The sequence below is a fragment of the Lepisma saccharinum genome, chromosome 1 (genome assembly GCF_977018435.1).
Source record: "Lepisma saccharinum chromosome 1, izLepSacc3.1, whole genome shotgun sequence".
Taxonomy (NCBI): domain Eukaryota; kingdom Metazoa; phylum Arthropoda; class Insecta; order Zygentoma; family Lepismatidae; genus Lepisma; species Lepisma saccharinum.
Genome location: NC_139229.1, coordinates 162,563,144 through 162,689,159, shown reverse-complemented (window position 1 = coordinate 162,689,159; position 126,016 = coordinate 162,563,144). Strand labels below are relative to the sequence as shown.

Sequence of the window (126,016 nt, the reverse complement as noted above, 5' to 3'; positions counted from 1 at the left end):
AATATAAGGGACTCGCACAGGGCCTCGCGCTTCCTAACGGCGGCCCTGGCCTACGTTGATAGGTAAGGTCTGTTAGGTTTGGTTCTATTAGCATAAACTGAAAATTTATTATTTATGCTAAGCGTCGGTTTTTCAATGTAAGGGAGACCCATGCTTCGGTTCGGGCACTGTTCGGGTCTCCCTTTTTGGACAACACTAGAGCACCCTTGTGTCCTGACGTCACCGGGAAAATGTAGCTTAGGCTAGCTAGGTTCAGTTCAGTAATTTTCAGGTTTTTTTTGTTTTTTTTCGTCTTGAGATCGTTCGCTGCGGGACGGCGTAGGTTCGAATCCGGCTCTGGTCGGAATTTATTCGGCCTACGTATAGGGCCGGTGGCAACCCACCATCGTGAGGAAATTGGGGAGCTCCGAGTGAGTGAGCGTAATCCGGTCACGGAGACCTACTATAACGGCTGGGGATACGTCGGGCTGACCCCACGACTATTCCAATACTGGTTGAAGATCTCCACGCTTAGAGGTGACGAAGGAAAGCGTGGGAGGGAGACCGGCAGTCGGTAGGTATGCCTAGGCCCTTCATGGGCTGTTGCGCGACGGATTATTATTATTATTTATGCTATTAGAACCTAACCTAACAACGTAGGCACTCCTCATATGACGTCAGAACGTAAAGTTGCTCTATAGACGGCCTATATAGGTAAGGTATATATATCGGTCAGTCGGCTCCAACACAGGCCCGTAGCTAGAGGGGGCAGGGGGGCAACCGCCCCCCCTGAGAGCCTGCTTTGCCTCCCCTGTGAAATATACAGAACACCTGATATTCTCACTAATATTTACAATTACGTATATCCTGTATTACTGTAGCAACATAACAAAGACACTTATTGATTTTGTGATTTAATGAGGTGTGTGGGATTCCGAATAATGTCGTACTAGGATTGGGGGGATCCCTTCCTGATTCAGACTTTGGGAAATTATTTCGTAATTTTCAGTATCTAGAACAGTTATGACATTTTAGGAAGTCTTATATTAAAGGTGCTTAATGTGTTTGGATGTTTTTCTTGGATGTGTTGCTGTGAAGTTTGAACTACTTAATTTTTTGTTTCCCAGGTCTACCATTTGGTAATAATGATTCACAGTGACGTGCACTGAGGAGTAGCTAGTCTAGCAGAGATAGATCAATCAATCTCACATCTCTAATTATTTTCAAATCACAATATTTATTATCTTGAAGCCAGTGGCGTATGCTGAGACCAAGATCAGGGCTATCTCCAAATATAGTAGTGTTTCAATTTTAAATGAAAATGTATCCGGCAAAAAAGAGGGCTCTTCCTCATTCATTTTGGATTTTTTTTGTTTACATCGATATCTTGCCATTAAAAACAACAATAGTAGGCAATGGACATAAACTATTTCATGCTTATTTATAAAGAGGAGCGGTCTATAACATGCAATATGTAGGACCTACATGCGAGTATGAAATAATAATTAACTTCTTACCTTACTTGAAGATAAACTCCATTCTTCTCTCCTTTTCCGTGAATTTTTTTTGTCACTTTATCGAAGAATGTGTCCTCACATGAATTTCTGATGTTGATTAGAACCCCTATCTCAATAGACATTATAGCTAAATTGCTAAGCCACGGTTGTCCCTGTGTTGCTCATTGTGGCCCCTAAATGCACATTCTTGCTTCCCCAGAAATGCTATTGCATCAATTAATCTTCTTATAATAATTCTGTTTTCCTTCACTTTTTCATTATGCAAACTGTCAGCAATCTTCTTTTGCAAATTCAAGGAATGATCAATTCTTTGAGAACCGAATGTCTGTAAGTTACTGAACGCATGTATATGACTAAGTGATTTTTGGTGTTTATCGCAAGCAGTTACCAAATAGTTTAAATTACTAAATCCTGTTGTATTCTAAGGACTTTTGTCGGTAGAAAAAAGCAAACATGCCCAGCAATACAACTTATTAAGTGCACTCGACCCAGTCAACCAAAGATATTTTTGGCAGCTGGTCTCGTGAAAACGCCTAATATATACCTTATTTTTGTCTTTCTGCACGACTGTAAGGTCCGGAAGAGGTGGAAGAGGCCTACCTGTCTATTATTTGCATCCTATCCTCGTAAGGAAACCGTGAGAATGGCGTCTTTGAGACAAGTTCGGTGATTAAATCCATTTTCACACGCCCACGGAACAAAAACACAGAACAACACAACACATGTCAAAAACACAGCACAACAAAAGGGCCTCGATAACTGATTTTTTTTTAAAAAAAGGATTCCCATCCATGAACACGATACGCGGGCGACACAAAGAACTCGGATCTCGGACACAACAAGTTTGACCATATATCCCTTCCTTTTGCGGAAACTACCACCGACCCGCGTGGTTGAAAACACGTGCGTGAATGGTTGCTATGACAACATGGATTGTTTATGTTGCCAAACGTATTTCATTGGGATGACTCGGGCCGAAACCCCCACCGCCGCGAGGGCGAAGGTTTTGACATTTTGACAGCGGGGGGAGGTGGGAGGTGGGAGGGGGTTGCTTGAAACAGAAGTAAACAGGATGGCAACATGGCTGACGTCATCAGAATGTCCCATATAGCTGCGACCGGCTGCGACCACAGTCGAATTTCATGGAGAAGCAGAGTGCCACCTTCAGGGGAAAATCACTAAATTTGGCGGATTTATAATGCTTGTATGTGACGAAATTCATGGAACTGGAAGAGAGACGGGCAATGCTCGAAGGGATGGAGGGGGGGAGGTGATGTAATTTTCATGAGGCATCCCCTAGCTTGAATAATTTGCATTGACACCCCCGCCTATAATTTATTTTCCAGCGATCTAGCGAATTTCGTATTTCCATTGTTGGCAACACTACAATATCGCCAGGATGCAGCGAAGTCTTCCCTCTCCAGCGCTTGGGGTTGGAAGCCAGCACCAGGGACCACCAAGGTCGTCCCTGCCAGCACAAATACGTCATAGGTTGAAAGGACCGCCTGCTGGTTCAAAGACTTTATCCTCAGACGAAGAAGCCTGGCGATAAATAAAGACGACCTTACACTTACACTAGCGCTTTCCCCCTTGGTCGTAACTTGAGAGTGAAGCATCGGTTAAATTTGCTACTCGATTATTTCCTGTATTTTAATATGGGCTTCGGCGATAGCCTAGGTAGCCTAGAATATACGCGCCTGCTTGAAGCCTCAGTTCATATGCAACATTTCTTTCCACGCGTTTCTCGTCTCTCGATGTGATCAGCTGGCAAGGCTGAATACCCTAGCTGGCTCTTCTTCCGCCTTACCAGTTCCAGGTATAGACAACTGCCTGAAGCGAAAGGGAAGATTTCGGCCTGTAACTCCCTTGCCCTCTCAACCCCCGCTCCCATGGTTGAAAGCCCGTGGTTTCAGGTCGTCCAGTCTATCTCCTATAGGACAGATAGGGGATTGGTTTCCCTTCGATTCCTTTGTAAATCCTCTAAAGAACTCAGGGCAAAATTTTCTGCAGTACTTATGTTCTCTGTATTTACACAACCTTTTAAACGTTGTACAATATGTATGTATAATATGGGATGTAGTTTTATTTGTATATGAATGGGAACGTACTTGTATTATGTGCAGACAAAAATGTTATGGTTTCTTTTCTTTTTTTTCAAATATGGAATATATAATGATTAAATAACAAATATTTGCTCACGCTCTCTCTCGCTCTAGTAGTGTTTTATTTAAATATTCTAATAATTTGGCCTCCAATAAAAAAAATGGGTAAGTTAAACAGTCATGAATACGGATGTATTAATTTGGGCTAGAAAACGCGCATTCTAATTGTTGTTGTTGGTTTGGTTTATTTTACTTCACCTTTCTGCCACATTTGGTTATCGCGAAAATGAGGATGAGTGATGATATAATGAAATTGATGAAGGGACCTCACAAAGAACAAGTCAGGCCGGGATTCGAACCCGTGACGAGCGCGCATTCTTGTTCCTATGTGTTGTACTCTGCAGTGAATAATGAAATAATTTGGAATGTAAAGTGTATCCCAGAACTAAAAAAGCCAAATGAATATTGTTGAAGAAACTACAAAAAAGTGTGTTTTGTTACCTGTTCATCCCCTCTAATATATTTAATTTTTGCCACCTTCCATCACTTTTTCTAGCTGTATAGATTTAATCGCGATAAGTAGCTAATGAGCTTATGGAAGTCACGAGGGACAATCATAAACAGAGAACTCTGGACTCCTGATTTCACAGTGCCCTGCAGATGCACGGGAGGAAATTATTTGTGTTTTCTTTTTCCTTTCTTTAGCGTTGCTTTTCCATCCCTTTACCTAACTTCTGCCATGACGATGAACGTTGATTACTTTAAACGGATGAAAAGTGGTTACAAAGAACACTCATGCACAGGCCAGGGCTCGAGCCCGGATCCTTCAGTAACGAGATCGTGAGATGAAGAAATTAGGGAAATCAAGCAATGCAATTTTTTTTGGAAAAACGTTAATCATATGCAAATATGGTGTTTCAAAAATCCAATTGAATTTTACGTACCACTGAGTAAATACGCAGTTTGCTTTACCGATACCCAAGTATCCGAATAGTTAGAGCTTTCCACTCATCCTTGTTGTCGACCGACCTCCGTGGGGGAGTGCAAGTGGCCCCGGATCGGTACCAGGTGGACGCACATAGTGGTTTGGATCCCACTTTAAACTGTGGGTCCGGTCTCGATTAGCTTTTATGTACATAAATCAACCAACCGCGGGGTAGTGGTTATCACTGCATGCTATGACACCAGGAGTTCCGGGTTCGAACCCCTACCTCGGCATGTGTTTGTCTCTTAATTAATTGTATTGTACCATCTTCGCGATTAACCAAATGTGACAGCGATGCTAAGTAGCATAAATCAAATCATTAATTGATTGTTTATTTTGGTGTGTTTTACTTCGCTTTTCCTACACTTTTGGCTAATCGTGCACATGGTACGATAAAATTGATGAAGGGACAAACACAAATAACACCCATGCCCAGGTCGGGGTTCGAACCCGGGATCTCTGGCTTAATAGTCAAATCAACATGTTTTGGATTTTCGAAAGAGGATGGGATTAACACATGCTTCTTTTCACTAGTTCTTCCTCATTTTGCAATCCTTTCCTTTCTTTGACGTTCTATTTTTAGGAATACTTAGCCCTAAAGGGGGGAGGGGGATTATGACCCACACCAACCTCCCTTGGGCAAGCCACTGATTGCTACCCCAAGTGTCGACATCACCGCACGTCACTGATGATTCATGCAGTAGAGAGGGGAATGGATATTTATTTTTTGTTACTTAGCTTTGCTTTTCTGTCACTCATAGCTAATCGCGACAATGAGTGATGACGTGAAATTGATGAAGAGGAACTCCTAAACAGTGCCGCAACCACAGGGGGCATTGTCCCCCCAACCTTGAACGGAAGTCCATTCGGGGGGGGGGGAGGCAAACATTTAAGTTAAAAACAAGACTAGCAGAATCTAAGAATAGTAGGACAAATGGATACTCAAGATGGAATTAGTTTTTCTTCCAGACGGCCAAGAGAATTTGAAGGGGGGGAACACAGAGGGTGAATTGCCCCCATTGATTTCAAATTTCCGTAAAATTTTCTTGATCGCTTCGCTCGCAATGTCTGCTGTTATTATAGTCCAAGTTCAGAGCCATAGCTATGGGACAAAGTGGTCTAAGTGAAATAAAAAAGGAGTTAAAGAAAATGCCATGGCGTCCTGTGAAATTTTTTGCACCCTATTAAGTTTTCAGTTTAAAAAATTTTCTTGCTCGCATCGATCCCAATATGATTGTTTGGGGTGCACGGCTTTGCGCCAATCACTCTGGAAAATGGTTTGGTTTTGCGCCAATAATTACCGGATCCTTATCTTTCCGTACATGGTTTTGCGCCACTACAGAAAATCGTAATTCAATGACTTAGGTTGGCAAGCATGATTTTAAACAGGCTGCGGACTGTCACCGAGATGGCGTGGTTAAAAATTATGCACCACCAACCATAAGTATACAAAATTGCACTTGTCAAACTGCAGTCTCTTACAATGGAACCTTTGTGGCATGTGAGATCAATTTCACGTAATGCATGCGTGAAATTGTTTTGCGATATTATATTGATCAATGTAAGATTCAATTTTGAGGTATTTTTCTCTTAAAACGCTCCTCTTACGAGCGGTTTTTCGAGCCATTTATTTTAAGGTAAGTGTCGGTCTGGAGGTTAATCAATGCATGTACAAATTTGAAAATATCAGGATAGTTGGTGTAAAACATGGCATTCAGTTTACTGTGAAAGGCTTCACATGCATTTGTTGTGCGATAGGCCGAGGCAGAAAAATCTGCCCATATGTGTGGAGGGTACGTAGAATCTTCTGCAATATAGTTTTCTACCAAATAATCACAGAACTTTGTAATTTTCTCATCTGATGGCTTATCTTCGAACATGTCAATTGCGAAGCAATCAGAGACATCATGGGGAGGTAAGTAAGACAAACCAAAAATATAATTGAGCCATTTACCTTCGGGACCTCTTTCCTTGTAGATTTTCGAAAGACCTAGGTTTCTCATTTTTCGCCACCAGGCTTGGCATAGGTGAAACACAGGGAGGTAGACGAAAGCCACGACCAGTCGTTGCCCTTAAGAGACAGGATTGCCAACCTATACAATTCTTAGCTCGGCTAGACATTCAAGAGTGGCGGAAAACATTCTTGGCGCAAAAGATACTGTGGCACTAATATTTACAATTTGTTCATTGGCGCAAAACACGCGATTTTGGCGCAAATGCATTGCACCCAATTGTTTTCTGTAATGCATTCTAAATTACCCGAGAGAGAAGTAAGACCAAATATGTAGCTACTTCAGACTGTTGCTGCTATAAAGTTTTGTCTCAAATGCACGAATAATTCTTTTGAGGAAAGGACACAACATTTGTATTATTTTTACTGTTGATTTGTTATGAGGCGGATGAACGATTAAGTAATGTATTTAATGTATTCTCATTAATATATTAAAGAAACTTTGAATGCATACTCAATTTAGCGTTAACATGTTGTATTTTCTTATTTTAAGTCGTTCCATGTTGCATAAATAAAATATATGTTGTACATGAAAGTAATACATGTCATATGTACAAATAGAATTATGTTCATCATGCATTTTGTGTCTTTCAAAAATACAGTTGTATGCTTGTTTTCCAGTATTAGCTAATGTGAAATTGAACGTGTTGGAAAAATATTTTCAAATCATTTGTTCCATGACAAATGCTTTAGCACAGACTTCTAACCCCTTCTTGCGTGATTTTTAATAACGTCTTTGATGCTACTATTGTTACTACCACTACCACCACTATATTACAATTATTATTATTTGCACGTTTGTCCTGGTACTGGCCTCCCTCCAGACAAAAATTCGTGGTTGCGCCCACTGGCGTACACAGGATTTTTTTTTTTTCTGGAGGGTCTGGAATTGTATAGGTGGATGCTTTCAGTGGCGCAAACTTATAGGGATCCGTGGTAACATAGCGCACCTAAGAATTTGTCGTGTTATTATTATTATATTTGTTATTGTTATATATTTTCGTATTACAATCAATAAATAATATTATTAAAATAGCGAGTATGTTGCATAATAATATCATAATACATGGAAGGGAGAATTTGAGATTTTTTAAACTTGTAAGAACCCAATGTTTTTAAAAATTTGGCATCCCTGACTGCTTTATAGTGGACGGCATACACAATAAGATATATCGTATATTTACAACTTTCCAGTCTCAAAAATGTCAACTGGGGATAATTTTATAGGGCTTGAATTTACCACTCTGGTTTTTCCAGAGTCTATGGTGCTTTTACTTGGAAATGTCGATTTTTCACAATTTCGGAGGGGACTGTAGCGTACGCCAGTGGTTGCGCCTCTGCTCACAAAGAACACTCATGCCCAGGCTCGAAACTGGGACCCTTGGCTTAGTGTGTTGTGTAACCAACCATCCCACCATAGAGGTTGGCTGGTGAAAGATGTAGGACAGCTTAGTTGGTCAACTTATTATCAGACATGTTGAAAATGTGATAGTGTTTCACATTTATTATTTTGGTTAATGTGCGTAAAAAATCTTGCATACTGGAAACTAGAGGGAAACATTATGAAGCACGATTTATAAAGGACTCCCTTAATCAGTTCTGCAGAGAGGCTCAAAGCTGTTTGTACATATTAATCGTCTATTAACATTATCGACCTGTAAATATCAAGTAGATACAGTCCCGACTAGACTATCTTTGTAATCTTTGGCAGCCCGGAAAGGTCATAATCGAAATACTGTTATTTGATGTTGCTCGAACTTTTTTTGTTCGTTGGAGTTTCAAGATATCATCCCTTTCCTGTTACTTATAGCTTTTGCTATATCTGCCAATGCGACACAATATATTAAAAATTTGCCCCCTCTGGGATTGACTTTGCCCCCCCCCCCTACTAAGAATTCCTGGCTACGGGCCTGCTCCAACATTAGAAGAAATAAACAGCATTTATACTATATGGACGGGTTAAAGTTACTTACAGTGGTGTAAGTCACTTTTTTAAAAAGAAAAATAAGTCTGACTCACAGCACTTTGCTGATCAACACAACAGCTGTTTCCTTTATCACTAGACCTTAAACTGTCATCTCTTGACAGTAGAATGAGTCTCTGATTTACTTCACGTTTTCTGTTAACAGATTGACTTATATAGATCTGATTTCTGTGTCTAAGTTGTTTTTTTTAAAAAAGTGACTTACACCACTGTAACTTTAACCCGTCCATATCATATTTTGCATTTAGCTAATAAAAACGAGATTATTTTCAAGGTGGGTACAATTCGGATCAAATTATTTAGGGTAGTTTTACCCGTCCAAAAAAATGTGTGGGGTAACTATAGTACATATCATCCCGTTCCTCTGCCTCTGTTTTATAACCTTGTATGAAGCATCGTTTGTTATGAAATATTACACAAATGTTTCAAGCATCCTTCGTTTATCAACTCATCTCATTTTCATATTCAAAGTCAGATTTAAAACAAAAATACAACCTTCTATACTTACTTCTAGTCTCATCATAGCTTATCCCCCCTATAGGTATTATATTGCCACATACTACAACCATAGGCGTGCGCAGGGGGGCAATCCCCCCGAATCATGTACTCCGCAGATTTTTCCCACGGAGGGACAAGCAAGGTAATTTCCATGGGGCATATTACCCCGATAATAGTTTTGCCCCCCTAAAAAAAAACAGTTGAATTTGGAATTATCGCATTAATGTAAATTACACTATGACTGAAATCAACTTATATGTGTTGACATTCGATTTCTAAGGGGGAGGTGTTGCCATTCTTGCCCCCTCCCTTGCACACGTTTATGTCCCTACATTATTAGCTATACTTTCACCTAGAAATTGAGTGTAGAGGAATCTATCGCCGTTAGTAAACGATATTATACTCTTATTGCCCCTCCCCAACCTTAGACGGAAATCAATTCTAGGGAGGCAAACATTGAGGTAAAAGAAGCAAGGCTAGTAGAATCTAAGAGTAGAAGGACAAAACTATACTCAAAATGGAATTTGTTTTCACGTCTCTCTTGCATTATTTCTTCCAGACGGTCAAGAACACCTGCAGGGGGGCATATAGGGGCAATTGCCCCCCTCGATACAAAATTTTGTTCAAATAAAAATAAATTTCGTAAAATTTTCCTGCTTGCTTCGCTCGCAATATCTGCTTTTCTTACAGTCTTGTCAAGTTCAGAGCCGTAGCTAGGGGACGGCGGGAGTTGGCCCTGGCCGCCTAAATGAAAACAAATGGAAAAGAATGCCATGGCGGCCTATGAAACTTTTTGTGCCATATTAAATTAATTAAATCAATGTTGTTTTCAGTTTCCAAGAATTTGGATCTAAAGTTATAACTACTAAGTACTTCAGACTCTTGCTGCTAAACACAATTGTTTGGGGAAAAGGAGCGCAGCACATTTCAGAGACAATTTATTATTCGTTATGGTGCCTCTATGTTTCTGCAGTACACCAATAAATGCAATGAAACTAAAACAGTAAGATAAAATTAGGGTTTTCTTTCCCGACTGAACTTTCATCAAGGCTTTGGCCCCCTAATCAGAGGGTCTGCGCACGCTATGACTACAGTGTTTTTCAATCTAGTATTTTCGCTCAATTTTTAATTCATCAAACTTCCATTAAGAACATCTAACATCATATCTTGTGAAACATCATAGTGTGCATGCCCTATTGAACCGATAGTTCAACAGTGACAATTACGTACGGAGTGAGTCATAATGGGGCCAAGAGGTGATGTAGAAGATAATAAAAGTAACAAAAACAAAATACAAAGATAATGTCACAGATTCTAGGTGAATAACTAGAAAGAACTGGTTTCATTTCACAATGAAGAAAACTTTGCATAACGTTTTTTCATACCACGAGTTCTTACAAAGGATTGACGTTCTTGCTTGAGCATTTTTAATATTTACTAAGTGAGGATTGTAATTTAAAATTAAGTTTGTTAGGCCCAAAAATATTGCTTGAGCTTTATTATAATATATTATTAGTGGGAAATTCGAGTAACTGCTCTTGAATTATTGGAATGTTATATAAATTATATCACCCCCCCCCCCCCCAAGCGCCGAAAATAAGCAACCAGAGGCGTGGATGAAGTAATTCTAAGGGAAAAATATTCCTCATCTCCCTGTCAAATATCAACTGATAATATACGTGGTGAATGAAGTGGCACTATTTTTATATTCCTGGTTTTTCTTTAACCGATTTAGCCGCCTCTGTTTCAGAGTGTGTTCATTGGTCGACTAACGATCTCGCTAACCGCTACCAGGTTCGAACTTCATCGTCGCTGTTAAAAAAGTAGAGGAAAGCGGCATAAATTTACATAGAAAAAACAAAACCAATTTATATGTCACACAATTTTAAAAATGTCAACTTTTCTTAGGTTTCGGACACGACTCACATATTCAGGACAGTGTCCAAGAATACAATCCTCCTGTAATATCAGTCCATTATAATAATTAACGCGAATAATTGCCGTGATTAAAATGTAATTGTATGTGAGAATGAAATTGTAGGCTGACATTCATAGAGCAAGCCCCTATGGACTGCTAGTCAAAGTAAATGGGGAAAGTTTAAGAAATGCATGCCAAATTTAACCTTCCTTTTTGGTCTCATTTTTCAGAATCGTGGAAGAAGAGTATCGCTGTTCAGGGGTGCCCATCCCCCCCAAGGCCCATGACGCACTCCCCCCCAAAAGGTAGAACATACCCCCGTTTATGCCAAATTAATTACACAAATTATTTTAGTCACAATATTTGCGGAAAAATATAATACCAGAGGTGAAACAAAAATTTTTTGTCTGGGGGGATAAACGTACCATCAGGGTTCGAAATCCTGGGGGTATTTCCTCCTCACCAACAGTCTTGGCCTCAACCCCCCACCAAAAATTTCCGGGGGGAGAGTTTTTGTTATAAGAAACAAAAGATAAGCAATTACTTTAAATTTCAAATATACTAAGAATAATATCGAAAACACACAAATTAGAGTAGTTGTGATGCATTCTCTCTCAAGAGATTATTAACAAATCTACATCAATACGTACAATAAAAGTAAAACAAGAATGCAAGAAAATAGTGACTATGAAATCTAATTGATTTATATTAACATGAAGCACAAACTAAACAAAAACTTACATATAATAAAACCACTTGAACAATTTCATAACTTATTAACATCTTTACCAGTTAGTAAAGGAATTAGTTAGCTGCTTTGCAATATCTGATATGCACACAATTAACAAGTTAATTTCCTTTATGTAATTAATATTATGTAATTAATAATAATAGTAATAATAATATATTTTAATTGAGTAATTTATTGTTACTTTTAATAACACTACAAATATGTATATCGTATAATTTACACATATGTTTGTGGGGGAGGGAGTCTTTAGATCAAGAACTTTCTCCCCCACCAGTTTTCAATGATTTCGCACTATGGTACCAATAATAATAATAACGTTAATAATGGCTTTATTATTATCATTATTTTTATTACTACTACTACCAGTAGTAGTAGTATCAAAGATGTTATATCCTCGTAAATTAGGTAGAATATTATCCTCGTAAATTAGGTAGAAGTCTGGGCTAAAGCATTTGTTTGGAACAAACGATTTGAAACATTTTTTCAACACCGTCAATTTCACATTAGCTAATAATGGAAAACAAGCACACACATTTTTGAATGGCAGAAAATGAATGATAAATGCATTCCGAAGATTCACCTGTAACTTTCATGTACAGTGGGATCCATGAGTATTACCGTGCAAATTGTCCATGACTATTTTCATTAATTTTTCTCTTACATCCTATGTGTTTTTAAGCGATGGATTTTATGTATGCTGGTGAAGAAGTTGTCAACAGCTTGTTTTGAGTTTTCTTTTAATTCTTGAACCTGTTATTGGGTCAAATAAAGTGCACGAACATGGTGATGGACAATTTGCAAGGTAATTCTCATGGATCCCACTGTACAACATATGTTTTACACATATGCAACATGGAGCGATATAGAATAGAAAATACATATGCAACAAGCTAACACTAAATTGTGTACGTATTCAAAGCTTATTCAATACAAATATACAACACATATTATTTAAATACATTACATTACAGAATAGTAATAGAATGGGAGCGAAGCGAGCAAGAAAATTTTTAGATCCAATTTTTGCAATTGAAAACAATATTGATTTAATACGACGCAAATAATTTCACTGGACGCAATGGCATTCTCTCTTTTAAAACTTTTTTTTAGATCATTCGGCGCCCATGACCGACTCCCGCCGCCCCTAGCTACAGCTCTGAACTTGACGAAAACGAGAAAAGCAGATAATGCGAGCGAAGCAAGCAAGAAAATTTTGCAAAATGAATTCATATTTGCATAAAATTTTAAATCGAAGGGGTAATTGCTCCTCTATGCCCCCCTCTTGCAGGTGCCCTTGGCCGTCAATGTTTGTCCCCCCTTCCTACCCTAGAATTGTCTTCCACCGAAGGTGGGGGGGGGGGCAATGACCACCTGTCCCCCTGTGGTTGAGTCACTGTATAATACAGACATATTTAAGCAATATATGTTTACTTTAGATACTTTAGGCTCACTGCCATTGTTAGTCAACCTTATTCTGCACAGTTTGTCTGCTCGACTAACCTTGTATTAATGCAAATATCACGCCCCCTCCATCCAAACCGATTCTAAAGACACAAGAGGTGGTGTTTCATTTCAACCATATCGCCGCGATTACCCATAGGTAGGTAGAAAAACTGTACATAGTAATCAAAGCTAAAAATCAATAACAGGCCAATCAAACGATACGACACCCCCACCCATTTTTGTGAAGATATATAGAATTGGTATAAAATTTTGTCCCCCAGAAAATTCCCATGACGCAGGCGCGTCATGAACCTCTCTGTGGGCACCCCTGTCGCTGTTTCAGTGTATTTGTTACTCAATGTCATCACCACTCATATTTCCAGACTTGATAGATTGAATTAGGTTGTTTAACGTCGCTGTTCTGCCCCTTTTGGCTAATCGCGACGATGATGTTGAGTGATGATACAATGAAATTGATGAATGAATACTCACAATGAACAGGAAGCGATTCGAACCCTGGACGCCTGTCGTCGTAGCACGCTGTGCTAACCACTCTGACAAGGAGGTCGGCATTTCGAGACTCGAGGCGAGACGGACACTTGCCTTTTGAAAGCGAGTCGAGACTCGAGAGCAAGACAGGCATTTATTTATACAATGAGACTGACTCGAGGCGAGACCGAGACACTATCATGTCTTACCTTGATATCATCCCTTTATTTCTTTTTCTATTCATTCTCTTTCACATCACATTCTGCAAAGAAAAGGGAGAGAGAGTAAAGATATCCCCTGTGTATCCCCAATGTAATAAAGGTACCCAGCTTCGATCCCCGGTGGAAGCACATAGTAGTTCGGATCCCACTTTAAACTGTAACTCCAGTCCCGATTAGTCTATCTGTGCATAAAGTGAACTTAAAAACTCAACTCTCTCTCTCTCTCTCTCTCACACACACACACACACACACACACACACACACACACATACACATACACATACACCCCCCCCCACACAGACACACACACACACACACACACACACAATAGTTTATTCAACTAAGCACAACCGTTAAAATTGATTTTTGAAAATTGCAGTGTAAACCATTAAAATTACGAAATGGGAATATCTGAACTGAAAGACGACTGAGGATGAGGCAATAACAATAAAAAAGAAACGTGAAATGATTAAAGAGAATCCATTATCACAACTCAATTTTCACATATTTGTTTAGGTTTTCGTTATGCAGGTTTGTAGAAGAATTAATCACCTGTCATATTTTCAACTCAAAAAACAAACATAATTTGCCTAGGTTTTCATTTGTAGTCAAATGTCCCAAAATCCATATTTGTCTTTTCCCAATAGCAATACAATGGACAGTCAAAAATATACAACACTAATTATCACGGCATAAATTCTCATCTTCTTTTCCTTCAGCGGAACGAGTGTACGTAGACAGGTAGTCTGAAGAAAGTTGTCGCCAATTGGAACTCTCTTTTTCCGTTGAGTTTCTGGTCAAAGACAACAAAGGTTTGAGTGATTCAAGCATTTAAACTTGTTGCTCTTGGCATTTTGAATCATTCGTTTGATCTATATCTAACAAGGTCTCCAGACAAGCAGGAAGAGTTGAACACATTAGATAAGCATCTCTCCTGCGAAAAACATTTCAGCCAGACCTACAAACATTCCACATTGCCTTTGTTTGGAAAGACAGCAAAGCTGTACCACGCAAATGAAATACGGACACAATGAATCTGTAGAAAATGCTGATTCCTGTACTTATGGGTTTATGTTCCCTCTAAAAACACTGTTTTAGTCTGAAATATCATGTTCCCTCAACACACTTGTAATAATTAATATAAATTACTGTGGCTGAAATGAAGTTATGTGTGAAATATAATTTTTTGGGGGACATTCATTTTCCAGCGGAGGCACGCCCCTCTCACCTTTCCGGAATCCGGACGTCCATGGGTTTGTCCTGGATTATCCATCCATTGGATGCGTTTTTACGGGAATATGGAGAATTAAGCGCATAAAGTACCATAGATTAGGCTTTACTATAGACACATACACCTAAGGTGGTCATCCCTTATCAGTATCCGCCATCTAAAGGCGAAAAAGTAGTAAAAGTAATAAATATGCTATGCGTACGCAGAATATTATTTCGGAGGGGTTTCAATGCGGCAGGTTTATAAACTAACGGAACATTTGTAGGATTTCAGGGGGGAGCTTCTGCCCCCCGAGCCCTCTGGCTACGTTCATGTTGGGACCTTATAAGAGCTTTTCGAGAAAACGAGTATTCGTATCTCTCACGGGATTCGAACCCGTGAATGGTTTATTATACACCCAAGAATCCAAAGGAAGGCTTTAGTTTTTGTTATGGATTTCCTAGCAAACGATAATTGTCCACATATTCGCCCGAGCAACTACTGCTTTCTTAGCTCCCGCTCTAAAAAATAGGACAATGCGGGAAAAGCCACTCCCCTAGTAACGGACCAATTTTCCCTTGTTCTACCGTGCAGTTCCGAGAAATAATATCTCCACTGAGGGAATTTTCCCACCAGTTTACTCCCACAGAACCCATGATTCACTGTTGCCAATTACAAATATTAGTAACTAAATTTGAATAATCTTTGGATTATCGTCTCGTCTCCTTCATATTTTGAATGAATAGAGACTTGTTCCACCAGTGCTCTAGCCGAGGGAGGATATAAATATATATATACTTGGTATACGCTGCATACCCTTTGGTTAACCTTACTCATTAGATTATACCTTCTACTTTCGTTTTATGTGATTTGACCAATATGATTCCACGTGATGGGGACATATTGTTGAGAAGTCCCACAAGTTGATAAGTTTCAAGAGTTCATGCAAAATGTTATTGTAACAAGTGTGATGACGTATCAAAAGATGCACTTTGGCGTGTTTTCGAGTAGATAGGTATAAAACTATAGCTCAATGTCATTAGCACGGTCTTGCCAGCGTATATGTTTGGCAGCAACAGCACAGCAAGTTCCAACGAGGATGGTGGCAGTGGCCACTGAAATTAATCGAAAAAGAAGAAAAAACAGCTTCGCGGATAAAAGTGAGTATACTAGTTTCTCCGTATTTATATGCTACCGCGTCTCTCTTTTCCCAATTATGAGTATTGTTAAAGTTATTAACATTATACGAACTGACAATTCACAAAAGAAATATCAACAACAAAACAAAATTCAATAACATGATGTTCCCTGGCATATAAAATACAATTACTTTTAAATGTAATAATTAAAATACGCATTTCATATTTCTTATTTTAAAAATGTGTTGTAATGCCTCTTTTATGCCAATTACGAATATTCACCACAATCATCAATATTCTATATATTTTTTTGGATTTGTGTTAGTTTTCTCGTCTATAATTCATTTTTTATCTTCATCGCTGCAATTAAAAACAGAAAACAAAATGATAAAAAGAAAACAACACAACATAACAGCAAGCAACAATTGGGAGTTGCGCTTGGAAGAGATTTTTTCAAATTTTCCAATTTTGTTTCAAAAATTGCTTTTTTTGTACGTATACACAGGGCCACTGTTAGGAAACGCGAGGCCTTGGGTTGCAGTGCCATTGTACGACTGACTTCACCATAGAAGAATGTGTTCGAAATGCTGACCAGAGGGAATGGGTCTTCAGTTGCGCTTGTCTTTCTATGTATTTCATATATTCGACATTTATCTTCATCGTTGCGTTTTTACATTATGTTCCCCTTTTTTATATATATTATTTAACAACCAGCATACAATACAATTACACACCAAAAAGGTACATTTTATATTGTAGGGTTTGCAACACTACTGGTTTGACTACAGCGCCAGACAGCGCTTTGTTTGATTCGATTTGACCGGTAAACTTAAAGAAGCTCAGTGCATTTGCATTTGTGATTTGTTCGGTGTCTGATGGTGATGCAGTGCTCGCTGTCATCTAGTCAAAAATTCTATTTTGTATTGTAATACGTTTGATTAGTCGAGAAATGTATGCATATTTCCGTTCTAACATTCGTGCGTGATATTTAAGTACGTTTGAATTATTTTTTTCCGATCCATTTCAAAGGAGCAACGGAACAGTAACATTAGGAGTGGCCACGACCAAAATGAAACCATCGTAAGTTTGTTTTCTTAGAAATTGAATTGATATATTATAATGCCATATGATACTACTTCCTTTAACTCTAATTCATCTACTGTAATTTAGCCAACAATTATTTATTAATTTTAGGTTTTCTAAAAATTGTATTTTGCGAAAATTTGAGAGTGGTTTAGATCTGTTAACACATAGATTAATATTAAATTTCGAAGGGTAGTATTACTAGGTATAGTCTTTACTTGTAATACTGTTGTTAGTTATATAACTTCCTTTCTTGATATTATCGTCGATAAAGTATAGCCACGTTTTGATGATTTTGTTTCTATTTATTAATGTTGACTCGGAGCATCTTTGTACGATATCACTACTTGTGTGTTTCTCTAGTACTTAGTAATTTCATGTTGTATGTATGAGGCACATTGTTTGGAAATAATTATAAAATTGCTAGACTCGCGGTAAAGTTACCGATTCTTCAGTTCATAACACAAACTGTATTGACAAATATAAGATATTAGTATATTTGATAAGCAAATCATTGAAATGTATTCCTTCAGTGTTATCGCCAGAGTAGAGTTTTGTGCCATTTTCACTAGTTGAGAAACCTATATATAATGCAGGTCCAGTCCTCATTAGCCTATCAGTCTGTAAAATGAAATATAACATTTTTCTTTTTGTGGAGTAGAAAGGTCCAGACTTTCAGAAAACTAGTATTGATACAATTGAGATTAGAAAGATTTTTTTCAATCTGTGTCTAGTCACTGCATTATGCACTGCTATGAGATATGGTAAGATGTCAATTTCTGGAGGACTCCTGTAAAAAGAATTTGGTAAATGTCTGTTATATCGGAGACACATTTCTATCAGATATTTTCAGTTTCAAATGGTTCGCACTTACCAATTGTGTATTGCGGAACATACGTAGTTGAAGGTGCCAATTTTTCACATACGAGTAATTCTTTTAGGTCCTTTCTTCATTTGCGGAACATACAATATGGCACGCACAGCTGTGGATCATCACACGTCATACTTGTGTTGTTGATTTGGAGTGGGTATGCAGTGTTTCAACCTTCTTAACCGAAAAATAAAAAATACCTAATTTCGTGTTCATTGTGTCATTACAAACCATTGACGGATAGCCCCAGAAACCATTCACGATAGCCACAAAAAGCATTCACGATATCCTCAAAAACCATTCATGATAGCCCCATGGACCATTTCCGGAAAGGTTAGGTAAGCATAGTTAAAAAAAAAAGCCACTTTTGGAAACACTGGTGAGACTGCGTGACTTTCGATGCTTGCGCCATCTACAGGTACATAATGGAAACAACGGCATAATGTTGTCGCTTTGCACAAAATGCAAGTTTATTATATCAAAAGTGCTTATTTCTTGTGTAGCATTTTACATCGAGAAAATACCTCCCACGAACTTTCAAAATGCTACAGAAACTCATTTCCGTAAGTAGTTTCTTCTGTAAAAGTGAAGAAATGTGTCTCCGATATAAAAGACATTTACCAAGAATTTCAGCTAGGATTGCCATGAATGTTTCGTCTATTATCAAAAGTTGTGCAATTTTTACCATGTAGCTGTCAACATGGTAGCACAGCGACAGTCCATTCTGTACTACAAGACTACTACTGTTGCCAGTCTGATTTGTAACAGCAGGAATAGACAGAATGGCATGCGAGGATCCCATAGTGCTGGCTCGGCACCCAGACTAGAAAGTATATACTTTTTAAAGTAAGATTGTTTTATTATGTACTATTTTTTTAAAGAAACGACATAACAGAATTTCCTACATGCCTACCCTCTCTCTTACTTAATCTGCAAAATACTACATTTTTACTCAAACTGCCATAATCTTGGTTTTGCACACTATAAAGCAATAATAAGTTTGAATTGTGGTTGGGCATTTCATAAAATCGTTAAATAATGTGATTAAAGTTAACAAAGCATGCATAGGTGTGTGCACGAGCTAGGTAATTCAGTTTGTATGAGGTTGAGGTTATAAGGGAATTAATGTTTGATGATTGTGTATGATATTAACTCAGATGAAAAATGTACTAGCCTACACCTAAAGCAGAATAAGGAAGTTGGGTTAAGACAACTCAATAACCTACTCTTGTGAGCATTTTTGTGGGTAATTATAAAAGAAAGGGGTACTTGTTTACTATCCTTCGGACACATTTATTTATTTTTACAGAAGAAACTACTTACCGTAATAAGTTCCTGTAGCATTGTCGAACACCGGGAAGGTGTTTTGTGTGATGTGGGAATGTTTCATAGCTGAAATTCATGTTTGTTGAAAATTAATTCTCCGACGGAGAATAGCTAGCCCCACGAACCATTGGCGCGTGGTTAGGTTAGTTCTGTTAGGTTAGGAAACATAGTTAAAATTTGGTGTCGTTTTAGTATCAGGATCTAGAAATTGGAAATAATTGCGAACCATTGGTGCTAGCCTCACGAACCATTGGCACGTGGTTAGGTTAGTTCATCTCAGGCAAGCGAAAAGGCCTATCAGAAAGACGTACTGGTAATGTGAAAAATTGCAATTAATTTCATCAAAACAACGTTGATACACCTTCAGGAATGTTCCGCGAAGCAGATATGTAAGTACGAATGTCAAAAATTGACGAAACGAAAAAATAGAGGTGTCCGAAGGATAGTAAATTTTTACCGTATCGTAGACTAGTGGGAATGAATGTAGAAGTAAATCTGAACCTTAGTAGAATGCATTTAGGGTCTTTATTTTAATGCTTTGAGAACCAAACCTGACCTGCCTAACCTAACTAAGAAAGCATATATCGAACAAAATCTTAAGTAATCTCTAAAACTCCACAGTAAATGTTAAAAGACGTAAATCGAAATCGAACCATGTAAAAATTGCATTCGTAGCATGATGAAATTGCAATATATCCAAAGGATCTTGGGTAAAAAAAAAGCAAACTGATAATAATTGTATATACCTGTAAATGAGGAAATCTCTATGGAAAAGCAGAATTGAGCATAATGCTAAATATATATTGAAGATAGGAGTGCTCAGTGCTGAAAGTGGAAATTTCTTGCTGGCAAGGGAAAGAAGTTAGTGAAGGCGTTCCTTTTATGGATCAACATGGGGACAGTGCTTTATGAATATTCTCTTAAGGCTCGGCTGGACTTTTGGCCGCAGCCAGGGCAGCTGTTTTTGAAGATTCCTCTGCTTTCAAAAAACTGCTATGATATTCCAAAATATGAAAAAAATACATATACTTATAATTCCTTCTAGAGCATTCACGTGAATCTTATTGTAGTTTGCTTTCGCTGTTGACTAGATATTTTCAATAGTTTTGTGACTACATATGTCTATTAAACTATTGATAACATTTATACAAGAAAGAAAGCAAACCACGCGAGGATTCATGTGAATGCTCTAGAAGGAATTCTAATACATAATTTTTCAGATTTTTGAATGGACACGGTACTTCTAATATATCAAATGACGTATGTATGAAGGGGTATTACATTTCTAAATGCTTTCGTTGTTAGTTTAGGCAGGTCAGGTTTAGAGTTGTTTGCACTAAAATTACTTCTGTAAATTCTTCCAACACCTGATTGTGTGATTTCTGGTCTTCAGCACTTTCTGCTTTTCCATAGCACCTGATGGTCATAATAGTGGTATTTATTTATTTAACAGAAGATTCCAATTACAGCATTGGCCATTTTGCATTGGAAGGTACTATCAAGATAAAATAGCATAAAATAAAATTAGACATGTAGTTGAGTGACTTACACATTTTTACACAACAACCTTATAAAATGTGCCTGAATTTCACAAATGTCTTATTTGGTAATTATTTTTGGTGGGTTGTTTGTGGAACAGTGAACACTGAATGAGGGATAATCTAGGCTTCTGACGAACAAAAATTTGATGGCTTCAAGTGGTGTGGGATTACACTTGAAAGTGAATTTCCTACATGCTTATCCTGTCTTACTTAAGCTGCAATAACCTTGCATCTTATTTCATATAATCAACATTTATCTTGTTGAACGTTCAGTTATAATGAAGATTTCCAAAGCCTCTGATTATAATTGGAAGAAATTTATATGAAGAAAATTATAATAAATCCGATGGAATTTGAGGTGCATGACATAGACCAGATTGGACAGCAGTATTCAATTTTAGTCTAAAGATTTGTAGAAAGTGCTGAGAGCAAAGAGATTGTTTATTTTAGTAAAACTACAGAACAGACCCAGTATACTGTGGAGATGTACTTAGATAAAGTTTATCAAATATGACTTCCAGGTCCTTCTGTGCTGCAGCTCGTTGAACACAATTATTTTCTAGGATATGCTTTGTTTAATGTGTTTTTCTTGAAGGAGAAAGTTATCATGGTACATTTTTTAGAGTTGTTTTAAGTTCCATCTTAATTATTTTGCATAAGTGCTAGGCCCTATATCACTGAAATATGAGATTTTGCTTTATTTGCAATAATATATATATACATATATAAATGAACAAAGAAGATAGAACTGAATTATCATTTGTGGTTTTCAAGAAATGTTAATTGGTTCCATGTGGAGGAGGTAAACATAGCTACCAGTCGTCCAGTGGCAAATGCATTTGCTGATTAACATAAACAAGCAACCTCTGACCTTCTAAAGGTTAAAATACAAGTAACTTATATGCTTTGATTTTTCACTGCCCATGTTGAGGTATTACATATATTTCTTCAATTCTTGGAATTGTGTGGACAGTGGTGTGCTAGGTGTTTTTTAGTGGGGTCATAAAGAATATAAACCATGACATACAATTTTTAGAGTATGTTTCTAAAATGGTTGTGCATAATTTGACTTTTATGCTTATTTGCATTCATATTTTGGTGCTTTTTAGTGGATATAAATCAAAGTCTAGTTTTAATGCATCACTGCAAGCAAAGAATGACAGAAAATGTTCAAATGTTGCAATCCTTTCCTATACCATGTAAAATTATTATATTTTTTTTGAATGGCCACCACCACCGGTTTGCTATTTTGCCCACACGTAAACACTTTGAAACTGTAATTTTATTTTCCTAAATTTTATATTTCCCTGATTAACACAGTTAATCTTTCCGGCCCTGAGTAAGCAAAAAATGATATTTTTTTTTTTAACCCTGCATTGGTTGTGCACAGTCTCTCTTTCTCAGTGTGTGGTTTTAACGTCGTTACTTATCAGTGATTGTTTTGTCAACACCCTCCCTCTATCTGAGTTTCTAACCTTCCTCTTGAAGGATTTTCTTTTCATGTTAGAAAGATCTTAATGCTGCTAGGGAGGGTTCGTTAAAGCCCCTTGCTGTTACCTACTGCTGAAAATCCAGTCTGCCGTTCCGTGCCTTTTTATAATTTTATAGAACTTCAATTTTTATAGTTTTGTAGAATCTCAAATGTTCAAAAAAGAAATCTAATCGTGATAATTGAGGATTTGGTGTTTTAAACCATTAATTTAGCAGATTTTAAAAACCCAGTCTCTGGCACCATGTGTGACCATAGATTTTACTTTTCTGATGTGACCCATGAAGGGTTACATCTGAATTTACATTTTCTTGCATTTTAAGTTCTTGACCTCAGGTCTCTGAAACACAGACAAATGAAATTCCACTGTGATCATTAAGGCATTTCCCCATCTAGTTTAAAAAATACTGAATATCTCGACCATGTAGCAAAAGTTATTTTGTGATTCCCCAATGCTGGGAAATCACAAAATCAGAATTTTGTGTATGTTGTGTTGTTTTATGTGTGAGTGAAGTCATAAAATTTTATTTACTTTACCAATGTCTTATTTAATTTTTTCCAGACGTTACAAGTTTGATCCAAGGAAGACTCCAAAATTACGGCAAAGGGGTCTTGTGAAAGATCCCGTGGAAGTATACTGTAGGTTGAGACCCTTAGAGAACGATAATGACCGGAGCTGTTTGAAGATAATTGACGAAAGAGCAGTGCAACTCGCTCCAGCAGATCCTACAGTGAATTTAAGAAATGGAACTTACAAAGAAATCAGATATACTTTCAAAGAAGTATTTGATGATTCAGCATCACAAAAAACTATATTTGATATTGTTGCACTACCCCTAGTGAGTAATCTTCTAGACGGAACAAATGGACTTATTTTCACTTACGGAGTCACCGGTTCTGGTAAGACATATACCATGACTGGTGTCCCACAAGATGGCGGTATCATGCCACGTTGTTTGGATGTGATATTCAACAGTATTATGGAATACCAGGCAAGAAAGTATGTATTCAAGCCTGACAAACTGAACGGATTTGATGTCCAGAGTGAAGCTGATGCTATGCTCGAGAGGCAAAGCAGCCTTTATTCTCATTTCTCTGGCAAAAGTACAAAAACACCAAGAAGGTAAGGCAGTCAATATTGGAATATGAATTATCCTTGTTCATTAAGCTTTTTCTTCATATGTCAGCTCTCTCATTAACATATTTGTTTGTCTCTGCCAAATTTGCACTGTTAAATTACAATATGCTCTGCATAATATGTTTTATTGGCTTTGGAAATTATTCATTCTACATAGTGTTTTAAGTGTTTTAAAATACACTTTGCAGATACATTCAAGTCCCCCCCCCCTGTGCATTATACTACTTTTAAAGGACATACGGAATGTGGATCTTGATGTCACTCAAAGTTCATATGTGATTAGCACCATGCTGCCCATGGCCTACTTTGCAAGTCCTGGTCAGTTCTTCATACTAGAACACCAGGACTCAAAACATTTAAAATTTAACATTCAATGAATTATGGTTTCTTATTGAGTTATGTATTAGGTTAGTGGTGAAGATACAATTATCATTGATATTACAATTTTTACCAAAATGACTAATATCCATTATAACAACATTTGCCACACATAATTATTTTATAACTGATTTATTTAAACAAGTAGCAGGTATTTATCATAATTGCACCTGAAAGAAAATGTTTAGTGTGCCAGGATCTGTCAGATGTATTCTAACTAGGGCAAAGCTGATCCATCAGTATCGACTGATACCAGTGGTATCAATATCAGAAAGTATCAGTTGGCATGTATTTACAGATACCTGCTATTACTTTTCCGGAATTTTGGTCTTCCACGAGGTCCACAAAAATGTTGCGATACACTTTCACAGAGTCCATTTATCCTGGAAATTATGCAAAATTCAAGGTTCTTCATTTTGCACTGAATTGTGTGATAACATAAAATGGAATTTAATATTCTAATGTACTTCTTAAATATTTTAAAGCTCAAATCTTGGTAAATTGATGCATATAATTAGAGTACAATACTTACATGCAAATATGTTATTCAATATTTTGAACAACTTTTAATTATTACAATTTTCAGGCATCTGTATCTGTGGGAATCAGTGAGAATATTTGTATCAGCTCAGCCCTAATTCTAACCAATTACCAGAGAAAATCAGTCGTTTCAGTATTATATTGGTGTTGATATGCTAGTTATGTGACAATTTATTGATTCTCATTTCCTATTTTAAACCTAATTCCAGTATTTGTTTTGTTGTGCTCATTATGAATGTGGTGTTGGATATTTTGCGTACACTAAATTTACTCACTTTACAAAAATGCTAATCTTTATTCAAGTGTTTTGTCTGTTCATTTGTCCTCTAATAGATGAAAATTGTTAACTGAAGGGTGAATTCTAGTATTAGTGTATTTTCTTATTTGTATCATATTACGAACATTAATAGAAAACTACTTTGTAATACAGGATGGCTACTCTCCGGGAATTCTGCTTAATTATTAGCTCTGGGAATTCTTCGTGAATTTTTTCTCCACAGACATGAAAATTACAACTTTATTAATTCAAATCCCATTGATTGTATACATATTTATAAATTACCTGAGCCAAGTTTTTCACAGTTTAGCTTTTATTTTTATTGAGGAAGGAAAATAAAACTGTGTGGAAAATAGAACAGAATTTTCTTAATCAGTTTTCTTTGTTAGTGTCCTTTGTAGAACATTCTGACAGGCAGACGATTATTGCAAGTTGATTACGTAAATTTGAGTTTGAAATTCACAATTAACAATTTTTGTATACTTGTATTAGTATATCCCGTAAAATTTGACGTGTTTGTAGAGGTACTTCTAGTCTGAGTATGTCATATGTAAACTCCGCACCTTAAATTAAATATTTTAAATAGATACAGATATATACGTATATAAAAAGTGAAAGAGGAGAGAGGAAACACTCGCCAGACACAGAAAAACTTCAAACTTTCATGATGGTATGTCACATCTTCAGGAGTAGAGAAAAGGTGTAGAACTTGGTGACAAGAACGGAGCGTTAGTGTGCCCTGCAGTGTTGCCAGGTCCAGAAAAAATATGTTGAGTGCCACAAAAAAAATGTAGGTAGTTCTCTTGCCAGGCTTGTCGAAAACTGAGTGGTGATGAGGGTGGAGAAAGGTGGTGATGAGGGTGAGGAGTGGGGATGAGGGGTGTTACTTGGTGGCCTTGTTCAGGCCTGGAGGTGTGGTTGCACTCATGGCTGATATGTAGGCCCCCTCCTATCTTCTACATACTGAGGTGTTGGTAGATTGGGGCAAGGAGTGGACGATTGCTACCTGGAAGCAGTCATTGAAAGGAATATTGTGGTGATTGGTGTGAATGGCAACAGCAAAGTCCAGGTTTTGGGTGGAGGAGCGGTGGTTGTTGATGCAGAGGTTCAGGGCTGTGGAGGTTTCCCCCAGGTAGAAGCTCCCACAGATGTTGCAGGTGAGGATATATATTTGGTTAGAGCTGTAGCAGGTTCCTTTGGGATAGAGGCTGAATTTGCCGGTGGCAGTATGGATCTGGAGTGTGCGGGAAGTGACAAATATGGGGCAAGTTTTGCACCCACAGCGGGTGTGAGCTGATTGTAAGAATCACAGATGCCCTTTATATTGTTAATATACTATTTGTGTGTGTGTGTGTGTGTGTGTGTGTGTGTGTGTAAGGGTGGGGATAGGAGGTAATTCCTAAGGTTGAAATATAGAGAACATCTGCTTATACCCTTGAATTTTTGGAAAGTTCGCCTTGAAAACTGGGAATTACACTTGAATTTTATCATGGTCCTAGAGTAGCCACCCTGTAATACCAGTGAAAGTGTAGAAGAATGGGGAGATTTCTGTCCTAAAAAATGGAAGAGAATTAGTTCTTTACTGCATCTTTCAAGAAACTGACCCATATGTGAAGGGTCTTGTTTTTAGGGAAATTACGTTTGATCACTCTTGCATTAAAAAAAGGACTAAAATACAGTTGTTCAAGTTTTTAAATCAAGGAAGATTCCCTTGGAACTTCATTATCTTCGAGATAATGTCCTGTATGCTCCTTGTCTTGTTCTTTCTGAATACAAAATTGTTTAATGTTCTTTATCTGTATTCTAGGAAAGAACCAGGTAGTGATATATCTGAACGTGTACCAGATGATACAAAAGTTGATAACATCAATGAGGACAACGCATATGCAGTTTTTGTTACTTACATTGAGATATACAATAATTATGCATATGACCTATTAGAGGATCAGTCCCAGGATCCAATGAGGTAATTTACTATTTTACTTTGAATTTTTCTTCCATCACAATAAGTTGTGTGTTATTGGTTCCTTTAATTATCAAGCTTAGTTTAATATTTACTATATTGCAGTTTTATTTCTGAGCTTTTATTTTTTACAACTGGATTCTTAATCCCTATAATAAAATTAATACAGTGCAACCCCGATTTTATGTTCCTGGATTTTACATTTTCCCAACTAACTAACTCCCTAGCCTTCTTAAACCCGAAGGTTCATGGCTGCAGCAACACAGGCCTTCCATCTTTCCCTATCTTGAGCAAGTTCTATATACTCTTTTCCATCCTTACCGATTTCCCTTAGGTCCATCTCAACGTTGTCCCTCCATCTTCGTCTTGGCCTTCCTACAGGTCTCTTACCATCAGATTTCCCAACAAGAATCCTGTAAACTCCTCTTTCCTCTCCCATTCGTGCCACATGGCCTGCCCACCTAAGTCTTCTTGATTTAATTATTCTAATAATATCTGGGCATGAATACAAATTATGTAACCTTCTCCACTCACCTGTCTCCTCATCCCTTTTAGGTGCAAAGATTTTCCTAAGGATCTTATTTTCAAATACTCTCAATTTATGTTCCTCTTTCAATGTAAGGGACCAAGTTTCACATCCATATAATACTACAGGCAAAATTACTGTTTTGTATATTTTAACTTTTAGTTTCTTAGATATTAAACGAGAAGACAAAAGTTTATGAAGAGAGAAGTAACATGCATTTCCTGAAATAAGCCTACTTTTTATTTCCTCTTTAATATAATTTTCATTTGTTAATATTACTCCTAAGTATTTGAATTTGGAAACTGGTTCAAACGAGTTATCAATAATTAGATTTTGATTATTACCTAACACTTGGTTTCGGCCTGTAAGCATATATTTAGTTTTCTCTTTGTTAACTTCCAAACCTATCTCTTTAGCAGTTTTGAAAAATATTTTAGCATTATTCTTAATTGTATTCACATCATCCCCCAGTAAGTCTACATCATCTGCATATGCTAACAACTGAGTCACACCATTTAATTTTAGTCCTTCTTTAGTTTCTTTTACCTTCCTTACAGCATATTCTAAGGCAAAATTAAAGAGCAATGGAGATAATGCATCTCCTTGTTTTAACCCATCATGAATTGTAAATTTGTCAGACATATTAATACCCACACGAATTTTACTTTCTGTTTCACTGGTGCATATTTTTATCATATTAACAAGCTTCTTAGGTATTCCAAACTCTACTAATATATTATATAATTTATCCCTTTTGACCGAATCATATGCTTTTTTGAAATCGATGAATAGCTGATGGACATTTTGATTATATTCCCACTTTTTTTCAAGTGTCTGTCTGATGTGAAAAATTTGATCTGTAGTTGATCTGTTACGTTTAAATCCACATTGATAATCACCTATAATTTCATTAGCATATGGGGTTAGTCTTGTTAAAAGAATGTTAGATAATATTTTATATGTTGTTGAGAGTAAAGAAATTCCACGGTAATTATTGCAGTTCATTTTATCACCTTTTTTAAACACAGGAACAATTATGGATTCTTTCCACTGTTGAGGGATTTCTTCAGCATTTCTACCTACCCAGCAAGAGACTAGATTATGATAAATTCAATGTCATTTCTTTTTGGCATGTTTCTTTACCTGCTAAAGTTACCGTAGTTCTTTGGAGCTCTTGTTTTACTTTGTATGATCACTATCAAAAGTAACAAAGGTAGAATGGGTGAGGTTGGGAATGCGGAAGTATTAACTTTCTGAATCAGTAAGTACTGTATAACATGCATTTAGTGACGGCTGCAATTTCTCATGAATGGTTTTATTGCAGACAGGCTCAGAAGAAGATCATTCGGGAAGATGCCCGGCAAAATGTCTATGTTCATGGGGCTACAGAGGTTGAAGTTAAATCTACTGAAGAAGCATTTGATGTCTTCTATCGAGGACAGAAGAAAAGGAAAATGGCCCACACAAACCTAAATGCAGAGTCAAGCAGGAGCCATTCTGTGTTTACCATCAGACTTGTGCAGGTATGCCAGAAATAATATTCACAATTGTGTGTGTGGTGAGTGAAACTTTCAAAATTATTTAGAAACTGTCTACCATGAAATTTTCAAGAGTGCCCAAACTACATTTAGGATGACTAATCCACTGCCTGTGCAGTTAATTTCTAATTCAATATAGAAAGGGAACACTTAAATAAATTGCAGTTGCAGAGCTTCAGTAGTAGAAATTAATGATTATCCTTTCTGCTATTGGTGCAAGTGATCTTATGTTTGATAGGCCATGGTAGCTGTCGTTAGGGCATCTGACTACCATGCGAGAGACCCAGGTTTGATTCCTGGCAGGGGAGAACAGAGATTTTTTTCCACCTGTTCAAGCGGCTCCGGCACCCACCCAGCATCCTATAAAGTGGGTACCTGGAGGAAACTCTGGGGTGTAAAGGCAGCTAGGGGCATGGTGCTGATCACATCACCCTCACCTACAGCTGTGATCAAGAAAGTGTGGGGCCCTAACTCCACACCCCCTATACACCTTCATGGCTTGGTGCAAAGCACATGGAACACTTGACTTACTTTTTTTTTATCTTAGGTTTGATATTTGCTGGACCTGCTCATGCGGGAGATATTTGATTAAAATATAGTTAACTCATTCTTAAAAAAATGAGAATGAGAGTTACTTTATTGTCAGCTAACACTGGTCTCTGCTGCTTTTATGCATTAGTATGCTGCAAGAAATAAAGAAAAAAAACATTGTCTAAATATATGTTCCATTAAAAAAGATAGATCTTATTTATGCATTGTTCAACCCTCTGAAGGAAAATTGCAACACCCTTTTTTATCAATATAATGATTTGCCTTTAATCAACAAAATGTCTGTGTGGGTGTACATGAGCTTTTGGGTAAAACCTGAATAACATGATTGAATTGGCGGGAAACTAGAGAAAAATGTACCTAATCATTCTTTTTGATACCCTACAAACATTTGTACCAAAGTCGCAGGAATACATTGTCATCTTGTACACAATCAGCCCTCTGGTACTGCTTGCTTGCTCATGGATTTTATCTATTGCACAGTTTGTATATTTTGCAGTAGTGATGATGAAGCAGGAAACTTACCAATATATGAATATTATATGTTATTATTTAATAAACATATGGGGTGGAACAATTTAATCAGCACACTATTGGTATTGGCAGATATAAGCTAATTAGTTTATCTGAAATTACCTATAATTTTACTGATCTATCTATAAATAGCATTTCATTTAGTGTCATAATTAGCTGACTGTTCTAAAATGGCAGAAATAAAGAGGAACAAGTTTCACTAGAGCATATTATGTAAGTGGAATACATTTTGGAGATTAATTCAAGAAACAAACAATTAATCTGTACACTTGTTGGAGATGAATTCAAACAACTCAAACTGATACTAACCAAAAATAATGTTTTTCAACTGGTCACCTTGTGATGCTGCACAGTATTGGAGTCTTATCGAGCGAGAATTTGAGTGTGTTGGGAAGGAGCAGGAGATTTTAAGTCTACTTTATGCACATATGAGCCAATTGGGTCTGGGCCTACAGTTTCAAATGGGATCTGAACTATGTGCCTCCACTGGGTATCGAACCCAGGACCTCTTGATTACAGGGTGATGTCACTACCACTATGCCATCTGGGAGGCCGTACTATTGGAAGGATGTATTGAAATACGTGACGTTCAACTTCAGATAAAGATTCCAATACTGTAGCATCGCAAAGTGACCACTTGAAAGACATTTTTTGGTTTAGTTTGTGTGTTTGTTTGAATTAATCTCAAAGTAGTGTAGAATTAGTTCCATTTACACAATATGCTCTAGTGAAACTTGTTCCTTTTATTTCTACCATTTTAAACGGCAGCTAATTATGCTCATTCCTGTGTAATTCATATTCCCATGTTTTTGTAAGATAAACATCTAAAGGCAGTTTCTTTTTCTAGGACAAAACCATTATTAGTAATCTGGTTATTCATTAATCAAGGAGGCTAATGATCCATTCTTGTTCCTCAAGGAACATTTGTCATTTAATATCAGATTGGTAAAATATTTGCTGTTGGTAAAGTACCATATTGACTCATGTACACTTTTTCCAAAAATTTTGTCCCCCAAAACTGTGGTGCATATTACACACAGAATAATTTGGACAGCCAATCTGAAACCACGCTTGTTTTCTCTGTCACTCTATATAACATTGTGTGTGTGTGTATATATATAAAAAAAAGTGAAATGGCTATTCCCATAATTTTTCACTTTGTAACCAAACATTTTGCGACACCAAGGAAAAGCACAGAATTCGAGCATGCACCTTCCGTCACCCAGATTGTGTATCAGCAGTATTTGTTGGGTAGTAGAAAATAGCTTCCTGATCGCTGTAAATCCATAACATAACTTTGATGTAGCTTTTTCTACTACAAAATAAACAAGGTGGTTACAGAGGTGAAAACTTTGGGATGCTAAACATAGTGAGTGGTGAAGGGAGTGGCATGGGTTGGTGACTCGTATACACAAGATAATATTCTCCTCTTGGTCCACATAGCAACAGGTGACTCACTGAATTGATATGTCATTTGCTCTTGATTGGCATAGCAAAAGCTTTACAGCCTGCAACTAAGAAAGCCATTTCTTGAACCTGAATTCTTCTATGGATTATATACAAGATATAATTATTTGCTGCTTTTCCCCATCAAAAACCAGGGTGTGCAGTATACACGCACATGCATTACACACACGTAAATATGGTATGTACATTTTATGTTTGCACTTTTTTGATATCTATTAAAATTTCTTATTGGTCCATCTCTAATATAATGTTACATCAATTTCAGGCTCCTTTGGACAGTGCAGGAGACGAAGTACTGCAAGATTCACAGGCAGTCTGTGTAAGCCAACTGTCACTAGTGGATTTAGCAGGCAGTGAAAGAACTAACAGAACAAATAATGTAGGCAACAGGCTACGTGAAGCAAGTATGTGTTCATTTCCTTATGAGTTCTGTAGTAGTATTTAAATGTATTTTATTTTAACATTTAGCAAACAGGTGGGATATTTATATCCCTTTATATGCATTTCAAGAGGCTTGGGTATATAGCACCACATGGCAACAAGTAACATGTCATTTCTTCAAAACTACACATGATATTTCAGTTCTATTTTTTTTTATTAATTTGTATACACAAGGAAGTATGACATACTCGAATTACATTGTTGGTATTATTAACAAGTTGAGTTTTTTAAAAGAATTGTTTCACTTTGATCATGGGATAGATTTTATAAATTGGCTATTTACTAGGGCTGAGCCAATACCAATGCCGATACTCTTTCAGATTCCCACTAATACAGATACTTGAAAATTGCAATTATTAAAATTTGTTGAAAATATTGATCAATATGAGTGTAAATATTCAACTCCAATTATATGCATCCATTTACCAATAAATTTGCTTTAGAATATTCGAGAATTGTATCAGAATATTAATAATAGATATTAAGTAATCACAAAATATAGTTTTTCATGCAAAATTGGTGCCAAATAAAAAGAAAATTTGAATTTTGCATTATTTCCAGAATAATGGGACTGTGAAAGTGTTGCTCGGCATTTTTGCAGACCCTGTGAAAGACCAAAATGCTGGAAAAGTATATGCTGGCATCAGATGAATTTCAAGTTACTTTCCGATACTGATACAACTAATGTTGGCAGATACCGATACATCAGCTCAGCCCTACTATTTCGTCTTGAACCACCACTTTTTGCTGGTATATTTCACCTTTACGTGTAATAATGAGAACAAAAGAACATGTTCACATGTGACAATTAGGGTCCAGGGAGAAATGCCCAATTTTCGAAATTTCTGAAATTTGACTCAGAAATGTTGTGTAATTTCAGTTTTGTTTCAAAATTGGGCACAGGCATTACACATTCTCAATGAGTGGTCTTTTGTTGCGTTTCCCTGCAAATTTAGTTCATCCAGCATCCATAGGGTGACACTAGAAAACTAAATCCCAGAAATTTCTTCCGTAAGCTGGCAACACAGGCACTCTTATACATTATTATTTTATTTCTCCAAGAAATGTCTGGCTATTTGCAACAAAACTTTGCATGGTTGTAGGAATGGACCACTACTACATACATTTTTTTCTTTACTTTGGTCTATTGTGGTGGCTACAATATTTTTTTAAAATATTTTCTTCCTTTAACCTTCATTATTGGGAGATAAAATGTATAAGTTTCACCTCTGCTAAAAGCCCATAACATTCTGAAAAAACAACAACAAAGATTTCATCTCTTACAACAATTAGTTCTTGAGCTACAATTTTATTGTCCATTGCAGCAAGTTTAAAAAGTTCCTATCCGGAGAGGCTTTACAGGTTGCTAAACTCTGTTTACTTTTATGTTTTTTAGTCTTGTTCATGTTTTCTGAAAATTGCACAACCTTAACACTCATTAGTGCTACGAACTTATTTATCCTTCAGTTCATTTCAATAAAATAAAATGCTTTTCATGTATTATTGGAATCATGTCCTTTGTATTTGATTCAAGATTATTTTTTTTATTTGTTAATAGTACTTCCAAGGCTTTGTGTTTGTATTTTTCAGAGGCTGATGCAATTTTTGAACTTGCTTTGAATGTAATTTATTTTTCAGGTAATATTAACTCCTCTTTGATGACACTTAGAGCATGTTTGGAAATCCTTAGAGAAAACCAAGTGAGTGGTTCAAGCAAAAAAGTGCCATACCGAGAGTCAAAGCTCACTCACTTATTCAAGAATTATTTCGAAGGTGAAGGGCAAGTGAGCATGTTGGTTTGTGTAAACCCGAAAGCAGAAGACTATGATGAAAATATTGTAAGTGTAATCCATTACCATCTTACTATAGAATTTATAGGAGCAAAACAACATATAGTTTTCTTGTATGTACGCATTGCTTGCATCTTAGAATTATTTCTTTTGTAGTCTATGGTTATTACAAGCATAAAAACAGTTTTTCGTTGTGACGTTTAAGGAGAATACATGCTCCCTTCATCAGACATTTATTTTTAGTTTAATTAAAGATACGGTTATAACAATGGTTGTAAATTTTTAACAAAAAAGAATCAGTTATACAATGGATGTTGTCAATGTTACATTGTTGTAATATAGCAACTTAACTGTAAAACAAGCCATTCGTTTTATTTTTATTTCAGATAAACATTTTTTTAAAAATTATGAATCCCAAATGCAATGCAATGAATGCAAAAATAAATTGCAACCATTGTTATAACTGTGTCTTTCATCAAACTAAAAATAAATATCTGATGAAGGGAGCATGTGTTCTCCTGAAAGGTCACAACGAAAAAGTGTGTACAATGGAACCCCAATTTTACGTTCCCGGATTTTACATTTTCCTGCTTTATACATTCAATCTTGATGGTCCCAATAGGGCAAAATGTTATAAAATTTTCCTCGGTTTTACATTTCCCCACAATTTAAGTTTTTTACAGCTTGGTCCCATGAAAAATTTCAAATCGAGGTTCCACTGCAATAACCGTAGACTACAAGAGAAATAGAACAACACATGTATTGAGTTCCAGTTGCCATGATTTCATGATGCATTTGACAAAATCCCTCTGAAACCTTACCTGCAAACATTAATTTGCAACAGTTACCTTATTCCTATTTGTTGTGCTATGTTGCTTATCTTCCTCTTGGGTTAATTGCAATGGTGAGGATGAATAAATTTTGGATGAAATTGGTGAAGGGAAGTAACAGAGCTGAACATGAGTGAGGAACAGTATGGATTTAGAAGAGTCGTATCAAGAGTAGATCTGATATTCACCATAAAGCAATTACAGGAAATACACTATGAGTATGCAAATGTTTTGATTATGGCATTCCTAGATATAGAAAAGGCATACGATAGCATGGACAGAACAAAGATTTGGAAGGCTCTAAGAGAGAAAAGAGTTGAGGAAGAGATAGCGTGTAGAGTGCAGAGCACATACAAGGCCAACCAGAGCTGTGTGAAGACACCAGTGGGAAGAACAGTGTGGTTCAGTATAAGTAATGGACTAAAACAGAAGTGCTCTTTCCCAACTGCTCTTCATAGTTACAATGGATGCAATTAACGAAGAGGTGGGGAAGAGGATAGGAGAGGAAGAGATGAAGGCCCTGTTGTTTGCCGATGACTAGACCTCGGATTTTAGGTTCTAAAAAAAGTGTGCTTTTAGGTTCCTAAAATAGGCTCTTAAAATTCTAAACTAGGTTCTAAAAATCCAAAAATAGGCTCTAAAAATCTTAAATTAGGCTAAAAAATCTTGAAGTAGGTTCCAAAAAACTTAATAGTACAAAATTCCTGAAAAATACTGATTAGATACAATCGTTAAAAGCAAAATTTCACAAGAACCGTAAGAAATTTTAATAGGTAACAACCAAATATTAATTTTCTAACCAAATTTTCATTTCTATACATAATTTTCAAAATTGCCCATAAATTATTGTAATGCTATACTTGTGCTGTTAGCAGAAGTCACTCCTTCATATGAAAAATGAATTGTGTGTGTAATTTGCTGCACAATATTAGGGTGGTTACTCACTTGCAATTTCTTGAATTCCGGGAATTATATGTGAATTTTTGGCTCCAGGGATTATGCGTGAATTATTGACTGGGAATGTAGATGTTTTTTTCTATTCCATTTTTTCTCTGTGGACGTGAAAAATTGCAAAGTTTATTAATCTAAATCCAATTAAATTTATGCATATTTATAAATGGGCAAGTTTCTCTCAGTTTAGCTTTTATTTTAAGAAAATAAGCTGCATGGAAAATAGAACAGAATTTTCTCAATCAGTTTACTTTGTTAGTGTTTTTTGCAGAACAATTTATCTGACACGTAAGATTAGTGCAAAATAGGATATCTTGAAGTTCTTTGGATAATTTTTGAGTGCATTGGAATCACACATTTGTGTGGGGGGTGGTGAGAGTGGGTAATGTGTTAGGTTGGAATGGAGGAAAAAACTGCTTGTACCTTTGTGTTTTTTGAAAGTTCACGTTGATAACCAGGAATTACACTTGAATTTTATCATGATCCTAGTGACCACCCTGAACATATTTTCATCATATCCATAGTCAAACTCTGCCTTTTGTCTGCGAGGATCATTTTACATGCTGCAAATTATCTTTCAACAGAAACATGGTCAATGGTGAAACTTTGAATGCTGAAACATTACTTCTCAATGTGTGAATGCCACAAAGCACCGAACTGATGGACCAGAAGTTTGCACTTTGGACTGTGCAGACAATAGTGGCGATTGGGTGCCAAAACTGGTAAAGGGGGGTGCAAGGAGAGTTTACTTTCTCTTAGTAGACAAGGCTTAGCATCAAAGCTTGATGCCCACTTAGACCGCGATAACCCTTAAGATAACCTACAGATTTCTAGCCGGAAATTCCATGCTTCCTTCCATGCATTTTCCTGTAGTGGGTGTTACATCATTTGATTTGAATAGAAGCAGACAACAGAAGTTCTGTTGCCGGATAGTTCAGTGTTTTGCCACATCTCGGTGGGCGCCAAGTTTAAGAGTCCATAATACTGTGGCAAAAAGGAGGAAACTGGCCCCTCTAATCGCCACAGTGTGCAGGTAACAGTAACGTCAAACATTTTGTTTTGTTTAGAGCTTTGAAAAACATCATAGACTTGGAAGGATGGAAATTGACAGAAAACATATTTCAAACAAGTCAGTCATTGAATTGTTTCGGCACCAAACCGAGTAAATACCTCTGTGAGATGTAAAAACCCTGTACAACCTAAAAAAAAAATTATAAAAACCTACAATAGGTTATAACTAGGGCTCGGAAGTTGAGGAAAAATCCTTTTCTTTCCTAGTGTCTGAAGACGAGGCCCAACATAATATACGTTCATTTTGGGTCATTGTAGGCCAGAAAAAGGTGGCTTTTATTTGTCCTTTTTTGGCTTATTGGTCCTTTTTTAGTACTTTTTTTTAAGGTCTTGACAGGTTTTGTTTTTTTTGCAACTTCACCTTCTTTCGACTATGTTTTTATTGCCCATTCTCAATGCGAATCATCATCAGTTCATCACCTCTAAAACGTCTTTTCTGTAGTAAAGAAATAAAAGAAAGAAAAAATATATTTGAACCATCCCTGAAACGAGAGAGAAACAATTTTGGACGATTGAAATAGGATCCGAAGTCCTATTTCTGTAACCCTAGTGTGGTTAGGCCAAATATGATTCTTCAAATATGATTTTTCAAATTATGTTAATCTAAAAAATATATAATGTCTGTAAGTAGATGCATTTCATTCATATAGTTTTTTCGCACTGTGTTTTCCATACCACCAGAATTTTTTATTTTTTTATTCATTAAATATGTAATTAAAACTGAAGTTATTAATTAATTTGGATCACATTTATACGTCCCTTTTTTCCATTTTTAGGTCCTTTTTTTCTGATATTTTTAGGTCTTTTTATAGGTCCTTTTTTTGGCAATTTATAGGTCTTCAACTTCCGAGCCCTAGTTATAACAAACAAAATAGGCTCTATAAAACTTCATCAGTTGCGTTTTTTATGAAACGCTGACATAACTTATTTCTTATTTACCTGCAAAGGAAAAAATAGGTTAAAAATCTAAAATCTGAGGTCTACTGATGACAGTAATATGGGGAAACAGGGAAGAAGTACAGACACAGCTTGATAGTTTGAATGAGGAAATTACAAGAGCAGGAATGAAATTCAGTGCATAAAGAGTGAGGTGCTAATAACAACAAGAAACAGAGCAAGAAATGTACCAAGAATAAAGGTGGACACGGAAGAGTTGAGGGTAGTGGAGCATTTCTTATATCTAGGAAGCATATTTGAGAGAGGGGAAGAATAGAAGATGAGGACGTAAACAGAAGAGGACAAATGGATGGGTGACTCTTATCAAAGCATTCGAAGATTAATATGGAACAGGGATGTACCTATGAAATGCAAGAAGGTAATATATAACACACAACTATGTGTCAATAATTATGTATGGAGCAGAGACTTGGACAATGACAGAGAGACGAAAGAAAGACTCAGGCAGTGGAGATGAAATTTTTAAGGAGTATATTTGGGGAAGACTAAAAGGGATAGGATAAGGAATGCGGAGACACGACAGACAGTGGGGGTAGTGAAGCTTCAGGACAGAATAGATCAGGCACAGATGAGATGGTTTGGACACATGAAGACGATGGGTGCAGAAAGACTACCAGTAAGAGCTTACAATGCACAAGAGTGGGAGTAAGGCTAAAGGGGAGACAAAGATGTCTGTGGAAAGAGCAGATAGTGGAGAGTGTTAGAAGAGGATAAGATTGGAACACCATGGAAAGAGAGGAGTGGTGGAAGACCAGAAGAAAATGGAGAGGCTTGACTTCTATGCCGACCCAGCCAGAGGCAGGAAACAACAAAGGACGATGGACACACATGCCCATGCTAGGACCCAAACCTGGAACAATTGACGGCAAAATCAACTTCTCAACATGCTCCGCCACCGAGGTGACTTTGACATTTGCCTTATAAAGTAATAGCAGTGGTTCAAGTTGACTCAATACAACCTGTAAATGAAGATTGATTTAAAGTCACTTGAATTGTAAAAATCAAATCTAGACAGAAAGTTTTTAATCTTAATTTCAAAAGTCCACTGTCAAGAAGTGAAGCAAAGAGCCGGCTCAATTGTCAAGCATGTTAGGTTCTTTAACTATCAGTTTTGCCACTTAAGTTTCCAGGTTAGAGGTCCACTTGCGAATGTGTGTTCTTTGCAAATGTTCCCCACCAATTTCATATGGTCACCACTCATTGCCATCGTCACAATAGTCAAAAGTGGCAGAAAAGTGATGCCAGATAATAAAAATACAAATACAAGAAGTGAAGATAATGAATGCAGTGGGCCTTTGAAATTAATGGGATAAGCATCACAGATACAGTAGCTTTCGTAAAATTTTGAAGTGTTTTCTGCATAACATCATGAACCATAGTTTGTGTTGTGAAACTGCTAAATAGCTTCTTTTTGCAGTTTTCACGAGTGGTGAGAGTGCATTTATAATCCAAATTATAGCATAACTACTGTTATATGCAGCATCATGTATCAAAATTAATGGAAGTGTAACACCTTGGTTTGCAATAGTAGCTGCTCTCCCCCCCAATCATATTTTAGGTAGTGCGTACGTAGAAATGATATGTTTGAAGCTTTTCTGTTAATACTAACACCTTTATGATTGTGATTAATGTGCAATGCCAATGAATACAGATTATATCAAAATATAGAACAATCATCTACAACATCGAAATTTTTCAGCGAAAAATGCAGGCTCTACCAGGACTCGAACCCGGGTCTCTGGCATACCGTGCCATTGCTCTACCACTGAGCTACCGAGCTGGCCTGGCCTCGCCTGATTTTTTGCTGTCGCTGTTTTACCTGCGTGGAATCGTTTAAGTCTCTGCCATGTTTCTACGTAGTACATCTTCTATGTGTGCCTAATCTTCAATAATCATTTACAAATGTTTAATAGTAGTAATTAAAATTAAATGTGGGGGAAAAGGTAAAACTATTTGAAAGAAAGATTGTGTAAAATGGAGGCTCCATTGCAGTTTGGTTAATGATTGGTTTCAGTTAGCCTTGTAAAACCTTTATGTATGCATATGTAAATACCACTTGGCAGACTTTTAAAAAGATATTTCAACTGCCAAGTTATTGAGTGATTTGAAAGTACTATAGATTCTAAAGTAAAGTGTGCATAACATTCAATTCTGCATGGTGGCGGCATACTTTGCAATCCTATTTTTCATTCATGATGGTTGCGGTAAACGCTGTTTAAAATTACTTATGTGAAGTTTAGAAGATTTCACACTTCCGCCTTGCACAATTTAATGGTTCAATTAATTTCGAAGATCCACTGTCTTCATTCACAAAATGAAGACAGTGGATCTTCGAAATTAATAGGATTGAACCATTAAATTGTGCAATGAGGAAGTGTGAAATCTTCTAAATTTCACGTAAGTAACTATTTTTCATTATTCTGAATCACTATTTTTGTATTTTAATTTTAAATGAAGTAGAGGAGTGTTTGAAATGCAGCTTTTCACTGATAATTTGTATAACTTGATGTTTCTGTCTTTGTGCAGCATGTGATGAAATTTGCCGAAATGACTCAAGAAGTGCAAGTGTCGAGACCAGAGATTGGAAAATGTGATCTACCAATAGGTTTGACACCTGGGAGGAGGAGGGCCAATAAGGTTAGGACAAAAATCTATATTTGTAGTCTTTCACCTCAAGTGAACATAATTAAGAAAAGTATCTAATTGAAAAACAAATGCTACATTTAAAATGTTTTTTCAGTTTTGTTTGGATATAAATAATGCAGCTGTTAGTTTAACAGAATATTTGTTACGTTGGCATAGAGATTCCTCTACTGTATTTTTTTTACAGATCTTGAATTTTTTTTCACAGGAAATTAGAAAATTATTCCAGCAGGCTGAGGAAAGAGAAGGGGAGAACGGCCATACTATCAGGTAAAGTTAGAAATTTACTGATATGAAATGTTTGTATGTACTGATAGGTCTTCTATATATAAAAATTGTGGATAAAAATAGTGTGATGATCTAGCATGAAATAATACAAGTTTGATCTGAATTATTTCATTCACCTCTGTAATGCATGTGACCATGACTGTGATAAGATTTTCCTTAGGAAAAACCACACATTGAGAAATTCATAGAAAAACAGGATACACTAATTATGCCTTCACGTTCATTAAGAGTAATAACCAAATTATAGAATTTGTACTCCATAGAAATAAGATATGTCTTAAATATCAGTCTATCCCATTCATGTGTTAATTATTTGGAGCATAGAGAGATGGAGTGATTCAATTGTACTAATTAATGTTTCAGAGCATTATTTTCTTTGAAAGAGATTTTATGAGTGTATATTTTTAAAATTTGCAATGCTTGTTAATTGGTGCATGTCTCATTTTTACGAAATCTTTCCTAGGTCATGCACTATCTTGAATTTCAAAATTCAATATCAGATTTGCACTTACTGTATTAAATTCTTATTAAAAGACTATATTTTTCAGTTTGCGCCCTCCGTTCCCATTGCTAGAACTTAGAGGCCCAGATGATGATGTTACCATCAGGACAATAGCCACGTTTTTGAAAACTCAGCATGAGAAGGATGTGCAGGACATAAATGAATTTGCAAACAAATGTAAGTCTAATTAATTAATATATAGCTTATGCCTTATGCTACATTAAAAATAATAAATGGTTGATTAGTTTCTACTTTTATTATTGGTTCTATGACCATCTCTACATCAGATCAGATTCACCATCTCACCTGAAGAAAACTGAAGCCATGGAGAAAATGTGAAAACTGGAAACTAATCTATTATTTATTTATTTATTTTTTTGGAGACTGAAAAGAGCAGAGTAGTAGGGCAATAATATCTGTTGTTATGTTATTGATATAACATTACTAATATTTTACCGATCTCAAAAAAATATATAAATCTTCTATGAGGAGCCTGAATAGTTTGTTCACCTTCTCAGTTAATGTATGCATGTAGCCAGATGACTTCAATAGTTTTGCCTTAGAAAAAAGAAACTTTGTATTTAGACATTCAATTTACAAAACCAGGACTAGACTTTTATAGTAATAAAAATAACACACTGGCAGAATTTTGCACCGTTACAGGATATTTATAGGTATATCAGATTGATAAAAATTACATGGAGGTTTATGCTGATGAACAATACATCAATTTGCCTATGTTGACTGATACGATACAGTTCAGATTAATCTACACAATCTGTAGTATATGTTGATAGTGATAAGCAGGTGCCGTGAAACAACTGTTGTGCTTTCTGCTGGCATTTGTTTGTCATCTGGCAGCATTGCAGGGTGGTGGTTGGCAGGTTGGACTGTGTGCTGCATTGTGTTGATAGTGCAGCATGGGTCATGTTCTTTGGGCAGATGAAAGGGGGTTGAGTGGGGGTGACCATATTTTTTCTTGTGGTCTGGTCTGGGATTTTCACTAAATTCGTAATAGACACTTGCTCAAGTAAAGAAGAAATAATTGAACTTGGAGACAGCTTGGATGTTCCTTTACTTGTTTCCTTGTCCTAAAAACTGCCTGACACTTGGGGGAAGCAGCCTGAAAGTGCAGCTGCATTTCTTGTTAATATGTATGCCAGGTTAGGTACTTTTGTCACTGAAAGCACCCTCATTTTCTGAGTTGCCTACGTGTTGGCCTGATAGTTTAAATTTCATATATATATTTTTTAAATTCCTTTTGTCGCCTTTTACTTTATAAATGAAAATTGGGTTTCTTGTAACATAGGCTTATAGCCTAATCTGTACTGAACAAAACTAGCTAAATTTGTAACTGTAGCATTCGTAGTCGTGGATGTATAAATTTTTATTAAAAACTGCATAATTTTAAATTTCTCGCTGAAAATACACTGGTGTTCAAGGGTTAAAATCTAATCTATGCCTACAGTGCTGTGCCTTGACACTATGCTGTTACCAGACTAGAGTATTGGGGAGATGGAAGCATGCAATGCAAATACATACAGAGACAGATATTATCTTTCATTTTGTGTGTTTTCCTTACTGAAGTATATTTGAAGTAAAAACCAAGTACTTATCTTTAGGAACAGATCATTGGATGGGGGGAATCCCCTCCTCCCCCTGGGATTTCGCACCCTGTTGTGTAGACTGTAATTTTAATGTAGAATTGTGTTTAGAATAACACATTTGGGGATGACTTTATTCAAAGTCATCCTTATTGAGCCAAAAGATGTTAGATATTAACTTGCACTTTTGAAAATGAAACATTTCTGAATTCTACAAATTACAAAAGCTTGTTTCTTCTCGAAAAGAATGGCAACCCAGCAGCAATTTATTTTTCATATGAAATTTGAATTCAATACTTTGTTGTCAACACTGGCAAACTCAAAAGTTGCATATATGTACGTTGGTCAAATTTTATCCTTTTTTTTTTTCATTTTCAGATGAACGCCTTCGTAGTCAACTGTTTGAGATAGAAAAGAAAGAAGTGATGAGACAGCATGAAGAAAGAAGCTGGAAAAACATGCACGAACAAGATATAAACAAGGTATTACATTTAATGTGAATATATAGTCAGTCCATCACTGATTCACTAAAGGTCTGATTGATACATCATGAAATGTATTGTCCGATATAAATTTGAAATACTAGCAGTGAAAAATCTTGCAGCACATGGTTTCATGTATATTGTAAGTTTTAAAAATTCTGTAAACTTGCATAAAACACTGTTAAGTTCAGATATGTAAACAGAATTCCCCCCATTTGAAATTATTTCACTGTTTAAATTTAGTATAGGGCCTTTTGTATTTCTACAAATCTGGTTTACTTTTGCAGATCCAAAATTTAATAGATGAAAATAAACAAAAGGAAATTGAAATCAGCAATTGGCGGGTAAAATATGAAGACGTCATGAGCAGATACAGGAGATTGGAACAAGAGGTTTGTATGTTTTGATGCATTTTTATACATAATGCATAGATGTAAACAAATATTATTGAAGTCTGCAATATGTGTGATGAAGATGCTATATATTTTTTTTATTTGTGAGGGCTTGTATGGAACAAGTTGCTCACAGATTTGTTTGGATCTTGACAAAGTCATACATGAAAGGCCTAAACGATTAACTGTAAGTAGCTCTAGATTTAATCTGGAGGAGAACCAGAACGCCACGTGTCAATTATTGAATATGTGGAGATAAAAAGAGGAGAGATGCACATGTATCACCCAATATGAAGCTAGCCAGTGTGTTTTTTTCCACAGAATTGTTGTATCCTAATACATTTTCTTGACCATGAGTACTGTCATTGTGTATGTAGACTGTCCCTTTGGGATATGTATAGTTGTTCTCCCTCTGAATTAAATTGGAAAGACTTTGTCAATCAATACCAGATTATTTCTCTTACATGCAATGATGGAAGATACAGAGGAACTATGACGGTATCAGAATGAGTACCATCATAACGTGAAAAATAAAATAATTCTATCACTTGAAATCTACGATTTAAGTTCGTTTTTGGTGGATTATATTTGTAGAAAATTAATTTGCATCACTTTGGCTTTGTTCTAGTTGAAGTACGTATGTAAACTTTAAGCATTTAAAATGTTTTTATATCTCAGCGATGTAATTTGGTTGGTGATGTATCAAGAATGTGCTTACCGTGAATTGCTAATTTATGCAAAATCGCACTTATGTTTGGTTTCAACAGCTTTTACTTACTCATTCATTACTATATGGGTACGAACATGTATTTAATATGTATTACTAACACGTACAAACCATTTAAGATAAGTTTTGGCAGAATTTCGACGATAAAGTTACGATTTGTTAAAATGAGCGCCTTGAAGAGTAATCCTAAAGTTGTGAAACATAGCCAACTCACATAAAGGGAAAAATCTAAGTTGTCCGTAAATAACCTTTTTCCCACCAAAATTGTAAAACTTAAAATAACTGTAAATGGTAAAAAGAAAATACGTAAACAAGTAATAGAGTATTGTAATATGTTTTATTGTATCTAATTTATTTTACAAGCATTTTCATGCATAATATCTGTACAATTCATAATTGTCATTTGAAAAGTATTCGCAAGTTTGTATTCTGTGCTTAAAGTTGTAACAGTGTGAGTTTGGATACACTGCTTCATCTAAAAGATTGACGACGACTAGTATGGAGTCGCTAAAATTTTCGGAAACTTAAAGTGAAACTACTTAAGTATAACAATGAAGATTTGTTCATCAAATGTGATACAGCAGTGCAGATAAGTATAATATTTGCATTCAATACTTGAAATTGCGTCGCAAAGTGCATAAAAGGTCCAGAGGACATTAAAATAAGTACCCGATGGAATCACGTAAAATGGCAGCCATCTTCGCTTGAAACTGAATTTTCAGATAAGTATTAAACATGCATGTACCTACATAAATGAAAGGCCTATTTTGAAAATACGAAAAATTCGCTTGCTTTGAATGTGGAAAGTCTATAGAACACACAAACACATATAATTTGTCTTGGATAGTTCTTCGTTATAATCGAGCGTTTAGTGCAAATCGTCTCGTAAAAAATCTTGGAAACTTGGAACAATTTTCATATGCTGATAAGTTGACTTGAGATCGTGACTAATATGTAGAAGAAGTTGATATATGAAAATGTGATGTTGAAATGTAAAATCTTAGTTGATTATATGAATGTATGCTTAATACGGTGTATGAACGGATATTTCGTACTTGTGAAATTTGTTTATAATACACTGTTCATTAATACTTAACATGTGGTAATTTTCTTTATTTCTGCAAAAGTTAACGCAGTTATTTGTAAGGTTAAGTTGATATATGAAAAATTTGGATTGAACTTTTGGGCAACTTATGATTTGAAATACTAAAACAATTTATTAATCCCTTTATAAGAAATATATGACCGTGTCATTCAATAAGCCGAGGAAGAGCGTCATAGAACCTCAAGTTTGTTTCTCAAGGGACCAAGGTGAAAAACTTAAAATGCTGGAAAGTGTAAAATACAGGAAAATTTTACAGCATTTTCCTCTATTGGGACTGTGAAGATTGAAAATGCCGAAAAAATGTAAAATCTGGGTTCCACTATACGTGGGGGTCTCAAAAGAAAACTAAATTTTGTAGCAAAAAATTGTGTATTTCTATGTGTTACAAATTTAATCTCCTTCAAAGTACTGTCCATTTCATTCAATGCACCTGTCTAAACGTGTTTTCCACTTTTCGAAGCAGTCCTGAAACTTAAAAAGAGAGGTACAATTTATTACTTAAAATGGATTATATAAAACTCGTCCCTTTTTTTCCTTCCTCTTTCACGTCCGCAAAACATTTTTCTTTGAGGACTTTCATTCGGGGGAATAAAAAGAAGTGTCACGGAGCGAGATCAGGTGCATATGGCAGGTGGATAAGCTGGGTCATGCTGTTTTTGGTTAAAAAATTGTCACAATCAAGGCACGTTGTGGTGAAGCCACCCCTCCCCACTTTGCTACAACTCGGGGCATTTTCATGTCATTGCGTCAAGCAAAAGTTTCAGAACTTGTAGGTAAAATGCCTGGTTAACAGGTTGACCGTTAGGAACGAATTCTGCGTGAACAATGCAGTTTGCATCAGAAAAAGGAATCAGCATCATCTTGGCTTGCCACCATGAGCGAGGTTGGTCTACAAGTGACAATTCACCATTCCTGAAGTGGGAAAACCACTCGTAAACTTGTCTTCCCCAGAGCAGCTTCCTTATAAGCTGTTTCAAGCATTACAACTGTTCCCCCTGCCATTTTCCCTAGCAGAAAACATAATTTTACAACCGCATGTTGTTCAAACTTTTCAGCCATCACAAAAATTGACGAACAAACGAGAGGCGCTTAACAAAAAAATTTACTACATGGCACCATGACGTCGCTTGGCAGACTTATGCAGAAGGGTCTCTGCAAAAGACATCTAGCAGCGGAAGCTTGTACTACAATGGGCCTACCCACCAGAGAATGAATCAGATTTCTTTTGGGTCCCCCATGTACTCCTATTGCACACTACTGCTTACGTATATTAGTTTGCCTTTATTGCACTTAGATAAGAGCATACTATGGATGCACCCTTCAAAATAAAATTGATTCAAAAACCATGTAAAAAATGGCCATATTGTTTCACTATTATGAGCATGCATATTTAGTTTTTGACGAAAACACGATATGTGAAATAACACATTTTGGTGTTAATTTTTAATGTTTTTGAAAGGTGCGAGGTGCATTTTGCTACCATGTTTTGTTACGAAATGAACTACAAAATGCAAAATTTAGGGTTTATTTACCGATGCGACACCTTCTGAGGTCTGAATTATCCTGTAAGTAATGCAAATCACAGAAAATTGATTAATTCTGCTGTAAATATTTGAGAAGCAAGAATGGACTCCTTTACACAGGAATCTTAATACTCGGATAACATGCTATTAGAAGTGAAGTGTTAATTTTGTGTAATGAGTGAAGTTTTAAAATCAAATTTAGGGTTTTATTTACCATTTTAACCATATGCCATTTTATATACGCCCAGTTTTGTACAGATATCTTGATCTTTTATTTACCTTAAATATGTGACTAACTATTGTATACCAGCCATGATTTGTTTCTCATGTTTTCTGAGATTTACAAAAGCAGTAGTACCTCACACCATGAGTTCTGAACAGATACATAAGAGTTGCAGAAAAAAATTGCAACACTTGAATGAAAAATAGGCAAATTTTGGAATATTTCTGTAACTTGGTGAATATTTTCAAAGATTCTTTTTTTAAACACCTAATCATTTATGCGACAGTCAACATATTGTAATATCTTGTGTGTCTTCAGTGCTTATCAACTGTTCTGCTTGTGTAGGTAGTTTCAAACTTAGTCTTGACATATTAAATTTTACTCTTTCTTGTAGGCAATGTCAAGTATTTTATTAATTTCATCATTACTACTTTGGCTGTTTTAACTTATGCAATGTATTTTACAGAGTGAAGAATTGAAGTTATCCAACCGGCAACTTGAAATGGACAAAGAGAATCAGAAACACAGGTTGGTGGGAAAGATAACTGAAGAAAAGAAGAAGGCAGTTCTAGTCTGCAAAGAACAAATGAAGGAGCAGAGACATCAGTACAAGGTAAGCATTGCAGCGGAACCCGCTTAATATGTTCAGCCATCCAGGTTCCTTCAAAAGGCCATGTTAGATAACACCCTGTAACACGATTTTTGTTCCTGTGTAGTGAGTTTTATTTCCTAAAGGCTTCTGGCTGGAAACCATAAAAAATGCCTATTATTCCCCTCAAACCTTGTTTTTGTGACCAGGACAGTGTTATTTTTGAATTTCACCTGTTTTCAATGAGAAAATGTACGAATTCGTGTTTTTCATTTACATAAAGAAAACAAAAAACACATATACATCAAAAGTGACATATATTTGCACTCTAGTTGAGAACAAAATTATTGCAAAAGATTTAAAAATGAGTAGTTTTCCGGGATTTACGATTTTACTGTACATTACTTTCACAAATCAGCCCCCAAATATAGTCTCCCATCATGTTCTCGTTACACTGGCCTTGGTAGCGACGTTCGAAGTCCAATATATCTTGATGGAAACGCTCGCCTTGCTTCTCCGAGTACGCTACCATGTTATCCTTAAATGTATGAAGGTGAGCATCGAGGACATGAATTTTCAGGGACATCCTGCAGGCCATTTTGCCGTAATTCTTCACCAGAGTCTCAACCAGTTCCACATAGCTCTCGGACTTATGATTGCCCAAAAGCCCTTAACCACTAAGACAAAGCTGTTCCAAGCCGCTTTTCCATTCTCACTGAGCTTCTTGGGAAATTCTTCGCACGCCAAAAGCTTCTTTATCTGTGGGCCAACGAAGACACCGACTTTGATCTTTGCATTAGACAGCTTAGGAAAGAAGTCTTGAAGGTACTTGAAGGCTGCTGACTCCTTATCTAAAGCTTTGACAAATTGTTTGATCAGGTCCAATTTAATATGGAGTGGAGGCATTAGCACCTTGTGGGGGTCTACCAGTGGCTCCCACTTGACGTTGTTTTTTCACCACAGAGAACTCTGTCCTCTGTGGCCAGTACCTCGTGTTGTAGTGCGCTTTGATGTGTCTGCTGTCCCATAGGCAAAGATAACAAGGAAACTTGGTAAAACCACCTTGGAGACCCATTAGAAATCCTATGATTTTGAAGTCTCCGATGACTTCCCATCCATACTCATCATATTTCAAGGTATCTAGCAATCGCTTTATGCTGTTGTAATCCTCTTTGAGGTGGACTGAGTGAACTATAGGAAGAGACGGGTATGTATTTCCATTATGAAGAAGCACGGCTTTAAGACTTCTGGACGAACTGTCAATAAAGAGGCGCCACTCATTTGGAGTGAAGTCAATTCCAATTGCTTCAAACAGACCGGTGACATTGTGGCAGAAGCAGAGTCCATCTTGACTTATGAAAAAAGCTGGAAAAACTTTGATCATGCTTCCTCTGATCTGTTATTTGCACACTTTCATCTAATAAATTCTACTGCTTAAGCCTGGATCAAGGGTTCTGCATTGGACTTGGTGAGACCAAGATCTCTTATTAAGTCGTTAAGATCTTTTTGATTGGGGTAGTACAGGTTTGTAAGTATCAAGATCAATGTCTTCCTCACTCTCTGACTTACTACTCTCGTCTGAAGAGGGCAGCTTTTTCTCCGGAGGAGTGGGCATGGGAAACTCAGGGCAATGTGGCACAGGGGCGATGGACGAAGGTATATCCGGATATATAATAGCTTGCGCATTCTTTCCAGCCCGACGTTTGGAAGGATCCAACATGCAAAAGTAGAAATTACTTGAGTGGTCAGTGGGTTCCCGCCAAATTCTTGGGATATCGAACTTCATGGCCCACTTTTCTCCTCTGTACCATCCTGCAAAAGACAAAAGACAAAAATAAACTAATGTGTATTTCCACAACATGTTTCACATATGAGATATGTAGATATATATTTAATATGCACAAAATTATATACTTTTATTAACTTTGTCAATCAGGTGCACAACTGCACCCAAACCTTGTGATTTAGGTGCATTACTATTGATTAGGTGCACAAGCAACTTACAAAACAGGATGTACAATTCAACATTAATGTGGGTAAAAATAAAGTATATAGCAGTTTATTAAATGTTAAACTTGTAAGGTGTTAGTAAAAGTAATTTTTCAAAATACATTTGAAATGAACAAAAAATTCTAGGCCTCTTCAAGAAAACCCTAAATATTTAATATATAATTGAAATTATTAAAATTTTACATTTTAATTTTCCATCTTACCTTCCAGAATTTTTTGCAGTTCTCGCAGGTGAAATGAGGTGCCCAGGTTTTGTCTTGTTCCCCTACAGACATGCCGAAATATGCTCTGTATGCTTCACACATTTTAGCAGATGCTTTCACAGAGTACTTATTTCCTCTTTTCTTGATAAAATGGCCACAGACATAACAAAATTCATCTGCCATATACTTGCAGCCTCTTGATGCCATTGTAAACGTGTATCTAATTAGGCAGCTAGGACGACAATGAACCGTTTCAAACTGCACGATTTGCACTATTGTTGCTGGTAGAATGCCAAGACCTGTCCATTTCAGTTATAGGGGAGACCAGTATATTGCTACAGCGTGCAATATGACACGTTATTTATCTTCTTTATTCGTAATGAGAAAAAACGTGTACTGGAAAAGTGTAAATCTCAAAACATCATTGTCCTGGCTACAAAAACAAAGTTTATGAGGAATAATAGCCATTTTCTATACTTTTGGAACACAAGGAATTAGGAAATAACAATTATTACCCAGGAACAGAAAAAAAATATTTTTTTGTTACATTGTGTAATAGGACTTTCATCGCAATTTTCCATCTTGCCAGACTGGAAGTGGGGTAGCACTTCTAACATGCCACGTAAATATGAAATTGGCCAATCCTTCTACCTCATGATCGGAGAACAGGTGCACTGTTGTCAATGCTGCTTTCACTAGGGTTTGAACACAATTTAAGTGTGACTGATGTGTCTTGTTTGCCTTTCCCTCTCAACAAAAAGGCACATGGAAAATTAACAACAGAACTTGATCAGCATTCACTTTACCCATACATTTACAGAATCCTTCCTAGTTCTCAGGGAAGCAGGAGGAGTAAAACTTGTTCGTGAAAACTTTTCCATTCTTCTCATTTGCAATGTTGGCTACGGAAAAAAATATTTCACCAACCTCGGTTATCTGCTATTGAATAGAACTGTACTTTTCCTTTTAATGGAAAGTTGTTTAGATTTCTCAGGGAGTAATATTGGATCTAGTCTAATTTCATTTATTTTTAATCTGAAGTTTTTTCACAAATGTATCATTTGGTTATCAGAATGAAGCAGAAAACTCACAAGCTAATGTGATTATTTTTTTTTACTATGGGCAGATGGGTGATATTTTACTCACCGATGGAAAAATGCATCTTGTCAAAACACACATTCTTCTGCATGGGGCAGAGAATGGTTTTACTATGCAGAGTTGGCAGAGTGCTTTTTCTATTCACTCATGTGACTCATGTGTTGTACAGTGATAAGAGGAAAAAAAATACACCTGGAGACGAGAGGGGTGCAGCAATATTTAGTATGTATCTAAATACCATAAAAATGCATATTTGGGCCAAAAGAGCATATATTTTTCTCATTCATCGGGGGCAGACTACTAAACCTGGGGTGTTTCCCCTCCTCTGGTATCATTAGAGGCACATATTTTTGGTAAATAAAAAAGTAAAATTTCGGTACAAAAACTGAGTCAATTTCAGGTTCAAAAGCGGTAAATAAAATAAAATATCGGTGTTATAGCGGTGAAAAAATGGATGAAAAGTGGTATATAAAAAGACATATTGGTTTTAAAATTGTGAATATAATCCTAAATTTGATTTAAAAACTACACTATTCCACAGAATTAACATTTCACTTCTAATAGCACATTTATGTAGTTAACATAGTATTAAGTTTATTTCTGTGTAAAGGAGTCCAATTTTACTTCTCCAATATTAACAGCAGAATTAATCAATTTTCCGGGAATTGCATAACTCTCAGGATAATTCAGACCTCAGAAGTTGTCATGTCGGTGAATAAACCCTGAATTTCGTGTTTGAGAGTTAATTTCGCTCTTTGCAGTTCATTTCGCACTATTTCGTGACAAAATATGGTCACAAAATGCATCTCACACCTTTCAAAAACATGAAAAATTAACACTACAATGTGTTTTTTCAAATTTCGTTTTTTCGTCAAAAACGAAATATGCATGCCCCTAGGTATCATTATTAGTCTTGCAACTATTACAAAGAGCAGTGTTTCTGCCCCGAATTTCTTGCTCCTGTGCACTCAATGGACAGATTAAAGGTGAGAGTGGGAGGAGGAGGGGGGGGGCTTTCCATGTGAAATCTGAAACAATTAGCATAAAGGTTAAAAGCCAATACCCCCCCCCCCTTATTTTGATATCTGAAACAAGCAATCACTCCTGGAAATAAACAATCAATGAACATAGCATGTGACAAGTGAAAAAAAAGTCTCAAACTTCCCCCACACGATCTCATTAATCAGCCATTGGTGTGCATGGCTACGTGATAATTGCAGGATTCAACCTGTTTCTCTTTTTTTAATGCAGCTAACTACATAGCAATATTGCTAGTGTGTCAGCAGAATTGACAGCATGAGAAAGTGTGTAAAGCAATAAGTTTTTTTTCCTCTCCAACTTGGTTCAGGAATGAGCACTACCGATAAAAAGAAAGAGCACTGTAGTCCAACTTCTATCTTCAACAACTGCCTTGTACTTAAAATAACAAGGAACTTTTTATTCCACCACCTGTTCCTTGAACTTCCCCTCCCCTCTTTTCCAGCTGGTCTCATTGTCTGGCGGTTGCTGTCAGCACTGGTGTTTTGTCTGCTGGCTACAAAGCTGTCACTTGCCGATATCTGCTTCTAACAGCAATGACTCATCCAATGTAAAGGAGAAAAATGGCATTGTTTTAAATCTGCAGCCTCGCAAGGCTGTTTTTCTTCGATTATGAATCACGAACACCAGACACAAAGCAAGGAGTTAAAACACAATAATAAACATCTTGAATCCTCAGAGCAGGAAGGAAATGAACACAACGCTAGATATAATATAATCCTGCTGAGCCTAAATAACAATTCCCCTATTTTGATGTCTAAATATGTGCAAGATTGACAAAGCTTGTTTTGAGTTCACTATATGCTGATGGGATATTGAGACTGGATATGCATTCAGTTTAAAGTAAGATCTGAACCATTCTACATGTCTGCACTGTGAACTGAATCCAGGATACTTAGATTTTAGTGTATAAAGACGATTGCCCCTTAACATCTAACTATAAATCAGGGATGGTGCAACAGGTGGGTGAGGGTGGGCAAGTGCCCACCCAAACAAATTCAAGATGTAAGTGTTTAGCAAAATATGAAAGCTTCAATAAGAATAAGTATATTATTGTCTTCATTCCATGCACATTTTTCTTATGAATATTGTCCCCTCTAGAAAAAGTCACATATTATCCTCTAAGAAGTTTTGCTCATTCACTGTTTTTAGATTTACATTACTGAGTAAGAGAACGAAAATCGTTAGAAAATATGTTCATGAATAATACCTGTCAAATGTATGTCTTATTTAAAACTTGAAACATGATCTAGTTCATACTTCTATGGCTAGAAGTAGTGCAATATCTGGCTACAGCCAAAGTGCATGTTTTCTGAGGTGAAGAGTACAAAATCATACAGAATGGAACAAATATCTTCAAACAACCAAACGCGTAAATAAAAACACGTTACTTCCATGTGGTATGAAAAAGAACTTCGAGGCTTCCTTATCCTAGCATTTTGGGTAGTGGGTGTTTTACTTCGATAGTATGATGATAATCAGAGGGTGGCAACTTTATATAAACATTTGGGAGAGGGGCAAATTATATAAAATGTACATAGCCTACTTCTTGAGGAATTTTTAGGGCAGAAAGTGTTTTTCCCCTAAAGTCGATGCCTATGGTGATGTGATAATTGTAAATAAATGAAACTCTTTTCAATTGTTTCAAAGTACTATGAACAAGAGAAGAATTACTACGTAACTATCCTGATCAAATGTGATGAATTTTTTGGTCAATTAATTTCCACAATACAGTATGTAAAAGTTTTCCCAAGCGCTAAGCATATTTTTATTGACCCCTAACGAGCATCTCTTTTCGCCACATGAAGATTTACATCAGGAAGTGGTCGCTTCTGTAATGGCATCGATTTTTCAATATTCATTTTGAGCAAATTCCTTTATTTTTACCATTTTTCAGTGATATCTTGTGTGAAAATTATAATTTTTATGCTGCAAATGTTTAATATAGAATGAAAAAAAAATGTGCGTTCCATGTGTGTTTTAAAACTTCCACATTGAGGCATTAATTAAAGGCAAAGATTCATACACACACACAATTTGGAAAACTCCTGTGATCTAAGTAAAAAGATCATTTAGGAACCAACACTCTTTCCAGTTGAAAACTACCAATATTGTAACGAGATATAAAAGCTCATTCATGTGAATTATGGAGAAAACAAATCTTCACTGTTGGTGTTTACATACCTTCTGTCGCCATCCTTAAATGCATATATGTATAATGTACACATAGCATGTGTCTTGTATCGAAAGAAGAAAGAAGATATTTCGTTTTGTAAAGGACATTAATTGTGGTGGCAAATAAAAGAGGATAGTTGAAACTTGTGCAACTGTAAAAGTCTAATTTAGTATAACTTGCTTTCTGAATTTAAAATGCTAAAATTACATTTGAGTGTTTGTTTTAAGTAATGAAGACTGGACCTGCAGTTTAAAGTGGAATCCAAACCACTATGTGCCTCCACCGGTTATGCTAAAATTAAGTTTCAAATATTTTTGCTACTAAGCGGCTTCACTCAGTGTAGTGGGAACCCTTGACCCTCTCTTAGGGATGGCGCTGGTTTCATATTTGTAAACTTCTTGTAACCTAATAACTTTCGCTGCCTTTTTCATTTGTAAATAATTTCTTCCACAAGTTTCATAACTTTCGTATGATTTAAACAGTACAACCACAGATAAGTTAATAAATTAACTTACCTGTGGTACAACCCTACTGTTATTTGTATATTCACCAAATGCAGTAGTAGGCTATGTGAAAAATTTCTTATTAACTTGAGGGATAAGACAATATATCCACCACACAAAGCGAAGTACACAGTGAGCAGTTGAAAGCATGGTCAGTCAGATACAATGAAAGAAAAGGGGACCTAAATGAGAGAGAAGTAAGGAGATTGTCAAGCAAGACTGACACAGGATAGATTATTTACTTAGCAGGATTAAACATCTTCTGTAATAAGTTGTAATATAGTGAGAAATTCATCTTCAGGACTTCTTACCTCCCAACTTCTTCGTTTTTAAATGACTGCTTCTGATTAAGGATGAGCACCTCCCCTTGGAAATAAAATCCTGGCTACGGGCCTGCACCAAGACCTGCCAATAGGTGACTGCATAGAGTCCCTTCACCACCTTTTTCTAGTGTGTAGTGATTAGAGAGAATTCAGATGAGAAATTTGATTAGAAGAATTTATGAAAATATTATATGCACGCACATATGTGTGTGAGAAGAGAAGGGGGAGAACACAAGCAGAGGATAAATAAGAAAATGTACACCAGCAAAGAGAAATGGGAAAAGAAATACAAACTAAGTTAGGGGGGAGGGGGTAGAGAAAGAGAGAGAATCATTAAAAATTTCACCTAAAAATAAAATATAAACAACCAAAAATTAATTATTACTACAATGAAGCCAACAATTATCCATTTATGTTAGTGAAAAGCATCTATGCTTTCTACCTGCCCACCCTAATTTATCAATATATGGAACCTGCCCACCCAGTCAAAATTTTCTGGCGCCGCCCATGCTATAAATGGTAATCCCCTTGACTGAGACTTCTAAAATTAGCAACAAATTACCAGTATACAGAGTAAACAGAAATCCCACACAATCAGATGCCTATAAATTGAACCTAGTAGGTGGCAGTTAAAAGCAGTCATCCACTGCCCCTATCCACGAAAGAGGGTCACGTTTTTCGCCACTGATTGTCAGTGCATGTCTTTCTTTTTTCCTTAGGAATTTATAATCTTTCCTGTTGTTAAATTAATATATTCAAGTGTGTAGTAGTGTGTAGTAGTTTGTTACCCACACTTACATCCCCTCTTGTGCTAGCCTGTATTAATTTTTTTTACAGGCCCTGGAAAACCTAAATTGAGGGTTCCACTGTATTTATATTAGGGATGGAACCGATTAATCTGTACTCTATCGGTATCAGCTGATATAGGCATATCGGTAAAATTACAGATTATTTTACCGATCCGATATATCGATAAATATCTGATAATTTAGTGCAAAATTCTGCCATTTTGTTGTAATTTTTATAGATAATCTCCATGCCATACTTTCTAAAAAAGTAAATGTCTAAATATGCAGTTTCTTTTTCACTGCAGTCACCTTGAAACACACATTTATTAAGGAGGTCAATGAACCTTTCGGGTTCTTCCAGGACCATTTCAAATTTTATATCGGATCTGTAGAATATCGGTATCGGTAAATTTTATATCTGTACTTTATCAGTATCGGCCAAAATTTCATATCATCCCATCCCTAGTATATAAGCACTACAACTGAAAATTTCATTCCAAATTGAAAAATTTCTATATACTCATCAGGTACTTCAACATCCGTAAGATTTATAAATAATCTGTTATCAGTGTTCTTAGTTTCTATTTTACCAGTTTCATCAACTTTTTCCCTTCTTTCATTGTTCTTGTATATAGTTTGTTCCTCCTGAATTAGCTGGTAGCAGGGACCTGTAACGTAACCCAACTTGTAACGCTGTCAAGTTACGAACAGAACTATCGATATGCGTTACAATGCCATTGGCGTTCCACACAGTACCGGACAGATTGGACCTACCTACAACCTGGGTAAATTAGGTGTACCATTACTCAACGACCCATTCGCTTCAGGTACTGAGTGGAACGGGTCTTGGATGGAACGGGTACGATCGTACCCGTACGTACTGTACCTGAACGGTGGCTACCGGGTACGAAATGGAACCACAAGTTGGTAACCGGTACTGAAGCACTATGACCAGCGCTTGTTATTAAAATACCGGTACGTGGATAGGAATGGATGAAGCGGGTAACATTTGTAACAGGAACTTACAGTACGTATCATAACAGTTTACTGTCAATCAAAATTCCACAGCAGCAAATGGAATACCGATAAATATACACTTCTTTGTTTAAAACTAATTATAATAACTTTAGAAAAAAGTAATTCGTGATCTTTCTGGATATTATTTATCCGAAAAATATGTATAAATGCTATCTAGTTTATCATTCATTAATTTGTTAATAATGGTATCAGCTATGCAAAAATTTTGAAGACCGTCACTCTAGCAAACTATTAACAATAGAAACAATTAGTTTCAACAAGCTCATGTATAATATACTAATTACAACGACCTGCGCAGAAGGTCGATATTCGTCATTCAGGCAACCTGTTACTAGGAGGCATGTGCAGTAAGTAGGCCCCATTACTTTTAAAATAGGTAGAGAAGTGAAATTGAGTTTGAAGGTAGATTATGCTCATTAAAGCACGACAAATCAACATGATTGTGGAAAACCGGAAGTTGATGGACGCCATATTGAAAAATGTTACTTCTTAAGATAGAGAAGTGAAACTCGGTTCAACGGTAGCTTATGCTAATTAAAGCATGGCAAATAAACATGATTGTGGAAAACCGAAAGTTGATGGATGCCATATTGAAAAATTTTACCTTTTAAGATATAGAAGTGAAATTCGGTTTGAAGGTAGCTTATGGGAATTAGAGCGTGGCAAATAAACATGATTGTGGAAAACCGGAAGTTGATGGATGCCATATTGAAAAATGTTACTTCTTAAGATAGAGAAGTGAAATTCGGCTTGAAGATAGCTTATGGGAATTAGAGCATGGCAAATCAACGTGATTCCGGAAAACCGGAAGTTGGTGGACGCCATATTGAAAAATGTTATTTTCTAAGACAGAGAAGTGAAATTAGGCTTGAAGGTAGCTTATGGGAATTAGAGCATGGCAAATCAACATGATTCTGGAAAACCTGAGGTTGATGGATGTCATATTTAAAAATGTTATTTCTTCAGATAGAGGACAGAAATTCGGTTTTATGATATTATGGATATTACTGCATTGGAAATCAACATGATTAGGGAAAACCGGACGTTAACGGAAAAAAATTACTTTAATATTCTACTTTCCTTTGGTGGTTGCTTATGTTAATTAGAACATGGTCAATTTATATGATATTATAAAACCGAAAGTCGATGGACGGCATAATGAAAAATCATTTTATTAAGATGAAGTGAAATTCGGTTAGATTATTGTGCTTGCTAATTCGAACATGGACAATGCATATGCTGTCTGTAAAAGTGGAAGTTGATAGACGCCATGTTGAAAAAGAAATACATTTGAGGGTCGATTTAGTTTTTATTTATTAAAAATTAAATATGAATTCCATCAAACTCAGGTTTTCCAGAATTATGTTCATTTGTCATGCTCTAATTCCCATAAGCTACCATCAAACCAAATTTCACTCCTCTGTCTTAAGAAGTAACGTTTTTCAATATGGCGTCCACCAACTTCCGGTTTTCCACAATCATGTTTATTTGCCATGCACTAATTACCATAAGTTACCATTAAACCGAATTTCACTCGTATATCTTAAGAAATAGCATTTTTCAATACGCCGTCCATCAACTTCAGGTTTTCCACAATCATGTTGATTTAACATGCACTAATTAGCAAGATCTACCACCAAATCGAATTTCACTTCTCTATCTTAAGAAGTAACGTTTTTCAATATGGCGTCCATGAACTTCCGGTTTTCCACAATCATGTTGATTTGCCATACACGAATTAGCACATGCTACCGTCAAACCGAATTTCACGTCTCTTTCTTTAAAAGTAACATTTTTCAATATGGCGTCCACCAAATTCCGGTTTTCCAGAATCATGTTGATTTGTTATGGTCTAATTCCCATAAGCTACCACCAAATCGAATTTCACTTCTCTATCTTAAGAAGTAACGTTTTTCAATATGGCGTTCATGAACTTCCAGTTTTCCACAATCATGCCAATTTGCCATGCTCTAATTCACATAGGCTACCGTCAAACCGAATTTCACTTCTCTCTTAAGAAGTAACATTTTTCAATATGGCGTCCATCAACTTCCGGTTTTCAACAATCATGTTGATTTAACATGCACTAATTAGCAAGATCTACCACCAAACCGAATTTCACTTCTCTATCATAAGAAGTAACATTTTTCAATATGGTGTCCACCAACTTCCGGTTTTCCACAATCATGTTGATTTGCCATACACGAATTAGCATATGCTACCGTCAAACCGAATTTCACGTCTCTTTCTTAACCCTTAGTACGCCGCGCGGTCTGACGAAAGTAAGCCCAGTGTCGCCGAGGCTTTGAGTGGGAAATTTGAATTCGTATACATAATGGAGAAAAATCGTAATAACTCTGGCACTATGGGACCAATCTACTTCGGATAACTTTTGTTTTGCAGGCAATACATCGGTGCATGCAACCATGTAAAATTTGGATGCCCCAACCGTAGGGGGGTTACGGGCGGGGGCTGCATCCCCCGAATTTCAATGAAAAAACATAAAAATGTGGAGTTTGCCCCCTCTTCTCCAGCTACTTTGGGGAGAAAACCGGAACTTTTGCTTTTTTTTTTTTCAAAGAATAGACCTTCCGCAACAGAATGAAACTTGATTCATGTTCGTGGGTGCAATACAATTTGAATAATAAAGGAAAAACTTAAAACTCGATCGAATTTTAGCCGATTTGCATATTATTCATAAAATTGTTATAACTGACACCATGGGACCAATCTACTTCGGATAACTTTTGTTTTGCAGGCAGAAGATCAGTGCATGCAACCATGTAAAATTTGGATGCCCCAACCATGGGGGGGGGGAGGTTACGAGCGGGGGCTGCATCCCCCGAATTTCAATGAAAAAATCATAAAAATGTGGACTTTGCCCCCTCTTCTCCAGCTACTTTGGGGAGAAAACCCGAACTTTTGCTTTTTTTCGTTCGTACTTGCATCTTGTGTAGCTACTGTGAATCTTTCTTCCCCGTTGACTCGGCTCTTTGTGGAAATATGTCCGGAAGGAAAGGATTGTGCGTTAGGGAAATCGATGAGCTGTTATATGATACGAACTGTTTTATGGTGAGGCCTTTCCTAACAGAGGAGGGAAGGGAGCCTTTGCAATCGTTTGTTTTGTCTATACTTCTGGATAGACGCACGCTTTAGACTCATGCTTCTGGCCTCTGGCTATCGTCAAGCTTCATTGCATTTCTAACAGAGAGGCGACAGAAAGCTGACACCTGCCAAACCTCTTCCAATCCCCTCTCTCCTTGCCCCCCCCCCTCCCGCCACTACTTCAGCTGGATCACCAGAAAGACGAATGTGTGCCTTATCAGTACTAAATCACAGCGTTGGAAGCTTGGAGGAAAACAGCATCGTAAATACCAAGCATTTATTGTGTCTTGTCAACTGAAGAGCGAACACGTGTTTGGGTGACCCAAACACGTGACATATTCCGAGAAAGGAGGGGGGGGAATTTGAAATTTTCAAAACAAGATTGCAAAACAAGTTCCCGAACGAACTGTCAGTGTTTCAACCTCAATATACAAATATAAGTGTGGCAAACCCTCGACAATTGTATCTAAAGCTGTTTGTAACATATGTGTTACAGCGGCTACAAGGGACATACTTTTTTTGTAACATATGTGTTACGGCGGCGAACTAAGGGTTAAGAAGTAACATATTTCAATATGGCGTCCATCAACTTCCGGTTTTCCACAATCATGTTGATTTAACATGCATTAATTAGCAAGATCTACCACCAAATCGAATTTCTCTTCTCTATCTTAAGAAGTAACGTTTTTCAATATGGCGTCCATGAACTTCCGGTTTTCCACGATCATGTCAATTTGCCATGCTCTAATTCACATAAGCTACCGTCAAACCGAATTTCACTTCTCTATCTTAAGAAGTAACATTTTTCAATATGGCGTCCATGAACTTCCGGTTTTCCACAATCATGTTGATTTAACATGCACTAATTAGCAAGATCTACCACCAAACCGAATTTCACTTCTCTATCTTAAGAAGTGACATTTTTCAATATGGCGTTTAATTTCCAGTTTTACCAAAATCATATTGATTGGCAATGGCAGGTCAACCCGAATTTAAGATCTGTAACTTAGATGGTAACATTTCTCAATATGGCGTACATTAACTTTCCCTTTTTTCCACATGTATTATTAGTTGGTAATATTCTAATTACATAAACTATCATCATGTCGAACTTTCAATATCTTCTTTGAAAATATATTTTTTTAATATGTTCACCTTGCACCCTAATATTACGTGTATTGGTTATATAAAAATAACATTATTAGTAACAAATCTCACGATTCCATATTTATTTATATATATACAATTTATATTTTATTGCCTACAACCTCAATTAATTAGTTCTTATCGATTTTTCAAGAATTCAACAATGAAAGTTTTAAAATGAAGAGTTACGTGACATATATTTTCTGATCCATTCAATACCCATTTGATTTGTTGAAAATAGGTTTTGTTACAATTGTACCCGATCCTGAAGTTCAGATATACCCATCATGAATTTGTACCGGTATGATTCTAAGGAGAGGTATGTACCGTAAACGGAACCGGCATTCAGATAAGGAACAAGTTCCATGCTTTCTGGTACGGGTATTTTAACGTTCCACTCTGTGTACCCAAAGCTGTCGTCCCCAAAACGCTCTCGGGTACGAACGGAACGGTATAGCAGAAGCGTTACTGTTCGCCTTACCAAGAGGTTCTGGTATTTTCCTTGGAACGGTCCATAGCACTTGGGCCGGTACGCGGTACCCGGTACGGAAATAACGCGGAACGGTGACAAATACCAATGAATTGCGTTACGTTACAGGTCCCTGGCTGGTAGAATTATTTCTCTTGTAGTCTACGGTTATTACAAGTATAAAAACACAGTTTTTTGTTGTGACGTTTCAATACGTACATACAAGAAGAAAAAAATATAGGTATAGACCAATTTAAAATTTTTGTTAGTACTGATAAAGGACTGATATAAAGTATACAGATTTGGATGTTTGCATGTGTTTCTTGAAAATGATTGACTTAATTAACCTCTTTAATTAATGCATGTAACATGCTGATTGCAATAAGTTTTGCTTTGAAAAAAGAAACTACTTAGACTGCAAATCTTTCTCCTCTGATTTCATGACTCCTCTCCTTGCCTTCTCTGTGACACTGGTGAGCTGCACTCATCTTTCTCGCAACTCGAAAGAGCACTGTTGTGCAGACTATTCGGCAAACATTGTTCGCATGCTGCATTGGGAAACAAAGGAACTTAGAAAACTGAAGCTGTGTAGTGCCATTTTGTGACGTTGTAGTGTGGCATGTTGTGTATAATTGTGCACTTGGCCATTATTTTGTTGAAGTACAAACTATTCCGCAATAATTCCAATCGCCAAGTATCATTTGTATCATAATGTCTTATAAGAAAAGTGCTTCTACCACTTTAAAAAAAAAAAGTGATCTGGACGAAAAATCTAGTACGATTTTAAGAATCACATGGGAAAAGAATTGTTCCACTAGAAGAGCAATCACTGGAAAACTACAGCAGGATACCACTCAAAATCCAAATTGTTAGTCTCTTACCTGTTCCTTGGAGCATCCATGAGGGGAAGGTAAGAACGTGAAAGGAAATTGCGAAAGAAGTAACAAGTCTATTACTTACGTGAAATTTAGAAGATTTCGCACTTCCGCATTGTACAATTTAATGGTTCAATCCTATTAATTTCGAAGATCCACTGTCTTCATTCACAAAAGGGTAGAATGAAGACAGTGGATCTTCGAAATTGATAGGATTGAACCATTAAATTGTGCAACCGGAAGTGCGAAATCTTCTAAATTTCACGTAAGTAATTTTAAACCGCGTTTACCGCAACCATCATGAATAACAAGTCTATGACAAAATAAATTAAATTTCCCAATCTTATCAATTCAAGTCGTAGAAGCAAAACTGAATAATGTGCTGAACACCTATGATGAATGTGTAAAACGAGGAATTGAATGAAGTTTTTGACATCGCAAAAGAAAATGGTGAATGGCTGTGCAGTCAGGACAGAAGGTTATATCATCTTTAGATCGAAAGCAAAGGACATGTTGGTTATACAACTGGGAAGGCTGAGAGTTCCAAAACTGTCCATCCATCCATCCAAAAGAAGAAAAACGCCCTTGCAGCCTACTTCAACACCACCACCACCAACAAAAACTAATACTACGTCAACTTCCAAAACATCAGAGACTGAGAGTGAATATGAAGTCCGAAAATTCAGATGAACAGTACAAGGACAAGGAAGAAGTATAACAAAACCAAATCTGAAACCAATTTAGTAACATCTTCAAAGTTATCAACCAGCAAAGCAGCAAGCATTTTCCGACAGTTAAGATGAGATCGACATTGAGACACCTTCACAATCTGGTATTTACAGGTCCACCATTAAAAAAGCTGTTAAACTTAGAAAAGAAATGAAGAAAACACTACACATAGAAAACTGATCGTTGCATTTTGATGGTAAACGTATTGATGACCAAGAATATGAAGTGCTACTGTTGAAGATTGAACGAAGAGAAGTTTAGTTAGAAGCACTAGATCTACCAGATGGAAAAGCGGATACTGTTGTTAAAGGAATAACAGCTGTTCTCGATGAATACAATTTATGAAATAGTATAAAGATGATTGTTGCGGACACTACAAATGTGAACAGTGGAAGAAAGAATTGGATTGTAATTCAGTTACAGAATGTTTGCTCAAGATAAACTGGAAGAACCACAGTTCATTGGTTGTGAACATCATGTTCTTGACAGTGATTTGCATAATTGATGACGAACCTGGAGGAAACAACACATTGTCCAATATCGAATATCCATTTATCCTGGAACTTGTAAAGAACTACAAGCAGCTCAAGATGAATTTCGAGAATGGCAAATAAGAGATTACTGAAACAGCAGGATGGCGTAATGATATGAAATTTCTATTTCATTCAAGTCTGATTTTCTGCTTTTTTGAAGAAACAGGAGGACATCCTGAAGTGAAGTTTCAGAAAATACCTAAATTAAGTAATGCAAGATGGAATTACAGAGCAATACTAGTTATTTTGGCATTTATTCTTCTACCAGAGTCGTAATCCTAATGTGCATGCTTGCTTATATATTAATTGATGTGTTGCATTTATTTCAGAGTAAGATATGGGAAAGAGAGAGGAAGATTCAACAGATGAAGAAAATTCTGATTGATGACACTACATCACTGCCCCCATCAAGTACTGCAAGTTCAGAGGTATGCTGTCCATTGTCGGATGCTACAAACACCCCACGAGAGAAAGCTGTTAACACACCAGCAAAAACATCAAGCAGAAAGGTAAAGATCCTTAGTAGAGATGAGAGATTAATCTGTACTGTATTGATGTAGGTTGATAAATGCATGTTGGTAAAATTGCTTGAAAACGTGCATTCTAAGGCATTTACTTTATAAAACTAAGCTATGTGAATCATATCTTTACATTTGTAAAAATAACAAAGTAGCAGAATTTTGCAGTATGCTAAGCACTGACCTGAAAATCTTGGAAAAGTCAGTGAAATTGGATGTTTTTTGTAGTTGTCGAGGTTGACTGAAAAAAACATTCACATTTTGATCCAGCAAGAGCTTTTTGATTGTAGGTATTTTTGCAAAAAAAAATACAGTATTTTTATTTTTTGTTCATTTATTTTCAACAATGTAGAATTAATTTGATTTACATGCAAAGTTGATGACACTATGTCAAAGCATCATAGAATGGTCTGGAAAGTTTTTTCGAAGTATCTGGAAGGGTGAGGAAATCTGGTTTGGCAAAATTAATGGGAATCCTGTACAGGTTATTTGTAGATCAACAATATTATCCTCAGGTGTATACCGATGTGCCTATACTTGAGACCAATACAGTGCTAATTAATCTGGTCCCATCCGTAGTAAATTTTAGGGCTGAGCCGATGCCAATGTATCTATTGGAAAGTATCAGTTGCATTTTATTTACCAAACACTACTCATAGTTTTCCGGCATTTTGGGCTTCAAAAATGCCATGCAACACGCCCAAGTTTCCATTAATTTTGCACAATATTGTTTGGAACACTGTATTTTGTAATTACACAAGAGGAACTTATGCAATTCTTGAATATTTTGAAGCAGTACTCTGATAAATCAATGCTTCTAATTGGAAATAGCTACGTATGCACTAGAACAACTTTTAATTATTACAATTTTCAAGCATCGGTATCTGAGAATCAGTAAGAGTATTGGCATTCGTATGAGTATCGGTTTAAAGCGGTATTGCTCAGCCCATGTAAATTTTATATCTGAACTTAATCAGTAAGAATGTATTGGTCCATAAGTAATTGAAAAAGCAAATGCAGATTAAGGATTGAATAGAAATAGAATGAATGAATGATTTGATTTATTTTACTTCACGTTTCTGCCTCTTTTTGACTAATTGTGAAGATGACGATAGATAAGATGAAATGGATGAAGGGACAATCACTAGAGCCACACATTTATGGTGAATAAAAGATCAACATTTTGGTACAAAAAGTAGGCACATTTCAGGATCAAAAAGAGTATATAAAATGACATTTTGATGTTCGAAGATGTTGAATAAAACCCTAAATTTGATTTTAAAAACTACTTATTATGCAAATTAAACATTTCCCATCTAATAGCACATTTATGTACAAAGGCTGTCGCAGAGAAGGTGAGACAGATTTTTTCCTGGCTTGGCAACACTGCCTATGGTTTTGGCACTAGTCGCATCATGTAGGATGACTCATTCTGTTTCCGTAGCAAGTTGTCCCTTGTTGCGAAACCACGTTAGTGAGCAGCTGTGTTGATTTACGTGGAACGTGTTTCTTTTACCCCTCCAGGTTTTTGTGTATAACATTGCTTTTCACGATGAGTATTCAAGATGAACAGCGACATGCCATAAAATTTTGTTGGCGTTTAGGGAAAAGTGCTGCGGAAACATATGCAATGTTTCAACAGGCATATGCCGATCAAGAGCCACAGTGTACCGATGGCACAAGTTGTTCGAAGATGGGCGCGAATCAGGCACTTTGCTTCCGCATCCTGGACAAAGACCGTTCGTGATTAACAAGACGCTAGTGAATACTGTTGCAGCAATTATTCGTCATGATAGGCATATGTCTGAGAGAGCTAAGTGCACATAACATACAGCATACAGCCTGGACCTTGCACCCTGCGACCTTTGGCTATTTCCACTTTTAAAGGCTGCTTTACGTGGTCGTCATTTCATGACGAACAAAGAAGTGATCACCGCAGCGCAAGTTTTCTTCAGTTTGCTACATGACGACGAATTTTCAAAGACATTCACAAAGTGGCAGGAGCGTATGGACGCTTGCTTAGCTGTCAATGGTGCCTATTTTGAAAAAGATGTATGTCTACTCGATATGGCTGATTCTGAATAAAAATTTTGTGGTTTGTAATCTTTTTGTTTCATTTTAATGATTCTTGGAGGGGTCCATGTACATGCTTGTCTTTTAACTGCTACGCAGTCACAACTTTTTGACATATTGTGCTCATTTTGGTCTCAATCGGCAGCTAAGAACCAAATTTTCACCCTAGTACATTTGCTAGCCAATGGAGGTCACTGTTTTCCTATACAGGAATTAGTCTCACCTTCTCTGCAACATCCTTTGTAGTTTTAAAGTATTAAGTTTGTTCCTGTATAAAGGAGTGCGTTTTTGCTTCTCAAATATTTACAGCAGAATATACATTTTCCATAATTTACATAACACTCAGGATAATTCAGACTTCAAAAAATGTCACGTTGGTAAATAAACTCTCAATTTCGCATTTAAGAGCTTTTGCATTTGGCATAATTTTGTGGCAAAAGATGCTAGTAAAATGTACCTCACACATTTCAAAAACATGAAAAATGAACATTACAGTGTGTTATTTCACATTTCTTGTTATCATCAAAAACTAAAGATGCATGCCCCTAGCAATCACAAACTTACATGGACGACACCATATGAGCCCCACTGGAAAATGCACTCCAGGATGTACTACATGGAAGGGAGGATGACATTTGGGTCACCCCTTAAAATTCCATCCCTAATTATACATGTGACTCATTGTAGTCAACTTCTTTAATTTCATTGTTGGTTTGCTTTATCATGCTCATTTAGGAAATTTAACGATTTTAGGCAGTTGGGGTTAGTAACCCACGGCACCGCAGATCACGATCAGTTGGTGATGACAAATGGTTGGATCACAGGCCTGCCATGGCAGTTGAATTGGGCACAGTAATGCAACCACAAATGAAGAAGAAGAAATCTATAACCAGGCTCACAGATGTGAAAGATGTTGCTAATAACAAAGTATCAAAATATTGCTTAACAACCCATGAACAAGACTCAGCCGGAGAGCTAGAAACAAAATTGTACAAGGTAAGATTTGTTCATACTAGTAGATTTCTAAAACTAACGTTAACTTGATTGCTTTTATTAAAATTATTTTTTTCTTCTAAAATTTTGAAGCATCAGCAGATTGGGCTTAAGGTTCAGCTGCCAAGGCAGATATTTTTAAATTTTCCTCTTCCTTCCAAAATCTGAAAAATTACATGTGCTTAGAATTCCTTCGAGAGTATTCATGTAGTTTGCTTTTGTCTAGATATTATCAATAGTTTAATAAACTGACATAGCCACGAAACTATTGAGAATATCTAGGCTACAGGGAAAGCCAACCACATGAAGATTCATGTCAATGTTCTAAAAGGAATTAGACATGTTTCTCACATTTTGGAATATTGTAGCACTTTTTGGAGTGAAGAGGGACATTCAAAAACAACTGCCCTAAAGACAAAGGTCTAGCCAAGCCTTAACCAATCCCCCTTTTTATATATATATATATATATATATATATATATATATATATAAATCAAATAAGGTAAAAGGAAACACTCACCGGACAGTAGGAAAATTCAAAATTTTCGCTAATTTATAGCATCATCGGTGTGAGAAGAAACAGAAGACGGAACCGGAAGGGCCCGAAAATTTTGAATTTTCCTACTGTCCGGTGAGTGTTTCCTTTTACCTTATTTGATTTTTACTTAGCCCTTTTGGCCCTCCTTGCTTTTATCCATATATATATATATATATATACATACAAATAATGGAGACAGTAAACACTTACCACACGAATAGAAATAATTCAATATTTCGCGATCTGAGTCGCATTTTCAAGAAGGTAGATAAAAGATCGACGACACTTTGAGTAGAGGCACAGAATACTGACCGTAGTGTCTCTACGGTCAGTGTTGCCAGAAACAGTTGAAAGGAAACATGAAATACTTTAGCCAGTGTCTACTGTAAGGTGGGTGGGTAGTTTCGGGGAGGAGAGGAAAGAGTTACTGGTTGGCTAGGTTTAGTCCGGAGGGTATAGTGGCGTGCATGCCTGCTATATAGGCCCTTTCCCATCGCCTGCGGAAAGATGTCAGAGCGGGGGGGTAAAAGGTGGATGATGGCAACACGGAAGCAGTTATTGAAGGTGGTGTTATGGCTGTTGGTGTGGATGGCAACTGTGAAATCGGAGTTTTGGGTGGAGGAACGGTGATTATTTATCCTTAGATTCAAGGGGGTGGAGGTTTCGCCTAGGTAGAAGTTGCCGCAGATTTGACAGATGAGGGTGTAAATTAGGTTGGATGAGTGGCAGGTGCCCTTAGGGTGAAGGGTGAACTCACCTGCCGCTGTAGGGATCAGGAGGGTGGGGGAGGTGATGAGTATGGGGCAGGTCTTGCATCTTGCATCTCGCTACGGTCAGTATTCTGTGCCTCTACTCAAAGTGTCGTCAATCTTTTATCTACCTTCTTGAAAATGCGACTCAGATCGCGAAATATTGAATTATTTCTATTCGTGTGGTAAGTGTTTACTGTCTCCTTCATTATTTGTATTTATCCACCCTTCTGGCACCATTTCTAACCCTATTCCTCTGTGTGTGTGTGTGTGTGTGTGTGTGTATATATATATATATATATATATATATATAATGGATAAAAGCAAGGAGGGCCAAAAGGGCTAAGTAAAAATCAAATAAGGTAAAAGGAAACACTCACCGGACAGTAGGAAAATTCAAAATTTTCGCTAATTTATAGCATCATCGGTGTGAGAAGAAACAGAAGACGGAACCGGAAGTTGGGGTCCTGCAGAGTTGCCAGGTCCCCATTGAAGAAGAAGCGGTGCGTAGAACGAAAAAAACACTGTTTCGTCACCAGGCTCGTCGTAAACTGTGAGTGTGTAGGATGAGTTGGGAGGGCGGGAGGGTGGGTGAGGGTTGGGCATTACTGGGTGGCCTTGTTCAGGCCAGGTGGAGTGGTTGCACTCATGGCCGATATATAGGCCCTCTCCCATCTTTTGCGAACAGAGGTGTTGGCTGGTTGGGGTAGGAGGTGGATGATCGCTACCCGGAAGCAGTCGTTGAAACTGATGTTGTGGTGGTTGGTGTGGACGGCGACAGTGAAGTCAAGGTTGTGGGTGGAGGAGCGGTGGTTATTGATGCGGAGGTTGAGGGCCGTTGATGTTTCCCCCAGGTAAAAATCACCACAGATGTTGCAGGTGAGGATGTAGATAAGGTTTGAGGCATGGCAGGTCCCTTTGGGATGGAGGGTAAATTTGCCAGTGGCCGTGTGCACCTGGAGGGTGTGAGAAGTGATAAGGATGGGACAGGTCTTGCACCTGGGTCGGTTGCATTTATGGGCAGGGGGGTGTTGGATGTGTGGTGAAGGAGTGTTGTGGACCAGGATGTTTTGGAGGTTAGGGGGGCGTTTGAAAACCACCCTGGGTTTGTCGGGAAATATGTTTTTGGTTTCGGGATCACTGTGGAGGATTGGGAGAAGAGAGTGCAGTGTGTGCCTGATTTTGTTGAGGTGGGGATGATATTGGGTGATGAGTGCAGGTGGGTTGGTGGCAGCAGGTTTCTTGGTGGTAGTGGTATGTGAGGCAGCTCGGATCCGAGGTACAGCCATGGGTACCAGAATGGCCCCATCCTATGCAAACCTCTTCATGGGCCAACTTGAGCAAGAGTTTTTGGCTACCCAACCCCTCCAACCCCTCCTCTGGCTCCGCTTCATCGACGACATCTTCATGCTCTGGACACATGGAGAACCATCCTTGTCAGCCTTCCTGGACCAACTTAACCACCTCCGTTCCCTAAAATTCACCTGGACACACTCCCCCAACCAGATCACCTTCCTGGATGTGGACGTGCACATCGAGGGAGGAAACCTGACTACCTCCATCCACATAAAACCCACCAACCACATGCAATACCTACACTTCTCCAGCTCCCACCCGTTCCACACCAAAAAAGCAATTCCATTCTCTCTGGCCCTAAGGGGACAGCGCCTGAACACTTCACCCACCTCCCGCCAGAATTATAACCTCCGCCTACACCAGGCCCTGGTTAACCGTGGATATCCCTCCATCCTGGTCACCAAGCAAATATCACGAGCTGCCTCACATACCACTACCACCAAGAAACCTGCTGCCACCAACCCACCTGCACTCATCACCCAATATCATCCCCACCTCAACAAAATCAGGCACACACTGCACTCTCTTCTCCCAATCCTCCACAGTGATCCCGAAACCAAAAACATATTTCCCGACAAACCCAGGGTGGTTTTCAAACGCCCCCCTAACCTCCAAAACATCCTGGTCCACAACACTCCTTCACCACACATCCAACACCCCCCTGCCCATAAATGCAACCGACCCAGGTGCAAGACCTGTCCCATCCTTATCACTTCTCACACCCTCCAGGTGCACACGGCCACTGGCAAATTTACCCTCCATCCCAAAGGGACCTGCCATGCCTCAAACCTTATCTACATCCTCACCTGCAACATCTGTGGTGATTTTTACCTGGGGGAAACATCAATGGCCCTCAACCTCCGCATCAATAACCACCGCTCCTCCACCCACAACCTTGACTTCACTGTCGCCGTCCACACCAACCACCACAACATCAGTTTCAACGACTGCTTCCGGGTAGCGATCATCCACCTCCTACCCCAACCAGCCAACACCTCTGTTCGCAAAAGATGGGAGAGGGCCTATATATCGGCCATGAGTGCAACCACTCCACCTGGCCTGAACAAGGCCACCCAGTAATGCCCAACCCTCACCCACCCTCCCGCCCTCCCAACTCATCCTACACACTCACAGTTTACGACGAGCCTGGTGACGAAACAGTGTTTTTTTCGTTCTACGCACCGCTTCTTCTTCAATGGGGACCTGGCAACTCTGCAGGACCCCAACTTCCGGTTCAGTCTTCTGTTTCTTCTCACACCGATGATGCTATAAATTAGCGAAAATTTTGAATTTTCCTACTGTCCGGTGAGTGTTTCCTTTTACCTTATTTGATTTTTATATATATATATATATATATATATATATATATATATATATATATATATATATATATATATATATATATATATATATATATAATGGATAAAAGCAAGGAGGGCCAAAAGGGCTAAGTAAAAATCAAATAAGGTAAAAGGAAACACTCACCGGACAGTAGAAAAATTCAAAATTTTCGCTAATTTCATAGCATCATCGGTGTGAGAAGAAATAGACCGAAAAAGATGAAATTGTAGACACCCTGATTACTACCATTTATCATTTTTGACATAAGGTTACCAGGAAAAGTCAATTGCATATCTTGATGCTGGGCAACAGATAAACTTTTAACTAGATATATAAAATTGCAAGAGTAAGAAAACAGTGTTTCCTTAAGTTCCAAAAATGTTTGAGACTAGTGCTATACTTGTTGCAGTGGAACTGTAATCAATGAAATGTCCCCTCTGAGGAATTAAATGCAAGGCCACTGCAGCAATATTTGCAATTGTGTATCTTCTCCCATTGTCTGGCTCCTTTCCTTTGTGTGTGTGTGTATTACTGCATCTAGTGGTTGCTGCTTCTTTGTATGCTGTCTTAATGTTGAATGCTTTGGGAACTAGGACAAGGTGATTGGATGGTAGGGAAAGTAACCTACTAAATTACAGTGTATCAGATGTATGTTTAGGTTGACTTTTATGCATGGCTTATGTCTTATTATGCTTGTGAGCTTATAATTACTTTTATTACAGGCTGATATTGTACCTACCGTTGGAGGAGGCGCTCAAGTTATTTTCAATGATGTGGAGACACTGAAACAGACATCTCCAACTGCTAACTCCAATAGAAAGCGCAGCATGGAAGACGTAGGTACACCAGTGGGTGGCAATTTTGAAGCAGTGTCTGATAAATGTGCAATTTCAGTTGAAGGTCACAGCTGGTCTAGTAAGAAGAGACCTAGGCTGTGATCTTCATGTTGATTGTTCTTATTTACCCTGCATTTTGTTTTAATGACACATAAGCTTTTATTACAAGTTCTTGCATCTGTATTAGTACGTAGTTCTATTTTACACTTAATGAAAAACTAGTCCAGTATGGCTTTTAACTGTAGTGTACATTATGTAAATACTTGCTTAACAGTTTTTGAAAACGTCACACAAATAGTACAAATTTATCTCTCACGCTGTTTTTTTAAAATTTTGTATTGTAACTTTTTAAAGCTTTTTTTAATTTTTTTTAAATGGCATGTAATATTCAACATTTTAAACATGCAATAAATTTTTTGTCAATATTTCTATGCAGTTTGTTTTTTCTACATATAAGCTTTGCAGTCTAAAAATGTTTAATTGAATTCATTCATTGTTGTTGCCAATATTAGAATTATACCTATTATGAAGGTAGGGGTATGCTGAAGACAGAATACATTTTAAAAAAATAATAAATTTGTGGTCAAATAGGGAAGCTGATCTATACAGCTACTTAGTGCTTTCATCCTAGGTGCAAGTATTCTGGTTGAATCCTTGGTAGGAGCTCCAAAACTTGTTTCACAAGTACAATGGGAGCTACTTGCTCTAGAAAGTTAAGGCCGGTTTACATGTTACGTCTTGTTTGCGCAGTTCAAAACTGTACAGAATGAGATGTTGCAGTTCTGGTGCATCCACATGCTACGTCTTTTCCTACTCAGTTCTGCGGTGGAGGAAGTGCTACTCTGGTCAATTTTCACGGTACGCCCTCCCTGCGTGAATGCTACACATTCTCAGTCACGAAAATTTCAGTTTCTTCTTTAAATGCACCAATTTTCTCACGTTATGTTACTTCGTGAATTGTGTGGTGAGAGACATTGTGCTTTGATCACCTATGTCCTCTTATAAATATGTTAATAAATAAACCTTCATTGTAAACGTATAATATTATATTAACACTACCTAAAAGACTATTCCAATAGTTCGCTACAATTAGTTTCCCTAATTCCATAGAATACTTGACAATGTTAACAAATGAAAAGTTAACATAAATAACCTTTCTTGATGATTCTCTTATGAAAAATGTATTTACAATTCAGTTTGCTTAAAAATATTTCTATTATAAATAATAAATTACAATGTACAAGTTATTTATATTTGCACTATTTTATGCCACTCTTACCTCTTGGATTAATCGTGACAGTGAGATACACGCATATGATCATGGTTCGAACTTGGGACTTCTGTCTTTCTAGCAATTAAAACACCTTTTGCAGGGTTGAAAAAAGTACCACCTTTTTACCATTTGTGGTTTGGCATATTTTACCTCGCTTTCCCGCTATTCTTGGCTAATTGCGAAGATGGGGATGGGTGATGTATGATCAAATTGATGGACACTCACAAACACCCATGAACAGGTCTGGATTCGAACCACTGTTTAATGTGCCCCTACCCAGAGATTGAACTTGGAGCCCCTTGATTATATGGCACCAGAGTTACCACTACGTTGTCTGAGACTACAACAGTTCAATAAAATAAACATTCATGGCCGCGTGCACCAACGCCGATATTTCGAAGTTCAGATGAATGAGATCAATTTTAATCCACTCTAAATGAACTTGGTTTAAAGATTTGCATTGCACCAACGAAAAACGACGTTCACGAGATTCGGTTCAAATGATCAGAGATTAATTTGTAAGGCCATACCTGATGGTTGGCTAAAGCAAATGACAATCAAGAACCCCACCGAGTAGTGTGATGTGTTAAAGTATCAACGTGTAGGAGAAGAAAGTAATTCGGGCCGCAAATTTATCTGAATTTGAGAAATGTATTGATCAACCTTGTTGACGATTTCAAGGATGTAGTAGGGTGTAAAGAAATAATAATATTAAAAAAGAACTGACGGCACAAGACACAAGGATAAGGAGAAAGCATGGAACCTTCTTTTATGGGACTTCAATGCCTTACAAAATGCATTCGCGAGAGAACAGCGTACGCTGAATCTCGCCTGCTCAATAAAGATATTTTATTATTATTATTATTATTACTGTATTGTGGTAAGTATTTGAATTTTTCATTTCTTAATTCTTATATATTTATATTGTCGTGTAAATAGCCAGTAACGTGTATTTTCGTAAATTTATACAATCATATTTCCAACACCATGTAGCAATATCGTAACATTCTTCTGTTCTAATTTACCTTGCACATGTTTTGTGTCTGGGATAGAAAGTACAGTATTTAGAAACATTTCGACTTTGCACCACAGAACCACAAATAATTATTATTTTCGCAGTTTTTAGTTTACACATTTCTCAAATTATCAGCATTGTACATCCAACATCTCTAGCGTTTGCACGCCCTCGATATCACTTTCCGCTCTTTTTATATTCAAAAACAACTGCCTGCAGTCGAAGTGTCAGTATCGTGAACCAGGATCAGACAACAAAACAGTGGTGAATGGCCGATCAGAAGATAAACTAGTTTTGATGTTCCTAGATCACGATCAAGTGTTCAACCGTCTTCGTGCAATGGAATTTTCCAGTGATCCTTTTCCGATCCGAGTTTAAAATTTGATCTTTGTTCGTGCACACGGCCATCAGTCTTATCGTTGTGATTAGCCTGAAAAGGCAGAGAAGAATTTGTACTCTCTGGTAGTTTCTTGATCAGTCAAAAATCCAAGTAAATGGCTTGTAAACATCAGCCCAGCACCAGAATGAACTTTTTGGTTTGTTCACTTTGGCCAACTCTTTTCGGTAAACAGTCATCATGGAATTGATTTTCCTTACTACTGTATTTCTGTTTGCTGAAGCATCAACCTCTTTGTATTTTTGTATTAAGCTCTCATAGGACTGATTCTTGTCCTGGTCACTGTAGTTCTTTGATTTTACTCATTACAAACACTGAAATTTCTTGTAGAGTTCAATGAACTCTGCTAAAAACTCTCTTGAATACAGACTAAGATTTTTCATCGTTGTACAAAAACTAATTTATCAAGAAAGAAAGATTTTCCAACTTCGTTAATAGTATTTCAGCACTAGGTGTACAAAAGACTGAGAGGAGCGTCCACACGCACAGACTTGTTTGCGCAGATGTTTGAGATTTGCACAGAGATCTATGATCTTGGGCTCAGTCTTTGGTTGACAATTTCCGCATGTGCGCAGTTCTAAATTTCCGGTCCACACGCTACATCTTGCATACACAAGCAAGACGTACTGTAAGATGTAGCATGTGGATCGGGCTTTAGATAACAATGGCGATGGAAATGCATGTGCTGACCACCTGTCATTCAATGTGAAGTCGCTAAGCAGGCCTGGTGGGCCATGAAGTTTTGTTTAATGTATTTCAGGCATCACAGCATTTGGATTTCATAATGCTTGGACACAATAAACTTGTTAGAGTAGTGTGTGTGTACGTGAGGAATTGGGATTTTCAGAAATTTCTTTCCTGCAACATCTAATCACATTGGGTCGACTAGCAAATTTGTACTTTCTTTAGTGGAGCCTCTCAAGGCAGGACTTTTCAAACTTGTAGAGATGGAAAAAAAATCTATTTTGACCTTCTTGGAATGACAGGACACTTCAGAAGACTAAATTTATACATTGTACCTCCCAATAATGAAAGTTAAAAGGTAGAAGAAAATTGAAACTTTACAAAAAAAAAAAAAACAACTTAAAAAATGGTATTAAGCATGCCCCTATGGCCACCACAATAGACCAAAGTGATGAAAAAAATGTTTGTAGCAGTGGTACATTCCTACAACCATGCAAAGTTGAATTGAAAGTAGGCTGATACTTCTTGGAGCAAAAATCCAGATTTTTTCTTTTACAATCTGCTTAAAAATTATGTATACTAAAGTTTGGACTCCAATTTAAAATTAACCAGTAGAGCTACACAAAACAAGTTACATTAAAATTGAGCTTCAATTTAATTCTGCGTTGAGCTATGGTAACCAATTTTTTTTCGAATATGCCTTGGATTTTTTATCATAACAAAAAAGGCCAGTTTTGTTATTTTTCCAAACTACCGTGCTCTATAAATAAAAAAAACTTGTACAATTGTGATTAAATATAAATACAGTGCAGGTAGAAGGTTTTAAATACAATTCTTGATTTTCAGATTTTTAAGATCAGCCCCAAAAAAGTTCTTGTCAATTTTGTGAAAACTACAAATACGATTTGGTCTTGTTTTGAAGCTCTTTGCGGCTGTTTTTAAAACCCATTATCATTGTCAATTCAGTGAAACTGATTTTAAACAGATTTTTATTCAACTGAGTAAAGATATTGATTGAACATTGCATCATATGTGCTGTCATTACAGCGATGTCCATTGAACAGTGGAAACTGAATGCTGTCATTTAAGTGTTGATTTTTTTTTCTGCGAGACACTACAGGGTGGCTACTCTAGGACCATGATAAAATTCAAGTATAATTCCCGGTTTTCAAGGTGAACTTTCCAAAAATTCAAGCAGATGTTTTTTCTATTTCAACCTTACGTATTACCACCTCTCAACATCCACACACAAATATCTTAACAATATAAAGGGTCTATGTGATTCCAACATCCAAAAATTCTGATTCAATTAAACTGTATACATAATTAAAATGTTTTATTTAAGGTGCTGAGTTTCTATTTACAATCAGAGGCGCAACCACGAATTTTTGTCGGGGCGGGGGGGGGGGAGTACCAGAATAGACTAATAATAATAATATAACATTATTATTAATATTGATTTGCTTTATTTTACTTCGCTTCTTGTGCCACTTTTGGCTCAATGTTACTAAAGTATTTTTATTTGCATAAAATGTGAAGTTGTGGCGGTAATTGGCCCCCCTACAGGTTCACTTGGCCGTCAATGTTTGTCCCCTTGCCCCCTAAAACTCATTTCCGTCGAAGGTTGGGGAGGCATGCCCCTTGTAGTTGTGCCATTGTTTACAATTTCACATAATCAGACTCGAAATATATCTACAAACAAGTCAGTTGTTACGAGATGTACTAATCTACTAAAAATTGTTAATTGTGAAACACAAATTTACCTAATCAACCTCAAGATATCTTGCAATAATCTTTCATCTGTCAGATTGTTCTGGAAAGGACAGTAACAAAGTAAATGGATTGAGAGAATTGTTTTATTTTTCACACAGCTTTCGTTGCCTTCCTAGATAAAAATGAAAGCTCAACTTTGAAAAACTTGCCTCGGCATTTATAAATACATGTATAATTTGAACAGGATTTGTATTAATAAAAAAAGGAGAAAAATTCAAATAGAATTCATGCATAATTCCCGGAATTCAAGGAATTCCCGGTGAGTAGCCACCCTGCTATGTCTATTTAAATCACCACAGATCTTTCATTTATGTTCTTCATACTCTATGCTCACAAGATGATGCTGTATGTTTTCATGAAATTTCTTCCGCATGTCCATTCTTAAAAGTGGACTGATATTTCACTTTTGCAAGGCAAATTTAAATTCACCACAAATGTAACAAAAAATTGTCAACATTATTCTCACACTTGCAGGTAAACTAGTAACAGTGCATGCATCCAAACGAAGTTATTCCACACAGGGACTAACCCGACAACTGAAGGATGGTGCAATCTGTGTTTGGTATTAACAAGCATCAGACAGCGGCCACTTCCTGTGACGTAGGGATTTATTTGGAGAGCATTCTAATGATGCCACAATTTCATAATCTGTCTTCCGTTAGGATCCTTCGTTTTCGCTCAGCAATTCTAGCATTTAACAATCCAGTTTCTCTTAATCTCAGAACAAGTTACCTAACTGTTGTGGCTGTCGGTAATGCATCTGACTACCATGCTCAAGGTCCCGGGTTCGATGCCCGGCTGGTTCAAATCCGGGAACTTTTCTAACGATGGAAGCGGCCCCGGCGCCCAACTAGCGTCGAATAACATGGGTACCTGGGGGATAACGGCGGTCAGGGGCGTGATGCTGATCACATCACCCCCACTCACGACCGGATCAAGAAAGTGTGGGGCGTTACCCCCACACCCCCTATACGCCTTCATGGCGTGGTGCTAAGCACAGGGGAGCACTTTACCTTTTTACTGTTTCTCTACCTGAAGCTGCAACACGAGGGAATTTGTGAAAATTGCCTACAAACGTCTCGACATGATTCAGTTTTCACAAGTGTCATACATAAAAATTGTGTAAAAATAAACTGGACATTACAGATTGAAAATGCCAGCATCTGTGCCATGCCTTGCCATCTGCAGTCACGCACTATATGTTGTAAATAGAAAATAAATTTTAAGTCATTTTAAAAAGCATTTGACACAAATTACAAAGATAAATCACCAAGACCATTTGGAATAGTGATGTGAAACACAAGTAGACCTGCTCTAGTCAAGAGTTCACTGCAGTATTTGAAATTTCATTCTAAACACAAACTTCAAATGAACTGTGATATGGTAAGCGATCTTCAGTGTTATGTATTTCCAACTAACTAATCACCTAAGTTGGTGTTGCAAGGCATGGGCCAGATTCTAATTATCAAAAGTGGACCCAGCCTTCAACTCGAGATGCACAAGAAGAAAATTGGGTCAGCCCCCATTCCACCCCAGAATAGGATTATTTGCTGCCATATTATAAACAAACTGAATTGTCAACAAGCTCTAATCACCTAACACCTCACCAGAAAGAAATAATTGATGCAGTAAATTATTTTCTCCCTTTTTTATTGATAAATTTACTCAATAATCTCATGACTACAATACTTTACATAAAAAATATTTTTACAAATTAAAAACTTTTCACAACTGAACATGTACAAATTAATTTCCGAAGTAAAGAATAGTTTTTAAGGGAATGATTGATGCATGCATACATTAGGCACAGGGTGTATAAATTATACACTTTCTTATTTATACCTTTCAATATTGTTTATGCTGCTTTTACAATTGCTTTCCCAATGTTAACACCTTTCAACATCTCAATAAAAGCACGAGGAATATTTTCAAACCCAGGTGTCACCGTTTCTCTGAATTTCAACTTTCCCTAGAATAAAAAAATATGCAGATAAGGCATTGTGTACATTATACTTGATAAATGATAACTTATGGTGGTACAGAATTTTGATCAGAGCTATACTACAAATCATACATGATTCTCCTATTTTAAATAAATAGGAATGTAACCTACTGGAGATTCAAGCATATTGGTTTCATATTCTTTAGAGTAAAAAAAATAGCAGTATAGGAATGTGCTTTTTGTCAACAATAATATGACACTTACCTCTCTTATCCATTGAACCAGCTGCTTATTTCCTTCCAATCTCCGAGCACCAAACCGAGAAACAATAAATCCTTCCATCCGTAATTGCCTCTGCACAATAACTTGTTGAACCACTGGACCTGGATTGAAAATAGTTATGAATAATTCATGTTTGCTTGCATTTTATATACCATATTTACACAAATTTTTGCCCAGAAAAACTGGTACGTGTGGAATAATTCTGACAATGTAAAACCATGTGTTTTCACTGTGTAACACTTTTATACCAACAGGCACAAATACAAGTTATGCCCATGAGTTTGTCAACATTCGCAGAAAAATATTGTTAAAAATTGCTTCCGCAGTGAAAAACTTTCCCTACCAGGTGTTTCTACCTTCCTTTATAATGTGTGGAGGTGAGGTGTGGTTAGGTTAGGTTAGGTTAGGTTAGGCAGCCAGGTTAGGTTTCTTAAACAGTAATATTTTTTTAAAAAGTATAAAAGTGAAATGGCTGTTTCCCATGATTTTTCCCCTTCTCTCAGAATGTTTTGCTGTAAATGATTCATTTTATTTCAAAATACTGTATTTTCCAAAGTATTGCACATACAGATTTGAATGATACATGAAAATAACTGTAAACTCACCAAGTTTGCATCATGACACACCAGTTGGCAGCACGAGTGCAGTGCCTGCACAAAATGGCCACAAACCGAGAAAATAGTTTTTGTGTGTTGGAATATGCGAGATGTTCAGCTGTTATTGCAGTGCAGTGTGCATTAAGAAGAGAGTACAGAAAAGAACCATCATGTAAACAGAGCATTTTGCGGTGGTATCGGCAGTTTAAGGACACTGATTGTCTGTGTAAACAGAAAAGTACGGGTCGACCAAGTGTGTCAGCTGAAACAGTGGAGAGAGTGTCATATGAAGAATGTGAGGAAAACTTGGTGAGTTGACAGTTATTTTCATGTACTATTCATATCTGTATGTGCAATACGTTGGAAAATACAGTGTTTTGAAATCGAATGAATCATTTATAGTAGCCCTGTATATATCAACAACCATAAATACAAATTATGCCTATGTTCACAGGTTCACATCATTAACAATTGCTTCCACAGTGTAAAACAAGGTTTCGAACATGTGCATGTCAGTCAAAATCACATATCTTAAGCACTGCAAATCCGTATCATAATTGTATAACTGCTGCTCCACTTCTGGATATTTGCAATGTTTCCCCCAGAAAGCTCACTTCTTAGATGGAGTTGTCTTCAGCTTTTTCTCTTGCTTCCACCAGTCTCTTACCCTTGCCTCACTAATGTCGAATTTTCAAGTCACAGCACTGCTGCCATTTTCCTGCGCATACCGCAGAACTTGCAATTTGAAAGCAGCAGTATAACTTGCCCTGTTTCCAATCATGATCTCACTTTCTTCTACTACAGAATAAACAAGGTGGTTACAAAAGTGAAAGGCTCGAGATGCTAAATGTAGTAGAGGGAGAGATTGCATGGGGTTGTTGACTCATTCTATACACAAAACAATATTCCATCTTCGTCACAGCAATGCACAGGTATGATGTCATTCACACCTGATTCAGACAGCAAGCAATTTCTTGAACCTGAATTGTGCTGTTCCTTTGTATATGAAATATGATTTTTGTCACTTTCACTATCAAAACCAGGGTGCATGTTATACATGCATAAATATGGTATCTACGAGTACTTCCCATTTGCTTGTATTTTAATTTTTACATCACTTTTCTACTTTATGTTATTCTTGAGGATGACAACTCAATGAAAGTACAGTCATGGACATTGCTGTGTTGTAATGAATACATTGACTTTCAATGGAATCATTACAACCCAGCAGTGTCCATGACTGTACAAACATGCTCAGACTGGGTTCAGTGATGAGATTTGGAGTTTGATTTAGTTTTCAAATGTCTAATGCAACAACTAAATATAATTACTTAAATGTATTTAATGTTGTAGGGAAAATTGTGTTACCTCAAATGGCACCTATCATTGATTTCAAAAATCTTATCAACGGTGAAGAAAATTAAAAAACAAAACAAAAAAAAAACCTTCCAAGATTTTCCCATATTTTCTGGTTGAATAGCTAGCTCATATGTAGTTTTTGTCACAGAAATAATAATAGTAAAAGATTCTATCCTAAGGACATACCCATGACTTGCTCTCCTGGTTGTGCATTGTAACTTGAAATAGAACCACATACTGATATGCGGCCAAAGTTATTCATATGATTGAGCACCACATGGCTGAATGTTCCTCCGACCTGAAAGAACCAAGCATTTTGATTCATTAAAATATGTGATAATGCAGCCAACCAGCTTTGTTCGTGCACACCTTTTGTTCTTGTTTTATAATTATGCTTTCACAACTATGATTATTTTGATTGATTGATTTGGTTTATTTTACTTCGCTTTTTTCCTCTGTCACTTTTGGCTAATCGCAAAGATGAGGATAACTGTGATATGATGAAATTGATGAAGGGACCCTCAGAAGGAACACCCATGCCCAGGCTGGGATTTGAACCGAGGACCTAAACAAGCCCCAAGAAAAAGGAGAGAGAAAGATCTGAAATGTAATGGAAAAAATGCTTACGCTTGTAAAACTTCAGGAAAGTCAGTATTTCGCTGATCAGTAGAAAAAATTTATTGGATATATATGCAAAAAGAGTCAAATTTCTCAGATTATGACCAATCAGCATTGGGCATACATGCCCACACACAAATAACCACAGGCCAACCTAAGTACAAGGGCCATTAGGTTGGCATCAGGGAAAGCTTGTGAGAGCTATTTTCCCAGGAACTTATACCCCCCACCCCCAATTAGAATCATGGGTCATGTTTACCAACCAGTTGTCACTCATGGGAGGGGTAGAAATGCTTTATTTATAAAGAACAAACCATTGTTAGGCTAACAGCAGCCATTTTGGAGAACAAAAACCATGTGCTCCAAATCACATGTTTACTAAATCTTTTATTCTTTACTGAAAATCAGAGATAACACTCACCCATAGGTAAAATAATGCCTAATTTATTAAAAGTAAACTCATTTGCAATTATCTGGCATAACTAAGCCAGAAAAGCTGAAAAAACACTTTTGTTTATACTTTTTAAGCAATTGATAACTCTGCCATCTGGTAGGAGAAAGTGGCAATTCTCCCAAAGACAAGGAAAGATCTCAAAGGACTCCAGCTGGCCAATGAGAAGCCGTCAAGGCTGTGATGTCACAGAGGAGACTTTCAGATGGCCTATTGTGTTCTGAGCTTGCTAGTCAAGCTCACTTGTATTACAGACCCACCTGAGAGCAAGTCAGCTTGGAAGTTGCTGGTAAAATCCAGTGTGAGAATGGCCACCTGTGCCAGCAACAAAGGATACATAAAGGGAAAAGGGATCTAAGGTCCTGTTACAGTAAACACAGGCCTAAGTGTGTGTGACCAAGTGGGATATTGTGTCCACAAGTGCATTTAAGGATCCCAGTGAAAATTCAGCAAAATAGCGAGTTTTGTGTCCCTCATCCCATGTGGAAATCCAGACCACATGGTCGGCAGAACTGACGCCATAGAAGCATCCATAGGATATCAAAGAATATCCAAGTTGTTCTTAGCCATCCATCCAAGAAAAGCCAGGAAAACTCATTTATCACCCCCCAAAGCCTTTGTTACACCAAGGAAGCACATAATATTAATTTTTTAGTGTGGTGTACCACAAATTTGTCCATGTGTCGGGATGTGGCGATAAAGAGTGAAATAGCATGTGTAAGGCCCCAGGTATGAGTGATATAGTGTGAAAACGGCTGATATGTAAGTACAAAATCTTTTGTATATCTTTTTTGTGTCTTGTACAGTGAAGTGCTCATGTTTGGTGGCAGCTATGCCACAAGCGATGTTCTTTTCAATGAATAAATATGTCGTTTAAAGGTGTCTGACCTTCTATCATTTTAGTGAATCATAAGCCTATTAAGCCCTCCTCTAGTTACCGATTATTAAAGTTAGGCTAAAGTTCATCTGTTGCTTAACAGATATCTCAGGGGATATCTGTTACTATACGGAACACCACACGTGGAATAGGGTCTGCGTGTGGCCGCGTAAAGCGTGGTTCTCTTTTGTTTTTGCTGTTTTTGATATATTATATTTATATATATATATTTAAAGTTAACCTTTTGTAAAACCAACTTTAAAGCAACGTAATATAGACAAAGCAAACCCCCAATAACAAAACCATCCCCCTTATACGAGATTGAGACTCAGAGGTAGCAGATTCACTACAATGGATACAAGGTCAAAGTCACTAGAACGGCCAGCCGGCCATATGTCATCCCCCAGTGGTAGTGGAGACTCCCAACTAGCCTTAATTATTGCCATGCTCAAAGACCAAGGGCAAAAAATTGATAGTCAGGGGCAAAAGATTGATAGTCAGGGACAAAAGCTTGACAGTCAGGGAAGGGAGATCATTCAGGCATCAGCACAGATGCATAGGAAACTGGAGGCTGTTCGTATGGAGTTCCAGGCCAGACTGGACTCCATCCACAACGTAACGACAAAAACTTCCGAAGCATTGGTTAGGTCGGTATCATCAAATACCGACAGGATCAGTAACGTAGAAATCAGATGTAATGAGCTGGAAAAACAGGTCAATAGGGACTATGTCCAGCTATCTGAACAAGTTAGTGAATTGAGGGAAATAGTGCAAGGGGTAAATGGCACAGACAACCAGACCACTGTAGCACAACTCCTAGGCAGGTTAGATGCCCTGGAGAACACTTGCAGGGAAATTGCCCGCAGTGATAGTGCCATCACCATAGAAGGTAGAATTCTTGAGCGATTGAGGAGGGAGATGCAGAACTGTATGGTTGGAGAACCTAGGTCGCACAATAGCATCTCCGAGGGTCAGAGTGTTCCGCAGCCCACCCTTCCGCTATTAGACAATAGTGAGGAGGATCGGGCAACCGAACAGGCTAAAGATAGTGCAGCCCTCACGAAAATTTTGGCGTGCCTAGAGGGGTTGGAGAGGTACATTACTAAATCACCTGCTCCGGTAAACCCATGCACCAAGCCAAGTCCTCACCCAAGTAAAGAGTCTGCCGTCGGAGCCACCAACCACTTGCACAAGATTCCCGAAGTCACTAGCAGAGGTCCAATGTCAGATCATAGTAGTGGGTATTCCTCCCCCCAAAGGTACCATGTTTCACATAACTTCTTGGAATCCTCATCCGGAGGTTCGGACACAGAATTCCGAAGCCAACGGAAAAGGAAAAACCGAAGAAGGGGTAAAAGTGCACCCAGGGTTAGGTTCTCAGACCTAAAACAACTGCCCACGTTTAGCGGTCAGGGAAATAATCTGGCCTCTGATTTCTTACAAGAATTTGAGAGGGATCTTGATCTTCTAGAAATAGATCTAGAAGATGCCCTTAAAATAGTGTCGTATAGTCTGCGGGACGAGGCACGCCAGTGGTTCGAAAGGAACAAACACAAGTTCCGATCGTATGTGAACTTTAAGAAACAGTTCCTGAAGTATTTTCAAGGTGATGGGTGGAGGGCTTCCTCATTATCAAAAGCCCTTAATGGCAAATATAACCCTAACCTACATAGATCAATGCATAAATATTTTTGGAAACAGGTGAAGATGTTTAGACTGGCCTTACCAGAAATTGCAGATCACCAGATTTTTACACATGTCATCCAACAGCCACGTAGCTTAAGGGATCAGCTGGTCCTAGCACCCTTTACCTCTTTACAGGCAGTGGCCAATTCCATACTCAGGTATGAAAGTGTACAGGCGCCACAACGACTTCCATATGGGAGAACCACCCCTCACGTCAACCAGACGTACGTGAGTCGTGGGAAGGATGACACAAGTAGTCCATCAGATCCCGATAAAGCATACAGTAACCAGTACAGGCGTAGGGATAAGAATAGGTTTAAGGAACCCATCAGCGGGAAAAAAGGCAAAGGACCAAGAAAGGGTATAGAACCCCAGGGTAGGAGTTCGTTAAGACCTCTCGGGTCCACAGAGCATATAGCTGAGGTGCATTCCGAAAGCCACAGTCAGGGAAACTAGATAGGCAACGTCCTGAAGTGGGGAGGGGCGATGCCGAACCTAGATTAAGCCCAGCATGTTCAACCCAGTGTAATCATCATCCAATCATTAAGGCTCATCAAGCCATTGGAGATTCAATGTTGTCTAGGCTAGCTCAAAACAAGTTTGGTTACCCAGTCCAAAGGGACTATGACGGTAGATACCATGTAGGGCTATGTAAGTCGGGACAATCCTCTAGCCAGCTGCTCAGTGAACTCAGTCGTACTAAAAGTGTGCACGATAAAGTAGTGTTGATGATTGCAACAAATGACATGCTCCGAGGGGAAGACAGCGACCGAGTGCTGCGGAACCTCGAGTGCATAGTAGGGGTTCTTAAGAGGAAAGGTGCCAAGAAGATAATCATTCTGACACCTCCACCAATTCCCAGACTAGCTAAGGAAAATAGAGCTAAGTTCTGGGCAGGGTATGATTCTCTCCTAGGTAAAATTACCTCACTGGAGAACAAAGGTAATATAAGAGTGCTTGATGTTTCTTCCAAGTTTACTCACCAGGGTCAAGAATTAAATATGTCCTTATTTGAGGAAACCATGGGGTATGGCAGTTACAAAAGGCCTGACCTGGTTCACCTCAGTCCCAGGGGCATGGACGTGATTCTCAAGGCGTTAGATGAGGTACGGTGGTTTACCCAGCAACAGCCAGAGACCAACAAACATCAGTCACCTCAACAATGGGAGGATGTAGATGCCATAATGCCATACACCCCACTGACGGGAAACTAGCCAACGCTGCTCTCGTAGGAAGTAATGGTGGCGAGGGTAAAGTAAATCCCCATAGATTAATAAATGTTCCATTCTGTAACAGGGACGACAGTGTGTCTATAGAAAAGGAACTGGTTAGGGATAATTGTAACAGTGTAGTACCCATTAATAATTTTTATTAGTCAAATAACATGTAATATTTTTAATGTTATACATTGTGTCAATGGTAGAAATATGAGTAATCAACATGTAAATAACATGAAGCTATGGAGATGTAGTCGCAAAGTATACAACCTGTACATCGACAAGCTCAAACTATTACATCCCGATTTAGCATCCAAAGTGCCTCAAAAATGCTAAGCAAAGTTGTGGATGGGGTTCAGTTCTGTCTGAATACAGAACAGCAGTTGTAAATAGTATATGGGACCTATATTTCATTTTTGTGCATTTTATATACTGTCAATGTTCTAATATATCCTATATTTAGAGTATTTCACATTTATGTTGTTCTATTTGAGGGTATGGTAAGAAACATCCCTCAGAGCTCAAAATGCCAAAACAAAATTAGTAAACATCTCCACTACCACCATGTTTGAGTAGGCCAAAGGTAAATGTCGACACAACCAAGGTACAGCCAAAGCCAAACATGGGAATTCACCACCAACACAGCCAAATTGTGTAAGTAATGGGGCAAGTGATAGTGTGCAGTGACCCATCACAAGTGTGCCACCATCCCAAAACACACAGGCTTAGGGGTGAAGAGCGATACATCGCAAGCAAGAGGTTGGGAACTATCCACCATGCCCCCTGAGGCACAGGAAGCATGGGGAGTGTCCGAATAGTGGTTGTCACCCCCCAAGATTACTGAGCGGAAATTAACAACCATGAAAACCAGGACATACCCATAGTGCGCATTGTGTAAGTGCGCATAGACAAGTGATATCCGAACCTACGTATAAAGAAAATCCAATGTGTGTATGCAGACTTAGGTACACAAGTACAGTGTTCAAGGGCTTCTTTTTATAAATGTGTCTCTTTGGACTAAGTGCTGAAAGGGTAGAGTAATCCATTCCCTTCAAGGCAAAGAGAACAAACAGTCTTACAAATTACGTACGGTGACCAAAGTATCTTATATATATATATATGTACATCTATATAAATTCTTTATCATAATGGGTAGTCATGACTCAAGACACCCAAGAACTTTCATAGGGATAGGAATGGAATAGGAGGCAGAAACTCTGTCCTCAATGTATTACAAATATTTTTAATATGTATATTTCCAAGAGTGCATCAATGAAGATGTATATTTCAAGTATGGTAATTTTCAACATGTCTATTACAGGAGTATATTAATGTCAATATGCAAGATCATTTCAAATGTATCTTTTAACAGCATATGTGTAATTTAATTTTATATAGCCGTGAATATCTATTTTGTGTGTGTTTGCATAATAGTGTGTAAGGTTAGTGAGGGTAAAGAAAAACGAATCGCTTCTCGAATCCTTTTTCTTTTTCCCGAGGGGCCGGGATATGTATGACCAATCAGCATTGGGCATACATGCCCACACACAAATAACCACAGGCCAACCTAAGTACAAGGGCCATTAGGTTGGCATCAGGGAAAGCTTGTGAGAGCTATTTTCCCAGGAACTTATACCCCCCACCCCCAATTAGAATCATGGGTCATGTTTACCAACCAGTTGTCACTCATGGGAGGGGTAGAAATGCTTTATTTATAAAGAACAAACCATTGTTAGGCTAACAGCAGCCATTTTGGAGAACAAAAACCATGTGCTCCAAATCACATGTTTACTAAATCTTTTATTCTTTACTGAAAATCAGAGATAACACTCACCCATAGGTAAAATAATGCCTAATTTATTAAAAGTAAACTCATTTGCAATTATCTGGCATAACTAAGCCAGAAAAGCTGAAAAAACACTTTTGTTTATACTTTTTAAGCAATTGATAACTCTGCCATCTGGTAGGAGAAAGTGGCAATTCTCCCAAAGACAAGGAAAGATCTCAAAGGACTCCAGCTGGCCAATGAGAAGCCGTCAAGGCTGTGATGTCACAGAGGAGACTTTCAGATGGCCTATTGTGTTCTGAGCTTGCTAGTCACGCTCACTTGTATTACAGACCCACCTGAGAGCAGGTCAGCTTGGAAGTTGCTGGTAAAATCCAGTGTGAGAATGGCCACCTGTGCCAGCAACAAAGGATACATAAAGGGAAAAGGGATCTAAGGTCCTGTTACAGTAAACACAGGCCTAAGTGTGTGTGACCAAGTGGGATATTGTGTCCACAAGTGCATTTAAGGATCCCAGTGAAAATTCAGCAAAATAGCGAGTTTTGTGTCCCTCATCCCATGAGGAAATCCAGACCACATGGTCGGCAGAACTGACGCCATAGAAGCATCCATAGGATATCAAAGAATATCCAAGTTGTTCTTAGCCATCCATCCAAGAAAAGCCAGGAAAACTCATTTATCACCCCCCAAAGCCTTTGTTACACCAAGGAAGCACATAATATTAATTTTTTAGTGTGGTGTACCACAAATTTGTCCATGTGTCGGGATGTGGCGATAAAGAGTGAAATAGCGTGTGTAAGGCCCCAGGTATGAGTGATATAGTGTGAAAACGGCTGATATTTAAGTACAAAATCTTTTGTATATCTTTTTTGTGTCTTGTACAGTGAAGTGCTCATGTTTGGTGGCAGCTATGCCACAAGCGATGTTCTTTTCAATGAATAAATATGTTGTTTAAAGGTGTCTGACCTTCTATCATTTTAGTGAATCATAAGCCTATTAAGCCCTCCTCTAGTTACCGATTATTAAAGTTAGGCTAAAGTTCGTCTGTTGCTTAACAGATATCTCAGGGGATATCTGTTACTATACGGAACACCACACGTGGAATAGGGTCTGCGTGTGGCCGCGTAAAGTGTGGTTCTTTTGTTTTTGCTGTTTTTGATATATTATATATTTAAAGTTAACCTTTTGTAAAACCAACTTTAAAGCAACGTAATATAGACAAAGCAAACCCCCAATAACAAAACCATCCCCCTTATAAGATGTTTGGCAAGCTTCACCCAGAAGGAAAATGTTTGGTAATGAACTACAAGGAAAGAATGTAGCCCTTCAGCTGGTGAAGTCCAATCAATTCAGTTGATTGCATTCCTCTCTCTTAAACACAGGGTTTGGCATACAGAACCTGACACAAATGTACTCAAGCCTCAATTATTTCTGTATTTACTTCTTCAGAATATCTTACAGACAGTTGCAGCAATATGCCAGGTAGTGTCAAATACCTTATAATGCACCACCCTGAACATCGTGACACTGAACATAACCTAATATATTTATTCAGAAATTATAATTAACAATACAAATAGGGCTGATGTAACGGCATCGGTATCGGTAAGTAACAGGCAGGCCTTATGTACCAATACTTTTGTGGAAAGTGAAAACACATATTGTGACTTGTAAAAAAGGATGGGAGGAGCAGTGGAACATTTTCATCTGTATTTATTTATACAACATAAAAATACTTATATTTCTACATCAGTGAGTGATGTGATAAAATAAATTTGACAATCAAAATGTAATATTTTGTGTTGATCTTAAATTGTAGTTTACATAAACAAAATGAAAAACAACAATGTACAGATCTGTGGAAATGAGATTTTATGAAATTTTTTCATCCTGTTCACATTGTTTTTCTGGTGTGGCAGATTACATTTAGATTATAATACCAAGAAAATACACCAACTTCACACTTCTGATGAGTTTTTAATATACCCTACATCTTCCTCTGGAAAGAAAAGTATTATCTTTGTTACAGCTAATCGTTAATCTATTTATTTCATTTTGTGCCGTACACTCTGCCACCTTTTGGTAATATGTGAGGTTGTCAAATTTTTCTTTCATAATGTATAGATGCAATTTCAGATGTTTCAAGATTTCCAAGAACGCTGTTCAATGACTTTCAATTGATTATTTTGTTGAGTCATGAATGAATTGGATTGTGTACGTAGGGCTTAAGGAAAAACCATGCTACCCCTCCAAAAAATGGTTTTGTTGAAGTGGGAAATAAGCCAAATAAGTATCAATATATTTATGCTTTGGTTTATATATCTAAGTCAGACAATGTGAAGACGATAAAGTAAACTTACATTATCAAAATAACAATCCACACCTTCTGGAGCTGCTTCATTTAAAGATTCATCTAAATCTACTTTTTTGTAATTGTATGCATGATCGAAACCCAACTCGTTCTTCAACCACAACACTTTTTCATCACTTCCACCATATCCAATCACCTTGCATCCTACAAACAAAATACACAAAGCACAATTTATGGAGTAAAGCACATTTTGCAACATAAGTTACATCAGAAATCCTTTCATATAGCAAATATGCTCCTATTAGGATTGAATAAGTTCCCTTGATTGCAAGGAGATAACACCAGTGTTCATGTCTAGAGATGACAACAAGAGATTAACAGTTAGTACAAAAAATTATGCAGACATGATTTGTAGAAGCTTATATATTGAAGTGTTGAGAATTTAGCTTGGTAGATCACTAGAATTAACATTGGCATGAAATAAGTAAGACCCAGCTCTGTGGTTTCAATAAGTTGCAGTATACAGAACAGTTCCAGATTTTAGAGAGAGAAAACAACAAAAAACAATTCCTTACAAGAATCAACTCTTGCAATATTTCATTCTGCAAAAGTTACAATGAACTGTCAAACAGTATTACCACATTAAATAGTTTACCATGAAATGACTAATTAGAGCCTTGAAATTTATTAATTTACTCACATGTTACGAGGCAGTCGGTAGGGTATCTGACTGCCATACAGGAGACCAAGGTTTGATTTCCGGGGTAGGTCCCTGCATAAGGGTTCTTATCCAAAGTAAATCATTTTCATCACTTCAAACAAAGTGTTAAATCTGTTCAGGTATTTCTGATAATGAACCTCAAGTTAAAATGTAACGAATTAAGAACCTCACCTCTGATCCGTGCTATTTGTCCAACAAGATGACCGACAGCCCCAGCAGCACCACTCACAACTACTACATTTCCAGGTTGAGGGAGGCAAAGTTCAAGGAAGCCAAAGTAAGCTGAATTCCTGTAATAAAAAAAGTGAAAAAGCTACAGTAAAGGCACTTTCTCTGACACTGAATGAAAATGTTTGCTGTCTGTATATACTTCTGTACAGTTCAAATATCCTGAGAGCTATGAAAAATGCACAATTTTCATTCACTCTTCATCAAAAGTGAATTTCAGGATCAGATGATACGATAAGTATGATGAAATTGAATAATCTGATACTAACATTTAGACTTGACTCTGTAGCACACACATTGGCTACAAAACATGTTGCAGAATTTCTGAAAGTATAGAATACATTCAAACTACATGTGAAAAACTTATATTATTATTATTCTTTTTAGTGATGCATTTATGGCTTTTCTGATACACTTCCCCCTCCTGGCTTTTTCCTGAATGTTTGTTTTTTATCTTTTTTTTATAAGTAGGTAATTCCATTAAAAACTGTACTTGACTAAATATATCCATTTTTCTATGTTTTGCCTTATGTTGTGCAATGTATCTCATCAACTGTATAATTAAAGCTATTAACATGATTATCATTACAAACAATGTGCAGATTGTCAAGCTTTCAAATGTTGCCACAGTCACAAAGGAAGGGAAAGGGCCTGCCACCGCCGGCACACTAGGAATGCCTGCAGTTGTTTTAGCTTTCCAGCGGAAACGTCATGGAAGAGTACTTACGGCGGCAAATATTTGTGCCGTACCTCTATTAACTTATTTTTGCCTTGGATATACGATTTTTACCCGAGAACCAGCATGCTCATTTTCATCCCAAAATACCTCAGACTATTATCATTGGAAGAGTACAGCAAGTTGGTAACAAAATTGACAACTGTGTATTCCTATATACTCAGTAACCTAGAGGCTGAGGCCACAAACTGGTTTTTTAAGTGGGTCAATGAAAGATTCCCTCATGCCATCAATATTCGAAAACGTGAATCATACAGCTTCAATGTATCCTTCTGTAGCTACTGCTGCAGATACGGTAGATTTTACAAGCTACAACATGCTCTATCGAGAGATTTTTCAGATCAAAGTGACGCGTTAAGACATGGTTAAGATCAACCATGTTGCATGATTGACTTTTAGGATTCTGTACGTTAAGCATTCACCGACTGAAAGTGAAAATTGATCTAAACTTTCATTCTAGAGTTATTGACTTATTGGAATAGAGCTAAAGCGTCTCCAGTTCTGTGTTGTGTAGGGTGACCATAATATTTTGGCCCAAAAATGGGACATCCCAATTATGTTAGTTATCCCCCCCCCCCTCTTTAAAAATCGGTAAGGCCTAATTATAACATTAATGTCATTATTATTATTATTCATTAAAGAATGGATCACATGAATGATACATCATAAACATAAATTAAATATCATCTTCCATTGTCAAAAGGTAGTAATTATTATAATCTTGGTATGGCTTACATATTGTTTCTGTTCTCTTCTGATTAACCTTTGATGTATTCTTATGCTGAAGTTGAAGAATACCATAAGTATTTAGCAGAAGAATCATTATAAAAAGAATTCAAAATCCTGAGTCTTGATGCAAACTAAAAAGAGACAAATCTCGCGTTGTATGTCAGTTATGTGGGGTAAGTTTTCGAAGAGTTTTATGAAAGAATAATAAACTAGCATCATGGTAAACCAGCTGAACTGCATTTCAAACACTTCATAAGAATCAACATTTTGTTTTTAGAATGAAATGTCTAAAATTTAAACTCGATTTTGAAGCTAACTCCTAGACTTTTAAAAAACGGGACAAATAGTGGTTTTTAAATAACATCAACGGGACATGCCTCTAAAATTGGACTGTCCCAGTCAAAACGAAACATAGTATTGTGTTGCCTTCCACAAGTGAAGCAAGTGGTAATACATATAATGTGGTAGGTATAATTAACATGACCGAATATTTCAGGAATACAAATATATTAAATCAAAATTTGGTATTTGCTGTAGTTACAATAGCACAAGCTGTACCACTCTGTCATCAAAAGTTTGTTGTTCATTGCATAATAGTTCAAGTTATGATTAGCGGGAGAATGGAAGATTGTATCAAGAAAGACTGACACAGGAATTGCAGAAGAAGTGATAGACAGGAGACACATAACCAGGTGAATGGCTAATGGGGCTGAGGCCCCCTCCTGAAATCCTAGAAATATCTGATTTAAACTATGTATAGGGGAAATTAATTTTACTTCCTTAGTAGGATTAAATATCTTGTGTAATAAGTTGTAATATAGTGAGAAATTCATCTTCAGGGCTTCTGCCCTCCCAACTTTTTATATTTTAGATGGTGGGATAAAGGATGACCCCCTCCCCTTCAAATTAAAATCCTTGTTACGGGCCTAGACCAAGACCTGTCAAGTGTTTTTCCAGCAGGTGACTGCATCAAGTCCCTTCGCCCCCTTCTTCTAGAGCATTATTATTTTCATTGTCGTCGAACACATTCTAGCAGGCAGCAGTTTACTGTTAGCTCGCATCATGGGTTGTTTTGTTTTGTGTGTGTTCCATTACTTGAAGAGATGTTCGATAAAGTTCAATAGAAATATGTTTAGCATTTGGGTAAACAAATATATTTATATACTGTATTGTGGAAATTAATTTAGACCAAAAAAATTCATCACATTTGATCATGATAGCTACATAGCAATTCTTCTCTCGTTCATAGTGCTTTAAAACTATTGGAAAAAGTTTAATTTATTTACAATTATCACATCACCATAGGCGTCGACTTTCTGCCCTCCAAATTCCTCAAGAAATAGGCTATGTACATTTTATATAAAAAATATATTGTTCTCAATCTTGCCCGCTCCCATATCTTATTTATATGAAGTTGCCACCCTCTCATTAATTATCATACTATCGGAATAAAACATCCATTACCCAAAATGCTAGGATAAGGAGAAGCCTCGAAATTCTTTTTCATACCATATGGAAGTAACGTGTTTGCTATCTGTTCCATTCTGAATGATTTTGCACTCTCCACCTCGGAAAATGCACACTTCAGCTATAGCCAGATATTGCACTACTTCTAGCCACAGAAATATTAACTAAATCATGTTTGAAGTTTTAAATAAGAGATAAATTTGACAGGTATTATTCAACATATTTTCTATTGATTTTCCTTCTCTTACTCAGTAAAGTAATGTAAATCCAAAAACAGTGAATGAGCGAAACTTATATTCATAAGAAAAATGGGCATGGAGTCAAGACAATAAATTACATTTTCTTTTTGAAGGATTCATATTTTCCTAAACAATTACGTCTTGAGTTTGTTTGGGTGCTTGCCCGGCCATCGTGCCATGCCTGGCAATACACAACAACTTGCTTAATAATCAACAATATTTTACACGTCAATGTCTGAAAATAAATAAATAAATATTTGTAATATTTAACTTGTCAATATTCAGCTCATAATTATTATTTAGTTCTTTATCCAATTCTTTCAATGCAGAGGCAAATTGTATTTGCACATGTTTTCAATATATTTCATCATTATTCCTGCATTGAAGAAATAAAAGTATCTCCAAGATTTTTGTGTATCACTTTTAATCAAGCATGTCCAATGTAATCTCAACTTATCATGTGCAAAATAATTTTACACACATTCGAACCATCTTCACTTACAAGAAGTGGTTGATAATACTTATCTGTAAGTATTTCTTCAATTTCACCAGGAATTTGAGGCTAATGTGCTGCTCGAGTTTCATATTTGCCATTTTACGGCAACACAGACCTCCACCTTCAAGCACTGCTCACAGACTAACTACGAGTGACAGCGACCCAGGGTTCAGTCGTCAGCTTCTCAAAGCTTCAAGGTTGCTTCCTGGACATGCACTCCCCACTGCTGCTGCACGTATACTTCCAACAGGGTTGCCAGTCTGTTTTTTTTTTAAACCAGACTTCATATTTGCTATCATTTAAACACACTGTACACTAAGTGACACAAGAGTTCATCCTGGTTTGCTTCTGTGCATAAAGTAGTGGCCGAGTGAATCAGTGACAAGTGTGGTTCTTAATGAATATAGTGGACACTTAATAAAGCTGAACTTACCCTGGTCTACCAAGCACTCCTAGAAAATAAGATCTGGAAATATCATCTCCAAGTTCGGGCATTGGATAAACAGTTGGATATGGACTTGTTTCAGCAGGAAAAGTTGCTGGATTGTAAATTGTGTAATCTCTCCATCCAAAGTTTCCCACAATATGGCTGCCAACAGGATATTTTTCATTTTTACTCTCAATAACTCTGCAAGAAATTTTGAAGTATGAGATTCTATTCCTTATAGTGGACCTGCAGGTATGTATGGTAATTTATATCTAGTAATATGATTTCAATAGACTATTTCATCTACACGGTTCCCACGCAAACTCCAAATTCATTTTCCCTGAGATTTCCCTGAGTTTTCCAGAATCCTCATATTTTTTTCCAGAGTATTGAATGCACAATAAATGACTACTATAATTTTACAATGGCCTCCTCCATTTCCCCTCATAGCCATACCATCCTCACCTTCTTTATTACTGTTGTTTTTTGATGCAAATAACAAAACTAGTTCAATAATAAAATAAAAGTACACTTCTTTGCATGTAATAATTAAGAACAAAGATAACCAGTTTTCTATAACTTTAAACAACTCTGAAACAATTTCTAACATATCTGATATAGAACATTGAAATATTTTCACACTTTTTATAGATGTTTATAAATGGATACAATATCAATTAATCTGTAATGCGTACAATAATAGTTAAGACAAACAAATTATTGGAATTTTTAAAACATATAAAAATGAAGTGACAATTATTAGTACCGATTTAAAAAGGAATAATAAGTTACTCAGACTGAAATATAAAACAAGAAATGTACTTAATGTCTGATACAGCATATTAAGAAACTTTACTTCTCAGAAGCTTCAGGTTTTTTTTAATTATTCTGCAATAGCCTTTGCTTCTTCTTGCATCTTTTGTTGTTTGGCTTGTAAAGCACGGATCTCACTTGCTTTACGTTTCATTTCTTTCCTTTTGTTTTCTTTGTGATCACATTTCTTTCTCATCTTCTGCAATGCTTCTTTGTATCTAATACGTGCACCTTTAACACTCTGGCATGCGCGCCGACTACGTGGGTGCTCCGGGCCTCGAGCACCCAAATTTTTAGTTTGGTAAAAACAAAATAAGATAAATATTTCTCACTTGCCATTATCAAAAAATAATAAGCAATTAAACATTGAGATGGAAATTAAAATTTCTAACCTCTAAAACATTATTGTTTCAAATGTGTTTGTGCAAAGACAACCAAGCAACACATTCCCCCCTTCCTTGCCTGTCTCTGGCCAAGTCAAAGGCAGTCCCCACAATAACAATGGAAGTGTATTGTATTGTGAATAGAATCCCGTCTTCTCGGCTTGCTTTGATGTTTCCTTACAAGTGACACACTACAATACGCCCACTCCATTCGTCAACAATTGTTTTAAAATAACTACTTGCCGATATTGAGCACTAATAAAGAATAAACCGAATGGTGATTCTTCGTGAATTAATATAATTTGTAAGACATTCGCCAAAGAGGCTAGCAGTGTTTCAATCGCTACAAGAAGACAACGAAGATGGTGTTGTAAAAAACATTCCCAGACTGACTTTGCGACCATTCGGTCCCACAAGGTGGTGTGTGAGGGTAAAATCACTACAATCATTGGAAAGTAATTATGACGTTCTCTTAAAATTTTTGGAAGATCTGTCAGAAGAAAAAAGTGAAGTCGGTGGGAAGGCTAGTGCATATTTTTCAAACCTACATCAATTCAGATTTCTTATTTTCCTGAAAATGTTAATTTCAGTTTTCGGCAGGATTGAACAACTTCATTCTTCTTTTCAGAAGAAATCATTGTCATACCGAGAAATCAAAACTTTGGTGGAAACTTTGTCTGCAAGTTTAGCTTCACAAAGGGATATATTTTTTGAGTTGTGGAATGAAACCATGAGGAACGGAAGGAATTGAACATTGATAAACCAGTTTTGCTTAGAAAAAGCAAGATGCTAGAACGCTACGACGAAGGTAGTGATCCTTATACGTATCAAACGCCAGAGGAAATGTACAGACAAATATTTTTTGAAATAATTGATGTGGCTGTGGATTTGCTAAATCGTAGATTTCAAACAAAGGATTTGGAACTTATTTCACAACTTGAAGCTTTTGCTATCGGTCAAATTGGTGCTGATCGAATTCTGCAGTTCTATGGGACAGACTCTGATAAAGACAAGCTAACATTGCACAGGGACATGTTTCTAGATGTGTGCAGAACGAACAAAGAAAAAGTGGCCAACTTGTCAGACATTACAAATATTTTAAGCAGAGAAAACAGTGGTCTGTGAAATGCTCACAGAATTTGTGAAGTTTGTACGGGTGATTTTAACTATACCTGTTACTTCTTGTACTTCTAATCGGTCATTTTCAGCACTTAGACGATTGAAAACGTTTTTGCGGTCAACAATGACCCAAAAAAGATTGAATGATTTGGCAATTTTGCAAGTTCATAAAGAAATGACTAAAAATATTGACATTACCAAAATTGCAAACAAATTCATAAGTGCAAATGACGTAAGAAGGAATGTGTTTTATATTGAAAGTTAACATGTCATTATTATTATTATTATTATTTGATACATAAAATTAGTCATTTTGTAGTTTCTGTTCACAACAAAATCCTTGCATAGTTCTTTCTGAAATACAAATAAAATTATTTGCATTTATGAAGTTTTTTCATTTTAATTTGTATGAATGTGGTATTTTCTTTTAGTAACGTGTTGATAATATCATTGCCTCTTGCAATCATTGTGCATGTAACTTGTTTAAAGTATAAAATACTTGATAATTGCAGATCTAACCGCCATTGATATGCACCCACAGAAATTTTGGAAAGTCGGCACCCTTGCACTCTGGATCATATCTTTGCTTACTACATTTGACAGTCCTCCTACCACTTTCACTGCATCATAAACTTGCTGAATAGCCACAACAGACTCTTCTTTCAAGTTTTCTATTAAAACCTGCTTATTTACAGAAAACTCACTTTCCACATATGCATTGTCATGTGATAAAATCAAAACCAATTTAACAGTGCTCCATAACTCAGAGAAGTCATCCTTGCCCTTCATGACACCTGTAAAAAAAAGAATCTAGTGCATCAGTTTTGATTGAAAAATTACAAAACTTCTCTTTCAATTCCTTTTCACTCCTGACATTGTGCAACAATGTCTTAAACTGGCGAATTACTTTATCACCAGTTACAGCCTTCATTCTCTTTCTCCTGAGAAGTTCCTGTATCAGGTCTTCCATGCGCTGAGCACATTGCTTTGGAAACTGAGTCATTTGCTTCAGAACTAAAGAACTAGCGGCTCTCACCGACCTGAACTTAAGGGGACTACGTTCCACAATCTTCTCTGTTGTTGGTTGCAAAAAATTCTGCAGCTAGTAAAAAACATAAGCTTTTCATTCACCTCTTTAGCTTTGGCACCAATTCGAATATCAATCTTTGTCAAAGGAATCAAGTTGTCAGAATTCCTGACATCAATTTGCATTAATTTAAAACTACTCCCTAATAAGGGAAATCAGATGAACACTGGTTAACTTTGGACATCAGGTAATCTTTATTATGAGTTTTCCACATCTTGAAATATATTTAACGTCATGTAAAAGATCGAAATCGGTTAATTAAATTTTAAAAAGTGCAAAATTTATGAGGTTATACACTTGGTCGCCAGCCCTGGAATCACATTTAAAAACAAGAAACAGACAAACTAATAGATGCGAGTTCCTTGCTGAAAGAGAAATGCTACAACAGCTTGGATTATCCACAGACAGGAGCATATTATAATCCCTCAGTTTTGCTTCATTGGGAACCATTAATCAATTACAAGATTTTCCCTGAGATTTGAATTTTTTTCAAATTCCCTGAGATTTCCAGGTTTTCCAGGTGTGTGGGAACCCTGCATCTAGTGCTATTTGTGCATATCATGCTTAGGTACAACAAATTAACAAAACAATACATAATCTACAGTTTTCATGTGCATTTATCTAACAGTAACTAAACAAATATAAAGGCTAAGTAACCATATTATATTTAATACCATGAAAAACATGTTCTCTTCTGTGTAAGTAATAAAACTTTGGATTCTAATTAGCACATGCACACACGTTAAGAAATAAATTGATCAATTTTCCTATGCTTTATATAAAATGTTGCTTTCGTTCACAAATTCAAATTCAGTGTGGTACAGCACTTAACATGCACAATCACATTTTGCATTATTAACTGTGTATATTTTGCATCTATTATGTTAAGTACAGGTGGAACCGGTTTTCAGTCTTCACCAACATCATGGAATTTTGGAATCCACTGAGAAAATTAAATGTAGCTTGATTTGTTTACATTGTGCATTTTGCTGTTATGAATCTCAAAGCAAGAGCTTGTTACACTAATAAAACCTATTTGTTGCAATTTATTTTCACCGAACTATATGAAAGAAAATACAAGGGTTGATTGAAAATGATGGCAATATTGTGCTCACGTAACCTGTGGGTGTCAAATGTTGTTGTGTGTTTGGTAGCTAGTTGTGGAGTGTGGGATACTTTGAGTCAATGAAGTAGTCTTATTTATTTATTTATTTATTGCAACTTCCAATACAGCAGAAGCCTTTTTAAACCGGAAAGACACAGCAGTAAAACAGTACACTAGTGTTAAAAATAACACACGAAACAAGATAAAATAAAATAAACAAAATATAAACATAAACAAGCCAAGACAGTACCAAGGTAAACAGATTACTTTCATAATGCATTACTTATGTACAATTTTTTCTAAGTTGGTGATAAAAGACGAATATGAACTGAAAATATCTACTTGGTTTGAGATGATATTGAATTGCTTCGGTAGCCTATGGAATAATGAATGTTGTATGAGTAATAGTCTGGGAGTTGCAATGTGGAAAGTCTCCTTGCTCCGTGTTTTATGTCTAGGCACTCTGAGGGAGAGTTCGTGGAGTGGGATGATACATCTTAGGTTTCCATTAATGATCTTGTGTAGTAATTTCATATCTGCAACATATCTACGTGATTCTGAAGTATTTATGTTTAAGTTTACAAGCAGATCTCTCTTAGGTAGGTGTCTCAGGGCCGGCACTCTATATCGAACGATGGAGAGGAAAAAGATGAGAACACTGTCCATCATGGAGGTATGAGAAGGGGCAGCCATGTTCCAGATGGGTGAACAGTATTCTAGAATGGGGGACACAACAGTTTTGAAGTAAATGGAACGTGCTTTAGGGTTATCGATTTCGGTGAATCTGTAAAGTAAGCCTAGCATACGCATTGCCTTTTTTGTGATGGTTGATATGTGATTATCGAAAGTTAGTATAGAATCTATGAGGATACCTAGATCTTTGTGTTGTGCTTCTTTTGCTAAGGGATGTCGGTGAGTGTATAATTACCTTCAAGAATGTTTTGCTTCATTGAAATTGTTATGTAAGAGCATTTCGAAGAGTTTATGGACAGTTTCCATTGCTTACACCATTCAGAAAATCTGTTTATGTCATTTTGGAGAATTTGCATGTCTGATGGCTGTTTTATTTCTCTCATAATCTTGCCATCATCGGCGAACATTAGAATTGTGCTTGAGATTGGGGAATTAAAGAGATCTGTGAGATCATCCAGATATAATACAAATGACAGAGGGCCAAGAACGCTTCCTTGCGGCACACCAGATATAACAGGAAGCCAGTTAGAATGAGTTCCAGGAAGTATAATACGTTGTTGTCTATTTCTTATATAGTCTTTCAATATTTTTAATGTGTTTCCAGTTATATTAAATCTGTCAGTTAATTTATGCAGTAAATAATGGTGATCCACTGAATCAAAAGCTTTGGACAGATCAAAGTAAACAACATCCAACTGATTACGATTAGTAATTGCATTTATGGCATACGATTGCATAGAAGACAGATTGGTAAGGCATGGAATTTGGAAGAAAGCCTTATTGTGTTGGGTTAATGTAAGGGGATGTGAATTTCAGAAGTCTATTTTTTAGAATTTTTTCACAGACAATAGCAAGTGTGGAGAGGAGAGAAATGGGCCTGTAGCATGTAGTATCGTCTTAGTTGTGTTTGTTCATGTGGCAGTGGGCATTTCATTGAACTAGAGAAGAAAAGTGCAAGTACCTGAAGGCATATTAACTGAAACAGAGCAATGCTCATGGATAAGGATCAAGGTTGCTGCATAAGAAAGTGATGCATCTTTGCCTTGATAATTTGTTTTTTTATATAAATGCAGAGAAACCATTAGGTCATGCCATACCTAGGAAGACCACTCTTCTTTATGACAACGCATGGTGACACGTGCTGTCTTTGTTACAAATCAGCTGGGAGATATAGTAACACCCTGCATACTGCCTTGACATGAGCTATTGGGAGGCAAATGTTACAATGACACATATTTAGCCATGCTTTAGGGTGGTCTAAACAAATAAAGAAAATAAATAAATATCCAATTTATATATATATATTATTTGTTTGTTAGTGAGGATGTGTTTTACAACTTCTTAGTGAATAGTTCCAATAGTGTATGCAGTTGTAAAAATACTATTGGTGTAAACTGCAGTTTGCATGTCGTAACAACTGTACTAAATTTTCCTAATATCTCTTCAAAAAAACTATTTCATTTAAAAGAATACGTCATGATGGTTTTTTGGCTCTTTCAATGATCTTCCCAGGCAGCTTTCAAATAATTGCTAAAAGGTATACAGGGCGAGAGTACACATAACTTAGAACATCTTTGATCTTTGTTGGTAGTGGCTCTGTTCTCATATGCGACAATGACCCATTCAGAGCATTACGATAAACAAAATTTGCAAAACAAAAAGCAGCGACCGGGCAAAAGGGAATCAGAATTGACACTCTCATAACTTCACAAAAGCACTCATGCTATTCTACTTTAGATGTAGCTACTACGAACTATACACTCACTTTGCGAGGACTATTATATAGTCAACATGCTTTGGATGAAGCTGTGTGTATTAGGGATAGCCAGATCCGGATCCTGGTGGATCCAAAATCTGGATCATACATATCGGTATATATATAATATAGATACATACATACATACATATATATATATATATATATATATATATATATATATAGTGCGCGATTTGTAATTAATACACTTACAAGGGAGGTTATCTAAGTGTCCCCCTCCGATTTCCATGAAACTTGGCAGGTGCATAGAGGGGCCCAAAGGAAGACATACGTGTTTTTTTGCTTCGGCTAAAAATGGTTTTGGGGGCAAAACCTGCCTCAAATGTCAAGATGAGGACAAATTGACGTGGGAATTTGACCCCTGTGTCCCCCTCCGATTTCCATGAAATTTGGCAGGTGTATAGAGGAACCCTATGCCCCCTGTTTCTTCCTATGCCATATTTACGTGGTTTCGGGGTCAGATCCCCACTTCAATTTGTCCTAATTTTGACATTTGAGGGGGTTTTGCCCCCTAAAACAGTTTTTTAGCTGAAACAAAAAAACACGTATTTCTTCCTTTGGGCCCCTCCATACACCTGTCAAGTTTCATGGAAATCGGTGGCAGGACACAGGGGTCAGATACCACTTCAATTTGTCCTCATCTTAACATTTGAGGGGGGGGTGCCCTCTAGAAGTTTTTTAGCCGAAACAAAAAAAACACGTATTTCTTCCTTTGGACCCCTCTATACACCTGCTAAGTTTCATGGAAATCTGAGGGGAACACTTAGATAACCTCCCTTGTTAGGCTTACACTTTGTAATTATATAACACTGCATATATTATAATGTTTTATTTTAATTTTTAAAACTGTAACTGTAGAACAATTGTATAATTCTTGTATAACATTTCTATCTTGTTAAATGCGTTAAAGGTTTCATCCTGGAATGGAATGTCTCACATTTATGTGTGTTTCCATTTCCAATACATTCGAATGAATACATATTTGTTTCAATGGAATTTACAAAATCACCTCTGACATTTTATGTTAAACAAGTAAGATTATTTTTGTGCACGAGTGTGTTAGCCGATGAGTAGCAAATTACTTTAGTAACAACACTTGAAAAAAAATCTTGCAGGACTAACAAATGAAAAATTTATTTGTAATCGAAGATCATAATACCTTTTAAGGTGTGGTAATATTATAATGGGATTGAGATACGAAACTATCGGATCCGCATCTGGATCCAGATCCAGAAGATTTGGTTCCGGATCCGCAATTTTCGGATCTGGATCCGTTTGGCCATCCCTAGTGTGCATCCGAAATTGTGTAATTATTATAAGTGATGTCTTCTAAGAAACTTTCTGGGGCTCAAAACAGGAAATCAAAGAAGATAAGAGAGAAAGAGGACATTAACAGTTGGGCTGAAAAGTTCGTAGGCTGACTCATAGATGGCGTTACTAGAATTAAATCCATGTGATTTTTACTTAGTACTAACCTTCAAAAGATATGTGTATAAATTTCACAGCTGCCGGATAATTAGTTCGTGAGATATAGCATTGTGAGTGAAGCAGCTTTTGTTATTGTGAAAAAATGGATAAAAAAGAATTTCGTGTGTTAATAAAGCATTGCTTTTTGGCGAAAAAAAATACTGTTGAAGCCAAGGCTTGCTTGATAAACATTATTCGGACTCTGCACCAGGAAAATCAACCGTTGAGAAGTGGTTTGCTAAATTTAAACGAGGCGAAATGAGCATCGAAGACGATGCACGCAGTGGATGCTCCAAAGAGGCTGTTACCGACGAAAACATCAAAAAAGTCCACAAAATAATTTTAAATGATCGTAAAGTGAAGTTGATCAAAATAGCTGAGACTTTAAAAATATCAAAGGAACGTGTTGGACATATTGTGCATGAATATTTGAACATGCGAAAGCTGTGTGCAAAATGGGTGCCGCGCGTGCTCACAATCGATCAAAAGCAACAACGTTTTGATGATTCGGAGCAATGTTTAGCGATATTCAACCGTAATAAACACGAATTTTTCCGTCGATACATTACAATGGATGAAACATGGCTCCATAACTACACTCCAGAGTCCAATCGACAGTCAGCCGAGTGGACTGCACGTGATGAACCGAATCCAAAGCGTGGAAAGACGCAACAGTCGGCTGGCAAGGTTATGGCATCAGTATTCTGGGATGCGCATGGTATTATATTCATCGATTACCTCAAAAAGGGCCAGACCATCAACAGCGATTATTACATAGCGTTGTTGGAGCGTTTAAAGGATGAAATCACGAAAAAACGGCCCCATTTGAAGAAGAAAAAAGTGCTGTCTCATCAAGACAATGCACCGTGTCACAAATCAATGAAAACGATGGCAAAATTATATGAATTAGACTACGAATTGCTTCCCCATCCACCATATTCTCCAGATCTGGCCCCCAGTGACTTTTTCCTGTTTGCAGACCTTAAAAGAATGCTCGCTGGAAAGAAATTTAGCACTGATGAAGAGGTAATCGCCGAAACTGAGGCCTATTTTGAGGCTAAAGAGAAATCGTACTATAAAAATTGTATGACCGCTATAATCGTTGTATCGCCCTCGAAGGCAACTATATTGAATAATAAAATCTAATTTTGTCAAAAAAATATTTTTTACTATGTTAGCCTACAAACTTTTCAGCCCAACTGTTAGAAGTGCAACGATTTTATCGAAGTTTTTCAAGAAAAATGTTGAATCCACAGACACTAACGAAGATTCTTCAGCGCCGGAAATAGAAACCACACGACTGTGAAGAGTCAATCAGCAACTAGGCGGTCTTCAAAAGCAAACACAATACAATCTCTAAGCACCCAATTTCCGGATGTCTGTGCAGCTTTGGAGGAATTATGTGACCTCTCAAAAGAGTCACCCGAAACAGTACACGGTGCCAAATGCTTGCTACACAGCCTTAAGAAGTTTAACTTTCTTGTGTTCTTATTCTGCTGGGCTGATATCCTTCGAGCTATTAACGACGTTAACCTACGGCTACAAGAAAAGTCTGTTACAATAGATATAGGTGTTAGTCACTTACAGGGACTGCATAGCTTTCAGTCTGCCAATTGGGAAACAATTGTGACGAATGCTTTTGAGAAAAGCAAACAGATCTGCGATGATATGAACATTGCAAGTAGAGAACAGCGTCCCAAAAAGAAAACCAAGTATTTCAATGAAGTTGCAGAAGATGAAAGTGTAGCCATAAATGAAGAACAAAAAATTAGGAAGAGCTTATTTTGTGCATTGGATTCAATTTTGTCACAAATAGGCGATCGATTCAAGCTAATGAATTGAGTTTTGGAGGATTTTTTCGTAATTATTCCAAGCAATATGGCAGTTATGTCAGAAGAAACGTTGAGAAAGGGAGTCTTCGATCTGGCTTTATTATACCCCGAGGATATCAACAGAAGTGAGTTACTTCATGAACTTATATTCTTTAAACATCATGCGCACGCATTTTTTAAAGACTTTCACTTGGAATGCTCATTCATTCATAAAATATCATGTATTGAGTTGTACCCAAATTTTGTCACTGCATTGAATTAATTCTACCTTCGTCTATTGCATCTTGTGAAAGGAGTTTTAGTAAACTAAAGCTTATAAAGAATTACTTGCATTCTTCCTTGAGTCAAGAAAAGCTGACTAACCTGGCTATTTTGTCTGTTGAGAAGTACAGAGTTCAATCACTTGTGTTCAATGATGTTATTAATGACTTTGCTGCTCGAAAGGCAAGAAGAGTGAAACTGTAGCTAGTATGTTCGCACAGGAGAATTGTCAAATAATCATGTACTGATTGTAGTTCTTAATACGTTTTTGTTTTTATTTTGTTGATTTCAGCTCATCAGTATACCATTTTGCAGTGTAAATAGGTTTTACTTTATAAACATTACATTAATACTGAATGATTTTAGCTAGTTTGTACAATGACTTTGCAGGGTATTTGAAAGAGTTTCATGTATTTTAAAAAACATTACATTAATGATCTTTCTTAGAGATTCTTCCGCTACGTAAGAAATATGAGGGTTGGAACTTAAATAGTGGCAACACTGCTGTGGAGACACTATGCAATGGAATGTAGTAGTGGCGCTGATAGCACACGTTGTTGACATACCTACCTTATCTCCGAGCAAATGGACTCACCCGTCCCACGTCACAGGCAGACGCACAAGCGAGGGAAACACAGTCACTTGTGAGCGAGCAGTCTAACGTGAAGGTCACTATGTTTTCCAAACAGGAACAACGGAGTTGGATCAAGATTGAATGTGCCAGAGGTCGTACAGCACAACAGTGTCATCAAGGGCTTCAAGAGGCGTGCGGGGAATCGGCATTGCCATACAGAACAGTGGCACGGTGGGTAAAAGCCTTCAACGAAGGTCGGCAAACTGTGGCAGACATGCTTCGGGCAGGTCGTCCTAGCGTCTCTGAAGAAGAAGTGCAAGCTGTTGCCGCGTTAGTGGACAGTGATCGAAGCATGACGATTCGTGAGCTCGGCCACGAAACCGGATTAGCGCATACGACTGTGCTTCGCATCCTGAAGGAACGCCTGGGCATGCGCAAAATTGCATCACGATAGGTTCCGCATGAGTTGACGGAAATTCAGAAATGGATTCATTACGATGCTGCTCAGATGCACTTGGAGCGCTATGAGCGCGAAGGTGAGGCTTTCTTACGCCGTATCGTATCACTGGATGATACATGGGCCAGATCTTACGAGCCAACACTGAAACGCCAATCCAACGAATGGCGTCATTATGGGTCGCCGCGAAAGTCGAAAGTGCGTCAGAGCCTCAGTGTGGTGAAAGTTATGGTGATTCTCGTGTACGACTGTGATGGTGTTATCCTAACGCATTACGTTCCTCCACGGCAGACTGTCAATGCCCAGTATTACTGTTCATTTTTGGAGCATCAACTGCGACCAGCTTTGCGAAAGAAGCGGCGACACTTTCTGCGCAACCCACCCATCATTTTGCACGACAATGCACGGGCGCATACAGCGCAAGCTGTGGCTGCTCTGTTCGGTCGATGGGACTGGGAAGTACTGTACCATCCACCATACTCCCCGGACTTAAGTACTTGTGACTTTGATTTGATTCTGAAGATGAAGGAACCACTTCGTGGCATTCGCTTCAGAACTGTTCCAGAGATTCAACAGGCAGTAGACCGCTCCATTCGCACCATCAACAGAACAGGCTCTGCTAACGGTATACTACGCCTTCCACATCGCTGGCAACGGGTTGTACACAACGCTGGTGACTACTTTGAAGGACAGTAACAGGTACAAACATGTAACTCTTGTGTATCGGTTGTGAATAAATAGTTGCCACTATTTTAAGTTCCAACCCTTGTATATACGCTATTCATATGGTAAGTTTTTTTTTTTTTTTTTTTTTTGCATGGATTAGTTTCATTTCTAGGATTCTTTATCATCGCACACCGAGAGGTCAATAATGATCCTTGATTAAGAAGAATACGTGTATACGTACAAACAACTCCGTACTTGTAATTGCTACAATTACATACAATTGCTACAATTATTAGCATAAATGAAACATCAATTTGAATGAACGACATTATTTAAGTATGGCACAACAACAAATGCTTCTATCCCTCCCTTAAAAAAACAATGGTAGAAGTTCAACAAGGCGAGTGTAGGGGGGTGCTGAAATTTATTCTCGCCCCAGGTGCAGAAATCTATAGCTATGGCTCTGCTGCCACCCCCCCCCAAATTAAGTCCCAAGTTCGAGTCTGCCCCCCCCCCAAATAAGTTTAACACCAAGGATGACTCTGCTCCCATAATAAAATTAGGTCCCAAGTTACGCCCATGCAGCCAATAATGGTAATATGAAATTTTATGTACAAGATTCCATATTACATCATTGAATTATTTAATCTATTTTATCCTTAAATAGAAGAAAAAAATAACATACATACATTGCCACTTGATAGCCAATCATAGTACTTCCTTCTGGTATCAAGTTGCCCCTGGCCCTGAAATGAACAAAGAGAAAAATGTTCTTTCTGGAAAATAAAATGGTTAATCATATTTTTTTTTTCTTTCTGTATCAGTTGACTGACTGATTTGCTTTATTTTACTTCGCTTTTTGTGCCACTTTTGGCTAATTTGCAAAGATGGGGATGAGTGATAACATGAAGAAATTGATGAAGGGACACTCACCTACATCCATGCCCAGGCCTGGATTCGAACCCGGGGCCCCTGGCATTGTAGCACGATGTGCAAACCACTCCGCCACGGGGGCCGGCATTCAGATACCATAAAGCACAGGATATTTTCACATATGAAAACTCTTAGTTGAGTGGAAAGAGTGGAGCAACTAATTTTGAGAGATGTCTGTACCCCTCTTTGAACCACCCCTGCTGTTACAGTTGTTGTGCTTTCCGAGGACACTTTCTAATGTGATGCTTCTAAGTATTCCAGCATTCAATAGCTATGCTGAATAATAACCTAAAAATAAATGGATTTCAAACATGACTTCAAAGAGCACTTACCGCATATATGGATCAACACTCCAATATTCTGCTTTGCAAAGAACTTCTGTAACAAAAGTAGTAAAGCAGACCATATACTAGCATGCAAAAATAGACACCAATCAATACAATGAAATGATAAAATTAAATTTGAAAATGTGTATTAGTTTGTTGAAATTATCCTGTAGTGTTAATTTTGCCATCCGACTCTATAAATTATTCTCTACTATATACAGTTTAATCCATGACACAACAGCCCGTGAAGGCCAGGGCCTACCTGCCAACTGTGGGACTCGGAAGTTATGTGGTGACATGTGGCCAGCTTGATGAGGCCCCAGTCGCTGTTGTTCCCCAAATTCCTCATGATGGTGGGTGGCCACCAGTCCCCTGAAATCTCAGGAGAAAAGTTGTTACCTCGCCCCCTCTCCCCCCCAAGGAGACTCAAACCTGCACACATCCCGTAGCCTGAACCCAAAGCTTGAAGCCTTAGCTGCACGATGCCCATGCTATGGCACGCTATGTACACAGTTAGCTACGCAAATTGTCACATGATTTTTCATGATCATCCTGAGGAAAAAAACAAAAAAAAACAAGAGTTTACAGGTTCCTTGTTGGGAAACCTGATGGTAGAAGCCCTGCAGGAAGAGACAGGGCCTGAAGACAATTAGCAAGAATATGAAGAATGGATTGATCTTGCTCAGGATAGGGAGAGGATAAGGAGTTTATGTTGCTATAGTAAGGAATGTTCAGATAGTTAGAACGGACACTAGACATAGTTCACTTTACTGCAAGAAGCAGATGCAAGTGATAACATTGTTTTGGCGTGAGAAGGCATGTGTGCATTGAGCGAGAAATTGTCGAATCAATGAAAAATCCGACTTGTGCAACAGCTATTGCTGATAAGGAATCTAAAAACAACATCAAACAATGTGGACATGTTTGGCTGAAACAAAGAACAGCTGTAGTTTTACAACGCTGTTGTCACAACACTAAATCTCATTGCTTTCCAGTTACTTAACTGCCACTCTTTCTCCAGTATGGTAACGGACTTGGCTGCAAATAGATTCATCCAGGAGACTTAACTTGAAATCCAGATTACTCTGAAATTGGGATTTTTTCCTCTGTATATACAGAATTTTTTTTGGATGGATGGATGGATGGATGGATGGATGGATGTGAGTGAGTGAGAGAGAGAGAGAGAGAGAGAGAGAGAGAGAGAGAGAGAGTGTGTGTGTGTGTGTGTGTGTGTGTGTGTGTGTGAGAGAGAGAGAGAGAGAGAGAGAGAGAGAGAGAGAGAGAGAGAGAGAGTGAGAGTGAGAGTGAGAGAGAGAGGAGTACAAGTTATAGTCATATGAATGCAGGAGATCTTTGATATACGTAAATCTAGTCCAGGAATGTTCTTCTTATATCCAAAATATGAATGAAAAATATCAGGATAATGTCAAAATGTCAATTAGGTCCAATTCTAGTCCAGAATATACCATTGTAGACAATCAAACAAAAACATCCCGATAAAGTCCCATTCACGTGAACCAAGAGCGATTGTTGTCTGAAACATAACCAAAAGTGATCCATGGAATGTGAGGAAAAAAAAAAGTAAGTCCAAATGTGATCCATAGAATGTCCAAAACATATCCTTCAGATATCCAATGAATGTCTACTAGATTATTTTACCTTGCTTTTGTGCCACTTTTGGCTAATTTACAAAGATGAGGATGAGTGATGGACGATATGGTGAAATTGATGAGTAGACCCATGCCCAGCCTGGGATTTGAACCCGAGACCCCTGGTATCGTAGTGCAATGTGCTAACCACTTTGCCACGGAGGCCGGCTTTCAGCATATTCTCCTCAAATGTGCTGATTTTATTTTCCTCAGGCAGAGTTTTAACCTTTCCGATGATCTGTCATACATGTTGGGAGATTATGGTAGTGTCTTAGCCAGTGTTTTTAGCTTTTTGAGAAGAGGGGCCTTTTACACTGTTTCTGAGAAAGTTTTTAGACTATTAGACCTTCTTTAATGTGTTGTGTTTGTGGTGTGCAGGTCCCTTTACAACTTGCATTTCTAACCTTTCTCAAGGGGCTCTATACACCCCTTCCTAAATTTTCTTGTAAGGATTTTAGACAAGGGGACTTTTCCTCGCATACGTAAAGGAGCAAAATGGCCACACCCAAAAATTTTAAATTACAAAATTAATTACTGTGCAATACTAGAGTTCAAAAATATGCCCACATCAGGCAATGGCTGCAATGTCTTTGGCATGATAAAAGTAAGGGAACTTACCTCCATCGCAGATTTCTTGTAGTTCTTCTTCTACTAATTTGAAATTATCTTCTGAAGGATGGCCACAGAAGTGTTGCTTTAGAATAAACTTTTTGGTTTGCACCATTTTTCACAATGAATACAGCAAAGAACCCTAAAAAAATGACTAATACTCATTAATAATATCTTACTAAGAATAATTTCAAAATTTTTAATTAAAAAATCATAAGTCATAATAAATACACTCACTATCTTATAACCTGGTTCAAAATCAACTCTAATCAATGAGTACCTGAGCAGGTACAGGTGGCAGGGGGTGATTTGCCTTTACCAAAATAAAAGACACAATTACAGATAAAATAGGCGAAAATGAGTAATTCTTATAGCAATATGTCAACAGCATCCACTGAGCTTTCATTGGTAAAGGATGGTTTGGTTGCATGATACTATTCGCAGAATAAAACAATAAACCAGATTGCATCTATATGCATCAAGCTGTACCCTTGACACTATGTACCCTCTCGAGAAAGTGAAATATTGGCCCAAACTCTTTTTGTTTTATTGTGATTTCATGATGTTATAGTGGAACAACAGGCAAAAGAGTCTGCGCAGATCCGCGACTCCTGTGTATCGTCCTCCCACGTGAAGGGGAAGGGCAGAGTGGAGCAGGTTTCCTTATGGAATGAGTTGAACAGATGGAGGAGAAGGTGACGGAGATTTTTGGCCGAAGGATCTTTTCTATACGTATGCATTTTTTACATGGTTCAATTTCGATTTGCGTCAGTTAATACATACTGCAGAGTTTTAGCGATTACTTACTGCATGTTTCTTTGACAATGGTTTCTCATTTCCATATACTTCTACATAATTCTAGTAGCAAATGTTTGATGATTTTGTTCAATATATACTTTCGTAGTTAAGTTATTAAGGCCAGATTTAGTTCCCTTAGAATTTTAATAATAACCCTAAATGCTCTCGTGGTTAGGTAGGTCAGGTTTAGTTCTCTTAGCATTAAAATAATATTCCTAAATGCTGTCATAGTTAGTTTACGTGGTAGTGTATGTAATGTGTCAAGTGTGCGAAAGGGGAGTTTTGCGCAAGGTACATCTAACATCTTATTTTAAATTTAAATTGGACTTTTTCAAAATGAAAACTGTGTTGATTAGTTTCAGGAAGATTTCAATTTACTTCTACATTCATTCCCACTATTCTACGATACTTGCTGTCGCTTATATCAATGGAGAATGTCTTGTCCATTGGGAGCACGTTTGCTTGTGTAAGGTAATTTTTAAGTTTTTTTCCAACATAAATAACTTTTTTCTTCTTCCAAAATCCAAACAGTGCTCATTCATTACTTTAAGGAAGGTTCAAATTTCGTGTGACAATGATTGGAAAAATTCTACATTAATTAGTCTTTCTGCTATGAGAATTTGAAAAAAATAATAATCATAAAACAATCGGAAGTATTACCGAAATACTTTGCACCACTTATGAAGATTATGTTGTTTATAAAAGTTTTCTGTTGTTTATAGCTCATGGAGATATGCTATTGTGAAGTAAAGTATGTCTGTTACCATAGCATGCTACCTTGTCATGAAGCACAACAGCCCAAAGGCTTCGCACAAGTGAATACAGCACCCAACTTTTAATTCCACAACAGCAGCTATAATTTAAGTTGTTAGGTTAGGAGTGTTAGGTTTGGAGCTGATAGCAATTTCCGACGTGTTCTTTCGCTATTTGAGTGTGCATACAAACGATTTTTTGGCCCTCCTTTTGTTTTATTGCGATTTCATCATGCTACAAATGCAATTTTAACATGGTTCGATTTCGATATACTTCTGTTAACACATACTGCGGAGTTTTAGCGATTAGTTAAGATTTTATTCAATATATGCTTTCATCGTTAGGTTAGGTAGGCCAAGTTTGGTTCTCTTAGCATTAAAATAATGTCCCAAAATGCATTCTACTAAGGTTCCGATTTGCATCTACATTAATTCCCACTAGTCTATGATACTTACAGTCCCTTGTCAATGGAAAATACACTGTCCACGGGAAGCGAGCATTCTTATTTTAACGTAAATAACTTTTTTCAAAATCCAAACGGGGCTCATTTCATTAAGGAAGGTTCAAATTTCGTGTGACAATGATTGCCAAAATTCTACGATAATTAGTCTTCCTGCTAGGAGAATTTGAAAAAATCATAAAACAATCGGAACTGTTACCGGTTTCTTTTACTAATAAAAAGCTGCAAAAGTACTCCAAGATTTTTAGGTTTTTACTTAAGAAGAGACATTTAAACCCACGATTGGTAAAGAAAGTATTCATGAATTAAGTAATGATAATGGTATAAGATTGATTACTTTTGCAACCTCAAGCAATTTAATTGTGAAAAGTACCACTTTTAAACATAAAGATATCCATAAATATACCTGGTCTTCTCCAGATGGTAAAATTCATAATCAGATAGATCATATTCTCATTGATAAGAGAAGGCATACTAGTATAATTGACGTTCGTACACATAGAGGTGCTGACTGTGCCAGTGACCATTATTTAGTAATTGCTAAATTAAGAGAAAGACTCGCAGTGATAAATCATAAGCAACAAAATCTAAAAGTTTTAAAATTTAATACAGGAAAATTTGCTGATGAAAGAATTAACCCGCGATCGCTCGCGCCGTGCCTTCATGTGTCACGCGATAACTCGCGTGTTAGATTTTTTCTAACAACTTGTTTTCTTTTCAGTTATCACTTAATATTTGCAAAATATATTTTATCAAACATGTTTTATTAAACATTGAAATCATTTTACATTGTTACAGCATTCTTCTTTATGAATATTTAAAACATTAATGCAAATAAGCACATTAAAATACAATTTATTATTGATATAAATTCAAATTCAAAATGTTTTATAATTGAGGATGTTTCTAATCAGATTCAGAGTCAACTTCTTTTGCAGCACATTCACGGCAAACATAAACAATTGTTTCTGTATGTTCTTTACATATTGGGGAGGAACACTTACTACATGAATGATATGTGAATCGATTCTTTCTTTTGGGACAATAGGAACATCGGGACTTTTCCTCTGATTCAAGAGTTCTCTCAGTTTTCGGCAGACTTTCAATGCTTGCAATACTTTTTATTTTCTCCTTCAGACAAAGTGATACATTTGGAACTGACATCCGTCTCATCATATGTGGTTTTGTAAGCATCATACTAAGTTGCGTAACAAATTTTCTACGAGCCAACAAGTCGCCTGTATTTGTTTTGTAAATTATCTGAGCATTAATTACTCCAATGTTGAGAAGGCTGAAAAATATTGTGAGGCCAGCGATTGCTTATTCTTGAAACAGAATATTCAGATTTCAGACGATCTACAACATTCACTCCTCCTTTTGTGAGATTGTAGAAAGTAATCACTTCTGGCTTTTTTGCCTCTCCAGAGTCAGGATCAATGCAGTCGTCATTATGCATGGTGGAAATCATCACAACATTTTTTTTCTGTTTCTTCTTTGGCACATAAGAGCAGAGGAGACAATTATTAGATGGTTTCTCTCCAAACGCAAACATGCTGCTGTTTCCAAACCTTTCCTTGACAGATAAAAATTCCGGTGGAATTTCTCTTTTATTCAATCGAAGAGTTCCTACTAGTGTCAACCTGTGCTTGGTGTACAGTTCATTAGCTAGAGGTATGGAGGTAAAATAATTGTCCATGGTCACATTCCATCCGCTGTTGTCAATTGGACATATTAATCGCAAGACCACGTTTTGTGCATCATTGGGAACTTGGTAATGCCCAGATGGTTGTTTTCCTGCATAAATTTCCATATTTAGAGTGTAGAATGTTCTAGCATCACAGAGTGCATATATTTTTATGCCATATTTTGCAGGTTTATTTGCAATGTATTGCCTGAACTTGCATCGTCCTTTGAATGCTTCTAAAATCTCATCAATGGTAGTGTAAGCACTTGGCCTGTAACTATTGATGCAGACACTAACAAAGTCATCGAATATTTCTCTAATTGTAGATAGGTTGTCTTCTTGCTTCCATTGTGCTCGTGTAGTGATATCATCAAACCTAACAGCTTGGAGAAGAGTGTGAAATCTTTGTTTGCTCATTGACGCGATGAAAAAGTCTGGTGCAGTTCCATCTGTGGCCCACAACTCATCTGTATTTAGGTGCTGTGACTTCTTTACTCCAGCAAGATATAAAGAAGAAATACCTCAACAGTGGAAAGCATCCATAATTGTTCCTGTGTTTAAAAAAGGTGATAAAATGAACTGCAATAATTACCGTGGAATTTCTCTACTCTCAACAACATATAAAATATTATCAAACATTATTTTAACAAGACTAACCCCATATGCTAATGAAATTATAGGTGATTTTCAATGTGGATTTAAACGTAACAGATCAACTACAGATCAAATTTTTCACATCAGACAGACACTTGAAAAAAAGTGGGAATATAATCAAAATGTCCATCAGCTATTCATTGATTTAAAAAAAAGCGTATGATTCAGTCAAAAGAGATAAATTATATAATATATTAGTCGAGTTTGGAATACCTAAGAAGCTTGTTAGTATGATAAAAGTATGCACCAGTGAAACAGAAAGTAAAATTCGTGTGGGTATTAATATGTCTGACAAATTTACAATTCATGATGGGTTAAAACAAGGAGATGCATTATCTCCATTGCCAGTGGCGTGCCCAAGGGGGGGTTGGTGGGGGTATAATCCCCCCCTTTTGGTCCAGTATTCCTAAAAAAAAAATATCATCAAAGGTAGGAAAAGATGGCAAAATTAGAGCTGACTACCAGAAAAAGTGTACGTAACCCCTCCCTTTCGAAAATCCTGGGCACGCCACTGTCCATTGCTCTTTAATTTTGCCTTAGAATATGCTGTTAGGAAGGTAAAAGAAACTAACGAAGGACTAAAATTAAACGGTATGACTCAGTTGTTAGCATATGCAGATGATGTAGACTTATTAGGGGATGATATAAATACAATTAAGAATAATGCTAAAGTATTTTTCAAAACTGCTAAAGAGATAGGTTTGGAAGTTAACAAAGAGAAAACTAAATATATGCTTACAGGCCGAAACCAAGTGTTAGGTAATAATCAAAATCTAATTATTGATAACAACTCGTTTGAACCAATTTCCAAATTCAAATACTTAGGAGTAATATTAACAAATGAAAATTATATTAAAGAGGAAATAAAAAGTAGGCTTAATTCAGGAAATGAATGTTACTTCTCTCTTCATAAACTTTTGTCTTCTCGTTTAATATCTAAGAAACTAAAAGTTAAAATATACAAAACAGTAATTTTGCCTGTAGTAGTATTATATGGGTGTGAAACTTGGTCCCTTACATTGAAAGAGAAACATAAATTGAGAGTATTTGAAAATAAGATCCTTAGGAAAATATTTGGACCTAAAAGGGATGAGGAGACAGGTGAGTGGAGAAGGTTACATAATTTAGAACTGCATAATTTGTATTCATGTCCAGAAAAAAAAAAGTAAAGTGCTCCCCTGTGCATAGCACCACGCTCCAATTGCTATGAAATTTCGCCTACTCACTAATTGAGACCTCCTAATCACAAATCTGCATGTAATAATTGGCGGTCAAGTATGGTATTCGATAAAAAAATGAAATAAACTATGTTTTCTTAATGTAACGTAACCCTACCATAAGAACAGTAGCTCCACGGAACAAGCCATTTTCCCCGAATGGGTGGCACTTATCGCACAACACTGTAGCAACATTGTGTTCTGACGTCACAGGAGAGAGCTTTTTCATGTGAGGCAATACAAGGTAACGCATCTCTTAGCGAAAATATTAATTTTTCTTTGTATTTATGCTAATGGAACCTAACCATGTAGGCATTCCTCGTCTGACGTCAATATTCAAGGTTGCAAGATTGTTGTGCGTAAAGGAAAAGCATTAACGAATTGCGAAAGAAAGATGGTTCCGACCCGAATAGGTGTCATTTATCGCACAACACTGTAGCAACATTGTGTTCTTACGTCACAGGAGAGAACTTTTTCATGTTAGGCAATACAAGGTAACGCGTCTCTTAGCGAAAATATTAATTTTTCTTTGTATTTATGCTAATGGAACCTAACCCAACAGGCCTAACCTAACCACGTAGGCATTCCTCGTCTGACGTCAATATTCAAGGTTGCACGATTGTTGTGCGTAAAGGAAGAGCATTAACGAATTGCGAAAGAAAGATGGTTCCGAATTGCTGTGTATGGACAATGAACGTGGTAAGAGACAATGAACGTGGTAAATCGCAAGGTTATTTTACAAGTTCTACACGTAAATGCGACGTATTAGCATAATTTCAAATCCGGGCACGAAAGTAGATATTTTCCGGTGAACGAGGTTGCAACACTGCATAAATCGACAAAACACTCTCAGAACGCCCCAGTACAGTACGCTATCACGGCCATAATGTGTTACAGATTCGAAACAACAAGTAACAGTAAGTACTTGTAAATAGAAAAAATAGACATTATCTTAGTTAGAAATGCATTATTTCGCCTTAAGACATGTTCCGCAACACGTTAGCAATGTAAAGAAGTCCGAAATATATGATTCGTAGGTGTTTCCCTCATACGATAATAGTACCAAGAAGACTAATCAAAAATGATAAATTTCTCTGTAAAAGTTCGGTATATTGGAGACACATTTCTTCAATTTTACAGAAGAAACTACTTACAGAAATGAGTTTCTACAAGGTTTCCAACGTTCGACGAGGTGTTTTCTTTCATCGTGGAATAGGCTATATTTGAAGACAAATATCTCACCGACGCACAAATGTGATTGCTTTCATTTGCTTCGCCTACGTGAACCTCATGCTGCGTACGTTTGATGATGTAATCCCCTGTCAGTGTTTCCAACCCCCCATTTTTCACTATGCTTGCCTAACCAAACCTAACCTTATCGGAAATGGTTCGTGGGGCTATCCGTCAGCTACAATATATAAAGGTTCGTGGGGCTATCCGTCAGCTACCTGTGCATAATGTACAATTTACACACGTGACGAACACCATAGTAGGTATTTTTCAGTGAAGGTTGGAAACACTGCATTCCCACAACGTTAAGTCAAAATATGCCCGCCATATTGTGTGTCACGGAAACTAAGAAAGGAATAATAAAAAAAAATGTCAAAAAATTGTGTTTGTTTTCGCATAATGGCCCCTTGAACTATGTTCCGCAAGAACTTTTACCAATTTCTCATCGTTACGCCTTGCTACAATTATGAAATTACCTTTGATCAATGAACAAATTTGTCCGTAGAATGGCACGTTGCTTGATATAATATCGGTATAACACGTTTATTGGTAACGACGTGCTTGTACAGTACAGTAGATACATACCTTGTTACGAAGTAAAAATAATAAGTCAGTCTATTTTTAAGAAGTCCATACACTACAGATAAGAATAATCTTCATAGCTTTTATCTATAGGTGTACCACTTAGCATATGACATGAAGACAGTGTTGCCACAATATGAGGGCACAATTTCCCTTTCCAAGGAGTAAAATTTCCCTTTTTGGACCAATTTTTCCCTTCACCTAAGCAAATTATATAATAATAATGGGCGCCTCCAGGATCGCTCAACATGGTAGCAAATGTTGACCTGCTACGTCACACATTTTTATGGCCTTTCCTGGATGCAAAGTTGAGAAGTAGCGACTTTCCAGCCGAAAACAATTGAAAATCGCATCGCGTTGCATTGTGGCGTCTGCAGCGAAAATGGCAGGGCGTGTTGGGCTGTTGAATACGGTGTCACTATTAATGGATTATGAATCGATGTGATGACATATATATGGATGCTATTTCAAATTAAAGTATGTGGTTAATCTCGAAGTAAAACATGAGTAGATCTAGATCTGTGTCTACTATCTATAGAGATACATTTGGGGGAAATGTTATATTCCTAATTTGAGAGCTTTGGTTACAACAATTCTCTGTGGTTACAATTTTGTTTCTCCAAAATAATACGTAATAACCATGGAGGAGTGACATTGAGTGTAGAAAGGTTGTGGCCAGTTTTATTTAAGGATATATGTGTATAAATTAAAGATTATTTTCGTATAGGGGTGCAAGTTTGACACAACACTCTACTTCTTGTGTGTTTGTTTGTTTGGTGTTTTAAGTCCACTTTATGCACAGTAGGCTAATTTGGACTGGGCCTACAGTTTAAAGTGGAATCCGAACCACCATGTGCCTACACCGGGTATCGAACCCGAAACGCTTTTTATGTGTGTGTGACCGTATTGGTTGTAAACCTTTGTTAAAACACTTATAACATACGCATACGCTACACTATAAGTGAAAGAAAGATTAGTTTCGAGAATGTGCTTTGAAATGGGATCATTATTCCTCAATAGTTTCATGCCATTGTTAATAGGTCGGCACCCGTGGTGGTGTGGTTCCCGGCCTGGGAATGAATGCTTCTGAGTGTCCTTTCATCAATTTCATCATATCATCATTCATTCCCATTTTCGCAAATTTGTCAAAAGTGGCACGAAAATGAAGTAAAATAAAACAAATCAATAAATGAACTATTGTTAATAGGACAATAATAAATACGATTTAAGAACAATAGTTTCATTTGAATTTTGTTTTTTATCGTCGCTTTTCTGCTACTTTTGGCTAATCGTGAAGATGAGGATGATTGATTATATGATCAAATTGATGAAAGGACACTCACAAAAAACGCCCAGGCTGGGATTTCAAACCCGTGACCCTGACGTTGTAGCCATGGAGGTTGGCTTACGAACAGAAATGTTGAACAGTGAGTATAAATTGCAAAATGTGTGCAAGATTGTATAACGGTGTTCTCACGTTGTTTTCACGCAATAATGTTTGATATAGTTTAAATTATCAATTGCTGATTGTGCTTTTGTAGCTGCAAAAAGAATGTAAATTAAAGCAATATAAATAAACACGTACGAATTGACGTTTATACATGAATATGCCACATTTTTTAGTTGTCTTTATGATTAACTCTGCATGATCATCGTTTAAGTTATTGTAATACCATCCTCCTTCCAATGGATTTTCAAATATCACACGGTGCATTTCTTGTTATCACGCTCTCTTGAAAAGTATGTATTTCACCCAGGAAATGGCCTCGATACTTGATGCCAATTTTTCTTGCAAAAAGAAGGGACATTCACAAATAATATCCCGGAGTGGTTAAACATCGCGCTACGACGCCGGGTCCCGGGTTCGAATCCCGGCCTGGGCATGCTGTTCCTTGTGACTGTTCCTTCACCATATCATCACTCATCCTCATCTTCGCGATTAGCCAAAAGTGGCAAAAATGCACAGTAAAATAAATCAAATCAATCAAATAACATCCATGCCTATACCGGACCTCGAACCCGAAACTTACGTAGCGAGATAAAAAGTGGTCTCCATCTCAAGCTGAACACATGTTTGCAAGAGCATGCTCATCCGATTTAGCCAAAAAAACAACTTAATGTTGTGAACAGTATTTGGGTTCATTACTTTTTTAACTGCGTTATTTTGTTGGTATTTTTAAATATACTTCAGTTGAAGCCAGTGCATAATTATCCGTTGACAGATCACTCATTCTCCGAGAATATAGTGGCGAAAAAGTTATTACTATTTAAGGCTATTGGATGCGCGACCTAAAGGTGCGCTTGGGCTACATAATCGAACTTGCAAATACATTTTACTCCACGCATCTTTTAGTTCCGCCGCGCCATGTTGCAACTAACAGAAGACAGCAGACTTGCAGACGACAGTTGACCGCAGGTAGCGAGAGAATTTTATGTTGAGCGAAGCCGCGGTCGCTCCTTCTCAACAACCAGGTAGCAAGCGCCTCCAGGGTTCTTGCTACTCAACAATGTTGGGTTGCTGAGTGGTCCTGGAGGCGCCCAATGATAATAAGTAGTAGTAGTAGTTGCAGCAGCAACATTATTAGTTGTGGTGGTGGTGGAAGCAGTAGTAGTACGTAGTTAAGGATTCCGTTAAATTCGTTACTGTTTTGAATAAAAAAATATTTAAAAAAAATTTAAGTTCAGTTTCATCACTTCCTGGCCAGATATCCTAGGTTTGAATCCTGGTCAGGAATCCATTTAATCGTTAATCCTCATCGTTACTATTTATCCAAAGATGTATAAAAGCAACGTACAATAAATTTAAAGGAGCAGGAACAAGTAGGAATAGCAAAATAAATAAATAACATAAAATGTGGATATGAAATTCGAAATTAACATAAACTGTAATAATGTAGTCGGATGACCTTAAAATTTCCCTGCAATTATGGTATTTTTAATCGAAATTCCCTTTTCCCTTTTGTCTAAAATTTCGGTCCGAATTTCCCTGTAAAAGGGAAATTTCCCTTCATGTGGCAACACTGCATGAAGAGTGTCTATTTCTAATCTGTGGTCTAGGTAGTTACTTATTCTGTCGCTAGAGGACAATCAAGGATGGACACAATCAGAAAATCGTAGAATGACAACGCCACCATACGGACGCTCGGGCAACTGGGTGCAGGGGACGATGTCTATGAGGGGACGACCCAGGGGGTGCTCGTTCGGCGGCGCAGATCGTATGCGCAGTTGTCCGTGGATGCATGACGTCACCATCGAAACACTCGGCACGGAAAAGGCTGGTTCCTTATGCAAATATTGAGAAATTTGACAACGAATATCTTCTAAAATATAGTAGCAAGGGAAAAGTTACAACTTTTACTGTTAAGAATCATCCTTTCTAATCAATTTATCACAAAGTTGATTCAAATGTGTAAAATGGTTTTCAAGAAATCGTGTTACGAAGGAACCCCTGTTTTGTTCTCTCCAGGCTTCCAATATAAGGGAGTTTTAACTTAAGCGCATTGGATTTCTTTTTGCTCTATGTTTTGAAATAAGATTATTTTGTTCTTATCAACTGAAATCATGCCTAAATGCTATGGAAAGCTGTGAAAACTATTATCAGAAAACTAACGGAAGAAATCTAAAATATCACGGCTTGATTGATATAAAAAAATGCGAGATTGCCCATTTTTGTGAAAAAGGCTTTGTGCGAGATCTAAAAGCAGAACTTTATAATATTGTATGTAAATGTAAGGGTGTAATAAACGTGACTGCTTCCCAGGCACGTATCCAAGGGGGGGGAGGGGCTTAGGGGGCTCAAGCCCCCCCCGAAAGTTTTCGGTTTACACTAGATAAAATGAGATTTTTGTTTCTTGTGGTGTCAAATAAAATAATGTGACGTTAATTTAAGGAGAGAAATAATTATCGAGGCAAGACGGAGAATATTCTATAACCCTGTTATTGGTAACAGCTCGTATCCAAGGTGGGAATCAGGGGGCTCAAGCGCCCTTCATAAAATTTTCAGTTTACGCTAGATAAAATGAGGTTTTTGGCTTTTTGAATAATATGAAGATAATTTAAGGAGAGGAATAATTATCGAGACAAGACGGAGAATGTTCTATAACCCTGTTATTGTTAATAGTGCGTATCCAAGGTGGGCATCAGGTGTCTCGAGCCCCTTCCCCCAGGAAATTTTTCAGTTTACACGAGATAAAATTAGTTTTTGTCTTCTTCAATAATGTGACGATAATTTAAGGAGATAAATAATTATCGAGGCAAGACGGAGAATGTTCTACGGACCCTGTTATTGTTTATAGCGCGTATCCAAGGTGGGGATCGTAACTCGTGGACTCCCCCCACCAGGAAAGTTTTCATTTTACACTAGATAAAATTAGGTTTTTGTCTTCTTGAATAATGTGACGATAATTTTAGGAGAGAAATAATTATCAAGGCAAGACGGAGAATGTTCTATAACCCTGTTGTTGATAATATTGCACGTAAACTTTTCTTACGCTTTCGGTGTTGTCGTAGCGAACTTGAACACTATGTAGAAGAGACTTGTCAGCATTTGGAAGCTGCACAACAAAGGTAGCGCCGCAGGTAGGGCGATTCGGATTCATTGTAATTTTTTAATCTCTGGAAAGCGCGAGAGGGAACGTTCTTGAATAAGAGAAGGAGTCGAACTACTGGCAATATTTACGAATCGTTTTATCTGCGAAACCTTCTAGAATATAATGAGGATATTAATACGCGGCTTCAATTTCCCGGTTGATCTGTACAACAGAATAGGTGGAGACTTCAGAGGTAAGTGTGACAATTCATACAGTCGATTAGTGATCAGTCAGTGTCCATTGGTTGCTTTATAAGTTCTAGTGATTCGAAAATGAAATGGACTAAATACCGTAAAGTAACGAAGTCTACCACTAGTTCCAGTTCGGTCCCAAAGCTAAAGACATTTACGACAACGGAACTTCGAGTAGTGCTACGAGTAGTTCGGGTCGAAAGACGAAGAGATCGAAGGTCTCTCTCTCTAAAGTGAATATTTCGGCAGTATCGGGCTGGGCATTGGAGCGATTTATTAAAAAAGAAATAAGCTGCACAGATCAACTGAAAATCAAAGTTTTGAGTGATGATTTGGTTGTGTCAGGACCAAATTTTGTGTATGCAGTCCGAGAATTTCATGGAATAAAAAAAATTCTTTTGTTTAAAGCTACTGGGTTCGACACACACTCAACAGACAATTTTGGACACTTGCGAGTGCTTATGCATGAATATGAACAATTTGGTGGGTTTCGGCTTTTATAAGAGCTGCAAACATGGGAGGACAAGACACATTAGTGGTGTTCAGGCTCGAATGAGAGAGAAATATTCGTGAACTGTCTGATTCCAGTTCCCTACACACAGTTTGAATCTTGCGTTGTCGAGTGGATTGTGCATTCCGTGCATGTGTAACACCTTCGTAAAAACACTTCTGGTACATAGATGTTTTGATGCCTCATGAGAAGAAATGGACAAACATACATACTGAGATGGTTCTGGCACACAATATTAATGCATGGAAACAGAGGAGTTGAGTGGTAGAAAATGTCCCGATTTCACGTTTTGATTAAAATGACAGCCTTAAACAGTGGCGACGATTTAAGAGATAGTTGCTCCCCATTCTTTTGCCTCCACACTATCACACTATGGCCTCTTAATGCTTGTCTCCTTGTCCACCCCCCCTCCACATTTTGGAACCCAATTGCCACGACTGGCCTTAAACATACAATTCTGATACCCTTTAAAAAATGGTGTTCAGCCTCCCCCCGAAAGGAATCCCTGGATACGTGCCTGCTGCTTACCGTAAAATATCACTGCACTCTCCACGTTTCTCTTCTGTCTTTTTTTTGGCGCCGTCAATAGCTTCAACACGTTGTTTTTTATATATATATTTGTCACATATTTGTTTTAATTAGTATTCTGCTCGTTCCGCCACCTAAACGCAGCAGCTAGGGCTCAAAGGGCAGTGCAGTTACACCGGAAGAAGGCTCGGAAATGGCAGGCTTCAGAAGTTAACTCATCCAAATTAAATTAAACAGGTATGTGCTCTCTCTAAATTTAAATCATAGTTCACAAATAATTTGATTAAAAGTTTTAAAAGTATCTGTTTTATTTAATAGCGTATTGATTGGTGCATTCTTCTCCAGCATAGCCATAGGCAGTGATCACACTACGGGGGGGGGGGGCAGGAACGCCCCCCAATTCTCGTTCGACAATTTCTCTCTTATCTGCCCCCAGTAAAACGACAAAATAAATAAATGAATGAATGTTCTTTTAGCCAAAATATGCATTTTTGTGTCGTATATAACGGAATAATAAAAATGATTGCCCCGGGAAAATATGATTTACCCCTCCATCTTTTCTATTGCGCTGTCACTAGCTACAACATATTTTGATCTCTATTGTTCCCATATATTTATTTTAATTTTAGTATTGTGAATCATATTCCACTGTGTTACCTCACGTATGAGCCCCCCCCCCCACACACGTACGACTTCAGTTGTAAGTTTTAGACTAAGCTTGTCAAATATCCACTTATATCTTTGTATTCTTGAGCCATTTAAAAAAAATCATTTCGCCCCTTCTTCTGGACTATTTCATAGGAATGTTTTCCCACTGGAAGCCCCTTTGCAGATCGAGATCCGGGGCTATAGCCTTCCCAAGCCACCGTCCCCTCCAAATACTCTCTTGGCCTCATGAAAGACAAATATATGTATTTCTACGAAATATTAATTTGACTTGGCAGTTTCTCTTTTCGAACAGGAATAAGTTTTAAATTTTAATAGCTTATAAATTTACACTATCAATTTTGAGTAAAGGTTTTGCGTAACCCTAAAAGTACATTTAGATACTGCAAGGTCAACTCTCGATATTTCAGATATATTAATAATTTTCATCACAACGTCTTGTAATAATTATTTGTTATTTCAATAACCTCCTCGCAAATGTTTCTCGCATATTAAAACATAGATGCCAATTTCTGTTTATTTCCTTGTAATGCTGACCTCCGTGGCGAAGTGGTTAGCACAACGCTTTACGATGCCAAGGGCCCCCAGGTTCGAATCCCCGTCCGGGCATGGGTCTACTTTCCTTTCATCAATTTCATCATATCATCACGCATCCTCATCTTTGCGATTAGCCATATGTGACAGATAAGCGAAGTAAAATAAACTAGGTCTATTAATCAATTATTTTTTAAACTCTTTAATTCTTCTTTAGCATGCAACGTTTTTATTAAAATTATATTACAATTTGTGAAATGACGAAATTCTAAAGGAGAACACGCAACTTTCTTTGTAGCGCATCGGTCAGAAAGATTCAGGAATATGGATTTTCAAAACACTTTTTTTAACATGTACTTTGCCCCCTTTTAAAAGTAGCGCGTTTTCAATTATGTTACTAATCATTAAAAGGATGCCTCAATACCATCTTGGAGGATGACAATTATTATTTTCCCCCTCCTAAAAGTAATAATATACTTTCGTTCTCTGAATCTCCCATATAAATGCTAGGGGACGTCTGCTTCAGCCGAGCTCA

General features: G+C 37.2%; 2 protein-coding genes across 4 annotated transcripts; one reads left to right on the top strand and one right to left on the bottom strand.

Moving 5' to 3' along the window:
* The first annotated feature begins 17,081 nt into the window (after window positions 1-17,081).
* Window positions 17,082-72,448, top strand: pav (kinesin family member pavarotti). Its single transcript, XM_083141657.1, has 15 exons — window positions 17,082-17,327; window positions 23,120-23,680; window positions 26,698-26,856; window positions 28,704-28,902; window positions 31,733-31,871; window positions 33,547-33,746; window positions 40,034-40,144; window positions 40,359-40,420; window positions 40,987-41,117; window positions 42,923-43,026; window positions 43,314-43,418; window positions 47,463-47,609; window positions 63,949-64,128; window positions 66,964-67,206; window positions 71,910-72,448. The coding sequence occupies exons 1-15, from the start codon at window positions 17,317-17,319 to the stop codon at window positions 72,123-72,125; spliced, it is 2,568 nt and encodes an 855-aa protein (XP_082997783.1). The 5' UTR covers window positions 17,082-17,316; the 3' UTR covers window positions 72,126-72,448.
* Window positions 72,449-78,798: 6,350 nt separating this feature from the next.
* LOC145989863 (prostaglandin reductase 1-like) lies at window positions 78,799-118,587 on the bottom strand. Of its 3 annotated transcripts, none has more exons than XM_083125329.1 (10): window positions 118,466-118,587; window positions 111,094-111,226; window positions 108,833-108,878; window positions 108,257-108,313; window positions 95,340-95,534; window positions 91,183-91,301; window positions 90,340-90,494; window positions 81,531-81,642; window positions 79,372-79,490; window positions 78,799-79,134 (listed from the first exon to the last, which is right to left on the bottom strand). In XM_083125329.1, the coding sequence occupies exons 2-10, from the start codon at window positions 111,197-111,199 to the stop codon at window positions 79,021-79,023; spliced, it is 1,023 nt and encodes a 340-aa protein (XP_082981455.1). In that variant the 5' UTR covers window positions 111,200-111,226; window positions 118,466-118,587; the 3' UTR covers window positions 78,799-79,020. The 3 variants fall into 3 exon arrangements, with proteins under 3 accessions (XP_082981455.1, XP_082981464.1, XP_082981472.1); XM_083125338.1 differs by lacking the exon at window positions 118,466-118,587 and adding an exon at window positions 117,805-118,096; XM_083125346.1 differs by lacking the exons at window positions 108,833-108,878; window positions 118,466-118,587 and having other exon boundaries at window positions 111,094-111,228.
* Window positions 118,588-126,016: the final 7,429 nt, after the last annotated feature.

Coding starts and splice junctions, on each gene's coding strand:
- pav (XM_083141657.1), top strand. Junction 23,681..26,697: donor AGTACAAAAACACCAAGAAG/GTAAGGCAGTCA, acceptor TCTGTATTCTAG/GAAAGAACCAGGTAGTGATA. Junction 31,872..33,546: donor CAACAGGCTACGTGAAGCAA/GTATGTGTTCAT, acceptor TTTATTTTTCAG/GTAATATTAACTCCTCTTTG.
- LOC145989863 (XM_083125329.1), bottom strand. CDS start 111,199: ATGGTGCAAACCAAAAAGTTTATTCTAAAGCAACACTTCTGTGGCCAT. Junction 108,314..108,832: donor AGTGTTGATCCATATATGCG/GTAAGTGCTCTT, acceptor TGTTCATTTCAG/GGCCAGGGGCAACTTGATAC. Junction 79,491..81,530: donor ACCAGGAGAGCAAGTCATGG/GTATGTCCTTAG, acceptor TTTTCAATCCAG/GTCCAGTGGTTCAACAAGTT.